General features: G+C 39.5%; 4 protein-coding genes across 5 annotated transcripts in view; 3 read left to right on the forward strand and 1 right to left on the reverse strand.

Moving 5' to 3' along the window:
- The first annotated feature begins 11,490 nt into the window (after positions 1-11,490).
- LOC135468716 (hematopoietically-expressed homeobox protein hhex-like) lies at positions 11,491-28,733 on the forward strand. 2 transcript variants are annotated; one of them, XM_064747113.1, is made up of 4 exons: positions 11,491-12,256; positions 23,399-23,583; positions 24,097-24,147; positions 27,159-28,733. In XM_064747113.1, the coding sequence occupies exons 1-4, from the start codon at positions 11,860-11,862 to the stop codon at positions 27,387-27,389; spliced, it is 864 nt and encodes a 287-aa protein (XP_064603183.1). In that variant the 5' UTR covers positions 11,491-11,859; the 3' UTR covers positions 27,390-28,733. The 2 variants fall into 2 exon arrangements, with proteins under 2 accessions (XP_064603183.1, XP_064603184.1); XM_064747114.1 differs by having other exon boundaries at positions 11,491-12,250.
- Positions 28,734-47,364: 18,631 nt separating this feature from the next.
- Positions 47,365-108,270, forward strand: LOC135467207 (uncharacterized). The gene is made up of 8 exons (XM_064744970.1): positions 47,365-47,652; positions 93,310-93,438; positions 98,770-98,976; positions 103,687-103,941; positions 105,064-105,216; positions 106,756-106,941; positions 107,514-107,561; positions 108,135-108,270. The coding sequence occupies exons 1-8, from the start codon at positions 47,365-47,367 to the stop codon at positions 108,237-108,239; spliced, it is 1,371 nt and encodes a 456-aa protein (XP_064601040.1). The 3' UTR covers positions 108,240-108,270.
- Positions 108,271-120,109: 11,839 nt separating this feature from the next.
- LOC135468971 (uncharacterized) lies at positions 120,110-126,017 on the forward strand. Its single transcript, XM_064747474.1, has 8 exons — positions 120,110-120,146; positions 120,867-120,944; positions 121,462-121,682; positions 122,546-122,612; positions 123,473-123,630; positions 124,386-124,531; positions 124,708-124,794; positions 125,332-126,017. Exons 2-8 carry the CDS (start codon positions 120,878-120,880, stop codon positions 125,492-125,494), a joined length of 909 nt encoding a protein of 302 aa, XP_064603544.1. The 5' UTR covers positions 120,110-120,146; positions 120,867-120,877; the 3' UTR covers positions 125,495-126,017.
- Positions 126,018-129,817: 3,800 nt separating this feature from the next.
- The window catches only part of LOC135467208 (huntingtin-like), a 56,313-nt gene continuing 42,291 nt past the window's right edge, over positions 129,818-143,839 (reverse strand). Inside the window, 5 exon segments of the mRNA XM_064744971.1 lie at positions 129,818-134,778; positions 136,193-136,353; positions 138,205-138,367; positions 140,715-140,859; positions 142,711-142,776. Coding sequence (XP_064601041.1) covers positions 134,586-134,778; positions 136,193-136,353; positions 138,205-138,367; positions 140,715-140,859; positions 142,711-142,776 — 728 coding nt within the window. The 3' untranslated portion in view covers positions 129,818-134,585.

Genomic DNA, 143,839 nt, shown 5'->3' on the forward strand with positions numbered 1-143,839 from the left:
GCGCATGCGTGTACAAGTGGTGCCAAGAGCGTTTTGCATCTGGGGCGAAAAGTTGTGTCGATGCTTGAGTTGCCACTTAGCCGTGTTTAGAACTTAGACTTTAACAGTTTACGTGAACCTGGACAAATGAGGTGTAATTTACCCTGGGTTCCTGGGTTGTGGGCAAACGCCATTTTCCAGATATTCCAAAGACGGTATTCCGTCTGTACAACAGGGCTACGGCTAGATTTCTATCGCAAGTGTTTGTTAGTTTAAAGTGTATTGAGTGGCCGATATCCGAATTAAACCCTTGAGAGCAGTTAGAAGGAACTTGGCCAGCCCGCAGAAAAACGACAGGAGTGAGATGAAAGCAAATCAAGGGGCATTCTTTCATCGTCTCGATCAAACTTCTCCGTGGCCCTGCTAGCCGCCATGATGTCTGCTAGTGGTAAGCCTTGGACTGATAGCCAAATTATCCGGCAACAAGCTGCCTTTGATAATCCGGATATGCAGAGAGTATCATTTTGATAACTCCATTATGTGACGATGAGAAATGGAAGGCCCCCAGCCAGTTTGGATTGGTGTAAACGGGAGCATCGATAACGCTGCCATCTGTACTCGTTCAAACTGAAGTAGGGGGATCAACTCGCCTTCCAGACTCGGACGAAGCATCTAGAGGTTCTCCTATAGTACTCAAGCACAGGACAAATCTCCGCTAAATCCCTATGCTTCTAAGCTCAGAATGACCTTAATCTGACGTAATCGAGGAGAAATATGCTATGTTGAATCCCGATAAGATTTTCTTTTGTTAGGCATTGTTCTAGGTCCCATAACCTTTCCAACAGGCGTAAAGGTCATCAACACTTCCCAAGTAATGTCATCGGTAGTTGGACCATCTAGGAGGCGTACATATCCTGTGACAAGCTATAAAACACTTTTCTAACAGTCAATACCATCACCCAACAATACGATCAAAACACAAATGTTCTTTATATAAGAGTGTCGGACGTACTGATTTTTAAATTTTCCCATACTAAGATCTTCAGGAAAAGATTCATGCGCAGTATATAAATAAGTATTGTGATTATTTAGCGGGAAGGTCTATTAAGTTTTACAGTTGGTATTCGAATGTCTTTTTGGTTCCTCTAAAGAATTATTTGGGTGTTTGGAAAGTTGATCATGAATCTTATCACGATGTGGAATATTTTTTAAACTTTTTTAATACCCCGGGTTCACACGAAGATCGAAACTTAACTGCATCCATAATGGAACTACAATCTGATGACGTCACAGGGCAATATGAATTGAAGAATCAATTCGAATACACGAGTATATATGCTGATTGACGCAGAAAAGGGACAACCACAAAGATGATTAATGATACTACAGCCTCATAGAGCATCCTGGTGAAAGAGTGGTTGTCACGCCGGTGTGTATCATTAGCTTACGGTATATACTGTGTGTATATAGCATGATCTTCTTATGAAACGAGCGAGATTGATTCTCTAAATACTTAAAATTAATTTGTCAGTGTGTACGTTTGTGTGTATATTAAATGTGAAATTTTGTTTTACGTAATTTTGATTTAGTCATGATGTCAGGGGTGTATAATTTGCTATACTAGTTAAGCATTTACATGAAAAGATAGACTAAAATCCTGAAATAAACTGACCAGATGCCGTATTTCACCGGTTATGTGTGACCATTTGACAACTATCACTGTGGTCGCTGCTCTCGTTTTACAATCTATACTGTAGTCTTTTATATTTAGATTAAGATTTCTTGTTGATGAGCCATGTAGACAAATGTGATCTCACAAATCAGTTTCATATACGCCACTTCATCTGTGAAAGACTGCAGTGGGTTCAAAAATGTGCGATTTTAGCGTTCACGGCCCATGAGATGGTCACCACGCCCTAACGATATATCCCCTTGGGTGTCTATGTTGACTTATCCATTCTCACGCGATCTCTTCCCCAACTAGAGATTTATCTGTGTGGGTCGATCTTATTTAGGTCTAATAACAGAGTCGGATTCATGGAAAGTCTTCCCATAAGATGTCATAAGAGGCAATAACTGTAGGAACAGCCAGGGGTTGATTGTTACCAGATAATCAGACTGGCTTCCCACCACAGGCGGAGGCATGTGTACATTACATAGCCTTAAAACGATCACAGCTCATTGATATGAAAGCGGTGTCAGGAGGCCAAACGAAGAGGTTTAAAAAAGCTGTCAAACTTGCGAATTGTTTTATCATACCCTGCAGAGATGTGGATTACTGGCTCGTCGACGAGGTTTACCCCTGCTTCGGGCGCTAAAGCAGCTTTTGGTGATTGGGTGTTGTAATTCCGGGTCACCATAATCAGGCCTATCCCCGCTTTTGCTCCCGTACAGCCCCACGCCAATCTACCAAAATCTAACCACCGTCACGGTTTATATGTCAAATTTTGTTTACACAGTCAGTTTATATTTGTTTGTATTAAGTGATAAAGGAGTGGAATATATTTGACAGTTTTCTTTAAGTTGTGTATACCTCAGAAACGCTGTTAAAGTTTATAATTTCTGATCTTTTAAAAGTTAATTTTTGTGTTTTGTTGAACGCTGTGTGTCGAATTATGGACCTCCCGCGTTAGCTTTCAACCCAGTCTGCAGAAGACATGAACTCAGAGCCCAAGGAATGTGGCCCTCTCAGCCTATGATCATAGGTCCAGCTTCTTTTGATCATACAGTAATAGGTGTATTGCCTGGAATAAAAAAAATACTTGCTCATGTTTAGAGACATCCACAGTGAAACTAATGAGTTGTTTGTAACGTTTGTTTACAAAATGTTAATACCTCGTGATATGTCTATCTATGAAACAAGCTCTGTTGCTTATCTAAAGTTTTCCATGAACCCGAAACCGCAAGAAACAACACGTACTTGTGTTTCCTTTGTGTGTTTCAAATATTATAAGAATGCCTATAACTAGAAACCTTTGCTATACCATTAATACTATGTAGTGCGTCACACGATGGTTTCGTGAAGCGCATGGATAGAGGACAAACGCTAGCTCACAAAGTCACCTATAATAAGGTCGTGAATATATATACTCTTTGAGAAGTTATGTTCTGCCTCGTAATGATTGCATAGCAGTAATGTATACCAGTTAACAGTCTCTTGGTCATCTAAAAAGATGTACTTTGCGTATAAGTTTGGTTTTTCTTTTGAACTTTGTTAAAAGCATGCTTGAAATCCTGTAATGTAAGAAAATTAGTATTTAGCCATGCAAAGACTTCCACGTCGTGTGCGTTTCAATGGCCTGTACATAACTACATATACGTTTTTTTTATTCTGTAGTGTACAAGCATCTAGGACACAACTGTAGACCTAATCATGTGGCTATGTTTTGTTGTAGTAATAAACAAAACACCAACTACCCGGCTTCAAACACATGATTGCGCTGGAACAAAACACCAACTACCAGGCTTCGAACACAGGATTGCGCTGGAACAAAACACCAACTACACGGCTTTAAACACAGGATTGTGCTGGACTTCTTGGCTGCATTGTGCTTTCTGGGAGTATTGATTCACTAAACAATAACGTCAAATATACAAAGGAACAGGGGCCGACTCCACAAAACCATGACTGACTTAAGTCAAAATGTGAAATAGGATAGTATAACATACTTGTGGGCCATAGGATTTAAAGTTTGGATCACCTCATCAGTGATACAATAAGGCAAATGTGTCAAAATCTTAACTTTCAGTGGCAAAAAGTAACCGCTGTGGTGAGATTTTAAATTATATGTATATGGTCTTAAAACAGCCTAATTATAAGTTAACATTGTGCTCATATCTAAATGTGCTTAGAGGTTGAAAACGAGCCAATTTTCCACCCTCATCGTTTTAAATGGGCTTGTTGGCATACGTCAAACTGAAATACACTTCAGACAAACTAGCTGGTGAAAGACAATATGGCTTATTTGATATCCTGATAAGAGTGGACTAAGAGGGGTGTATACACACTGGTAAGATGTCGGCTGTCTCAGGACGAGATCCTATCTACAATACATCGCCCAGGCTACACTAGATCACAGTACCCTATCCAGTTCCAAGAGTTATTAGCTCTATGGAAATCTGAAGTGCCCACGGCGACTTGATGCCGGCCCATCCCGGCGGTCCGCTTCGGAGAATCGAACCTGTGGACGGCGGAATAACGCAAGCTCTCTACCTTACGAGTCCGAGACGGCGATATCAGCAGTGACAGGGCGCAGAAACAAGCTTATAACTTGTCATATTATTTGTAGGCAAGAGCACCACTTGACCCGGTTAGAACGACTAACTTTATGTGAAGTGCCAGATACAACATGCTACATAACTGAGCCGTGTGACACGAAACGACGGCATTGCCCAAACATTAGGATGGTAGTTAATGCGCTTGTCTACTCTGGCCGGGAAAGGTCCTCGTTCAGGTCCGCGTGGCCAATAAATCAAGCGGTTTTGCTATCAACGACACTGTGACACCTGTAACACGCGGCTCAGGTAGAAAATCGACAGTTATGTTAGGCGATTGCCTCTTTGTTTGACTTCAAATTTACCTGTTACCACATTCTGCAATACGCCTACAGCCATCTGTTTAGTTGAGTTTGCCTTATATTTGAAATTAAATACAGTTGGCTGGACGCGCTAAAACATTGAAAACCCCAGTTTTATAGGCCCCTACATCTGACTTCTGGAAGTACAGACACAGAAAGGCAGAACTACAGACAGGGTCATATTGTAAAAGACCATAAAAACCCCGTGTGTATGTAACAGCAATGCCCTTCGTCACCATTCAACTATTAACAATACCTTACCCAATTCATCAGTTAACCCTGTTTTCTACCGGCAGCATTAATCCAGTCATCTAATACTCAAATAGCTCAAAATATCTTTACATGCTCAAATTTCGTTTGCTTAGGTTATTTGTTTGTGTCCATTTCATTTATTGTCCTCTTAAACATTTATTTCGGTGGTATCTCAACAGGGCGTCTACTTGGATAACAGTGTATTCTGGCTTACTCGAAGAGCACCCCGAAGGCGTCAGTCATGACGCCTCACGCAACCACATCGGAATGGCAGGCCAGTAAATGCTGATGACGCCATGCCAACATCGTTTTTGATTGAAGTAAAAATTTAAAACCTCAGTGCACTGTGTACTTTATCGCCTCAAAATTTCAGTTTTTAATATATTTGCTCTGTGGTAACATTTGTTAAGTATTTCCAATTTTAACTCGTGAATTTCATAAATAAATCTTTAAAGGTAAAGACCTCTAAAAATCGAAGTAGGTATCACTAAATATACCCTTTAAAACTATACATGAATATACTTTCATTTATTTTTTAGACTTTTGTGAAAAGAGTTACAGGCGCTCAAATATTTGAATTCTAAAGCGGGCTTTATGGACCATACCATAAGAAGTTAGGAAGTCTGACGTCACAGGAAATTGTTTCAACTCTAACAACGACACTGAATTTTAGAATAACTCTGTTAAGCCATGAGTGAAACATGAACTCGTGGTTTTCCGCTTACAAGATAAAAGCACTAAATAACGTTCATCTTATAGGCAGGAAACTTATTATAAAGCATGCATACTTATTAAAATATATATTACAATACAAAATGAGGATGACAGTAATAATCTACAGCTTCTAACTCTCCATTTGTGCCATATTTGTATTTGTTTATAGGCAATTCGGACGAGTATGCACACCAAGTGGATATTAATGGACGGTAAATTGAATTCAGCTTGATGTCCCAACACATGTCTGTTGAAAAACCAAGCGGTCAATTGTTTTCTGTTATGGACACTTCTGTGTTTTTTCTCTCTCACACGATGGTTTGGAAAAGATTACTAAACGTCTATGTAGTTTTAGGTATGGGTTAAACCATGCCAAACTTCCGCAATTCGAGCAGAAAGGCATCTGACAATTTTTTTTTTATTGTTAAGAAAGGATTTTGTATAACTAATCGATTCACAGATAACGTCTTTATAAAATTCATTAAACATTCCAGTCAGAGTGGACAGGATATGGGAAGAGCAATTGTTATCTTTATTATCATGAACACGCTTTCCGATTGGTCAGTCCGGCGTAGTCGCTCGTGATCTCCTTGACGCCAACGGCCCGTGTCAAATAAAGTCCGAAGTTGGAGGAGAGACGAAGCGGTGTGTATTAATCCGCCGGTGACACGTCTGCTCATAATAATTCCATAATTGGTCCGTGTCGCGCCGGGGCTAAGTTCGGTTAATCGGGTAACCCTGTAAATCTTCCAGATAGAGCTGTCCATACATCGCGCCGACGCACTCGACGACAATGATTGCGACTGGTGACTGGGCCAGGATTTATATGACAAATAGCAGCTGGACGCTAGCAGAATGAGACGGACGCGCGCACTTTGAATGTCAAACGGCAACACAATTTGTCTTCGTAAAATACTTGAAATTAAGTGAACACAAAATTAACCACGAGAATCCCAACCCAAAGAAAATATAAAATCATTTATAACCAAAAAAAGATAAAAAATTCCCTTCATGTCCACCTTTCCTCATTTATTTAATTCGAAGTTCTCCGCACAGATCAAATAGTACTGCACTGGTCTGTACATAATGCAAAATATTCATTTTAGGCAAATCTTACTTGCATTGTTCTGGATTAAACAGATCCAGCAGATGCTGCATTGTGCCTTTCTCCTCATCTAGGGTTCCACAAAAGCCATCCACAGTTCAGGAAATCTCTTAAGTCACAAAAGCCAACGAATAAACTCCAAAATAAAAATTCTAAGATGATTTGTTTTTTCCATCACATCGGCAGTTTTACACAAGTGGAAATAGTAAAAAATATATTTACACAATTTGCCAGTCCCTCTATTCGAACCCGTAACCACATCGAGTTAAATACATAGCTAAACGATCTGAGTATCTAAATACATTCGAGACGAAAGCGGATGTTAATTTCCGTTTCCTGACCGTGTCCACTTATACCATATAGATGACCAAGGAAAACGCCCTTGGGTCGGCTAAGTTTTTCACGTGCTACTTGTGGGGCAGAGTCCAAAAATATCAAATCGTTTAAACAATCTATCAACTAGGTCCTTAATTGACTCCTTCATTTGTCCTAAACCGGATCATGAAGCGAAAAATATGAATGGAAAGATTGAGATGCATGGACGATTTGCTATTTAATCCTTCGCATTGCATTTTCACTCATGTACATCGCACACGACATGCAGGTGAACTACAGCACATTTTTCTTTCTGTTTTGATATACTAGAAAGGCGGGTATATGACAAGAAATCGCTGTGAAAAAGGGTGATATTGTTTCATCTCTGGTGCGATATGTTTAATGACAGACGATATATATTTTGGGTCTGAACGCGATACACTTTGCAGGGAGGCATAAATTACAAAACTTGATCAGCAACATTCAGCTGTTTACAAAACTGCCGTTATTGCATCCAAAGGTTTATATTCATTTGACTAGCACCAGGGAGAAACAATTAAAACCAAAATAAATCTTAAAATAAAAATAACATATTTAATCATTTCTTGTGTGGTCATGACTTGTTTAGCGGGAGCACACTTGCCGGTTTGAAATGGTTTTGGAGACTTGTCAAACGGAAAGTTGTCAAGCGGAAATAGAGTCTGAAAGATGTTTGCTCTTGGTGACATCGGCGACACCTTGCACACTTCGCCGACCAATTCATAATCACCAGATATCCAGTTACATTTCCACCGCTGCTCTCTCAAGTGGTAATCCTACTACAGGCGCACACTATCCGGTGGACAACCCTATTGTGGGCTTGCTCGCTTCTACTTAATCTCCGTCACTATACTCTTAGTAGATTGACCATTAATTTGCCCACAATGAACAGCTTGCTTTTCACAGTTGCCTGAAAGCCACTTCACGTGCGGCCCTAAAGGCTGTCGTAACAGGACCGCCCTTATTGTTCCGCTGCCAAACGATTGGCTAATATTGGGACAAGATGGTTGATATCTTGTGTCCACTACTTGACTCCATTTGGACAAATGCGCCCAAGGGGCAGCTGTGTTTTGAGGCCTCACCCTGCCTAATGCCCAAACATTGTATCGTTTTCCTTTTCAGTTCTGTGATAGAACTTCACACATAATCAAATGGGATTCTGTCACACTGGATGTGCACTAAATACAATGTGAGGTCCGCCAAGGTGTCTATATTATTATACCACTCTAGCCAGAGAACACTTAAGAGAAATTCTGCAAGTTTGATGAATTAAACCTGTCCATAACCTACCAAATTCGCTGAATCGGCATTTGTTAACCTTTCAAAAATCTTTTTTAGAATTAATCCGCTGTTTAACTGTATGTTTTTCCGGCGCTTAAAAATTTCCTATCTAATCAACGCTCGGATTTATACAAGTAACGGAAACCTAGCTTGGAGACAAAACCAGAGGAAAACCACAACACCTCCCGAGATTCCTGGCTACTATTCTGACTTAAAGCCCAAGCTGGAACACCCTCAAACACACGACATCAATGATGGTTAACAGCTAAAGATCTATCGACGATTGAAATAACATCGCTGAGGAAAAACTATATATTTAACACATTTCACAGAATTTGTATCGTTGATTTCCTCCTGGCTCTGCCCGGCTCCCTCCAATTATAACGGTGAACTGTTCTCAATTACGGCATGAAACACCAAATAAATAAATAAATAAATAAATAAATACAAAAATAAATAAACAGAATGTGTATTCATGGCCAGTATTTTGCACGGCTAAATGAGAACTGATCAAGGTAACAGATACCATTTACTACGCTCACGGTTGATCTCGGTCTATCATTGTGCTTGTGTCGGAAGGGGCATGGGTTGAGTTGTGGGGAGAGATACAGCAATGGTACTAATGCCCATTTCTGAGACAATGCTACCCACACCTACATTCGCGTGTAGGAGAATAAAGTAAACGGGCGCCAGGGTAAACAAACACGATATTAATGGCTGTTTGATAACTGCTCTGACTCGAGTTTCAAATCCTTGTCCTAACACTCTTATAAACATACTGAACATTTAAATGAACGATTTGGCTGGCTTCATCTCCGGCCGAACGTGGGAAGGTCTATCAGCAACCTGCCGATGGTCGTTGGTTTTCTCCGGGCTGTGCCCGGTTTCCACCCACCATAATGCTGGCCCCGTTGTATAAGTGAAATATTCTTGAGTACGGCGTAAAACACCAATCAAATAAATAAATAAATAAATAAATAAATAAATAAATGAATAGATAAATGAATAAATAAATAAATGATTTGTAATTTACGCCACATTGGCAAAAATTTGAACATTTATGAGAATAATGATATTTTACCACACATTAGACAAAAAAAATTAGTCTGTTAATTTTAATAGAAAGTCTGTTATCTGAGTGATGTCAAATTGTATTCTGATGTTCTAACACAATATTCTGTCATATTCAACAAAATACCCTGTAAATCTAATAGAATCTATATGTTGAATTAATAGAGGATGTGTGTTCTATTTAACAGAACAACCTGTTGCAAAAGCAGAATATATTCTAGCGTCTCTTAGACAACATAACTATTAAAAATTCTGTTAAAATTAGCACATTATTTTTAGTGTAGCAATACAACAATATTCAGGTGAATATAATTGTGTGTATTTAAGCCACATATTTTAATATTTAGGAGAATAATGGTATGTCTTTAAGCCACATTACCCGCATTTGGATTGATAGTGGTTATTCGCCGTGTATACCCAAGAAGTTTTTTCACTTATAGGAAGACCCTTAGTTATGTTGGTGGAAGAAACCAGAATGCCTCGGGAAAAATCTGCGACCTTTGTCGTGTTTCTGTGGAACTTTCCAACAAGTGACGTACAGATTTACATATCATATTGATGGATGACGTGTGACCTTCAACAATCTTCAACGACAGTTTTTTTACGCCGTACAAGCGGACACACAAGATTCATCGACCGATTATAGTCACAAAAGCCTCACAAGCTGTGACGGCGGGGGGTATCTACAGTTTCAGTATTTGTTCTCGTTTTTTCCTCTAATCACTAGACCAAGTCCTGCTCGCAGGAATTTCGAATATTTAGGTGAATAATTATATGTTTTTAACCTATACAAGTAACACTGTGACCATTTAAATGAACGGTTATCGTTTTGCGGCCCATTAGCAATATTAGTCAACTTTTAACAAACAAACGCAAACATTTAACAAATAAAAGCAAACAAAACATCAATAATTTTGGACTGACTAATTTATCATCTGACCTCTTAGAGTCATCTGATTCCATGTTTACAGCCCCTCTATTGCACATTTTCTAGTGAAATGGATAGTCTGGTTTATGCATTCATTAACTGTCCCCTCCCGCTGATTTCAATGGCAGGTCATTGACATCAGTCAATTAATCCATCGACCGATGTCTCAGATGTTAAAATGACGATCAATAAGCCCGCACAGGACCTCATATGCGCAGGCCTACAGATAACGTACCTACAGTTTTCTTTGACAATAACATTGTTTTTTCAAGTAGGATTTTCAGTGTGACGGAATAATGCTTTCGCTATCTTAGAGCGAGTACTTAAACAACTCTGTTATTCCAAGTGGATGACGCAAAAGAAAAAAAGTCAACCGGAGAAGTAATCGTATAAATGGTGTTAAATCTGGTATATTGGATATAGCCTCAGAACCGAAATCATCTGATATAGAACACAGATTAAGGGCGGCTCTTGGCCATATATATTATCTTCTTTGAGAGGTTTGCTTAGAAATGAACAAAGATCTATCGTTCGTGACATTTTCAAGTGCCCGAATATATAAACAATTTTAAATAGAGGCTAGACTAGGCAAGATATCCAACCACTTGAAACTGTTGTCGCCTTGATTCGAACGGGTGAAAACTGTGGATGAAGCAATCTGTTATGTGTGGGTGATTTCGGGACCCCGAACCGGGTGCCTGACGAAGACTTGACCAGATTTCAGGTTCAGCAACAGTCATTAACAGATAACGGGGAATACCATCTCAATGAGGGCGTCTGTTAAGAAGATTTGACGAGACAATGCGAGGGGCGTGTCGAGCCGCCCGGAGTTGAATAACAGTTGAGTAAATATCATTGAGGGAGAGAAAGACGGCTCTTGTTAGCTCCGCCCCTGTGATCAGTGTGGATTATCATCCAATAGTTGGGAAAGCAATTAGTCTTGTATTAAGTCGAGTCGACTGCCATCCTCGAGGGTGGTGGGTGGTCTGCTGATTAAACTTCTCATCTTATGACGATCTTTTAGTCTGGCTAAGGAAAAAGCCATTGAGCCAAACGAAGTTCGCGGTGACTTATCTTAAGGAACAATAGTTTAAGAAATGACCATTGACTTTTCGTCCCGTCCATTGAAGCTGCGTCCCCCCTGCTGATTAAGTGAGTGCGGCTCGGTGATACCAGCAAGTATAGCGCGCCGCTCAAATGCATGTCAATTGACCCGGCCGATTTGTATATTTAATGTCTCATGGCTGCTAGTGTTTATCATAGTACTTGAGTATATTTACTGTTAATTAAGGTTGGGAAGTGTCAAGGCGAGTCATTGAGCTGGGATCAGATTGGCGGATCTTTTCTGAACTGTATGGTATAACACCGACTTCTCCGAGCTTTTAAAACCATTGACATAGCGACCCTCAACCCGAGTGCATCGTGCCATCGGCCTAACCCGGAACAACTTAACCGCTGGAGGAAAGTCCACGCTCTACTCGCCATCCAGGGCTCAATTAGTATCAACGGCCGTGTGGAGCAAAGTGAAGAGAGGAGAAAAGTTACAAATTTTATTTTAACACAGGGTCTGAAGTTTTATATCAGACTTTACAGAAGTAATGTTACATTCGCTTACACAGCATCCGGTGATGGCAGGAGGTTTGCCTCAGATGCTAATACAGCCTTCCCTCGGGGCACCCGCACCAGGCCCTCTGCAGGGACACCACAGTGGGGTACCCTCTCACCATACCTCATTCCTAATAGACGATATCCTGGCAAATGCATCAGGTGGGGGACAGACCCGGCCTACTCCTCTCACGCCAACATCCGTGCAGTCTACCCACGGGGTGTACAAGCCGATTGCCGTGTACGAGACGGGTACATCGCCCCTGTCCCCAAGTTATACACTACCTGGACAACTGAGTTTCCACGGGGCTCTGAGTAATCCCCTGTACTCCCTGCCTTATCCCCGCCACGACTACGCCTTCATGGACAGACAAAACCCTTTAGGTAAAGGTGAGAGATCAGATTTTGCATGTTAATTTACAAAATTACAACGCGTATCCTTAATTTGACGAGGACTGTTTCCGGATTCTAACATATTCTCGCCACAACATTGCTGAAATACTGCCAAGATGGGTTTAGACCCTAATCAATCATTCCTACGAAAAAAAGTGCAACCATGTGAAAGTTTCGTTTTCATCGTCCAAAATATGTTGCACAAAATATATGACGGGTTAAGTGATATGTAGCACAGGTAAGTCTTCTCCCGGTAGCCCAATACCTGAATACCTGACCAAATCGTAGATGTAAGTCGCAACGGGAAGCGCGATACTTAGATTGGAATCAGCGACTATACATATAAGTCAAATGAAGTTTAATACTTCCAGCTCTCGCACTGTTATTCATTATTTTGTGCTAGGACGGCTGTATTTAAGTGTCATACACTGTCAGCTGAATTGCTGTGTGTGATTGAAAGTACACATTGTGTGATTGAAAGTACACATTGTGTACTTCTTCGGGAAGGAATTAATAGGGCTTCAGTATATCCTGGTACCATCAAAAACACACTGGTTAACGTTATTATAAATGTCTAATATATTTAAAACCTATTAATACAGAGCCTTATTGATCTAGTTAAAGTTAATTATTTTATTCGTCGTTTATGTTTCAGATAAGCTCTATTTCTATATGCATATACCAAATTACATCCTTCTAATGCTTGTTATTTACTCTTTATGCGTTCGGAATGTGTATGTGAACCGATCATAGGCTATGCTTTTCAATTGAGTTCGTCATTTTGTTCTGTATGCCTTATTTTTTTTACAATGATTTAAGTGTATGTGTATTCTATTTATCTCTTTTTTATGAAATAATTTGTCCTTCGTGTGAGATGAAACATAAAATTAAATCAATACGATAGTTGCTGTCTTTACATCTTGACACCAACACTATCTCATGAAGAACTGTTAAATAAGCAACACAAATCCACAAAAAATCTCCCATTCACTCGCATTGTATGCGAAAATAATTTAACAAGGCAGACTTTAGTTTGGATTAGAGATGTTTCCGAAGCCTTAGAAACCTCGACATGCATCGTGGAATCACCAAACTTGCAAAGATCTTTGAATATTTCATTTTAAAAAATCTAACTATATCACATTTTTTATATCATCGTATTTTTGTGTATATGATTATTTATAGATAATACTTTATCGTGGGCCAGTTAGATTGTCAATAGTACTTTAACTGCTTCCATAGCCTACTTTATTTTTTTACGAGTTGTATACGTTCACTTTATTGGTATCATTAAACTATCTACCGACAGAATTCTTTGGTCGCCTGTATACAGTGACAAAAACTATATATTATTTCCAACTGTTCAAGTTGAACCTCGCCATAAATTACCACGTATATTGCAATCGTTTGATTCTGGTGCTGTCTTGGTTAATTTCTCAAGCTCTCTGAATAGCACAGTTTCTCAGTAAGACAGTCAAAACACTGGACAAAAAAACTGACAGATTTGTTTGTCACCAAGAAAGTTTACTCAACGAATAAATGGCAGGTATTCTACCCCTATAAAAATATTTAGTGGATGGAACGTGCGTCTTTTTTTGCTTAACATATAATATTATGACAACAGTTGATGATCACGAGATGTTATACCACCTCTATCCGTATTAAAACTCGCCAAATGTCAGCAAAGTTTGTGTGAGTTGCATGCAACGTCAGATAACAGTTTTCGTTTCACATCTTCATATAGAGTATCACAGCGGCTTTATACAGAAATTAAATCTCGTAGATTTAGTGATTATTAAACGTAGCGTCGATGTATCACTGTTAATGTCCATCTATTGCAGGATGTAATCTAATGATGTTCGTGGTTGTTTCTATGGTATAGTAGGGACGGTTAAGCTTGCATATTAAAAGCATATTTTTTATCAGTTTTTTTTTTCATTTCGGTTGTATACGTGCAACTCATGGTGTGTATTTTATGAATTATTTAATAGCAATAGTTATGGCCGTGCTGTGTCAACTATAAATGCCATGTCACAGACCAAAACCACTAACTATAGCCACTAAACCGCTATATGGACATTGTTACGACTATAATGCATAATCTGGCCGTGGGTGGTTTACATTGTATTTAAAACAATATTGTCATTACTCCAAGTCAAGCCCCTTTACATAAAACCACCGTATCATATCTACACCCCACCCCTCCAACCCATCCGTTCTGACCATGTGCATCTTACTTGGACAACATAAATTATATACACCGTGGGATGCTTACTTAGACCAATATAGATTTTGTCCATATAGCTTTACCTGGTCCCAGGCAACCATCAAGGGAATTTTATTACCTTTGGTGTCACAGCTTTTTTATCAGACATTTAATGTGCCAATGGGACATATTTGTTCCAGTTATCGTAATATTGTTGGGAAAAAATTGCATAGATATATGAGATGTACAAAATCTCTAAAATTCTTGTTCATGATTCAGTTTAGTTCTTCTGTTTACAGCTATGAAGAGTGTATATGTTTAAGTGTATTTTACATCGATCAGTGCTTGTACAAGAGATGTCGTGTGTACGAACTGCCTGTATGTGTACAAACTCGTTTGTATATTATCCTTTTTGTTAACTCTTTAAGACTCTGCAGTCTAATGTAAATTTCATGTCTGCCATTTCTTACTGTTGTATTTTTTATTACACGATATTTGCTGACCAGGCAAATTTGGTTACTTGGTTATTCAACCTAGCCATTAATTGTTTTGGAAAATTCATTTTACCATAGATATATCGACCGGTCACGTCATTTGAATTTTACAGGCAACTGGCATATGGATATGAAATATAATGTTAAGACGCCCCCCCCCCACCCCTGGTTAATATGTATATGCACAGCACACTCTGAGACTGTTGCACACATTAATATTAACGATGGAGTTTGCAAATTCCATTTCGCAGTCGGACAATTGTTTAGCGTATATATAAAACTATTGAAAACCGTTCCATTCCAGTTTATTGAAGTTACAGATGATGGTTTCTGTAGTACTGTTAGGCTTGCAGAAGATTGGCAAATGCATAACGCTTCTAGTATAAAAAGATTGCAGCGTATAGACTGTAATTAGTAATGGAAATATCGGTGGGGTTGGATGGAATTTAGCAAAATTGGCACCTATCCGTCAGAAATGTGCCGGTGTGTGCCAGTCTAGACGATATACTCAGGCTGTTTTTGTCTGAAAGGTAAAAAGAGAAGCATGGCATTATCATTCTTGAAGTTAATTACCAAGATTTTTAAAAATAATTTAAAGCATACATATTGTTAAGAATTAATTTAAATTTGTATATAAAACCACACTCTGAGTATATTTATTTACCTGCTCCATCTACATAAGTGACTCAGAACAGGAATCCTGCATACAAATTTTGCACCTCTAAACAATTTACCATCAGAATGCATACAATAGAGAACGATTCTGTCATAAGGCGAAAATACCTATATTCATTTGTCAACGCATTGTAATCCCAGTGTTTACCGTTAGCGATAACGTGTTACGAGGTCAGTATATGTACAGGGCTATCAAACCAATATGATGTCCACAAGTTTACCTAGCTTGTAAGTGACAGCTAGCTTTTTATCGATGTATTGATTCTTAAACCTTTTTGATTCGTCACACGATTTCAATCGCCTTAGATCAGTAAACCAATGTACAGGCATAAAGCACGGACGCTTTGCCAGTTTGTGGCCTTTACTTTTTTGCAATTGGTGCCATTCACATATAAATCAGAACGTTATAGATGTGTGCGCGTGTGTGTTACCCTCCTTTACATTGTACCCATGTTATTATTTGTTATATCCAACAAAAACACAGAATTTTGATTTATTTGATTTGTGTTTTACGTCGTACTCAAGAATGCAAAATTTTAAGTAGATCTGGGCCAGTGATCTCTAGTAAATTGTTACTAACATCACCGCATTTTTTTCACCTAATTCTGCTTAAACCACGGTGATAGGGGGCGTATAACTTGCTAATGATCAAGTATTTACATGAACACTTATAGATTAGAATAAAACCCAAACTGAGGCGTATTTCCCCGGCTACGTGTGGCCATTTGACAGCCATCACACTGTATTCGCTACTTGGCATTTGCTCTTCAAATAGATGAATATGTGAAATTATACATACCTTTGATATTATAATTTTGATGTTATTTTGATGTTATAAGGCATTATATATAATTTGATCATCTCTGTACTGTTATTCTGGACAATACTGAAGTCATTTTTTAAGTACCTCACAGGAATATGGCTTTGTGACATCGTGTCTCAAATCTTGCTATGGAGACACATACACCAGTAAGTAACCCCCGCCAAACGGATTCATTAAATTGTACCGGTGTCCGGTAATTCGTTACAAACACTTGTTTAGAGCGCGTCGGCTAACTAAAATTGGAATAGAATGCGATTTCTGGAAATGTCCCGACTTATGACGCCAATAACTTTAAAGTAACCATTTAAGACGAAAACTAACAATTGAAATTGAATGAAACATGTCCCTTTGCGGACTCCTTTGTATTAATACAAGAATATTGTTTCTTAATTTAAAAAAATCCCTTTTAATATTAAAATATTTGCTGTTTAGGTATATGGGACTTTTTCACACTTTCACGTTCAAGCCAGTAGTGTTTCACGGCGTGCCAAGTAGAGAGATATATAATAAATAAATGGGCTAAAATATGGCAACTACGCTAGTCACGCTAACACCCGTCAACATTTTAGCAGATTGTAGTCAGTGTTTTACCTTTATTTAGCTAAACTGTTTTCAGAAATCAACTTTTGTAGTAAACATTTGTTGTAGTAAACATACTGATTAATATTTTCCAGTCAGTTATCGAGGAGGGTGAACATGTATATACATTGATGTCAGCAGTGCATTAGATACTGGTCAACGCCATATTTATTGAACGCTCATCAGTTTGAAAATACACACTCAATTTGTATACTTAAGCTTTATAATTTTATTTTATTTGAGTTTTATGCCGTACTCAAGAATGTTTCACTAATACTATATCGGTCAGCATTATGGTGGGAGGAAACAGGGAAGAGCTCTGGGGAAAACCCGCGACCATCCACAGCTTGCTGGTAGACCTTCCCACGTACAGCCTATATATTTCATTTTGTTAGTCGATAATAAAGTTATATATCTTTAATCACAAAGATGTTTTTTTGTTGCAATGTTTCCATTTTGCTGGAAATGAATTTTTAATGAATTTTCATGATTACATTCGAAGTTACGCACAAATGTTTACTTTCAAAGTTGTGCGAAAATGATAAATCATATAGATGAATATGTGAAATTATACATATATATATATAAAAATAAATGTATGTGTATAGGAAAATGAGCGTATGTATATAGGAAAAATAAATGATGTTAGAATAGTGGACATTATATCGGATAAAATTACCCATGCTGAGTTTTTGTGGATCGACGGTTGAGATTATATCTGTTTTATCGAAATTTCGGTAATTGGTTTTTCTAGTGGTTTAATAGATGTTAACTCCACGTTTCGAAAACTCATTCGGCTAAAATTTTAAGGAATGTCATATTTAAACAAATGTAAAAATAATGACAACTAGCCGTTTGTGAATTTGGAACTGGAATTAATTGGAATTTGGCAATGTTAATGTGTATCTTTGTCTTTTTATAATTCTGATATTATCTTCTTATATATACGAATGTATATGTTGTTCACAACTTATATATTAAAACTGCAAATTTGCTAAATTACATTTCGAAAATTTAATAACATTATTGTTAATTACTCATTCTGCAATCACTGTTCATTTTTGTCAAATTGTTTTCGGTATAATAATTTCAGTCTTCGTAGGCAGAGTTCAGTTGGACTATTTTGTCATGTGAAGGGTTTTCGACTAATTAGTGCTGTTATTGAGAAATAGTGCATAATAAAATATGCGGTTTACCCTTACTGTGATCATGGCCATATGGCATCACCGATTTTCTAGGTAGAAAAAGTTCTTGTGTGAGTAATAATGTCTTAATACGAAAATGCACACACATGTAATTTACCTCACACCTTATATGGTAATCGCTTGTTGTATGTCTCATACATTATAAATATCACATTACAGGCTGTTTCAGGAATCAAGTTTTTGCTGATCAGAATTTAAGTCAGATGTGGGCGTTTTTGAGATTTTGAAATTGTGTATTTTGTGGTCCTGCACGTTTACACTCAGGCCTTTCCTTAATTAGTCGTTATCGCCTGGTAGATCACTCCTCGTGCTTCCGATAGCAAGAAGTGGCTGTCATGAAAATGCTTTATCCTTCGGCCAAGTCCTCATTAGACACAACCCTTTCGACTTCCTTAATCAGTTCACTAGAAACAATGAATCACGATTCTCATAGCCTCTAGCAGGGCTATAGTGGTATAGGTTAGACGAGAGTTACTGGACTTTGTTGTCCTCAAGAAGTGTCCTGCCTTATCTCGTTTCCTCTGATGGGGGCCAATAGCGGATACGAGAGTGCGGCTAGGCGGAGGAAACACTAAGTACGGGAACACGATCAGCCTTAGCACCAAAGCAATACGATACCAGATCTTATTCAACCAAACAGCCTTATCAGTCAATAACGGATGCATATTTTAACTAATTAATAGAGCAGCATTTCGAGTGAATTGCCACCAATTTAGGCTTCCTTCCAACTCTAGGCAATTAGTCCAACATTGACACGTGCCTACAGGCTTCTACTTGACTTGGTTTCAAAACTTTTAAATGTTGGTATAGTCCTTTCGTAGCGAAATCGAAAAATTTATATTTCTTCTCGGCATTCTGTTCCCAAACAAAGTATACATCTCTGTCTTTAAGCCAAAACTGAACGGAAGAGGAAATCTTTGTGTATAGCCTATAACATAATCCTCGAAATATGAAAAGAGTCATTGTTCTTTAAGGAACTAGTACTTTAAATAAACCATTATCACAGTTTAAATCGGGATGTCATTCCCTGGGGCTGAGACGATAACACTCCACCTTCCTAGTTTGAAGTTATAGTCATATACAGTTGTACCAATGTTCCCGGCACAGAGTGTCTCTTTGGGACACGATGTCCATTGTTCTAGGTTCTTCTTGTAACCAGGTAACGGGTTGACGCAGTATCTAGAAAAGTTAATAGATGGAATTGTTCAGAGGTGCAGTTCTTAAACCGTTCATGTTTTGATGAAATGATGTTTTTGTCTTTGTAAATAATTAGGTGCTAATGGCAGATGTGTTAATATTTTGAAGGGGTTAAAAAATTAGTTTTGGAAAATATTGTGCGTAAAGCTGGGTAATAATAGAAAACTGAATACAAGAAGCGGTTCATTAATGTCAACCTCAAGCTTTGACTGTTAATGTGAGGTGTGTGATTTATTTATTAATTTATCTGCTTGGTGTTTTACGCCGTGCTCAAGAATATTTCACTTATACGACGGCGGCCAGCATTATGGTACGATTACCAGAGCCATATTGCTGGTAAACCTTCCCACGCACTGCCGGGAGGAGGTGTGTGACAGATTGTGCTATATACACAGCAGTTAATATAATTTCATTCTAAGGAAGTCATGGATCGAGGGAGACCTCCCCAATGTAGATATAGGTCATTATTTGGTCGCCGTTCTTTCGGAATTATGTTATTCCCCATATCTTCCCGTCATTCTCATATGCATTATATGTGTGACTCATGCTTCTTTCATTACCAGCTTCTTCACTCCTCATCACCATCCTGACTCCATCCAGCATCCTGTCTGTATTATATATGTGACTCATTCTTCTTGCACTGTCCATTGCCTCACTCCTCAACACCATCCCTGCTCATTCCGCCCGGCATCCAGCCTGTACTATATATGTGACTCATTTTTCTTCCATTGTCCAAAGCTTCACTCCTCAACACCATCCCGGCTCATTCCGCCCGGCATCCAGCCTGTACTATATATGTGACTCATTTTTCTTCCATTGTCCAAAGCTTCACTCCTCAACACCATCCCGGCTCATTCCGCCCGGCATCCAGCCTGTACTATATGTGTGACTTTCATTCTTCTTCCATTGTCCAAAGCTTCACTCCTCAACACCATCCCGGCTCATTCCGCCCTGCATCCAGTCTGTATTATATCTGACTCATTCTGCTTGTGTTGCACACTGCTCTGCTCCTCAATACCACCCTGACTCACTATGTTCGACATCACATGCCCCTCGTTTACTATAACAATAGCGTATATTGCCGTTTTTGGCCTGTATACCTCTCATATTGCAAACGCTCTCTGATTGTCTTGTTTGCACAATGGATTAGTGTGAATATACGACCCTCTCTTATAACCGTTTGAGACCCCTTAAGTTAGACACAACTTCTCTGCAATAAGCCTGTTAGTAAAAGCTGAATGTCATTGTAAAATGATAAAGTGCATCATAAACTTGATCGTTTTCACATGGAGATGTGTGTTTGTTCTTTGTGAAGTAGATGAGCTATTTGGCAGCTAGCTTGGCACTGTCTAACAAACATCTTAATAAACACTATAAAAAGACCTTTGTCTCTCGATAGAGCACAAGTTGTGGGAAATCGGGAGCCAGTAAAAGAGACATAAACGGGCGATAAGGCGTAAAATGTGTCTTATAGGTTTTAAACTACTCAACTTTATCTCTATGGTATTTGCCTCAATGCTACACGACTACCAGTTTGTGGCTCTTGATCAGTGATTTAAAAAATCACAAGTGTAGGAAACTCCTCAATATATTACCTATGCTGATACCGAGAGTGGTAAACAAAGCGTTATGCTAGTATTAATAACAGTCGACTTTATAAGCAAGATCACGTTCATAAAACATCAGTTTACACCAAGCCATCGGTTATTAAAATAATAAATTACGATGAACTCGATAAATGGGTTTACGATGATAAATGACCGCTTTATCGTGACGGTTAATACGCGCTATATGTACATATACAGGGTAGTACTTTAAGTGAAAGACAGCACCTGACTAATGATTATGTTCACTGAAAGACTACCATTCAAAGTATCTTAAATCGGCATTAAATATTTTTTTAGATTTTTTCCAACCCAGTAAAAGTTTAGTGAAACTTCGTCTTGACAACTTCAGCACCCATCCATTATCGAGGGAAACGTGACGTCACGTTTACTCTAGCTCTTTAACGTCGAAGGTATTTTCCGTGTAATAGTCTAAGCAGTAGCCTATAGAAGATAAAAGTTCTGGACTTTGTGGAAGAATAAAAAAAATGAACGAACTTCAGCGACCCTGTTTAAATAACCTGCAGATGCACAACCGGGGTATTCTTGCTTCAGGTCGAAGCCTCCGGAGGGGTTGTGCTGGTGATTTTGACCCCAATTAAATGTTTTCAGAATTACAATAGGTTTGTTGTACATCTAGATTCATGCTCAATTCTAAAACAAATGGAAATAAATCCAAGTACCATTGAGGCTGATCTAGGCATTCGACTATCGCTGGATTTTATGCTTCAGTTTTGTGGTGGTGGCTTATAAGGTGAAAGCAATGTTGACCTAGTTATCGCGGACGTCAGAGAAAGCACCTCAGCTTGAACACGGCGTTTTTACTGTATGTTATAAAAGAAAACACAAAAAGCATCCCTTGTATGAGAGAAAGACGAAGGAGCAAAATTTAAATTCTTCAGTTCAAATAAATTCAGAGAAAAAAAATTATATCATTAGATTTAATTTATTTTATCATAAGAACTGGTTAATTTGAGAGGAGAAGAAAATTTAAATATCAAACAAATACCATTGAAAAGTGTATGCATTTCCTCGCAGGTGCATGCCATAAAAAGTCTAATTTGAACCTCAAGTTTATAAATTATAAATAAAGTCAGCGCCAAACTCCGATGTGGGCGACTCCATTTTACCTAAGAACTAGTCCTGAAGTCTTCTGTGTCAGGAGGAGAATTGCCGTCGGAAACCGCCGAAGTGCAGTTCGTACATTTCCTGTGGAACTCTTCCTCCCAGAAGGTAGCGAACAGGTATCGGGAAACCGGGATGCTGGACGTAGGTTTCGAGTTTACACGAACAATCCGGCAGTTTTAAGGACCCTCATTGGCTGAGAGGCAACGCACCCCCAGCATAAATTACGGGGTGTTAAAGATGGAGGACGCGATCGACTCAGCGATTTATGCCAGCTTTGCCGTTTTAAGGCTTTATGTGTATGGCGAGGAAAAAATTGCAAAATTATCGAGCAGGCACCACCAAATAGAAAAAATGTGCTCTTTTCAGCCTATAGTGGCATTTTTCTTCTTCTTTAAGTGTTTCCCCGTGCCGTCTCCTCATTACCATAAACCTTCGGCGTCCCTAATGAATTTTGCGCTGACTCTGATATTTGTTATTTAGAAACTGCCGATTAAACGCTAAAATGCACGACAAGAAATGTATTTGTATAATTTGAACAGAGTGACCTGTAGGGTCTTGAGGGAGATCTATGCGGTTTAGGCCGAGACGGGCTGACATAATTTGTAATACCATCCTTGAATACTATAGGCCTACAGCTTGCAAATCAACTTATTTTACGCCTGTGGTGGTCTGCAAATGATACAGATCTGTCCCACAACACTGTATGAAATGGCCCTTTGTTTACACGAAACTAGATCATTGTGAACGATCTCAAGTGCAGTAGTTCTGTATAATCATATGTCACTTCATGGAGTGAATGGGTCAAGGCGACGTCACACTTTACACTGCGCAATCTCACATGTCTGATACAACGTCTTTGATTGGATAAAATCCTCTAGATAACTGCCTCGATTCACACCAGCCATTTGTACAGTATTGTCATTTTGTTCTACATATTATTCGGTGAAGTATGGAGCTTTTTAGAAAGCTTTAGTATCCTGCTTTCGAGTGAAATATGCTTTAGCCAGGTGTTGTTTTGTCCTTTAAGGTCTTGTAATTGTAAAAAAAACATGTATTAAAATCGTACAAAAACAACATTAGGATAATTTTGTTGCAGTTTTTCTAAATGCCATATCCCAATGTATGCCAAAAAACGCCAATTTATGTAGCTTTTCTTTAAGTCGAATTTTGATAGGTCATCATATAAGGCATTAAATCAGTCAGTCAGTTTGGGATTTTTGTTTTTCAGTTGGACACAAACCGCTTTTGTGGAGCCCTTTCATGCAGCGACCTATGCACAAGCGGAAAGGAGGACAGGTTCGATTCTCCAACGATCAGACAGTTGAATTGGAGAAAAAGTTTGAAACTCAAAAATATCTTTCGCCTCCAGAAAGAAAACGGTTGGCTAAAGTACTCCAGCTCACAGAGAGACAAGTAAGACTTTTTAAAAATGACTTATATAGTTTTCATACCAAGAATTTACCATGAAGTGATTTATAAATTAATCAATCAACTGATGTATGAATTCTTCATAGACCTAAAGTGTAACGTTTATCTGCGTGCATAAATTTGATCGCATCGTTAAATAGCACTTCATTTTTGAACGTCAACACATTTTAGCCGCGCGGTGTAGCTCTATGGTAGGGCGTTGTAGTTGTTATTAGGGGTGGTGATCTTCTTGTTCTTGATCTGTGGTCAGTGTTGAAAAGCGCATGCATTGCAGCTTGTGACTCCACATCGGCAGTTTCTGTTTGTATAAAGGCGGAGAGAACATATCCCAACGCTGTTACGGTTTTTGGGGCCACAAACAATCTTGAATATGGCGTCATTGAACATTCAAATACATAAATAAATAAAATCTTTAAACAGACCGCCATAAACTGAGTGAAATATTCACCAGTATTGTAAACATGACTTATTAAAAAAAGTAATTGAATTTATTTTCAGGTGAAGACGTGGTTTCAAAACAGACGTGCAAAATGGAGACGGTTAAAGCAGGTAATGGCACACACGAAATCCAATAACTAAATTTTTTATGATGCCTTACCTCAACCGACCAACCAAACAAACATCTTTACTGCACACCGGGGCTTTTCAGAAATAATCGTCCGGGGTTAAAGCTTAATGAGCTTGAATTAAATCAACAGAGGAATTATCTCAAATTTCTGTTAGCATTAACGATCTCAATGTCTCTTGTCGACCATATGCTTGCAGATGACAGGTAAGATTAATTCTTGAACTCCTCGTGAATTGACATGTTATTAAGTCTTTATGAGGTAAAGTCATTAAATCTGTTGTCATGAGGTTAGTACTCGTATTTTTGGAATACCCTTATATATAGATGAACCGTTTATTCACCTCAGTGGTAGAGGCAATATCTAAACAGAAGAGAATGTTAAAACTATAAACTATGTAAGGACGCTCCTGCATATTGCTTAAACAAAAATCAAGGTTCTACATTTTATTTAATGGCGTTCAACTGATTTAAAAAAAAACCTTTAATGTTTTGTGACTGAAATGTCTGTGACATTTATTAAACGCAGCAGCTCATATTTTCCATATATTACACATTTCATACATTAGTTTGCAGTTCATTCTAAGAAAACTTCAGAAAGGCGTGCTATCTAATGTACGCAATTTGCATGGACATATAGCCCCTAACTATTAAAGTGAAGTAACTTGTTTTGATTCACGAAAGCATACGCCCACTCAAATCCCACTTCAGTATTACGAGCTGAGACAAGGCCAGTCTTTGTGGCCTGTTTCAACAAACACATGTCAGACTTGGCTAAATAGCCGGAGCTGTAAGACAAGCCGACTTCACTGTTTGTTCGACGGCTTTATCTGGGAGCTTATCTTTTACGGGGCTTCGTTGGGACATTGCTTGGCAAACATTTTCGATGGCAACTTTTTTGTTGAAAGTTCCAACTTTTCTTTCAATTACATGTCAGCTGAAATCCCGCAATATCTTTCCGATCGGTTGTCGGTGGCCGTCAATGAGTTAGGATGGTCTTAAATTTCAACCTATGTCCACAATATGACATTAAAAGCTCAAAGAGCCTTTCCTGTTCGGGATGGCTCTAATGGCCGGCACGCTCCTTTTGTACGGTCATACCAATTAGACGGGGGAGGGACTCTAACGAGCACCGTGCTGTATTAAGCTTTTATTTCAACCCAAATCCGGGTAGTTGTCCAGTTGAAAGGTGGCCTCACTAGCCGCCTGTGTCTGAAAGAAGTCATTCAAGCGTCGAGCTTGTCTGCAAATAAGAGCTTTCTGATTCTTCACAATACGGTGGTCAGTACAGAAATCAAATACTGAGAAAATAGATACCAGTTTGTCGCGTCTCATGTCTTCTTCTTGGTTTATCGTCATGAATGAACAGCGGCCTAAGTGACAATTCTTAATGGATATTCCTACAAAACCACGCACATACCATTGTTTTCTTGGTTGAACCATTTAACAACTTACAGGAAACACTTATTACCCCTTCTTTGTTGTCATTAAGAAGAAACCTGCCATTTTTCATGAGCTCATCAACTAAATTAATAAAATCCCTCAGTATTTCAAGTGTACACAGTCCTTTTGCATTTCTTTTCCATTAACTTGGCTATGGTACTCGCAAAACTACAGATTTGTCGTTTAAGTTAAGTAAACTGTGTATCAAAGGTAACCCTAGTGTTAGACTGCTGTATTCTGTAATTTCTATTAATTATAATTTAATTGTTAAGAAAATTCTGTGTTTTACGTAAAATATGACATAGCTTTGCGATATACTAGTAAAGCCTGTCAACTAATAGGTCTATACCAATACAGGCTGACGCGGATTAATCTGTGGGTAATATTTCAATCAATGTCAGCAATGTCAAGTGAATAGTGCGTGTTGGTAAGGGGAGCGTCCTGTCATGTCTGGCCAGGGAGTGAAGGGCTAAAGAGTTTGTCATACTTCCCAGTCTCAAGTGAGAGACAACTTCTTCAGCTGGCTTTGTTTCGGACTTCGTCTGACAGACAGGGGCAGGCAAAATGTCGAGAAGTGTCCCCCCATGATAAGGCATATATTTTTGAGTGTTTTGCTCGTTGACTCTGAATATGATTTTTTTGTTTACCAACGAGATCTCGTACAATATGTCGAGATCGGACGATGTCAGAGGCCAGTGACGTTCTTTGCCGGGCCAATCGATCTTTGTCAATTCGGATGAGCTAATAAACTAATCATGTCATTTTAGATGACCTTTGGCATGATCCATTAAATAGATCAGTAGACTCCAGTTTTGTCAATCGCTACCTGCGACTTGTGGAGAAGGCTCCTATATGCACTATATGAAATATTTCGTCAGAAACATGGCCATCCAGCTGAAAATTGTACAGGTACAGATAGAATGGATGCAAGGATATCGGAAGAAAGAAAAGTATAAGGATATCCGAAAGTTGAAATATCTAAATCCATGGATTAGTTATTAGGGTCGGGCCTCCGTGGCCGAGGTGATTAGCGTGCCAATATGGCGCCATGACCCAGGAGCCACTCACCAGTGCGGTGTGAGTTCAAGTCCAGCTCATGCTGGCTTCCTCTCCGGCCGTACGCGGGAAGGTCTACCAGCAACCTGCAGATGGTCGTCGGTTTTCCAGGGTACTGTCCGGTTTCCTCCCACCATAATGCTGACTATCGTCGTATAAGTGAAATATTCTTGAGTTCTGCGTAAAACATCAAGCCAATAAATAAATAAATAAATAGTGATGTAGTTATTAAGATATTTATATATGTTATTATTGAATATAATTAATAAATGTAGCACATATTATATAAATCTCCTGTCCTGTTCATTTCACATTATTACATTTCAGCGTTGCTTTTGTGAATTTTGTTTTCGTTGCATTTAACATACTGTTAATTCGTTTGGTGCGTGGCACTGCTCAGTTAAATTGCACACGTTTTGACCCCGCGCTGCTTCACATGTATGACTTCTGTTGGACGATTTGTTTTGAACAATTGTGTTTTTCTTTTTCAACTCAGGAAACTCCCACTTCTGACAAGGACGAGTCAATAAAGTCAAAGGACACATCTGGTGCTGCGGAAAACGAGCCTTGTGAATCTCAAAACAACGTAGCCGGAACAGAAGGCGAAGCTAATGGCGGGAGATCGGAAGGAGACCTTGATAAGAGTGACGAATCCGAGGAGGAAGAGATTGATGTGGTGCGGGAAGAAGCTCATAGAAATTGGTTGAATATTTCAAATCACACATGAATGGTCTGAGCTAAAATTCTGAAGATTTTCAGCAATCAGTGTATATGTGCTCAAAAGTGCGGAACTGGAGGGCCAGCGGCACACATCCGCCCTCACCCAGCGCTTCCAGTAATTACAAATTTGGGGGCTCTGGAAACCAGACGAAACACGTGTAACAGGCACAGATAAAACAGAGGTGATATCTGAACATGGTTCGGAAATGTCGACTGTTCGTTTGAAGGCTGTAGCTGAAGTTTTGCCGCTTTGAGACTAAGACACTCTACATTGTCGAAGCTGACGAAAGCTGATTCCGATCTGCAACCCAAAACAGACTCAATACATGCGTGTGGTACGCTTTAGTGTAACTATTATTTATTTTATTGCACACAATTTGTCTACTTATTGTTCATCAGAATTTACGTTCCAGCTTGCTCAGAATATAATCGGTTTTGATATTAAAAGAATTACATATAGCGCGACAAATGGCACAATGATGAAAACTAAGGTCACAGCGTAGTCCATTCAACAATGGATGGGAATGTGTAGTTGGGTTGTTTTTTTATACATTGATATCAATTACTGTTCATCAAACAAGTATGGCAATATCCTGCTATTCGTGTAGGGTGTCCAAATATGAACAAAGATTGTTGGCATTGTCATACTTTACAACGTAGCAATGCTGTTCTGTCGTGTAACGTTGTTTCATGTGTACTGCATTTCGACCTTGCACTATCGATTTTAAGGTGTTCATTTCAATGCCGGTATTTAGTTTTAAAATTGTGCATCAAAGACACTGTAATGTTTGGCTGTGCTTTGGCCTTCTGATGATGATGTGTTCTGTGGAAACGACGAAGCCCGTTGTAATGTCGAAGACACTTGTGATGACGAAACCCGTTGCAATGTTGAAGCTGGTTGTATGCTTAAAAGAGTTGCAATGTTGAATCTCGTCGCTTTGCTGAAGTAGGTTGCATTGCCGAAGCAGGTGGCACTGTTGAAACCTATAGTATGCTAAAGGTTACAGTGTTGAAGCCTGTTGTGATGCTGAAGTAGGTTCGTCAAATGTGGAAGCCCGTCGTAACGGTCAACAGTAGTAATAATGACGAATCCCGTCGCACAGGTGAATACCTTTGTTAAACAGAAGCAGATTGTCATTGTGTACCACGCTGTTATTCTATATCGCATAATACTAACGACATATGTAACCCATGCTGGACACTAATGGGAGAAATATTTTGTCAATTTGTGCTGGTCACAAGTTTTCTCAATCAGTGGGCTCTCTGACCGTATACATTTGTCTATTTTGAAATCAAATGCGGTGTTATTGTGTATAAATATCTATGCAAAATACAGACTGTCTTGTTAACAAACCCAAAAACGACTTTTATTTGTTGAAAATATGGACTGAAAAAGCGCTAGTAGAAAGTTGAATTACATTGTCAACATTTCCTACAGAGAGTTGGTCGAAAGTTACAGTTCTCAGCACAGTATTCAGAACTTCAGCTTACGCAAAATGACTGAGTGATGGACTGAATGAATCTCAATACCTTTTACATTTTTGGCTCTTTGACAAAATGTCTAAACAGAATGTGCATTAAAAATAAGCAAGCAAATAGCTCTCGTGAAACTAAACCCATATTAGGGTTGTCTACATTTTTACATGTTTCGGTTTTTTTTCATGCTGTTTTTCGTTGCTCACTTCATTACAAGGTCTACAAAGGATACTCAGTCACTTTTACAATATGTTTATTTATTTATATATTTATTTGATTGGTGTTTTACGCCGTACTCAAGAACATTTCACTGATAGCATGATGGTTGGAGGAAACCGATGAGAGATCGGGGGAAAGCCACGACCCATAATATGTTTTCACCGCGCGTGAATTGGTAACTGAAATACAAGTGAATGATCAAGTGAATGGTACAAGGTGTAAATTGACGAACTGACTTGCTTGTCTTCATCTCTTCTGTGTACCAGCACGAAATCCCCAGGGGTGTCTAGTTTCATGTGGTGTTTTACTGAGAATCCATTACGAAGACACCAGACACAACGCCTTACTGGGTCACACATTACACTGATACCGGATCAGCCAGTACTGGGAATATTCCTACTAAAATCAATACCATGATTTCCGATATTGTTCGGATAAATGTTTAGGTTAAACCCCGGATGTGCCGCCTATGAACCGAAGCTCCATTTAGCAGGACACCGCAGCCTATTCTATTCGACAGGACACCGTAACCTGCTCTATTCAACAGGACACCGCAACTTATTCTATTCAGCAGAACATCGCAGCTTGTTCTATTCAGCAGGACACCGCAGCCTGTTCTATTCGACAGGACACCGTAACCTGTTCTATTCAACAGGGTACCGCAACTTATTCTATTCAACAAGACATCGCAGCTTGTTCTATTCAGCAGGACACCGCAGCCCGTTCTATTCAACAGGACACCGTAACCTGTTCTATTCAACAGGACACCGCAACTTGTTCTATTCAGCAGCACACCGCAGCTTGTATATACACGTGCAGTTTCTATACACCCCACACAACCACTGACACATATTGTACGAGGAGGTCCTGTAGATATACGCAAGGAGCAGGGGTGTGTATATGGGAGCATCAGACTGAAATACAGGAACTTTGCTTATCTAATCCCCATATTAAAATGAGATTAATTTATTATGAGATCTCTTTCACAACCGCCAGCTTGTCTGTGCCAGCATAACGACTTTCTATCTAGTGTTTACTGACTTTAACAGCTTAATCTGAGGTCTTTGTGAATAGCCTAGCAGCTATAGTGCTTTCGCTGTATATCTAACAATCTTTGAACTGCGGTCTGTCGTCAGAACTTACCATGTTAAGTAGAGGGATTAAATTCAAAGCAAGTCTTTACTTCACTGACCAAAAAGGGGTCGAGGATAACTTTATAATAAATGGTATTGTAGTGATGAAGGGGCTGTTCTCTGAGCGTCTGATGATCCTACGCCCAAGATAGCAGTCAAAGGGCTCGGCGGGCCGATGATTTATCCGCACGGTCAGCCCAGCTACCAGCCATCTCGTTCTCAATAAGCGGCAATATCAGCCGTACTTTCTGACAGAATTCAGTGCAAATTGACTTTAATGTGTTGACATTAGGTTGATGTATACCTGCCATGGTTAAATCGCTAGAGAGCTTAGGGCCCTCCAGACCCCGGCTTTGACAACCCAGTTTACAAATTGTCGGAAGAAACACAGGTATTTTCCGGCAAGTCGACAATCTAGGAGAGTAAGAAGACGCTGAACAACTAACTTCACACTACAGGCCGTCTCCTGTTAATCACTGTTTCAAGTGGAAAGTCTACTAATTCGCTGATAGCCTCATAACCACATTTTATATTGTTAAAATTAAGCTACAGTCGTTGACAGCTTCATACTGATATCTTGTATGAGGCATTGATTTATGCGAATTTGTATCCTGGTTGGCCGAAGGGTCGGAGATTATATACTTGAGTTCCAGGAGTTCAAACCCCGTTCTCTCTGACTGCATTTTGGTTTTACACGATGACTGTTCTCAGATAAAATGCTAAAAAAGCGGCTAATTTCCCGACCCCTCCGTTTTTATTTAGTCACAAAATTATAAGTCATCCGCAATTCCTTTCTGTTTATGTTATTGATATTTAAAGCCATACTCAAAACTATTTTCAAGTCCAGTGATTCAAATGCATTTTACTAAATTTAAAAAAATTCGGAAAAATAAATCAAACTTTTTTTGAGGACAGTGTTTATCGATCTGTCATCTGACACATATATATGTCACCTTAGTGTTTTCTTTGCCTTTATCTTTGTCGTTGATGACTTGTTCATGGAACCTGGCGGAAATTGGAGTGTCACGAATAACTCATGACGTTCACAGAACAGTGTGGCCACCTCATCGTGTAATGTTCACGAAAACCTTCATATAACCGTGTGTTCACCTCGTCATGCAGTGGCCACAAAGACTTTCATAAAACAGTGAGGCCACGTCATCGTGTAGTGGACACAAAGTCGTTCATAGAACAGTGTAGCCACATAATCGTGTAGAAGCCACATCATAGCGGTCACCAAGACGTCCATAGAACAGTCTGGCCCCTCCATTGTGAAGTGATCACAAAGACGTTCATAGAACGGTGTATCCACCTCATCGTGGAGCTGACACAAAGGCGTTCACAGAACAGTGTAGCTACCTCATTGTGGAGTTGATACAAAGACGTTCACAGAACAGTGTGGCCACCTCATCGTGTAGTGGACACAAAGTCGTTCATAGAACAGTGTGGCCACCTCATTGTGAAGCGATCACAAAGACGTTCATAGAACAGTGTATCCACCTCATCGTAAAGTGGACACAAAGACGTTCACAGAACAGTGCATCCACCTCATCGTGAAGTGGACACAAAGATGTTCACAGAACAGTGTAGTCACCTCATCGTGTAGTGGACACAAAGACGTTCATAGAACAGTGTAGTCACCTCATCGTGAAGTGGGCACAAAGTCGTTCATAGAACAGTGTATCCACATCATCGTGGAGTGAACACAAAGACGTTCATAGAACAGTGTATCCACCTCATTATAAAGTGGACACAAAGACGTTCACAGAACAGTGTATCCACCTCATCGTGAAGTGGACACAAAGATGTTCACAGAACAGTGTAGTGACCTCATCGTGTAGTGGACACAAAGACGTTCATAGAACAGTGTAGTCACCTCATCGTGAAGTGGGCACAAAGTCGTTCATAGAACAGTGTATCCACATCATCGTGGAGTGAACACAAAGACGTTCATAGAACAGTGTATCCACCTCATCGTAAAGTGGACACAAAGACGTTCACAGAACAGTGTATCCACCTCATCGTGAAGTGGACACAAAGATGTTCACAGAACAGTGTAGTTACCTCATCGTGTAGTGGACACAAAGACGTTCATAGAACAGTGTAGTCACCTCATCGTGAAGTGGGCACAAAGTCGTTCATAGAACAGTGTATCCACATCATCGTGGAGTGAACACAAAGACGTTCAGAGAACAGTGTAACCACCTCATTGTGGAGTGAACATAAAGACGTTCATAGAACAGTGTAGTTACCTCATCGTGTAGTGGACACAAAGTCGTTCACAGAACAGTGTAAGCATCTCATCATGGGGTGTGATATCACAGATATTATGAAGTGTAGGCCTATTACTGATTTTGAACGGTGACATGGATGAGGCTTATAGTTTGTGAATTTTAATTATTTGACTATTTGAAAACAATAGTAAAAATTCGGTCGTATTAGCGGTGGTCGGTTTTTCCTCAAAATGCCAGAAAATGCAATTAAGAAACCACATGACCTACATGTAGTAGAACTATCGCAGATTCACGCCTTCACTATTAAACATATATATGTGTAAGGCTTACTGTGTATAAAGGATGGAGAAAATGCCATGTAAAACATTTACGTTTTATTTTACATTCCTCAGTTTGAGGCATATCTATTATATTATAGTTTGAGGCATATATGTTAGATTACAGTTTGAAGCATATGTGTTCTTAAAATTTTCTTCTATTTTACAAAGTCACCATTACCCTGATTTTGCCCAGAACATCACCTGCTTTTATGTATAGTGTATATTTTATTTCCATGCTTGAGTCTATTGTATTGTTAAGCCTGTTTTAAACATCCATTTTCATACACTAAGGCTGTTTGTCCGTGGTCACAGAAGTGATACACACGCATTTAGTTCAGTTTTCTGTAATTACCACTTGTGGGCCTTCAACATAAACTGTACAACATCCGTAGAGGCCATGCATAGCTTCCGGTGACCAAGAGGTCTGTGGTTTACCCAGCGACTCTGTCCCCAGGGATTGTACCCGGGTATGTATTTCCCGTTTCTCGGGAAGGAAGTATGGAATTCTGGGAAGTCTTTGATCAGGAACATTTTTTTGAAGCACTGCAATGTGTTTATCTGCATTACAAACCGTTTTCACGAAACCTTAGTTGACTCAATCCATGGCTTGTGAATCATTTCCGTTATTTAGATTCTTCGTTTGGCATGTACATTAAACATCGTTCAGGGCATACAAATGTTCTGCGTTACAATGTGCTTCAATATAGACACGTACTATACTCTCAACACTGCTGGCGGCTGTAGGAGACAAGCTACATGCCTTATAAAGTTCAATTAACATCTCTGCATTTTTTTTACCTCATTCTGCTTAAACCTTGGTGCAAGGGGGCGTGTAATTTGCTACTGTGTATTTATGCATTTACATGAACAAAAACCCTAACTGAGGTAAATTGACAAGAGTCCGTATTTCACCGGTTACGTGTGACCATTGGCCAGCTTTTACATTGCCTTTGCTGCTCTGGTGTTTCACTCTATGCTGTACGTCTATCTCACTGTCGTTACTGTTCTGGTTTTTCTCTCTATGCTGTCGTTGCTGCTCTGGTTTTTCTCTCTATGCTGTCGTCGCTGCTCTGGTTTTTCTCTCTATGCTGTACGTCTTAATTATATTGTTGCAGCCTATCCATTGGAATGTTCCTTGACGATAACCACTTGTAGACGTGTATTCAACATGGATAAAGACATGAAAAATAATGGCCCGTAACTAAAGGAAACAACAAACATTAACTGTAATTATTTGCTGAACAGAAATAAATAACTTTAATAAAAACAAACAACGTAAACCAGTTTTAAACTGGTGATATTTATCCCGTGAGTTTCCCCCAATTTATTTAAAAAAGCAAAATAGAACAAAACGAATGGAATCAAATCTGTGTGAAACATCTGTAAACAAAAATATGGTTAAAGTGTGGATAAAGTATATCAAGAGTCTCATTTCATTTAAATTGGTAATAAATACTATAAATGTCTTTTGCTGACATATTTTGAGGTTTTGCGAGTTTGTAGTATTCCAGCTGCAATTCACCGGTATTTTAATGAAATACGTGTTTTGTGTTGTATTTCTCAGTTATTTCATCAGCAGATCTATTCTCATGAAACACGTATTCTGTGATGTTTATGTCAATTACCTCATAAGTATTACATCTATAATGAAACATGAGTTCTTGCTAGTTACATCGCCGGTACTCTAAGGAAACACGTGGTTTGTGTTGTTTTTGTCAGTTACGTCACCAGTATTCTAATGAAATACGTACATGCTTATAAATTGGAGATGTACAAGCCCCAGAGCTATAGCACTCAGCTATAGCACTTAGAGATTTAAAAAATCATGTCATTTTTGGACATGACGGATACTGGATCGTCAAAGATCCAAGGGAAATAACTCTCAGGCACGTTCAACTACTTACGTTTACATCCCTTTATACTGTTTTCGTCAGTTTGAGTCCGTGTTTTTTCTCTATCACAAATGGATTAGCGAACTTGGTCAAGGTGATCTTTTCAATTACATACTTCACACTGGAAAGACTTCTTCAAGCTATCTTTATAATATTCCCAGTCACACTAATTTCAGTTCTTGGCAATACTTGTGTGGTTATAGGTCTGTCGCTTTGTTATGATCACAGAAGCGATATGGATGAGCTGGATAGGCAGTTTCATGACAGAAATTAGTTGCTCACTACAAGAGAGATCTCCTTGACCTAGTGGTTAGCGTGCTATCGCAGCACAATGACCCAGGAACCGCTCACCAATGCGATACTTCCCATGTGGAAATGTTCGCCCCAGTAGTATGACTGTGACGTAAAACACCAATCAAAAAAATAAGTAAATAAACCATGCACACCACTACGCCAAGGTTTACGTCGTGATTTTAACGTCTGCACTTTCAAGTAATAATACCTTACGGGCAAACGTATCAAATTTTAAGTCGGAGAGAAGCACAGTTTCTATTACCCTGCCCGAAAGCATTTAACGTCCTCGCTTGACGTTCACTATTAAGCGAATAGTGCAACGACTGGTTGACCCGTATCAGTATAATGGCTCCGGCGGGGCAGCTTAATTGCCTTCGGGGGGCCTCCGTGGCTCAGTCGGTTAGCGTGCTAGCGCAAGCGTAGTGACCCAGAAGCCTCTCACCAATGCGGTTGCTGTGAGTTCAAGACCAGCTTATGCTGGCTTCCTCTCCGGTCGTACGTGGGAAGGTCTGCCAGCTGTTGTGGGTTTCCCCCGGGCTCTGCCCGGTTTCCACCCGCCATAATGCTGGCCGCCGTCGTATAAGTGAAATATTCTTCAGTACGGCGTAAAACAACAATCAAAAAAACAAAACAAATTGCCTTCGGTAAGGCGTTTCGGTGAAGCAGCACTAGATAATAGAGAGGTGGAAATCTGTCTTGAGGCACATTACACGTACATGCACTCTAAGGACTCCTTCGTCGTCATATGACTGAAAAGTACGACGTTAAGACAACATTCCAGTCACAGTTAAACTGAAAATGTGTTAATTTATTTGAGTGGTGATTTAACCCAGTGACCTACAATGAACTTCATGTAATTTACCCTTTGAGAGCTATTGACTGGTTATGGATGGCTTCTTTGTCACCAAGGACCCGGGAACAGTCGGCTGAATCTTTTGAAATTCACTGCCCAATGCTAGGATAGAGCCATGACGTGAGCGAGTGGAACATATCTGAAAAACTCGGTCAAAACTTGCCACCTCTGAAAAGTTGTATTTTCGTATGTGTTTCTTGATCACTAATGATATTATGAATTGATCCATATATTACCCTTCTCCTAGCCGATCCAGTCATGCAAGGCGCGAATAACTAAGTGTTATATTTTCGCCTCAGGCGTTTAATTTTCGAGTGGGACATAACATGAATATTTATGTATGTATGATTGGGGCTTAATATTGTACTTAATTTTTTAATCATAATTATGATGAAAAGGAGTCATTAGGTGTGTGTAGGCCTACATATATTGCGTCTTCTTGCGGCATGGCGACTCCATGTCGTCAAAGTGTTGCCGTCAATGAAGTATCATGCCGAAGACACTAGACATGACACCCCGTTGAATCACATTATAATGACAGCGGGCCAACCAATCCTGTTTCCCTGTTCTAACCTCTCAGTGCTGAGGACCAAGCGTGCAACAACAAGTACGGTTTTTAATGTCTTTGATGTAACCGGACATAGGTTTGACCCCAGATTCCCTAACTTCGAAACAGGCGCTCTAACCATAACGGCACGACATAACATGAGCTTGTGAGGCTCTCCCAATGTCAGTTTAATTAACACCAATGTCATCAAAGTTGTGTTACAGGAATCAACATAAAAACACGAGAATCAGCAGTGAATTTAACACAACCCCCGGGGGAAAGTAAATCACCTCAGGCCTCTTTGTTTGAACTCCTCCAGTTGTAAGCAATTATGGTAGACATTCCTTTGAGAGCTTTTTTTGCCTTTTGTCATGACTTTTTCAAGTGGCTTGAAAGCCAGTACGAAGACCCTTTTGTAAAAAGCATCAATGAGATTTGAATTGTGTACTTATACACCATAATGCTGGCCGGAACCAGGAGTACCCCCCACCAATGCTGTCGTTGTGAGTTCAAGTAAACAGTTTTTGTTTTAAGCTTATCCATTCAAGTTGATTAGTAACATAGTTTTAAGCTGTATTCAGAGATGATGAGGCGGTTGTATTAGGCCTAAAGAGTAGGCCTACTCACCTCGTTGAAAGCTAATATATAAACATAAACATTACAGATTGCCATACAAAATGACATTAACACGTAGAAGTTTATGAAAACGATATTAAGATAGCATGTTGTAAAGTTGATAGATGTGTAAATGCAGTCTGTAATTTCCCCGATGACTTATAAAGGACTATATTTAAGACGTCTTCCCAAACAGTTGGCATTATATATTTAGATATAGAAAGATTAGACTGTAGTAGATTGTTCAATACATTTATTATTCGTACTGATTAAAGGAGACAAGCAGATGGTGTAGTAAGGCTGTGAAATGGCCCATTGCTGGCCAACATCAGTAAACCGCAAACATTACCAACATTAAGCGAGTTATTCTGACAGAAGCCAGCTTCATCGCTTTAAACTACTTTATGGATATTGATAAGCAGTCTCATTACGGTGATCAACATTCAGCATCGGCAGTGGTATTCGTGTCACGAAAGCTAAAACTATTCAGTTTACAAAACCCTGAAGATGTAAAAAGCTTAATACGCTGTATACGAGCGTTAAAACGGACATTTGTGCCAAGAATGGCACCCATCTCCCAACTCCTAGCTTTTTTGTTTGTAAACGACTACACCATGCATTTCCCTAAAGTCAGGTTTAATTTCCAGGCTTTACATACTCTGAAAACTACAGCGGTATATAGATCATAGACAGCAGCGACGAGAGTATGATAGTTGACAAATGGTCACAGTCATCAGTGAAATCCGGCGAGAGAAGGATTCGAAAACGTGACCTCATTGATCATGGACCGGATATTTGCAGGGAGCCAGTGTTTAAACGTATGGGCAATCATGTTGAGGCAGAGCTTTACCCGTGTTTGCGATCATGTTGAGGCAGAGGTTTACCCGTGTGGGTCATCATGTTGAGCCAGCGCTTTACCCGTATGGGTCATCATGTTGAGCTAGAGCTTTACCCATGTAGATCATCATGTTGAGCCAGAGCTTTACCCGTGTGGGTCATCATGTTGAGCCAGAGCTTTACCCGTGTGGGTCATCATGTTGAGCTAGAGCTTTACCCATGTAGATCATCATGTTGAGCCAGAGCTTTACCCGTGTGGGCCATCATGTTGAGCCAGAGCTTTACCCGTGTGGGTCATCATGTTGAGCTAGAGCTTTACCCATGTAGATCATCATGTTGAGCCAGAGCTTTACCCGTGTGGGCCATCATGTTAAGCTAGAGCTTTACCCATGTGGGCCATCATGTTGAGCCAGAGCTTTACCCGTGTGGGCCATCATGTTAAGCTAGAGCTTTACCCGTGTGTGCCATCATGTTAAGCTAGAGCTTTAGTGATATAGGCGATCATGCTGAGGCAGTATTTTAACCGTTTGGGCCATCGTGTTCAGCCAGAGCTCAATTAATTGCATATGGGCGATAATGTTGTTTTCATGATCCCATGATCACGAATCTGTCTTAGACATGTATTACAAGACAACAAAATGGTCGATCCAATTTGGCCCGAGGCGCCATTGTGTGGGAGACGGTAAACCATTCACCTTATAACTAAAATTTATTTATTCTATTCATTTGATTCGTGTTTTACGGCGTGCTCAAAGATATTTCACTTACACAACGACAGATTGCATTCTGGTAAGAGGAAACCTGGTAAAACCCGGACGAAACCCACCACTATCCTTAGGCTGCTCGGCGGAGAGAAGGCCAGCACGAGCTGAACTTAAACTCATGGCGATTGCAATGTTGAGAGGTTCCTGGGGCCGATTCCATAAAGTCATTTCTGACTGAAGTCAAAATTCAGAATACGATCTAAAAATGTTGTACCTCTAATCAATGTGTCCAAACGTCAACGTCTGGTGCCAAAAACTAAGCATCGTACAAAATGAAATTTTTGACATAAGTCAGAAAGGGCTTCGTGAAATCGGCTCCTGGGTTATTGTTCTGTGCTAGCGCCGTAACCACCACCCCACGCTAAAACTAAAAGCTTTGAGACTTCCAGAGTGCGAAGTAGTTTGGAACCCACAAAAGTCATATAAAGAACCTGATATATTAAGAACCGGAACTTTAAGCATCAGTGGATCATAAACAAATCTGTGGATCTTATAAACAGAGATGAGCTTGTGTCCAAGGTAGGTGGTTAAAAACAGTTTTGAGACACAGTCTTTGGGAGAAGTTCGCGAGGTCATAGCAGAGAACACCCGAGCCTTCATTACTGGAGAGACCTACTGCCTACACAGATATAATCATCATGGTAATATCTACATCATTCAACGCGTTCTCAGGTGGTTAAAGTTTTAGTACCCGCTGGCATATCATTTTACCAAATGATTTCGCTGCAACTATTTTAGCTGAAACACTCTTCCACCGATATCAAGACAATTTCAAAGGCTTTGCGGTTTACCGCTCTGGTAATTTTAAGCTGTATCTTGTCAACAACCACCAATGCATCCTGCGCTCTCCATTCAATATAACACAGATTTTTTTTTATATAAATCGTGGATCAGAATTGTCGAAAGAATCTGATATCAAGTGTACAAAGTATGGGTTAATGTCCAAAAAAATAGGCACTTGTCGAAAAACATGTATTATCCCGAACAAAACTGACTTCAACAATCTAGGTATTTGTAACATTCCAAAATGTCCTACACAAACTCTTTTTGCCTAAGCTCGATCGCGTCCACATAGTTCATTTCTCGTTGAAATACTTCGTCAAAGGGTATTAATTTGTAAAATCTCGTGAGAATGCTGAGTACTCTACACCCATCTAACATTATACACAAGTTTAAGTAACAATCATTAAAGACGACAATCTAGCTGATGACAGCTCAATGTTTCGACGAGATTTGATTGTGGGATTTCATCTAGGATGGGATATTCAGTTGACAATGCAAGATTCAGATGAGCCTGCGAGATTTGTACGAGATTCTCGACCGGATTGCGTTAGAATCTCGTTAGAAATTTCTGTTTTTATTTAAATTTCAACCGAACCTCGTTGTTCCTATTTTAGGTCAAACGTGTGGGTGAGAGCACGGTTGCATTTGGCTTCCATAATATTTTTGCACAGTGAAGAAAATATTATAGGTCTATTCAGTAGATTGAACATCGTAACTGATTACCTTAGCCCAAGGGTGAAAATCATTCCGGGGCTACAAAATCCTCATGACAACAAAATATGTGTAAATCTGATACCCGCCAAAAGCCTACACGTCTCGTGGGTCTTCTGTCTAGATAGGAATTTAATGGTAGCGACGATTGTGAAAATGTCCATTTATATTACACCGGTGCGCCAAAAGGCCTCTATTACTGGACTATGGCCCATGGCTTGGCCAGGAAGCGATAACTACGCGGAACCATTTATTGCCATATCTCGCCTCATACTTTGTTTCATAAACGCCAGCGCGTCTGCCAGTAGACGGTCTCTTGATTAATATATAGCTGAACTATTTACCTCTGCGATTGTGGCCATTGTTCCGACGCTAGCACGTTACATAACACCCACAAACTTGTTACAAAGGTTGAGTGTACTGACAGCTGCGAAGTATAATCTGGCAAATATAACCACGAGTGATCACCCTTGAGGAATCGCTCTTTTTTCCCAAGTATATCCCTTGGCAACACCGGATGACAAGTTTATACATATATATGCTGTTAGTTGAACAACCAGACAACGTGAGCGCGCCATGGGAAGGCTATACACCGGGCAAATCCAATGATTTAACACATTATATAAGGCTAACAATGATATGCAAGCATGATGTATGGATTTTAGATCTGTAGTGGATAACTGTCAAAATGCTGGTATTTGTTGATCCTCTCATCAATTGATTGACGGACTTATCGATTAAGCCTTGCCGCTATAATCTCACGAGGGTTTCTGTGATGAGGTGTCGCTGTTTGCTTAACGCTAGAAACATATGGGAAAATCTTCAAAATGAATCTTTTTATTTTACTTGATTATTTACTGTAAAATACACTGACTTCGCTGTCACATCATAAGTAGGACTACACATCGAGGCGATCCAACTCGATACCTGCTAGCTGGCAGGTAAACATCCATATAAGTCAAATATTCTTGGGTAAGGCACCGTGACAACAAATGTGTGATGACCGTGACAGACAATGGGTGATAACCGTGACAGGTAATGTGTGATAACTGTGACAGACAATCTACGATGACCGTGACAGACAATGTGTGATGGCCGTGAGAGACAATCTGTGATGACCATGACAAACAGGTAAAATGGCTGTGATAAACAAGGCATGACCCGTGTGACAAACAGGGTATTGTGGCTGTGGCAAATGCGTTATGATGGTTGTGACAAACAAATTATGCTACTGTGACAAACACGTTGTCATGGTTCTGAGAAAAAGGGAATGGTTGTTGTGACAAACAGAGTATGATGGCTGTGAGAAACAAGGAGTGATGAGTATAAAAAATAATAATGGCAGTGACAAACAAGATATCATAGCTTTGACAAACAAGGTATGATGATTGTGACAAACAAGGTATGATGACTGTGGCAAACAAGATATCATAGCTTTGACAAACAAGGTATGATGATTGTGACAAACAAGGTATGATGACTGTGACAAACAAGATATCATAGCTTTGACAAACAAGGTATGATGATTGTGACAAACAAGATATCATAGCTTTGACAAACAAGGTATGATGATTGTGACAAACAAGGTATGATGACTGTGACAAACATGGTGTGATGACCTTGACGACTGTGACAAACAAAATGTGACGGCTGTGACAAACAAGTATGATGGCTTTGGCAAACAAGATATGATAGCTTTGACAAACAAGGCATGATGATTGTGACAAACAAGGCACGACGGCTTTGACAAACAATGTATGATAGCTGTGACAAACAATGTATGATAGCTGTGACAAACAAGGTATGATGACTGTGACAAACAAGGTATGATGACCGCGACAAAAAAGGTATGATTACTGTGACTTAAACGACGACGGCCAGCACTATGGTGGGAGGAAACCGGTAAGACCCCAGGGAAACTCACAGTCACCCACAGGGTTGCAGGCTGATCTTCTTACGCATGGCCGGAGACAAACAAAGTGACAAACGAGGAATGATGACTGTGACAAACAAGGTATGATGACTATGACAAACAAGGTATGGGGGCTGTGACAAAAAAGGGTATGGTGGCTGTGACAAACAAAGTGTGATGGCTGTGACAAATAAAGTTTGATGACTGTGACAAAGAAAGTGTGATAGCTGTGAAAAATAATGGTGACAAAAGTGTCATTATGGTGACAAACAAAATATGATGTGTGTGACGAATAAAGTAGTATGATTGTGACAAAATGTGACGACTGTAACAAACCAGGTATGATAACTGTAACAAAAAAGTGTGATGTCTGTGACAAACAAGGTATGGTGGCTGTGACAAACAAAGTGTGGTGGGTGTGACAAGTAATGTATGATGATCTTGACAAAGTGTGATAGCTATGAAAAACAAAGTGTGATAGTGATGACAAACAAAGTGTGATGTCTGTGTCAAATAAAATATGATGACTGTCACAAACAATGTATGATGGCTTTAACAAACAAGGTGTGACGGCTGTGACAAACAATGTGTGATGACGGTGAGAAACAAGGTATGATGACTGACATCCAGGTACGATGACTGTAACAAACAGGGTATGATGACTGTGACAACCAGGTGTGATGACTGTGTCAAACAAAGTGTGATGGCTGTGACAACAAGGTATGATGACTGTAACAAACAAGGTATGATGACTGTGACAACCAGGTATGGTGACTGTAGCAAACAGGGTATGATGACTGTAACAAATAAAGTGTGATGACTGTAACAAACAGGGTATGATGACTGTAACAAACAAAGTATGATAGCTATGAAAAACAAAGTGTGATGGCTGTGATGAACAAAGTATGATGACTGTAATGAACAAGTGTGATGGCTGTGACAAGCAAGGTATGATGACTGGGACAAACAGAGTGTGATGGCTGTGAAAAACAATGTGTGATGGTTGTGACAAAAAGTGTAATGTCTGTGACGAACAAAATGTGATGATTGTGACAAATAAAATGTGATGACAGTGACAAAGAAGATATAATGACTGTGTCAAACAAGTTATGATGGCTGTGACAACAAGGTATGATGACTGTAATAAACAAGGTATGATGACTGTGACAAAGTGTGATGGCTGTGACAGACAAAGAATGATGGCTGCGACAAACAAAGTGTGATGGCTGTGACAACGCCTTATGGTAGTGACAAACAAGATATGATGGCTTCGACAAACAAGGTCTGATGACTGTGACACACAAGGTATGATAACCGTGACAAAGAAGGTATGATGGCTTTGACAAACAAGTTATGATGGGTGTGACAAACAAGGTATGATGACTGTAACAAACAAGGTATGATGACTGTGACAACCAGGTATGGTGACTGTAGCAAACAGGGTATGATGACTGTAACAAATAAAGTGTGATGACTGTAACAAACAGGGTATGATGACTGTAACAAACAAAGTATGATAGCTATGAAAAACAAAGTGTGATGGCTGTGATGAACAAAGTATGATGACTGTAATGAACAAGTGTGATGGCTGTGACAAGCAAGGTATGATGACTGGGACAAACAGAGTGTGATGGCTGTGAAAAACAATGTGTGATGGTTGTGACAAAAAGTGTAATGTCTGTGACGAACAAAATGTGATGATTGTGACAAATAAAATGTGATGACAGTGACAAAGAAGATATAATGACTGTGTCAAACAAGGCTGATGGCTGTGACAACAAGGTATGATGACTGTAATAAACAAGGTATGATGACTGTGACAAAGTGTGATGGCTGTGACAGACAAAGAATGATGGCTGCGACAAACAAAGTGTGATGGCTGTGACAACGCCTTATGGTAGTGACAAACAAGATATGATGGCTTCGACAAACAAGGTCTGATGACTGTGACACACAAGGTATGATAACCGTGACAAAGAAGGTATGATGGCTTTGACAAACAAGTTATGATGGGTGTGACAAACAAGGTATGATGACTGTAATAAACAAGGTATGAGACAAAGCATGATGGCTGCGACAAACAAAGTGTGATAGCTGTGACAACGCATTATGGCAGTGACAAACAAGATATGATGGCTTCGACAAACAAGGTCTGATGACTGTGACACACAAGGTATGATGGCCGTGACAAAAAAGGTATGATGGCTTTGACAAACAAGTTATGATGGGTGTGACAAACAAGGTATGATGACTGTCACAACCTGGTCAAATATCAGAGATTGAACCACACGAATGTCATGTTGACATCATTAATTCAAAATTACATGTGGCGTGACTGAATAATTATCTCTAGCCTTAATTACATAACTTTACTTAGAGTCAAACTAGAATGTCGGACAATTCAAGCGGACGTGTTGTGATCACTTACCAAAAGCGAAGATTGAAGCTGCTGCATGATGCCTTAATTACTTTAAAATTGGATTAGGAAACAAGAACGGAGATGGGGAATTCCAAGCCAGTAATAAAGAACGCCGATCGGTAATTGACTATATCGGAAAACCATAGATCTGTTATTAGTAATAAAGCTACCTGCATATAGCATCCATTCACGAACTGGGGTTATGAAATATGCAGGCACGTATATATTTATATTATTTTTATATTTTTACATATGTAAGTTTTCAAGTTGTTAGACTGCATGAAAGGTGAAAATATATTTATTACATTACTTGTATATTGGCCTGTGAATATCTGCATATGTAATAAGTTTATATTTTAAGTATATTACTTGCATTGGTCTGTGAAGATCTCCTTATGTAATAAGTCAGTATATGAAGTGTATTATTTGTATATTGGCCTGTGAAGGTCTCCTTATGTAACAAGTCAATATATGAAGTGTATTACTTGTATATTGGTCTGTGGAGGTCTCCGTATGTAATATTTATTTATTTATTTGATTGTTGTTTTACGCCGTACTCAAGAATATTTCACTTATACGACGGCGGCCAGCATTATGGTGGGAGGAAACCGTATGTAATAAGTCAATATATTAAGTGTATTACTTGTATATTGGTCTGTGGCGATCTCCTTATGTAATAAGTCAAAACTCTTGATCAAACGCATGGAAATTCTCCTTGTTTGACTGTTATTTGATGCCATGTTTACCCTACAATGTTCACTTAAGCGACGGCGGCCTATATTTTATGGGCCGAAACCTGAGAGATAAGAGTAAACCTCTGACCTCTGGCAAGTTATACTGGTGAACAATGCCACATCTCATATTGGTACCGAGCAATTAGACCCATGAAACTTCATGTTAGACTACCCGAGAGCGCATCATCAAACAGCAGAAGAATTTTGAAAATTCCCCAACGGAGAAAAGTATTGAACCATCGTTTGGCAGCAACCTGACCATTCGCCCATGATCCGCTGGGCACACCTCATTATAACTCTGCATCTGGGCATTATTGTTTGCTATATTAACACGGCATGTCTTAATGAGGAACAGGGAACCTCACCGCCATACTAAGGGTACGTTCACACTTGCGGCGCAGCTTGATGCGACGTGTTACGGCACAACGCGACCAGCCATTGTCACCGCTACCAAACTCTTGTGCAGTATTTTCGCTATGGGAAACCTCATTGTGACATACTGTTTTTTATTACCTGAATTGCCTTTTTCGATCAGCTACAAAGATCGGTATTGTACATGAAAGTAAAAAATCAGTCGTTGTAATGAAAATTTTCGATATTACAGTCGTTTGTATTGAGCGACCTTTGCACTGAGCAACCACACATAAAATGATAATGAGCTTTAGGGTAACTATGAGAAAGCCGTTTATATTATATGTACTCAAATCTCTCTGAAGACCTATTACAAACCCACCAAGCTTTTTTCAGTGAACTGGAAGGATATTCATGTACATACGCATGAAGACAGAAATAAAATTCACATAATTCCAACGTCGATTTTATTAATTATTATAATATACTTTCACTTATACGATGACAGTCGTTTTCATAGGGCGAGAAATGAAAACCAAAGACCTACTGATGAATTTTCCCCAGTATGCATACACTATATCGGTAGAAAACAAGTGGAAAACAACTAAGGTTACTTCATGTCACCAAGGGTAACGGACAGTTACAGCCAAGGAATCAGGAAAGCCCATGTTCAACACCCGGTTTGAACCCTCGTCTCACTCTCAGATCATTTTTGATGTTACAATTATAGTCGCATGTTTCAAGGTTTGGTGAGCGGTACACTTATGCCACAGGAGTGGTCAACATTTAACCCTTTATTTCGGTCAGTATTTCCGATACAGTGGCATCAGTGACTACGGACAGTGGTGGCTATCAGGTTTAACAAACGAGACAATTTCCAGTACGGGACACCGGAACTGGTCAACCCTGCCTGTCCTACAATGTACAGTTCTGCTTCGCTGTGTATCTTTTTTCGGTGACTTTTCCACCAATATAGCTCTCGTCACAGTGATTGTAACTCAACCCTCTGCTAGGATTCAGATGACCCTAGGGCTGTAATAGGGTTGTTTTAATTGCAGTTAGGGCGATACGAATGACCATTCATCCATTGGCCTTTTGCAGCCCTCTTCGATCGATCTCATAGTCTTTGTGGCGGCCAACTGTTAAAACCTCGTTCGTTCGCAAACGGATTACTAAGCTTAAATGATCAGTTCTGGTCGATGTCAGGGCAAGCTCCCGGGCCTGGCTACTCAATGTCCTATCACTAGACGTCAGATGGAACCATTGCCCGAAGAGCAGAATTTACCTTTAAGAGTATTAGGTTGTTGGGGTGGCTGTGTATCCTGTTAGATCCGCCCTCCTCCGCCCCCGTGACGGGTGGGGCAAACCAGAAATCACCGAGCTAATCCCAGTTGATTGTCAGGGCTGTAGTAATTACCGATGAGCTTCTACATAGCTGCCCACAGGCCAGAATTGCCGGCCAACCTCTGAAGCAATTGTCAGCTGAAGCCAGGCACACCGCGGCAAGCGAAACCCGTGACCATCATGTAGCCACTTTGGCGGCATTACACCTTGCCGGTCTCACCTGGGCACTTTTATGAAGATAAATTACCCGTAATTATTTCCCTTTGCCAAGGCCTATTGCTAACGACCTTATACCGGAGACGACAGCAAATGGTTCTCTCACGCCGAGAGGACGGCGCGTAGGAATTTCTGGAATAGGACCGATCAGATAAATAGCTTATATACCTGCTGCGACTATTGTCTACTTCGGCTTAGCTACCGGCCGTTCGGCTGTTTTCGCTCGTCCAGTTTCCAGTGAGGAAACGACCAGTGAGGCAGGATTCATTGCAGTGATCCGCGCAGACCCGCTCCAGCGGAGCTCGCTGCCAGGATGAGCACATGCACTATGCCCGTTTTGAACGGTACCACATGCCCCGTGCGGTCGATTTCCACCCCGGGGTTCGACAGATGCCCCTCCACGCTCCCACTGTCCTCATCATTCCAAGTTGAAGACGACACGGATCAGGAAAGCTTAGATATGGTGGAGGCTCTGAAAAAGCTGGCTGTCAGCATCGAAAAGACAAACTGTCTGTTAAGGAAGCACACGGAGTCTCTGACATTCCTCAGACAGACTTTGTTCCGAGCTTACAGCAAGTCCATCTCTAGCCCCACGGATAGGAATGTTGACAGAAAGGTAGGATCACTTTTTAATCTACTCGATACACAAACTTTTCCCAAAATAATTGTAGTTCATCATAAAACAATTCCTAATTATCTTTTACCACAGATTCGCGGCAACTGTATACCTACATGCAGGCCTTTGATCGCCGTGATTGTATCAAGTTAGTTCAAGTCTATACTTGTTATACGGCATAGCAAATCAATGTAGCTCAAATGGGATATTATCTGGAAATTGTATTCGACGCAAAGAATCCGGCTGATGTCTTAACCAATTCTTTTTAATCTGCAGTGGGTTTTTCCCGCATAGAGACGTTGAATGCTGGCTGACAAAATAAGAGCTTGAACTATCATGGAACGTAAAATGCTCTCAATAAAAAAATGCCCGAACGACATCCTGTATTTCTTAGTACATTACATGAAGTGTAGCCCCCGTTTGCCTATTTTGCGCTTGTATTTAAGTGTACATGTCGCATGGAAGTAGGTAATTCTTTGTTCCCCAAGCTATTTAGTTGATAGCGGATTGGTGTTTTACGCCGCACTCAAGAGTATTTCACTTATACAACGGCTGCCATCGTTATGGTGGGAGGAAGCCGGAAAGAGATCGGTGGAAGCCCACGACCATGTGGAGGTTGCCGAAAGACCTTCCCACGTGCTCCGAGACTATTGTCGGAGCACATGTTTGCATGCACATGAACCATGTTGGTCAACCCTCTGAGGATGGTAATGTGAAATAAGCATTACTTTCTTCGTTTTACCAGTTATCACAGAGTATAGTTACTGATTCCATTGATTACAACAATTTGCCACATGTTTTTTTTTCAGTGGTAAATACATTTGTGCTGGAGACGTAATTTTACCTTAACATAAGTTAAATTTCCATACTCAAACGAGAGATAAAACGTGAAATCTGGTTGATCAAAAGATGTAGCGTAGTTGGTTAGATTCTAAACAGACAGCCATATATTTTTACATGGTTGAACAGCTTTTCCTACTTTTGTCGACTTTGTACATTGGGATAAAATGTTGCAGCCTAAAAAGTGAAACTTAATATAAACCCTGTCACATTTTGTTGAACTTGTAAATTAGGCCAACAGGAGTGTGTATATAAGGGTCTCATGTTGGGGCCGCTTCGTTCTAAGAGAACAGAGTCAATCACCGATCTTGTGAAGTCGATGGAATCGATAAATCTGCCAATTTCAAATTAATGTTATCGTGGATCATAACCACGCTATTCGCGTGTTGGGGTGCTTTGTATTTATTACCATATATGGATTAAGTACCTGTAGTCCAGGCCTTACTGTGATTATGTCGAAGCCTGGGCTACGCTATCGCTGAATCGATTCAAGTATCTAGTCTCTAATCCAGGATGGTGAGCAATAGGAAACCTATGTGGACATATCACCGTGACTTAGTATAACGAAAGAAATTGACGAAGGCTTACTTTGGCAATTATCTCTGAAACCGAAAGAAAGCTTATAACAGACGAGAGGCGCGGGTTTTGATAAAATGTGCATGTCTGTTAGATTTCCGTCTGATAAGGAATGGGGCCTCCGTGGCTCAGTTGGTTAGCGCGCTAGCGCAGCGTGATGACCCAACAGTCTCTCGTCAATGCGGTCGCTGTGAGTTCAAGTCCAGCTCATGCTGGCTTCTTCTCCGGCCGTACGTGGGAAGGTCTGCCAGCAACCTGCGGATTGTCGTGGGTTTCTCCCGGGTTCTGCCCGGTTTCCACCCACCATAATTCTGGCCGCCGTCGTATAAGTGAAATATTCTTGAGTACGGCGTAAAACACTAATCAGATAAATAAATAAATAAATACTGATAAGGAATAATCAGGAATCGTATTAATGCAATACGGTGTTTTATTCAAATTTGCGTACTTTTCAAAAAAGGGATGTTACCTGACACTCTCAGTATATTTCAAAGTCATTATTTATGATATACCTACAACCACAAAAAACTGCAGAACACTAAATTATTATTACACTTAGTTGTGAAGAAAATGCTAATTTTGCGCTCTGCAGAATCCTTAAGTTTGGAATACAGGCCAAAGATTGCACAAAAATTATGTGTACTGAATTGTGTCTGCTAACACAACGTCGTATTCATGGATATATCACAGAAGAGAAAAAAAAAAAACGTTTTAGGATTTCGGTGGGCTGATAATAAATTGCATTTTAATACCGCTGGGCGCTGAGGCGATTCTTGATAGCTTTTCGCTGTTATTTATTTTCGAGCTACTAATCCTTTAATGTGGAAAACTGTTAAAGCATTTTCATCGTAATTTTCATGAATAATCTATTATTAAGGTCTACGCTTAATTTTGTGGCATTTTCGGCTGTGTGGCTGAGCCCACACAGTTTCTCCCGTCACCCACCTTCGCCAATTCGCATGGTTTCTTTGAAAAGCCAGTTCAAACATTGGGGCCGCCAGTTGTTCTGCCTTCGACACAAAGCTCGTCTATTTCTCATTATACGTTAATACCAGCTTAAGCGAGGAATATTGGGTTATAGAACCCGTGGGGATGTTCGAGACTTGGCTATCCTATGGGATACACGCTCCACGAAATATTTGATGTCATTCGTTTTCCTTTTGAATGCATGTGAGCTATTGCCGTTATGCTCATCTGAGCACTGTTCAGAAACTAAAAGTGAAGACACACCAGTTCTTGCATTAATAGTGTTGATTGAAATCGACACACAATACACAACATCTAACAAATGATACTTGGCGAAATATGTACACGCCACATGCAGGACTCTTCGCTATTGCTATGCTAGTAAGGATAATATAATTGAAAGTATCCTTCTTGTCGTTTAGTCGGTGTGATGGGATAACGTTTTGTTCCTTGGAACACATTTCTTTCATCTGTAATGCCTGACATCATATAGTACGCATATTAATTACAGTAAAGTGATCTGCACCTCATGTCCTCTCTTCTCGGATGTCTGCAGCTACTTTGTCGATCAGAAGTACACACGCCCTGTAAATGCCATCTTTCCACTCGCTACTTAAATACGATCGGTTACGATGCGATACATAATTCTGACAAAAGCTTTATGGCCAATGCCGTGGCCTATGCTAAGAAACTGCTCACTACTCTAACGACAGACACAGGTTAAAAACCTTATCACTACTTGTTTCACTTCTTCTCCGTGTTGAAAATTATTCCACGAAAAGGATTTGTAAATAGTCCGTTACCTAGTCCGCTTATTTCCATGTCAGCCTGGAAAGTTTTGTCCCCAGAAACAGTACCTTAAAACCTTTTTTCTTTGCTCCTGTAATGGTAGAACGATGATATAACAGCTTCCCTGGTAGCTATCTCAGATGTGGTTTTAGTCAAAACCCTTGGGGTGTAAGCTTCTAGGAAACACTGATGGTGTAATGGTTTCCACAATACAAACAACAGTAAAACAAACATATCCACGTATCGAGATGAACATCAAACAAACAATAGAGCAACCATTAACCAGCTTCAGAATCATCATCCAATCTAAAATAGTACACCTTCAATGTTTAGACAAAGTTTCTTTCAGAACTTTGGATGAAAGCTTGGTATGAAATCTCGATCCATTCTAGCAACTACCATTTTTTAACTCTTTGGTATGACCCAACCAGGTTTTGATCCCGGGGTCTTCCGACTTCGAGGCGAACCCTCAAACCATTAGGCTTTGAGCAAAGTGGTATATCCTTATCATCGTCCATCTTAAACAAAATATAAGAGTCTGCAATACGGCGTTGATAACAGCTACGAATTGGCTACATTAAGATTTCCTTCAAATTTGAAACAATATTGCATGCTTCACCATCAAGGTGGCTGAGAAAATATGATTATATATTATATACAGAGCATGGTATTACTGAAATCAAATATTGATGTCTGTGAACTATAGTGCCTATACACGCCTCAGCTTTAATCCCTTGTTAAGTGGTTCTGGGACACTGTAAGCCCCCAATTACCTTGTTATTTGGTATCTACCGGTGTTAGTCCTGTGCAAACCTCCAGAGACTTCTCAGACAGTCGGTCACTATGGCCTTAATACACTCATTATAACGGTATTACTCAGCGTGGGGGCACATGTATTGTAAATATTCTATTCCGACTAAGCATGATATATATACATGACTAACTGCACTATCGAATGGTAGAAGGTATAGTCGACTGTCATTTAACAAGTGCAGCATTTAAAACAAAGCTCGGTCTAACTAATCGCATGCATGTAAAGGAAAATTCCGTCTTTTGGCCTGGACGCAGAAAATGAGCAAAGAAACTGGATCAAAATTCGAATGTGGCCACCGATTCTGACGAAAGAAAATGTCTGTGTCAAGCAGAAATTCATTGTTAAGAGTGATGTAAAAAAATCTACGCAGGTAAGAAGTGACTGCTCAGATGAATTTCTGCAATTATCACGTCAATTCCCTGCCACAAACCGTAGACACTCAACTCCCATTCCACTCTATCAAGACCAATCTGCTAGTGTCAACCCACGCTTCGGAGTGAGTTCAGTGAATTGGCATTTCCGTACGTGCTATTTTCCCAAGACGACTTTGAAATAAATTATGAAATAGTGCTTTTAAGAGGTTGTGGTGGTAAAAGCCTCCATGGGCTAAGTTTTAACAGATTTGGCAGACCTGAATGTGGTCTCAATTCAAATATGTGCAGGCGTTCAATGAAACAGCTATCACAATTACGTTTACTTTTCTCACAACAGAACTGTGGATATGGATAGGTACAATAATAACTGCTAAGTTATTGGAGTGAAGTACCAAGCAAATGTATGGGTGACAGAATATTGCACAGTGAAGGCTGAATACCATAAACATTGTTCTTGTGAAAGGTAGAAATGATAACCCACTCAACGCGAGAAGTGGAAATGATATCGCGTCGAGAGGGTTATCATTTCTGCCTTTCACGAGAACAATATTTATGGTATTCAACCTTCACTGTGCAATATTCTATTTTCTATTTATATCCTGTCATTTTCTCTACGTGTATAGGCTTATAAATGCGTATCATTTTATCTGTTGCGTCCATGCAAAAAAATAACCAATGTGCCATCTTCGTCGTATGTCTGATTCCATTCATACGCGCTGCAATTTCGTTTACGTCCGCGCTCACAAAACCTTTCTACAGTTTTAAACGCTGTCTGTAAGTAATTATACATTCAACAAAGGTGCTTAATGCTAATGCAATATAGGTATTTACGTAAATTAAGCACATGAAGAATTTCTACCTCTTTTTTGGCAAACTATATATTGCGCGGAAGTGAACGGCCTTGTGATGCGGTCTACGAAGATTTCACGGCCCTAACGGTGTAATAGCAATATGTAATAACAAAAGTGATATCTAACTAGTGAAGATATCATTTTTAGCAGTGGAGGAAATACCGAGATTTCACTGATGTATAAATAATAAAGCAATTTATGCAGGATTATTTGAATGAGAAAGAAGGGTAATTAAGGATATTTCCTCTACTGATCTTTTCTGGAACCAAAACACCTATAACAAAGGGAGTGACCTAGGTGCTTTTTCATTTGGTGGCAAATCTGTGGGTGTGACCCTTTGGAATTGTAATCAGAGGGAAAATCCAAGCTGTGGGGTTACAGTAAATAACCTGTCTACATAATGTCACAGGCTTTCCTAACTGATGCATACCATTCGATTTGTCTTATCAGTCATCGCATGCAGTGATTCCAGTGAAAGCAATATATTGCCTACACCATTATAGTGCACTGTGTAGCGTGATTCTCACATCGAATGGGCTATCACCTAATAGGTTTTAGTCGCTCTTTATAAAAGGGCGCTACAACGACTAAAACAACATTTTTCTGTAGTCACCGCGATCTTTCTTGTGTAACTTTTCGTGATTTGGGGACTAATGACATGTTCCAAACAACAATTTGATTTAATTTGATTTTAACGCGACTAACATTAATTCGTTATTTCAATTAAATAAATTTTCCCCACATGTGATGTATATCTATACTAATACTGTGATGGTGAATATAATCAACCATTGATTGCTCGATGTAAATATGACTTATTGACTGGTGTACTCTCGACTTTTTCATGCTATATTAATGAAAAGAAGAACAGAACTGACTGGAGCAATAGTGATGCAACATCGGAGCAAACTGCAGGCATTGTAAGGGTTCTCGCTGGTCTGTTGTAATAGGAACTAAGATATATTGTTTGTGGTTGGGTTCAGCTATAGCACTCGCTAATGAAGAACATTGTCACGAGAGCAGATGCCCCAGATGGCGCCACAAGAAGAACAAAACGACTTTCTATCTGAAATGTTTTCTTTGAAGCCTCAAATTAGGTACATCTACAGTGTGGCATCCCATTGTGAATTTATTATGTGAAATATTCATGAGTGCCATGTGCAGCCTACAGCTATACAAGATATTTGACGTGCATATTGGATTCATTCCCCTCCCAAGCTTCCGGTCTCCGGTCGACTGGCTGTAGGAAGAATTACTGACCGATTCTCATTTATAGACCGAGGGTTATGATCGAACATGTCAAAAACACAAGTAGAATCGCGGGAGCCGTATATTCGCGCGGCGACGAGTGTATTTGTTATTATAATATTTGGCCTCGGCATAAAATCTAGAATGTCTGTTCATATGTGCAGTTACAAGTTGAGTACAAGAAATTCGTTTACTTTAGGGTAGTTTTAAATATTTTAAATTGTAGGTTCATATTGCCTGTTATCATGCCTCCATTCCAGTTCAAACTATGTATGAAATGAATTTATAAAGTTCTTTTTCGGTAATTTTAGCAAGAAATATGTTGATAACTATTTAATAAGTCATGATTAATATCAAGTGAAAATATGTGATTCATCATACGGAATTAAACCTAATATCAGCCAGACCCAGTTATCTCCCCCTTGCGAAAAAAGGTAGGCCTAATACCTGGATTACGATGTCTTCAGACATAAACGTTGCATCATATTAAAAGATAAAAATGAGATTAATGTTAATTTGCTGTCGACACGGCAGTCAAAATAGGTGATTATAATTCGCGGGAAATAAATATCTATCCATGTTTATTGCTGCCTGAAATGTGACCTTATTGATTTACCAATCAACTGAGCATTATCCACACGTTACACCCACGTGCCTTGGATATGGATAATAAAGTCAAAGAGGACTAGAGAAAAAAATCTTCCAAAAAATCAACGCATTTTAATGATGCCTAGCCCGGAGGAAAATAAAGCACTCGATCCATTTCACTTTATTCATTCAATATTATGCATCATCTTTCATGCCTTATCGATTTCAAAACGGTCAATATTTTTTCTGATAAGAGTCGGAGTTTTTTCATTGCAGTCTGAACATGAACCTCAATGAAATATGATACATATGCGTTATAAGTTTGCCCGCAGTATGACAGGTTCTAAGACAAATCTCTGATACTTATTTTTAAAAGTTCACGCTTTCTGCGCAATTCTGATGCACTAGATTGTAAAATGTGCTTAGAATGGGACCAAAAGCATGTTTATTTCACTTAACATTATTTCGGAAAGGACACATTTTCTTTAACTACCATGCACGTTCTTCAAATCACTTGAGCAGACAAATAAGCCCGTGGCATTTTTTAACACAAAAGAAGCAAATCAAATTTAAACTATCCGTGTTTTTTTATCTGTCCGTGCCAATTATATATCACCAGATATCCCAGTTTCCTCGATTTTGTTCAGCTCAATTTGTTATTCGTCCAATGTGTTTCTTCTTAATGTGTTTTTGTAAATGTCTTCATGTGAATTAAATTGTAATAGGGCAACCCGAGCCTCGAAAACACTTTTGCACCTGGGATAGAATCATACGGCATGATTTGCTAGAAACCCTTAAATGATGGGACAATCACAATGGCGGAATATTTCCCTGGTACACATATATTCCTTTTACAGACGTGAAGGATATTTATTGAGGAATTGCTTTTTGTTCTCGTACATTATAGAGGCAAGTTACCACCTGTTCCTGGGTACATCTCATCGGGCAGCCGTCAGTGACATTTTCACATCAACTAAGGCGTGGGAGAGAGATCTTAGACACTGCCGTCTTAAAAACCTAAAGATAGCATTAGAAGGAAGAAAGGCAAATAAGCTTATTGCCAACGTTTCAAAATGCTAATGAAATACGAAGTTCTAAAATGTCATACGTGGGCTGATATGGCTGTCGTCACGGGCAAAAGTTATCACTCATTAAGATAAAAGTATCCACACCCTATAGTTTTGTGACCACGTATATCCTGGAAAATGGTTCTCGATATCCGGCAAAGCAATTCTTCATTAACAGTTACATAGCTTTTCTGTTAATACAGATGAATCTCTTCACTGTGCAGAAGAGACCGACTCTTTCCTCCGACTAGAATCGATCCAGGAATAATATGTTGTTATATGTAGATATTTACTATGCCAAGTAATTACGCAATAAGAGCATAAGCTCCAGGCAGAATACCTTCAAACAGATTCTTATATGCTCATTCCACGTACTAGCTGATTGGGAAAATGAACGTCAGCCTGGGGGAAGTTTTTATCCAGGGCTGTGAGTGAGGTGTGGCGCTTACCATGTGTCACTGAAGCACTTCCCTGTCTTGTTTGGTCTTCCCCCAGATCAATAATGGCATACTACAATACGAAAATCAAATTAGATCTAATTACGAACATATTCTAGTAGAATTATGTTCATATTACTTATTATTATTATTATTAATTTTCAAATAATGGACAATTGTTGCATGTACGTAATTTATACACACGTATGCCATGCAGAACAAGGAATTTATGCAGATGTATTCCATGCAGAACAAGGAATTTATGCTCATGCATGCCACTCAGAACCAGGAATGTATACACATCCATGCCATACAGAACAGGGAATCTTTTATGTACATTTTAACATATCACAATTACTAAAGAACGTGAAGCTACGAAAAACGAATCTGACTACAACATGGGACATTCCTTTGTTGCAGGACGAAAAACATTGGGCGGGAACAATCATTTGCTCTGAACTGAGAAGAAAGAAAAAACAAAAAACCAAAAAAAAAAAAAAAACAACACACACACACATACACACACAAAAACCTCTGGTCAACATCAAATGTACCGATACCTGATTTTGATTTCTTAACTAATCGACATGTTTGTGCCACAAAATTCTACATCTGGGTTGTAATGTCTTGCATAAGAGCGTACAGCGCCACAACAGTTTATGTACACATGTAATGGCTGCGCCCATACCACACGACACTTGATCGATGTTCACTGTCAACACAAACTTTATTGTGCCTTTTACATACGAAGCCTTGTGTGACTTTATTACATATTTTGGCGACGAGGATTAGTGCTATAGATTGTTCTATGGATGGCTTCGCACGGAAAAATCGAGGAATCCGATGAAAAGGAGAGCGGCAGTTGGACTGAATACATTGAACGTTTAGAGCATTACTTCATTGCTAATGACATTGAAGATGAGCGGAAAAGGCGTTCAATCCTACTCAGTACTTGTGGAGGAAGGACCTATAAACTCATAAGGAATTCAGCTGCACCTGAAAAACCTGGCTTAAAAACCGTTTAACTGACTGGTGAAAATCGTCGGTGATCATCAGGACCCCTCGCCGTCAGGCGTGCGTTCAGAAATGCAAAGTCAACAGTCGAATGAGGGCCCCGGTCGAGTCTGTTGCTGTGTTTGTGTCTGAATTTCGACGACTTTCTGAACATTGTGACTTTGGACGATTTCTAAATGAAATGCTCAGGCTGATATGTGGAGTGAAAGATGACAGAATCCAAAGAAGGTTACTGTCAGAAAAACACCCAGGACCTCCAACACACTCAGCAATCCAAAAAACCTGTAAAACAAACAGAGGTCAATAAAATTCAGGCCAAACCAAGTAAAACTTCGTCTACCGTATGCTCTCGCTGTACATTCGTCACATTCATTCAACCTGCGGTTTCTGTAAGAAAATGGGACACATTGACCGGGCCTGTTGGAACAAACAACAACGTAGTAATAATTCTGGTCAAGCGGAACAAAGTCACTAAACTGGTCAGGCCACAACAAAAATAAATGGCGTCGAAAACCACAGCAAGCCAATCTTGTAAAACGAGAGGTCAAAGCTGTCGGCGAAGACGAGGACGTCTATGTAGTGTTTAGCCTTCAGCGCGATGGAGAAAGGAAACCATATAGGGTTGCCATGGACTTACTGTTCAGTTAGAATTGGACATCGGAGCATCAGCTGCTGTGTTAGATAAGAAGACATACAACCAGTTGAAAATTGGGAAAGTTTAGAAATCCAAAGTTAAACTCAGGACCTACACAGGTGAGGATATTCCAGTATTACGGACAGTTATGGTTCCGGTATCATACAATGGACAGTCCGCTAACCTCACAGCAGTTGTCACTAAAGGCAACGGTCCTAACTTGCTAGGAAGATACTGGTTAAGTCAAATCAGATTGAATTGAAGAGACATTTTCGAAATAAATCAAATCTCCAAATCAGTTATAGCAGGAACTGTGTTGGACAAATATCCCGACATGTTCAAAGAGGGATTAGGCACATTGAAGTGAATTACGGCCAAGATAACTGTGAAGCAAAATGCTCAGCCTAAAGTCTTCAGACCAAGACCAGTGCCGTACTCCTAACGTGAGAAAACTGACCTGGAATTGGAGAGACTTCAGTCATCAGGGACAATAGAACCTCTGTAGTATTCTGAGTGGTCAGCTCCAGTAGTACGAGTTGTGAAAAGTGACAAATCTATCCGTATCTGTGGGGACTACAAACAAACAGTTAATCGAATTTCCAAATTGGACAGCTATCCAGTTCCTAACACTGAAGATTTGTATGCTACAACTGGTGGTGGACAGAAGTTTACGAAGTTAGACCTGTCTCAAGCCTACCAACAAATGTTACTGGACGAAGATTCTAAAGTTTTCACTACAATTAACGGGCATACGGGCTTATTTCAGTATAACCGACTACCACATGGAGTGTCCAGTGTCTGGACTTTTCCAGAGGACGATGGAAAGTGGCATTGGGGTAAACGACAGGAGGACGCATTCCTTAAGTCAAAAGGATTATTACAATATTCAGATGTGTTAGTCCACTTCGACCCAAGCAAACCCATGGTATTGGATTGTGATGCGTCACCAATAATCTCTCTCACATAACGTCAACAATACTCTCTCAAATTGGGGCAATACTCTCTCACATTGGTGCAATACTCTCTCACATTGGAGCAATACTCTCTCAGAAAACGGCAGACGGAACAGGCCGACCCATTGGATTCATGCCGCGCACGTTCTCTACAGCGGAGAAAGGGTATTCCCAGCTGGAGAAAGAGGCCTTAGCCATCGTGTTTGGAGTAAAAAAAGTTTCATCAATTTCTTTATGGGAGACATTTTACCATAATTCGTGACCACAAACCATTACTAGGACTGTTGAAAGAAACCAAGGGAATACCAACCATGACAGCACCACGTATCCAGCGCTGGGCGTTAACTTTGTCAGCCTACGAATATGAGCTGGTCTACAGATCTGATAAATCAAATGCAAACGAAGAAAGTCGTTTGCCACTTTCTGATTCATCAGGTGGTGAAAATCCACCAATTCCAGGAGAAAACCTTTTACTCATGGAACGTTTGGACATCCATGGATCTGTAAACCCAAAACAGATCAAGTCATGGACTCAGCGAGATCCATTGTTGTCCAGAGTACTAAAATTTGTTCTCCAGGGCTGGCCAGATAAATGGCAGGAAGCAAACCTGCAACCGTTTTTTACAAGACGGCGTGAACTCAGTGTACACAGTGGCTGTCTTCTATGGGGAGCACGTGTCTTGGTACCTCCAAAGGGACGTCAACAGGTGATACAGGAGCTTCATGTTACTCACCCAGGGATTTCTCTTATGAAAAATCTTGCCAGAAGTTATGTGTGGTGGCCTAAGATGGACAATGAACTTGAAAACAAAGTGAGCAGTTGTACAGAGTGTCAACTACATCAGCGTACACCACATGAAGCACCATAGGAAACCTCAGGACGACCTTGGTCCAGAATTCACATCGATTATGCGGGACCATACATGAGGAAAATGTTTCTCCTAGCAATAGATTCCTATGCAAAATGGCTGGAAATCTTTCCAGCTAATGAATCGACAAGTACTTCCACCATTGAGAATCTACAACAATGTTTTACTACCCACGGTCTACCGGATCGGATTGTATCGGATAACGAGACCAGCTTCACCAGTGATGAACTCAAGGAATTCTCAAGACAAAATGGAATTAACCACATCTTGACTTCTCCCTATCACCTAGCATCAAATGGGCAAGTAGAGCGAGCTGTTCAGTTCTTCAAAGGGACTATGGCAATTAAAGATAAAAGGTGGTTTCATTGAGAGCAAACTGAATCAATTACTTTTTCAATATAGAATCACACCACGGACCACAACAGGCTTGTCACCTGCTGAAATGTTAATGAGTCGTATATTTAAATCCCGACTGGCCGTATTTCACCCAGATATTCAAGGACGCATTGACGAGAAGCAACACCAGCGGACGACATACCATGAAAAAGACGCACTATACTCGAAAACGAGATGGTCTATGTTGGCAATTATGGCAGAGGAAAGAAATGGATAGCAGTAATTGTGCAGGAAAAGACAGGACCTTTGTCTTAGCATGTTCAAACACCAGATGGACAAATCTTTCGACGACACCATGACCAGATTCGACTTCGCACTGATATCAGCGATGTCAATGCTGTAGCCGTGCGGTAACAGCCATTCCCGGAAAATGTTCCAGATGTTGTTGTGGAGAAATCTTTTTCTACATCCGTGACGTCATCAGACATCGACATCAACTGCAGCAGTTCTCTTTGTAATAGTCACGTGGAGACTAATAATGTTTCAGAGACTACACCAATCTCTGAACCAGTGCAGCCTACCTTCCAAAGGCACAGTGAGCCAGGGATGAAGCGTCATCCTTCACGAGTTAGAGAATGACCCTCTTACTATGTTCAGTGACTTTTAATTGTAGATCTTTAACTTTCCTTTCGGTCCATGACTAAAAATTACCTTATGTTAAACCGACACAAATAGTTCGACTGAGACTGTGAGTAATTAACTTTGTGTCGAGATATTCCAAGTACGAGCAGTTTCCATATTAACCGTCACCATTGCTAATGTTAGATTTTTTGCATGTTAACATTTCCACTTAAGAGTAATTCTTAACTAAAGGTGGAGGAATGTAATATCTTGTATAAGCGAGTACAGCGCCACAACAGTTTATGTACATATAATGGCTGCGCCCATACCACACGACACTTGATCGATGTTCACTGTCAATACAAACTTTATTGTGCCTTTTACATAGGAAGCCTTGTGTGACTTTATTACATGGGTCAATTCATTTTGTAAACAAAAGCGTCATTGAATAAGAAAGACGATAACTTCTAGGCACTGTCTATCACCCCTATATACCCCGTCAAGTGGAAAGTTCCGATGACGTTTCATTGTTGACACGTCACACTAAAAGTGTGATATTGTGCTAAAACGAATCATTTCCCGGTACACTCGGGTATGGTTTTTCAAAACACAAAACCTTGAATGTATTCACATTTATGTGATAAATTTATATCATATAAAAAAGAGCTGCAGCATAGAGAGTAAATCCAGAGCAAGCGACGACAGTGTGATAATTGGCAAATGGTCACACGTAACCGGTGGAATACGATCTTTTGTCAGTTTACCTCGGTCAGGATTTTATTTTAACTGTTCATGTAAATCCTTATATAGTAGCAAATTGCACGCCCCCTGGCATGCCTCTGAAACGCATGGAAATAACTACCAAGCTGCATAGTTGTGGCTTTTTGGCTTTTCCAGTCAAATGTTTGAGCTTTTATACCCTTATCTGTACGGGCTGGAAAACCCCTTTCGTACATCACATGTCTTAAAAGACTCAATAAAATTAATTCAAAAGGCGTGCTAACAGTTATTGATGTGATATCCCCCAAAAATACCGCAAAGGCTTAATCTTCTAATGAGTGTTGTGCATATTTTACTAAACTGATTGTATTAAAACAGAATAATAATTTGAAAAAAAAAAACAAATCACACCAGGACATTGAGTTGATGGAGACTACAGCGTCTGTAACAGTCCATCCTGATAGCTGGAACACAAAGTGCAGATTCAATCTCAGCCTCGGACGGGCCTTTCTAAATTTTCTACGTTCTCGGAGCTTCGGTCGTTTGGGCGTTTGTCGTCAACGTTTGCAGAAGGAAACTTGTCAGCAACAAATATGGCAGCAAGCCTCTCGTCACATGTGGAAAAACTCGTCAGTAAATTACCAAAGGCCGGTCGTTTAACCCTCACATTCTTGTTCCCATTCTGATCACAACGTTGGCGGCCATCCCGTAAGTGAAAAACTCATGACTATGGTGTGAAGTGGATATTATCCTAAAAGGAACACTGACAAAAACAAATAGGTTTCTGTGCAGTTGGAAATTTTAGATTATTGCGTTAGCAGTAATTCCAGAACAACACAATTCTTTTGGTTTTCCCATAGATGTCTTTCCGCTTTATAATATAGTATGATTTTCTCTTGAGGTTTGGACAAAAAGACGTAATATTTTCATTATTGCATAACACGGTCCCAATACGACTCAAGAAAAACCATAGTGGCATTCTGAAGTATGAAGCATTAATTAAATGGAAGTTCTTGGCTGCGAGCATAGTTTTCAAACCAACACTGAGCTTTACCTTGACGTTCCTAATCACGTTGTTTATTCATACTACTGTAACTCTCCTGTTGTTTACTTGTGTATGTCAATCTTGTCCCTCCTTATTCACGCCTGCATCTCTCCTATTGTTTATCTGCGTATATCTGTGTTGACCTTCTTTATTCACGACTGTACCTGTCCTATTGTTGACCCGTGAATGTCAGTCTTGACCTTCCTTATTCACGACCGCATCTCTCCTACTGTGTATCCGCGTATGTCAGTCTTCACCTTCCTTATTCATTACTATGTCTCTCTTATTGTTTACCTGTGTATGTCAGTCTTGACCTTCCTTATTCACTACTGCATCTCCCCTACTGTGTACTCGCTTGTGCCAGTCTTGACCATCCTTATTCACTCCTGTGGCTCCCCTATTGCTTACCCGTGTATGTCAGTATGGACGTTCTTTATTACCGGCTGCATCTCTTCTATTGTTTACCTGTGCATGTCAGTCTGGACCTTCCTTATTCACGACTGCACCTGTCCTATTGTTTACCCGTGTATGTCAGTCTTGACGTTCTTTATTCACGGCTGCATCTCTGCTACTGTGTACCTGCGTATGTCAATCTTGATCTTCCATATTCACTCCTGTGTCTCCCCTATTGCTTACCCGTGTATGTCAGTCTTGACCTTCCTTATTCACTACTGTGTCTCCCCTATTTTTTCCTGTGTATGTCATTCTTGACCTTGCTTATTCGCGACTGCATCTCTCCTATTGTTTACACGTGTATGTAAGTGTTAACTTTCCTTATACAGGACTGCATCTCTCGTTATTGTTTACCAGTGTATGACAGCCTTGACGTTCTTTACTCACGGTTGCATCTCTCCTATTGTTTACCTGTGTATGTCAGTCTTGACCTTTCTTATTCACGACAGCATCTCTCTTATTGTTTACCCGCGTATGTCAGTCTTGACGATTTTTATTCACGGCTGCATCTCCTGTTGCTTACCCGTGTATGTCAGCCTTGACCTTTCTTATTTATTACTGCGTCTCCCCTATTTTTTACCCGTGTGTGTCATTCTTGACCTTCCTTATTCACAACTGCTCTCTCCTATTGTTTACACGTGTATGTAAGTGTTGACTTTCCTTTTTCATGACTGCATCTCTTGTTATTGTTTACCTGTGTATGTCAGTCTTGACGATTTTTATTCACGGCTGCATTTCCTCTATTGTTTACCTGTGTATGTCAGTCCTGACCTTCCTTATTCACGACTGTATCTCTCCTATTGTTGACCCGCCAGTCTTTAAGTTCTTTATTCACGGCTGCATCGCTCCTATTGTTTATCTGCGTATGTCAGTTTGACCTTCCTTATTCACAAATGTATCTCTCCTATTGCTTACTCGTGTATGTCGGTCTTGACCTTCCTTAATCACGACTGTACCTCTCCTATTGTTTACCCGCGTATGCCAGTCTTGACGTTCCTTATTTTACGAAAGCACCTGTCTTATTGTTAACGCGTGTATGTCAAGTCTTGACCTTCCTTATTCACTACTGCATCTCTCCTACTGTGCACCCGCGTATGTCAGTCTTGTTCTTTATTCACGACTGCATCTCTTTTATCGCTTACCCATGTATGTCAGTCTTGACCTTTCTTATTCAGGACTGCACCTCTCATTTTGTTTACCCGCGCATGTCAGTCTTGACCGTCCTTATTCACAAATTTATCTCCGCGTATGTCAGTCTTGACCTTCTTTATTCCCTACTGTGCCTCTCCTATTGCTTACCCGTGTATGTCAGCCTTGACGTTTTTTATTACCGGGTGCACCTCTCCTATTGTTTACCTGCATGTCAGTCTTGACCTTCCTTATTCACGACTGCATCTCTCCTATTGTTTACCCGTGTATGTCAGTCTTTATCTTCCTTATTCACGACTGCATTTCTCCTATTGTTTACCCGCGTATGTCAGTCTTGACGTTCTTTATTCATGGCTGCATCTCTCCGATTGTTTACCTGTATGTCAGTCTTGACCTTTCTTATTCACCACTGCATCTCCCTTGTTGTTTACCTGCGTCTGGACGTTTCTTTATTCACGGCTGTTTACTAGCGCATGCCAGTCTTGACCTTCCTTATTCACAAATGTATCTCTCCTACTGTGTACCCGCGAATGTCAGTCTTGACCATCCTTATTCACTACTATGTTTCCCCTATTTTTTACCTGTGTATGTCAGCGTTGACCTTCCTTATTCACGACTGCACCTGTCCTATTGTTAACCCGTGTATGTCAGTCTTGGGTTTCTTTATTCACGACTGCACCTGTCCTGCTGTGTACCCGCGTATGTCAGTCTTGATCTTCCTTATTCACTACTGTGTCTCCCTATTGCTTATCCGTGTATATCAGTCTTGACGTTCTTTATTACCGGCTGCATCTCTCCTATTGCTTACCTGTGCATGTCAGTCTTGACCTTCCTTATTCACGACTGCACCTGTCCTGTTGTTTACCCATGTATGTCAGTCTTGACGTTCTTTATTCAGGACTGCACCTTTCTTATTGTTTACCTGTGTATGTCAGCCTTGACCTTCATTATTCACAACTGCATCTCTCCTATTCTTTAGCCGCGAATGTCAGTCTTTGACGTTCTTTATCTACGGCTGCATCTTTCCCATCACTCTGAGTTCCATTTTCTTGGCCAAGCTGCCAGAGCTTTTACATATTTAATAAGCTTTAGGTGCTGGACCAGAACATTTAACCTAATTGATGCTTCGATGATTGCCATTTCGACTCGCAGGAATTGGAGCACTAACACTTTCTCTCTTGTGCCAATTTAGATTTACCATTGCCTGTTGGTTACTCTCTTTGTTGCGCCTATACTGCCCGTAAAGTTTGACACTTTTTCCTTCGGTTTCCAGTGGTCATTACTGCAAGAAACAGACGTGCTCTTATCACCCTTACATTGTGCGTGTAATCAGTCACCTAAGTGCCATTAGATCTAGAGATTGGTTAACTAGTAAAACTAGCGACAACAAACCATCTGCCGGATTGTTCATGTTTCTGCAGTTTCATTAGTCCATTCACTCATCCCCCCCCCCCCCGCACACAAGCTCAGGTGCCAACCATATGAGCAAATCTGCATATCTGTGAATTCATCGAGTAAGTAATCCAAAAAATGAAGCCTAATTCCTCCTTTTTGTTTAATAGGCAGATCTATTTTTGGTAATTTTCTGTGAAATTTCCAAAATCTATGTTCCATGTGCGTACTCACTACACACTCGAGTTACTTGTGGTGAAAAGGCTCATAGCTGTGTCACTGTAGCCAGCTCGGTAGATACATTACGGTTTGGTGTAAATAAGTAATACTCTAGCTCACCGATGTAGTCCCGTCGAGCAGCACTTATTGGCATTACGGTTAAGTGATGCCGGCGTTCATTTCCATCTATTATATCTGTCACGTGTGTAGGAAATAAATCTACGCTGCAGGTGCTCACTGGAACGCTGATTTGCAGAAAAATATCTGCTATGTTCCACAAGACGCCCTTAGGGGGGCGGGCTGTGGTTAAAAGTGATTGCTTTTCAATCGGTTCAGAAGCGGCCTTGGACACGGAGTATGTTTTGATTCTCCTGCTCGCACTGCTCGTGGGGCCTTCGTGGAAAACAAAAACGGTAGACGATGCTGGTGTGACCGTTTGTGCAGTCAGTCTAATTCCCCTGAACCCCATGATAGAGGCTGTATGTTCATCGTGCTGATTGAGATTGCCACCTTGGATACATGAACAATTGCAATCAAAGATAAGATACATATTTTGTTATCGACAAGTTATACTCCAGAATGGTACACGATTTGATCAGTGGCCTAGAATATCCCTTGCGCCTCCCCATCATCACTGAAAACTGTTCTCTGTTTCTCTTCATATGAGTCGGACCTATTTTCTTACCTTATATACTTTCTTAGTTCTTTGGTAGTTTGTGTTATACGTTGTATTGGAAACTAGCCGTGCGATTACTGACCCAGAACGCCCTTATTTGTTGACATCTGGTATACCAATATCTCTTTTGACGCATAGATTCGGTGAAGATCCCATGTGTTCCACCGCTGTCGGAGGTTTCCCAGGGCACTCCAGTTTCCTTCACGTATAAAACTGGCCGCCATCTCATTTCTATGTAATATTCTTGAGTCTGGCGTTAAACCAATTAAACAAATAAGACGTATCTCATTAGCACGCATTTAACCAACCCTGAACCAATGGTTCACATGGGCATCAGTAACGTGAACGTTTAACTTTCTCATGTCGCCCTCTCTATGCTGTCAGTTCGAAAGTTGCAAAAATTATTTTTCTTTTCGAAGGGTGCGTCACGTTCCTTTAATATAAGCAAAGTAATGGAGTTTAAACTGAACGCTCGTGATGATTGCATATATGCATATTGCACACCTTGGGAAATTAATGATTGGTATAATATCTTTAAGTCTACAGATCAAAGTTCAACAAAGACTTCTGTAATATGAGTTAAAATATATGAGGGGGCTTATATTACCTATTTGATCTAATTTTATGATGCCGGGTGCGAACAAATAGGGTGAAATGAAGGGTGACGTAGTATTAATTTAAATTGTCATAATTTGTCTTTCATGTATTTGATTATATTTTATTTCTTTACAGAGGAAAAAGATAATGTTTTTTTTACTGAATAATGACGTTTATGTATGTTTGTGTATGATAGCAAATTCCTCTATGTTGTCGCACTGACATATCAGATGATTTATCAGTGAAAAGCCTCTGGGTGAAGCACGTTCCAGGTGGTTTCATATGTGTATTGACCAAACCATAGGCTGTTACCTGTAGGCCCCTGTCGAGTTACTAGAGACTGACAGAAGCTCAGAAAAGCCTGTTTACCACATTGGGACGTAAAGAGAGTAAGCTCGGTGAGCTGAACGCATCCGGGAATAGAGGTCACCATTAATAGACCGTTTTTGACCCCATTTTAAGCGAATTGTTTCCAGCGCCCACATTCACTTTTAAGTAACCGCTCTTAGATAAATGCACGGAAACCTACCGAATGCAGTTGAAATTACTTGATTGCTGTCAATAATGCATCCAGAGATATAAAAGACTAAAGCACAGAGAGTAAAACCAGAGCAGTGACGAAAGTGAGATTTACAAATGATCACATGTAACCGGTATCTGATGTCTTGTCAGTTCACCTAAGTTAGTGTTTATTCTAACTATTCATGCTTAAAAATTAGCAACTTAAACTCCCCTAGCACCTTGGCCCAAGCAGAATTAGGTAACAAAGTACAGTGATGTTGGATACAATGTAATAGACGTCGCTTGTTCTGGAAATACTCAGAATGCTACATTCTTATGCTTTAAGAATGAAAATCTTGCTTAAATTCATACAAATCCATTTTTAGCAAGCTAAAATATACGACACATTTTCTAGGTCAATATTTTCGTGTTACGGCCGGTTGGTAACCAGTTTTGTATTTTGTACTAGTTTTGGTTTGTTTGATTCGTGTTTAACGACGAACTCATGAATAGTTTACTTTGGGTGGTCAGGGTTATAGGTGGTGGAATCCGGGAATGTCACACTACGGGAACTTTTTGATTCACAGAAGAATCATCATGCGTTGGATTCGAATGGACGACTTTATAGTGTATGAGTGGTATACGAATGACGGACCTGTCGCTTAGACAAACTGATGAAGTATTTGTGGTTTAAAGTTGACGGATCGGCCACCAATGATGTTCAATACCTTTTACCAGGCATTGCCATTTTGACATCGCAAAACTGTTTCGTCACTTACTAATGCTTCCCGTCGGACCCAGAACCACTGTCTCAGAGTTTATCAGACGATTTCCCGGGGGGCTTACCGTGGCGTACTAATTGCCATGCCCTGAACACACAAAGAGACATAGACTTTGTCTGGTACATATGTCTTCATCAAGGTTTGAAGCCATGCCACAACATATAAACTGGACATCTGCGAGGACAAGTCGTAGGTAAAACCTGGTCAGTAGTGAGAATTGGCATTTGGGCCGCGTCAGACTCCGGCGATATCTACCAGCTGCGATCAATACGCCGTTAAATGCTAGACTCACCCATCCACTGTTGGTACTGTCAGTACGTGTGGATGTGGATGTGAACATGAGTAATGCTTAACACTAATTAATGTTATTAATTATAACTCATCGCCTTTCAAAGCTCTTTTATGACGCCCGCTTCGATCCACATAATCATCCGAGACCCACTTTCTAAATATTTACTCTCTATTTACTGGTTATTTTTAGTTCTCACGCTGATCTTTTACTGTTGCCTCGTATGTTTACCTTAATGCTATTATATACGCTAAATGGATGAAAACAAAAACCTGGGTTGAAATGCGGGGGTACATACCAAACGCACTTTTCCCATCGGAGACATGTCCATAACAAATCCAGTTCCAAGCGGAAACACACTATATGGATGTAGAATATGGTTCATATGACACCAAACGCAAATAGATACACGACACATTACCAAATAAGACCGCCTACGCTAGAATCCTTTGATTCTGAAGAATGTTGACGTAAGATACATGTGCATTGTTTGACTGAATTATTGACGGTGCTGATATGTGAGACGACTTAGATCATTATTAAGTGGAAACGAAAATTAATGATACATTTGAATTATTTGGGACATACATGCTGGTTTCTCTGATTGAAAGTGTAAACATCGCCTAACTGATTAACTGTTTGTTCTCCAGGCAACCGAAGCTCCCGCTGAATTGATAATTTCTCGCATTTCATGGAAGTTTAGCAGCAAAATGTACTGTACATATATATGGTCGATCGAAGGGGTTAGTTGTCTTATAATTCGCTTTCAAATTTTTTATTGTTTACATCTGCAATCCATGAGTGAACGTTGCATTGTGGGAGTCTCTGTGATGCCTCATTTGCCTGCTATCTCGTTGGGAGAACAGTTTACAATTAGTGACGGATCTCCCCCAGAGATAACTCTCTTATTGGCATTTTCTTAAAATATAAGCAAAGTGCGTTTAGTTAGGAGTCCAGTGCAACTTATTTTTGTATACAGCTGAACCAACTCCAAAAATCTGAACTTTTTTCAGCTTCAATAAAATAATCAGTCTAGTTTTTGTTACTGGGATACATGTAATACCGACAGGCGTTAGTACATGGACGTATACACTGTGTGTCTGCATACTAGGATGCATACTAGGCGTAAATAACAGACGTTTCCTTATTTACCGAAAAGTAGTTAAGTGTAAAAATCATAAACTGGACCTCAAGTAACTAAGAACCATAAAGCTAAGAGCGTAAGTCACATAAGCTGTGAAAGCACACCAGATTCCACCTCCCCCTTTTCCCTGTCCCAATGTACGGTGGGAGTTGAACGTTGTCCCAGTTTAGCGTGTGCTAGAAAGGCAAACACTCTCAGGGTTTTAATGGAACAGAACAGCAAACACGTATCATGTAGTCCTTCTGAGTTTTTCTTGTCTTTCATGCAGCTGGCAATTGCCTGATTGCCAGTCAATGCTCATCAAGTCGCCATTAGAGAACACCAATAAGTAGGACATTTCAGTCGATGACCTGAGAAGTTCTGCTTATTTTGATCAGCTCTCCTCAGATACCAGCTTTGCAAATTGCATTTCTTCGATCCTCTGCGTTATCTCTTGGGGTAATTGCTGAAAGTCGATTAACACTATTGCCACCCGTCATAGGCCAAAAACGTGCACGTCATTAATGTTTGTCCGTGTATATGCAGCCAATAATAGTCACCTAGTTCTGATAAAGCCTTCAGTTCAAATTAGTAAATGCATATATGTATACAACTCCCTAGTACTGGATGGTTATCAGATGTTGTTGTAACCCGATAACGAATACATAATAAACCCATTACTAATTATGGCACTTAAGAATCAGTTTACAGTGTTTATCGAAACACGGTGCAGCTATCGACTTTACGTGGCGTTGAAAAGTCACCAAAAATTTACCGTGCACGAAATCCCAAAGTAAAGTTTCAAATTGCAGTCGTGGTTAGTTTTCAGGCCCAAAGACTTTGCAAGTAGAACATATTCCTTTGTTTCACGCTAATTTATTGATTTGATTGGTATTTAACGCCATATTCAGGAATTTTGCGCTTGTATATTACGATGGCGGTCAGTTCAGTGGGTGGAGAAAACTGGAGTGTCAGAAGTAAACCAGTTTCCTTTGGTTAGTTACTGACCAGCTTTTGTCAAGGTAGAAACCTTCACGAAGTGGCAGTAAAACTGTGCAAACGGACACCAAACCCAAGAAAACAGTGAGAGAGGAGAAGTCTATAAATTTCATGTCTCAAGGCGAGGAATGAAACCCTACCGCACGTGCCTCGTTTCTGAGTATGACCCAACTTTAATACCACTGAATCCGATCCACGTTTCGATGCCTTCTTGTACATTTCCTGAAGATGTACCACTCAGCATAAAGTGAGTGTGTTCAAGGCCAATGCCCAGGCAGTCCCTAGACTTGGACTAAGCGGACACACATCTTCATGTAAACACAGGTACTATTTATATCTAGGTACAGTTGAGTATATTTATTGGCTGATGAAACTCCTTAGAGCTGGAGAGAAACAACTGTCACTTCACCGGAGAATAGGCAGTCAAGACGAAAATGTTCTCCCCCATACTCGTTTACTACATGAAACAGGCCTGAAAAAGCTCAGATTTTTAGAAGCAATGCACAATTTAATAGACACATTTCTTTAACTTCCGATTCAGAGGAAAGAATACTATGTCATTTTTTAAATGGAAATAGGCCCTTCCAAACACTTGTCTTCCCCAATACGTTTACACGCGGAAATGTCATTTATACTTTCAGTGCTCGCTCATGTTTGTATTGTCACGATGGCGTAGAGTTTCTTGTCAGGTAGTTTAATAGATCACAGGACAGACACTCAGCTAATGGATGTCGCCAATGTTTATGTGACGGTTAGGACTCACGATGGCCACACAAACAGAGAGTGGATCCACAGGCTGGGTGCAAACCGAGACACTTATTGATCGAGACTTCAAGTGGCCATTTATCATAAAGCACTTTTCTCGTTTAACCTTCAAACGACATCTGTACAGATACGCTATGGCATCGAATTTCTGATAGTGGTAAAACTCCACACGCGAGAACGAACAATTACGTAATAATGACAAGAAAGGCACAGCGTATGTCAAATCACAGTCGCTTAGTGTTGTGTGTTACAGAAAACATTCAAATCATCTTACATGGAGTGCGATGTTTCGTTTTTTAGCAGCTCTTGAGAATTGCCTTCCGAGAACAACAGACCCACTATTGTATTACATGCTCTCTCACGTCCTATAACTTTTGTTTCATTCCCAGACTCTCTGTCCAGGCGAGGTCACGATGCGAGATCATCCGAGTATAGTTTAATCTAATGCAGTGTCATGTACTTCGTGACGCAAAAGCAGTTAAAAAACTTTAGTCAATTCATTTGCCATGTTTTTCTGAAAATAACTTCGTCTCGCAACGCCCAACAGTTATAAAAACAGGCCCGAGACACATTTTTGGTATGTGTTATACTCTTCCTCTTTTAAATTTTTTTGTTGTATCATTGTAGTTCGATGCGTGTTTCAGAGATGCTCTTGTTCTGAAAACTTGGCCCAGTTGGGCTGAACGTTTGTATAAATTCTTACAGCCTTTGTCTGTGACGTAATACATAACAGCTGAAACAACGTCTAATGTGATTTACGAAAACATAATACCCAGAATGTGTTGCTAACTGTGTCTCTGACGGGAGATTATATCCACATTTACCTGAAATCCCATTTGTATAAAGCCTTACAAATAGCCACTTAGCCACGATTGAACGAATTTTACGAGGTTTAGGCAATGTTTGCATTTAGCAATGGACAGACTGACATCTGCATGCTAACATTAACGATGTATTCCACGAAAATCTACCATCAACTTATAAAATGGTGACCGGGTGTATTAAACCGTGAAACGCTCAAAATAGCCGTCATATCTTAAGTTCTATCACAGGGTTTGCAAAAGTGTTTAATACCGAGAGAAAAGACACCCTTATCTGCTCTGACGCTGTGCTGCTTGTTTACTTTACCTGGTGATTTACGACACACACATAGACGGAAAGTGCATGGCCATTTTGCTAAAAGGCGAAGGGAGTTCAGGGACCCCATAAATTCTTGTGATAATCGTGGGAGAACAGAAATTGTAGAAATATGTCATTGTTCAAGTCATGACACACCATATTCCCTTATCTCTTATTCCGCAAATTAAAAGCAGCTTGTATATTTACGTAACTCTTTTAATTTCTGCATCCAACAGAACCCTAAAGGTATCTCAAAAAATCAAAGTTTCGTATATACAACCTTGGCAAAGCAAAACTTTCTGTCATTGCTTTTTGGTTACAACACGTACAACCTATGAGTTACGAAACCTCAGAAAGGTTAATTTAAATCATTAATGAGTTAATGTCATTAGCATTAAAAAACAAAGTTGGCGTTTAATAACCTGCCAGCTAAGCATTCGATCAACATTTTTAAACAATCGTGTGATTGAGTGACAGGTCATATGTTTTATTCAGTCAGTCATTCATTATGCCTTGTCGATCAATCAACTGCTGAAAGCGTTTAACCCGCGGCTTAACTGTGATCTTAAAACAATCAATCTATCTGGTGAGACATATTTCTGAAACTGAACGGAGAATTCATTTCCGCCATAGCAGTACATTCACTTTTTTTGTGAGCTGTTAAAACGAAATGTCTTTGCATAATTGATGACTTCATAATAATAAGGCCTGTTTTCACATTAATTATAAATAACCCCTATAACTATAACTCCTAATCACAACTACTGCTTCTCATGTAGTAGGTCAGGCAGACAGATCTTTAATAAACCGACTTAATGAGACTTTCCATGTTGTTGTTCTAGTTTTAAGGCGATGTCCAAAGGAATGATTTGTTCTTAATTTCTGACACTCTAAAATGTTGATCAGTTCTCCACACCTTTATAGAAAATTCATTAACTTTATACGAAAAGCAAGTTTCTTATTTGCTTTGATTTCACAAGCATACATCGTCCCTTTTGCGTTTAGATTTAATGTTATCGCATCATTTCCCTAAGTGTATCCGTCCATACAAATATTTGTGGAAAATTATACATGTGTCCACTGCATTTTGTTTACTGCATAAGGGGGTGCAGTTACCAACCACAGTAGCTGTTACCATTTACCTCCAATTCCAAAGAATTCAACAGTGAAACAAAACCAACTTAATTTACCTTTTTGGTAACGAACTGAAAATAACGCTTGCCAAATTGCCAATCTTTTAACCATAGAGTATATATCAAGAATACGAAATGTATGCTTCATACCTCTTTCAACGCTATATATCCATACCAAAGTGACGATACCAACGGCTTTATCCATCTTTTATACTTAGCGTGAAAGTGCATATTGTGAAGTTTAGTCGAGGAAAGGCGCTATGAGTTCAGGGTTCAGCTGTTTCTGTTTTCTCTTGTCTCTGTTGTGAATGAATGAATGATTATGGCTTAACGCCACATCGTCAATATTTCAGCCATATCGTGGCGCGCCAAGGAGGGTGATGATGGCTGCTGTTTGCACTCATGATATTCTAATGCTCTTTGTCTGCACACGTTTGTCTCTCGGCGAAGTGTAAAAAGCAGGCAACTTTTTCAATACTAATATATAATTGAAATCCTTTCTTACATATAAAACGTTTCCGTTACATGAACGTTCAGTCATTTCTCATCGTAAATTCTGAACATTCGGGAAAATTCCCTTACAATGCTGTTAAATATGAAATTCATGCAGAAGTCAAGAATGCATTAATTTCTCAAATGTCAGTTTATAGTATGTAAATATCTTTAGACTCGTTCAGACTGGATGATATTTGACGATTTTCACCAGCACAGGTGTGTCAGTACGTGTTAAAGAGCTTGGCTTTCTTTAATTAGAATTTAAATCCCTTTACCCTGGAGGTGACATAGTTGCTGCGGGCTGCTTGTGAACAAAAGTGTCTACTAACGTTTTATGATTTTGGTTCTGTCCTCTCTTAGTCTGCTGACGCTCTAGGATTTTGGTTCTGTCCTCTCTTAGTCTGCTGACGCTCTAGGATTTTGGTTCTGTTCTCTTTTAGTCTGCTGACGCTCTATGATTTGGGTTCTGTTCTCTTTTAGTCTGCTGACGCTCTATGATTTTGGTTCTGTTCTCTCTTAGTCTGCTGGCGCTCTAGGATTTGGGTTCTGTGCTCTCTTAGTCTGCTGACGCTCAGGGATTTGGGTTCTGTTCTCTTTTAGTCTGCTGACGCTCTAGGATTTTGGTTCTGTTCTCTTTTAGTCTGCTGACGCTCTATGATTTTGGTTCTGTTCTCTCTTAGTCTGCTGGCGCTCTAGGATTTGGGTTCTGTGCTCTCTTAGTCTGCTGACGCTCAGGGATTTGGGTTCTGTGCTCTCTTAGTCTGCTGACGCTCTAGGATTTTGGTTCTGTTCTCTTTTAGTCTGCTGACGCTCTATGATTTTGGTTCTGTTCTCTCTTAGTCTGATGGCGCTCTAGGATTTGGGTTCTGTGCTCTCTTAGTCTGCTGACGCTCAGGGATTTGGGTTCTGTGCTCTCTTAGTCTGCTGACGCTCTATGATTTTGGTTCTATTCTCTTTTAGTCTGCTGACGCTCTAGGATTTGGGTTCTGTTGTCTCTTAATCATACATATGTATACTGTAGTTTTACTGTTTTTTTTACATCTTTGGACAGATATCATTCATTTACCTTTTTATTTTATCAAATTTGAATTAATACGATTCACAGCTTTCAAAAAAAAAGTTTTATTCACCTGTACTCGTTTTAGGTAAGTGCTGAAAGCACTGAAACTGGTGTAATGTCTCCGTTCACTCACTACTGTTATTTTATGGCGTATGGTGTTTTGTCGAGATATGTACACATATGTCTGCATACCAATGCGCTTCAATGCAAAACAACTTAACGCTAAATTGTTATCTGCTGTAATACGCCTGACCCCCAACATTCAGTATCACAATGCTGGCTGTCGTCCTGTAAGTAAGATGTTACTGAGTATAGCGCAACACCAGCAAATGAGTAAATAAAGTTATCGTATCGAAAACCTCTGTTGGTACATTAATATTATTCATGTCACATCCCCTGTACGTGTAAAAGATGGCGTTTTATAATCGATATAAAAGGGGTTTCCCCGTTGGTCGTTAGTTGAAGACATTAGCGCAGGTGTGACGGTCCCCAGGCCTAGGTCCATCTGGACAGTTGGAAGCGCTGTGGAACAAGGGCCCGTTCTGTGATACATAGTTCTCCACTTTACCATCCATAACCCAAGGCAAAGTGCGACAGTTTACACTTAGATAATGAAGGTTTGGCGACTTGGCGATTGGGCTACTTATTCTTATGTCTGGCTTTCTTGTCTTGTTTTCAGAGGCTAGATACAAAAGCCTGGCTGTCTGCCCGACACATATGTCGATATAAGCATACGAATAAAGAGTTGCTTCATGTCTCAAACTTTTGTGTTATAAGAGAAGGGGTAAAATCCAAGATAATCTGTACCGATTTCCTGAACTGCATCCCATATTTAATCTTTTACGTGGTAATTTGGCGCCGTTTTGGTCGTTGATTGATGTTACGACACACAAGAACATATGATTTCACCCAAGAATATGATTTTCACCTTTGTCAGCAAAGGAATAGCGCTATGGGCGTCATTTCGAAAACTTTGCCATGCCTTGACGTCCTATCTAGTCAGACACGACCAGAAGTTAGATATTCATTATTCAAAACCTACGAAAATTTTAAATCTGAGAACGCTTCGTAAGGCCACATTACATGCGTCGGGATTAGGATTTGAACCTGCAGCCTCAAGTACTGTCATCAGAGATGAGTATTTAAACCAAGGTTTGGATCATTGTGTGTACACCTCTAGTCTTGCAGTTGGTTTCAAGACATGAGCCTTGCTATGCTGTAGTTTTTATACTGAAATAAAAAAGAAGTTGTTCTAAAACCATCTTCTTTGCCTCATTTGGCTGGTTTTACAAGTTTAACAATGCCTAAGTTACATAAAAAATATCCTCTTACCCTTCTCTTAGACAGGGTTTATGCTTTCCAACAACGGCTGCATTGCAGATATTCTACGGAGGAAACAGTACGTGGAGATTTCACGTGGCGTAGGCCTCATGGCATTAACTCCACTTCTCCTCTTTCATTTCCGCGAGGCTCTGCGCACGGATATCTCATGTGAAAGATAGCACGTAAACTGTTTCAATCTGACCTTGTTATCACAGCAGGGTGCGTTCATTATTTAACTTGGGGATTCAGTATTGATGGAGACCAGGCGGCGCCGGTGAAGTTGCGTCATAAGTGTAGAATACGTGAAGATCACTGGTGGATTCTTTGACGATTGTTGTTTAACGCCATACTCAAGAATTGTCCATACTCAAACGATGCTGGCTAGGATACGTTGAGTGGACGAGGCCGGAGTGCCAGGAATAAACCACCGCCATATGGTGAGTTTCTGGCGAATTCTCCCACACGTTGGACGGCAAGTGGTCTTCAACCGTCTTAATTCAAAGTAAGACGGCATGACACGTGAACACGAGTCTATCCGACATCCTGCAAATCTCGCCGTACAGCGGAATTTCACTTTACGTGACTGATACTTCAGAAATAATGTAGTAATGTAGTTAGTCTAGAGAATGGGGAGAATTTTGCAGTTGTAATTTTTCCTTTTTCGTCAAAAATCGTAAGTCTGATTTTCCAAGCAACTTTTGAGAAAACTACCCAAAGTCGATTAAAATTCAGACTGGTAGCATTAAGGGGAGAGGAAGTCCAGAATTTTACTGTTTTGGGAAAATCATTACTGGCATTGTAGAAAGGAAGAATAAGCATTTTTTTTCTACTTTAAATTTGCATAGTTTTATTGTTTTTGTATTATGAATGTGATGAAGATACAGCATTTTGGCTAATTTATTGTATTTTCCATCACTGCATATTTTTTACCAAATTTTGCTTAAGGTATGTTTGGGGGAGGGGGAGAGGCGAGGGGTGCAATTTGATTCTAATTTAAGCTGATAAATAATTTAAGATTTACACGAACAGTTTAACGGAGGTAAATTGGCAAGAGGTAGTTTTTCAACAGTTAAGTGTGCCCATTTGCCATTTATCCCACTGCGGTTCATGTTTTATTTTTACTCTCTATAGTGTAATCTGTAATACTTTACGTCGAATAAAGACGTAAATACAAAAATATACACTCTTTCGTAACCTTTAATCAGAAAAATTGTGATAAAAAGCATTGTATACGCTTAGTACCCGCATAGCCCCGAGTTAAATGAAATTAGCAGCTATCGTGAAACGGAATGCGGAAATGAGCGATACTGAGCAAAAACAGCAATGTTATTCAATAATTCCAGGCTCTATCCCTCCAGGCAATATCGAAGAACAAGAGGCCAAGATAGGTTGATGAGCAGGCTTACGTGAAATACCACATGTGTGTGTTGAAGGTGTGAACCCTGGTGCCGAGGTCAGGAAGCGATCTTAGGTTTTTAGGGGTATGTCAAAAATTCCAGTGATTAATTTGGTGTGTTCCATTCCATTATGTCCATTATGTTTAGCTGAAATTTGCAAAATAATAACTTACCTTGAATTTACGTTGTCAAGCATAATTTTGATCTTTTTACATAAGAAGTATCAATTTTAAAGTGCATTGAAGTTTTATCTCAAGTCTAAGATCTCTTCCTGATCCTCGGGCTTGGTCTCTCTATAATGTTCAGTGTAGGAGGAACACCCACCCATCTACCCACAAACGTCTGCTTTTAAATTCCGGGAACAAAAACTATCTGTCACATTTACCCGAAGAAAGTGTGAGCAGTCAGGACACTAATGATAATTGAACCTTTCCAGGTTACCCACATGCCATGGTGCTGTCCACAGTCTATCGAGTTCTACGTAGCTTTGAGAGGTTTTATCTTATGATTGAACTTCAAAAACAAATTCTTTGCTACGTGGCTGGAAGTCATTTTAGACTGCATCTGACATCAGTTTAGGTAATTTAAGACTAGGTTTATGTTTTCTGAAGGGTATTAAATTCTAGCTTCACTTCTCACTAAAGATGTTTTCCCCCTAGATATGTTTTCTGGGAGAATAAGCTTTCTGGAATAAGATTACACGTTTATTATTAGTTCATGTGTACAATATCGATGAATTTATGATGATTATGGTATCCTAAAGGTCAAATCAATTATGCCTGCTGTGGCAACACATATCTTTAACACGTACTCTTTTCATTTTCTTTCTGGGGTAAAGGGCTATGGTGGTATTGAATTCGAGAACATTATGTTCATTTCTTCATTGGGAGTTTTACACTGACCGTCGATATTTTGAAACTGTTTGTTAGTTGGGTTATTAAGCACACTTAGTCATTTCTGAACCACGGAAGTTTTCTGATACCGAATCAATCATTGATTATCAATCTGGATAAACCCACAACGTCACAAATATAAATGTCTGTAAGCTGTTTTGAATTATGGTTTACACTGTAGCTATTGCAGGCTATTGCTGGACGAAAATGAGTTGAACTAATGACAACAGAAAATATTTCCACAACGTTTGTACCAACATTTAATCAGGTAGAGATGAGCCGGTAAAAAGATTTAGAATTTACATGATTGGTCACGTAATTGCCAGTGTTATTTTTCAGCTCAGATACGGGGAACAATACTTATCAGAAACCTGGAAGACAGTTCGCCTAGTCCCTACTTCTCCAGCCTTTGTTCTTTTGATTAGGTTAAAGCCAGGGACTGGTGGAGTTTGCTGAAAAGGGACAGTCGGCGTAACGTGAGAGAATTGCCATAGAAAAACAATAAGAATGTAGGATCTTTGGGTTTCTCAAGTTACGCAATCAGAATGAAGACAATCTTTGGTTGAGGAGGAGAGAGTGTTTACCACGTGGCGAACGGCTGATGACACGAAGCAAGACATTTCAAAACGTTACACAGCTTCGCACCTCCAGTTCCATTACCGTACCCTTACCTATACCTAAGAATTCTGGCTGAGAGGAAAATAATTGTTTGTCCCCGAAAACGCCAGACTCAGTCTAATCAATTCACTGTTAGCGTCGTAGACAACGTTTGTAACCCCAAGTCGGGATCAGACATTTCTTTGTCTGAACGAATTGATCATCAATTTAATGAATAATCTTGGGCTACTCTGACAACCAAATAATAAAACTTAACAATGGATTTCCCGGATAATATAGTTTTACAGTTACAACACAAACCCTTTCCCCACATACCACAGTTACTGTATAAACCACTAATTCCCCTCCCCGCATACCACAGTTACGGTCAATGAACCATCAATCCATCAACCATCAATCCCCATCTCCCCACATACCACAGCTACCTTATAAAACATTAATTCTCCTTCCCCACATACCACAGTTACGGTATAAACCATTAATCCTCCCTCTCCCCACATACCACAGTTACGGTATAAACAAATAATCCTCATCTCCCAACATACCTCAGCTACCTTATAAACCATTAATCCTCCCCCTTTCCGCATACCACCGTTACGGTGTATAAAATAATCCCCATTTCCCCACATACCACAGCTACCTTATAAAACACTGATCATCCCCTCTCCGCATACCATAGTTACCGTATAAACAATTTATTCCCATTTCCCCACATACCACAGCTACCTTATAAAACATTGATCATCCCCTCTCCGCATACTACGGTTACGGTATAAACAATTTATCCCCATTTCCCCACATACCACAGCTACCTTATAAAACATTGATCATCCCCTCTCCGCATACTACAGTTACGGTATAAACAATTTATCCCCATTTCCCCATATACCACAGCTACCTTATAAAACATTGATCATCCCCTCTCCGCATACTACAGTTACGGTATAAACAATTTATCCCCATTTCCCCATATACCACAGTTACCTTATAAACCATTAATTCCCCCTCCCCACATACCACAGCTATCTTATAAACCATTAACCCTCCCTGCCCACATTCCACAGTTACGCTATAAGCCATTCATCCATGCCATTCCCCATATACTACAATTACGCTACTTGTCCAATTCCCTCCCCAGAAGTAAAAATGCAGAATAATAGGGTCATATACGGAATCTTTCTCGTAAGCCTTTTCGTATAGTAACATAGTATAACTACTCACATGTCCATGCTTTATTTATCAACTACTCGTGTCCATGTCGGCGTTTGTCCTGTGGTAATAGAAGTATTTAGTGTCCATCAGCATTGTCAGTATCTGCCGACCGAGACCATGGCCTTTTTTAGACAATCTATCATGTAGCATTATACTGACACGGATAACTGTACTTTATAATAGCACTAAACACTGAACACCTGAAATGGCCAACTCGCCACTTGTCAGCGCATGAGCTACATTTGAAAACGTGAACTACCTACTTTATTCCACCAAAAATACATTAAAAATCTCATCTTTCCAGACTCATGCACTGAACTATACAAAAAAAACAAAAAAAAAAAAAAACAAACAAACAAAAAAACAACAAAAGACGTGGTCTGAAGTTCAGAAATTAACACACAAAAAAGGTATGTTGAATTATTTTGTGCTAGCAAAATTTTTTATCATATTCTGTCCTCAGTATTGTGTCCAAGCCAACTGAACTCAATGTCCCTTCTTGCTTCCCGAAGCTTTTTATGTCAAATGCAAACAAAAAAACGAGTGTCAGTGTCACCATTAATCACAAAAATGGCGGTAAAAACCATTTAATGCGTTCATTGTCATTTCTTCGTTTATTTGACCGTTGTTTTACGTCGTATTCGAGAATTTGTCCCTCACACGACAACGGCCAGCATAACGGTGGGAGGAATCCCAGTCTCGACTGGGTGAATCATCTAACTTCAACGCTTCAGCCTCAGGGGGTAACTGTAACTTTACCCACCTGGCGTACTGAAGCCCAACTGGAATCTCTTGTACTCTCTTGTAGCTCTGAGAGGTTTTATTATTGGTAAAATTCCGTTTCAAGAATGATCGCAGCCTACGTCACGTCTGTTGAAGGCGCCGTCAATGCTAACTTTGTTTCTCTGTCAACTTTTGTTCGTAGACATATTTTGAAGCACAACAATCTCTTTGGAATAAGATTAAGTGTGTATTATTAGTTCTTCTGTAGGCGACCGACAACTTTATGGTGTTTATTTTTCATTGTAACCTTTTGTTTTAATGTTTTTTGGGACACAATCTGGTGATTCAAGTGTGATTCAAGATTATTTTCATGCAACACCATAAAGTGCTCATTTTAAAATAGCAATCGCTGATACGAAAGTTCCCGATTTCCTTCCTCCATAATGCTGGCCATCATCGTATGAGTCAAATATTATTGAGTACGCCGTAACACGTCAATCAAATAAATAAATGAATAAATCAGTATAGCCTTTCGTCTGTGGGTCCGCGTGTTCGAATCCTGTTTTCTTCGATTCCGTTAAAGTCAGTAGATTTGTCAGCTCTATGGCAAGATCTTGTGAGTTTCTCTCTACTATACCCGTTTTCTTCACCTGACAGCATTTATATAGCAAAATGTATGAGTCAAATATTATTTAGTATGCCGTAAAACGCCAATCAAGAAAATAAATGAACAAATAAATATAGGAAAGCTCGAGCGATTTCGTCTTTCCGGTATCTGGGTTGCGCTTTAATTGTAAATGTTCTTATATTCAGCATTGAAGTTTTATTTCCCACAATGCGTACAAAGCCATAAGTCTGGACTTAAATACTTTAAATCGGCTTCACTGTCACAAACGTTTTCTTTGCACGTGCTATAAGTCATCAGAAAGATACATGTCAAACGGAATTCAACGCGCATTATATAAGCCTTTCCCACCATGTTCGTCCAACGGTTATTAAAATGATCCGCTGTGTCAAAGGTTTGTAATCTCAACCCAGTCTCCAAACGACCAAGTAATGTCTCAGTGTGTTCTATACATAATGGTTCATAACGATCAAAAGAACAATATCTTGTAGCAAAAAACTTCCCAATTTTGTCTGTCTTATCTTAATTTGGACAAGAAATATTTGCTCCATGTTTCCTTTGTAGCTTTCCCGGGTATATTACGTTGATTTATCTATTTAAAATATTCCAAATTATTGTAGGTTGTAATAGTTTGAATTAGCTTAGCTGCCCTATTAAGAAGATGTATAGGGTCATGATATATAGAGAGGTCGGACTTGACACTGGATTCTCTCAGAGCATGTAGCCGACAACATGATCAATAGTATACCCACTTACCATTCCATGGACCAGTACAATACATGTCCAGCTTAAAAGAACCGTCATTTTAACACCATAGAAGAGTGGTGTATACCGGCATTGATGAGCTCATCTGACCATGTCTGGACTATGTATATCTCGAGACAAAATCAATCATTGATTTTAAATCTAAATAAACCCACATTGTCAAAAATCTAAATGAGGCAGACGGATTTTTCATGAAAGTTACATTGCTGATAACCATTTGTTACAAACCAGCTCCTTCAGCACATTTGATATATTTAGGAAAGGGATACTGCAGGCTGGACGAAATGAGCAGAGCTGATGCCAACAGCAAATATTTGTACCACGTTTGTACCAACAAATAATCACGTATTAATCAGGATTCCGAATTGTCAGTACTCTCTCCGGCTCAGATTCGGCGAGCAATACTTATCGAGAAGCCTGAAGACAGTCTCCCTAGCCTGTATTCCACCATTAGGTAAAGGCTAGGCACCACCTGATTTTGCCGTCAAAGGAGATTTGATGCAACGTGAGAGTACTACCATACAAAGACAATAAGAATCTAGGATCTCTAGGTTTTTCCGGGTTTCTTTGTCAGGGTAAAGACAATGTTTGTTTGAGGAGGAGTCAGTGTTTACCGTTTGCCGAGAGGTTGATGAGACAGAGTCTGGTGTCTTGGTAATCCATACAGCTTCACACAGCTAGACCCATAATTTGAGGATTATAACTGAACTATTTGACGTGTTGTACAAAACACTTTGACTTTGGTCTAATCAAATCGCCGTTAGTGGCATTTGTAACTGTAAAGTGGATACTGATTTGAGTACAAACACAATTATAATAGGCGGACATTTTGACCAAGGTTTGGGTCCATATGTTAGAGGTTAAATCACACTCAAATCACAAGAAACAAAACATATTCCAGAATTGTACAATTTTCCCCTCGAAGCGATAATAAATGTGAAGAAGACAACTAAGATTATGGTCAGTTTTATATAAACTAACACCCATGTGAATGGCCTTTAAGACCATGCAAGGATCAGTTCCAGTCGGAAATCGTGCATTGTAAGTTGATTATAGCTACTATGGCAACATGCGTCTTCAGCAGGTCTTGTCATTGTACTTAGAGCTAACTTACCCTACCATCCCTTTGTTAGGTATGGCTATGGTATACGAGATAAGAGTGTTTGTCTGTAGGTTATTAAAATATTCCGGGTACTATAGATTTCTAATGCCATAGAATAGAGATATAAATTGATTATCGTCAGCAGAGCTGAGATATCTCCAAACACTGAAGTAATCGTTGATTCCTAATCTGGAAAAACCAGAAATCTAAATGACATAAACGAGCCTTTATGGTAAGTTACACCGCTGATAACCATTTCGTACAAACGTGTTCTGTCACTAGCTACATTTGTATAGCTATATACACACGATACATTTAGAAAAGGGATTTTGCAGCCTTTTGCACATCGAAAAGAGTTAATGACTACAGCACATATTTGCACAGCGTTTCATTCAGCCTTTAGTGACGCACAAAGGAGCCAATAAAATGATTCCGAATATGCACATGTCACGTAATTGTCAGGTCTTTCTCTAGTTCAGATACGACGAGCAATAGTTCAGTACGGCTAGTCTCTAGGACAAGCTAGGTTCCATGTGACATGAGAAACTGTCATAGAAAGTCAATAGACAGCCGTGGTGTCGGAGTTTCTCCGGTTACTCAATTTGGTTGGTTTGCTGTCAGAATAGAGACAATGTTTGGTTGAGGAGAAGACAGTGTTTACGACGTGGGAGAGGTTGATCAGACGGAGCCTGGCGTCTTGGTAATCTATACGGCTTCGCACAGCCAGACCCACGAATGCAGACTTACCTATACTTGAGAATTCTACCTGAAGGGAAAATAAACTGTTTGACGTATCACAAAACACCAGACGCAGTCAAATCAATTTACCGTTAGTGTCGTAGACTACGTTTACACTTTCAAGTTGCGGTTCGAAATCTCGCATCCGACATTTCTTTGTCTGAGCGGATTGATCATCTCTTTAATAAATAATCCCTATAGATAATCTCCTGATAATGTACCTTTAACACAGTTACGCTGCACAGCCTTGTCCCTCTGCCCATACACCACAGTCACCAGGTAAACCATTGGTTCTCAACCCACAATAGAGTTACGGTAACTGACCTTAGTGATTATAGAGGGACTGTGTGGTAAAGTACTAATGAAGGCTCTATTATCAGGTTTCAGCAACAATGCCTATTGTACCCAAATGTGTATTTCACGTCCGAGAAACCGTTGTTCGCAAAACGCAGAATAATTGGGTCATTATACGGATGCTTTCCCGTAAGCGTTTTAATATGGTAACCTAATATAACTCTCATTATGTCCATGCTTTATTTATCAGATCTTCATAATCATGTCTAGCTTTGTCCATTGAATCTTTGTAGGCGTTAAATGATAAAATATTTAAAAATTCTCAACACAGATCAGCTGGGATTCCATGTTCATATTTAGTGCAATAGTAGTAGTGTTTAGTCGCCACCAGGATTGTCATCATCTGGGCACATAGACCATGGTCTGCTGTTAAACATACATTATGTAGTATTATACTGAGTCTTACTTCTGCACGTTATAATACAATGGTTACTGAACACACTTCGCAATGAAGTCACATACTTCATATGTTTGTATTTACTCGTAAAGAAACGTAGTTTACATGATTGATTTTCTCATTTGGTTAGTGTTATACCATGAAATTGGACATATTTTGCTACTTCAGGTGGTGTCAGGTTTGTAAGTGAAGGACATCGGGTATAACAGGGAGGAACCCAACATCTGGTCAAAAACCTGACAAATCTACTGACTATAGCGGAACCGACTTGGGCAGGATTGGAACACGCGGACCCACTGGCCAAGGCTATGCTGGTTTATAGCTCAGGATTTTCACCAAGGTTTGGATCCTTGGGTGCAATACACCAGTCCTCCCTTCGATTTCAGGACATGATCAATGGACCAAAAGAAAGTTCCTGTGGAAGAATGTCCTGTCTTGTTTGACTGGTTTTGCGCGTCTAACAATACAGATGTTACTTGTTACTTCGCTTAGACAACGTTCGGGCTTTCTAACAGGTCTTCTCTTTCATTTCCCCGAGACACTACGCTGTTATATCTCTTGTGAATGTAGCACTGTAACGGCCTCGGCTGGAGCATGTTTTAACAACACGGGGCATTAGTTATTTCATCCAGCATTAACAGAGACCAGACGTGTATAGGCCATTGACCGGCGAGGTATCAATATTCCATGTCTTACATAACAACTGCAAGAAAAGACGTTATTAAGACTTACATGAAATAATCTACTAGCTGAATTTATCTAGGAAATAGGAAGACTCGATTTTTATTTATCTGTCTGTCATCAGTCTGTAATTTGCATTTTCTTGTCAAGAAAGTTTAATTTTCATAGTAATTGTTGACATCATTCCCCAAAGACAAAGTGGGACCAAATTGTGTAAAACAAGACTGATAGCATTAAGGTATGAAGAAGTCAACATGTGTTGTGTGAAAATCCACTGTGGAATGAAAATGTATGGAAAGTTTCAATTTTACAGATTTTGTCAGCTTTTTACATCGAATACAGACAAAAATGAAACTGATTTTGTCACCTGTAATCACATCAATTGCAATAAAAACCATTGTGATGCATTGACTACCGGTACAGCCCCAAGTTAAATTAAATCAGCCGCAATTCTGAAACGGAACGTAGAAAAGAGCTATACTGAGCAAATAAAAAAGGAATGTTATCGGAGAATGCTAGGCTTTGTCCCTCGAGGCAAAATCGAAGCACAAGAAGAAAAGATAGGTTGATTGGCCAGGTTTACGTGAAATATCATACCTCTGTGTGTTGGAGGTGTTGAGCCTGGCCTCTGGGTAATGTTCAGTGTATGAGGTTCGGCCACCCACCCACGACAATTCCGCGAACCTTTGTCTGAAGGAAGTGCGAGCAGTCAAGACACTAAAGATAATTGAACCTTCCCAGGTTACTCACATGCCTTGCTGCGAGCCACCTCTAATCTCTTCTATTTAGCTTTAAGACATTTTATCTTATGATTGAACTACACCGGCATGTTCCTTGTGTTCATTGCTAAAAGTCAATTTCCAAAATGACTATATTTGGAGCTTACGCCCATGTTTTTAAATACGCCTTCATTGAGTTTTTTCCCTTCAGTTTAGCGTTTTATTCCAGAGATCTTTTCTAGAAGAACGGTTTTTCTAAAATAACATTAAAGGTATATTATAAATCCGTCTGTACAAGACATCTTTCTGATCACTTGTTTTTCTATTTAGACTTTTGTTTCCGTGTTATGGGCTTTAGGTTTAAGATCTGCTCCCCAAAGCTTGACATTCAAATGCTTATAGTTTGATGTAAAAGTTTCTTTGCACCATTAATTGGCATTTGAAACTGTCCGGATTACGGATTTCGGCTATGCAAAAGCTCCTTTCATGTATATCAGTTGAACTTTCATTTCAACTGTTCATACGTGTACATCCAAAGTTGCAATTTTATCTAGCAGGATGCATACAAGCCCCAAATTTATGGTTTGCGAAATTAGACATAGAACGGACAGCGCCAGAAATTAAATCCTAAAATAGCATGCTCTGCAAGCTTTATATTACACATTCCGGTATATCTGTCGCGTTTTTATTGCAACTGTTCATGTATAAAAGAAATTCGAGGGAATTAAAGCATCTTGGCAATGCATTTTCAGCCGTATTCGTGCAGTGGTTATTCAAATATTTCCGGGTGTGAGAGTTTCCGAATCTGAACCAGACCGATCAAGAGGACAAAGTATTGTCTCCAACGTCACTGAAAACTCTTCACTGATTCTCTGTGTACGATGATGACTCTGATGACGTACTTTCTTCAGTTTGTTCACGTTTGACTAACCTGGAACGTCCAGTTATGTTCACGGCTAGTGCACATATATGTGTTTTGACGCTTAGATTCCTAGCGGGTGATTGAGGAGTATCTGGTATGTTAGCTCCAGAAAAATTAATTTAGTTAACTTATGTAAGTTATTTTGTTACTCACACAGGTCCAGGCATGGTAAGACAACAATCAACAATATGTAAAATAAATATGTTGACCAGCGCTTAACTATATAAATGGACGACAAGGTTAAGATTAGACGTCATTAAATTGTTAAAACACATTTCAGATCCGATGAAAACCGTGTTCAAAGCGGTTCATTAACTCTAGAGTAGGGAGGGTAACGTCCTTTGAGCGCGAAAGCGATATGGTACACGTTTTGAAACACTGTTCGCTGTAACGTTGAGTTGAAATCACAATGTACACAACGATAAAAAAGCCATCTAAATATGTTCTTCGCCTGCTTAGAGACGGAAGATTAAAATGTTTACAAGAATTAACACAGTTCTTGCCGTGGTGTTCTACTAAACCCATCCGAGACCCTTTGATCCTATTAAGGTCTTGTGACACGAAGTCAAAGATTTTGATATTGATAAGTTTTCTGTGTTACACGTCAACTGTTCTTTTCCATTCAGGTAGAATTCTCAGGTATAGGAAAGGCAGTAGTCGTGGGTCTGTTCATGCGAGGCTGTATAGATTGCCAAGATAACACTCTCCGCCTCATCAACCGCTCTGCGCGTAGTAAACACTGTCTCCTGCTCAATCAAAATTATCTCTACTCAGACATAAAAAGGATCAGATTACGTAACTTGAGAAACCTAGAGTTCCCAGATTCTTATTGTATGTGTGTGGAAGTTCTGAACGTTGCATCAAATCTCCCTTGACGGCAATATCAATTGATTACAGGCTAATGATAGAGTAGAGACTAGGTTTACTATCTTCCAGCTTCCTGATAACAATTGCTCGCCGTATCTGAGCTGGAGAACTGAGCACAGAATTACGCGACATATCACGAAAATTCGGAATCCGTTTACCAGCTTCTCTGTACCTGATTGAATGTTGGTACAAACGCTGCGCAAGTATTTGTTGTTGTCATTAGCTCGGCTCATTTCGCCCAGCAATAGCATGAAGTATCTCTTTTTCTAAACATATCGGATTTACTGAAAACGCACGTTTGTAACTAATGTTTATCATGTAACTTACAGTGAAATTCCGTCTGTCTCAGTTGCCCAAGACAGTGGCTCTGGTAATCAAATGACAGTGGCACTCAACACGGCCTTCTTCCAGAACGTATGACGGACAACGGTGTATTTAATTGCCCATCTCGGAACAATGAACTACTTTGAAAGAACCATCTGTTTAAAACCACAGAATGGTAATATAAATTGGCACTACTGCTACTAACACGCAAATTCGGAATCCGTTTACCAGCTTCTCTGTACCTGATTGAATGTTGGTACAAACGCTGCGCAAGTATTTGTTGTTGTGATTAGCTCGGCTCATTTCGCCCAGCAATAGCATGAAGTATCTCTTTTTCTAAACATATCGGATTTACTGAAAAAGCGCGTTTGTAACTAATGTTTATCATGTAACTTACAGTGAAATTCCGTCTGTCTCAGTTGCCCAAGACAGTGGCTCTGGTAATCAAATGACAGTGGCACTCAACACGGCCTTCTTCCAGAACGTATGACGGACAACGGTGTATTTAATTGCCCATCTCGGAACAATGAACTACTTTGAAAGAACCATCTGTTTAAAACCACAGAATGGTAATATAAATTGGCACTACTGCTACTAACATGACACTGTCTGGACTACGGATATCTCGAAATTAAAGAGTACACCACAGAACAACGACAACAGGGTTGGCCAACCGTTACAAATCCTTTTAAATCACTCAAAAATTGGTGAGTCAAGGTTATTCCCCCAAACGCATTCGCTCTAAGTTTCTTAAGTTTTACAGTGAATATAATTCTCCTGTAAGTATATATGGATAGATCGTCCAGAATCTTTGGAGCTCTTGCTTCAGGATTGCATCTTATCCGCCTAACCCGAGAATAGGTGATGTATATCCATCGTGTTGAAGCAGATCGCAACGTTGGATATATGGACAGTTGCAATCAAAGCGCAACTGACATTCATATTTTATTATCGATAACTTCTATACTAGCATGTTACACGATTTGAATACTGCATGATTTAACTCAATCACCTAGATTATACCTTACGTGTGTTCAATACCTTTGCTTCTCTTTGCGTTATTCCGCCCTAAGTTCGTACTTTATATCCTTTCTTAGTTCTTTGGTATTTTTTGTTAAATGTCGTTTTGGGAATTGGCCTTGCGAATATTGCCCCGGAACGTCCATCTTGATTGACGGCCGGTATACTAATGTTTCAACATGTAGGTTCTTATCAATTTAACGTTTCAGTCTATTTGCTCATGTAAGTGCTTAAATGGTAGCAAATGACAGGCCTCCTAGCTTAAGCAGAATTAGGTAAGAAAAGAAAAGACAATGAAGTGATATTAACTGCAATTTATTAGACGTTATAGCCCGATCCGGGTTTGATACCGGGTCTCCCGACTTCAAGCCGGCAAATGGTAACACTGCCTCTTATCGATTTACCTCAGTTAAGGTTTCATTCTAACTATTTATGTAAATGCACAAATTGTAGCAACTTACACCCCTTAACACCATGCCTTAGAGTGCAGTAGTTTTGATGTCTGGATAAACCTGCACTGTTACGAATATAAGTGAGACGGCGCTGTGTATTCGTCGTGTTGAATCTGATCGCTACTTCGGATATATGAGTAGTTCCAATCAAAGCGCAACTGAGAAGTACATTTTGATTATCGGCAACATATAGGCATGGTAGCATACACACTTTTAATACTTATTTTATTTATTCGTGTAGAATATTACTTGCGTCTTTCTGACATCATTGTAAACTGTTTCTTCTTGTATGAATCCGTCCTAATTTCGCACTTTGTATACTTTCTTATTTCTTTGGTGGTTTGTGCTTAACGTTGTTTTGGGAATTGGCTTTGCAATTATTGAACTGGAAGGTCCACTTTGCATGACGGCTGATATATGAATGTCTGTTTTCACGCATTTGATCTGAATGGATCTTTAATCGGATGTCCCAATGGATAATCCTGGGCGCGTCTACCGATAATACACCTTTAACTCAGTTACACTACAATACCTTGCTCCCTTCCCCCACTCACATAGTACAGGTATGGTAGAAACAAATGATCCTCCCACCCCCAGCAGTGTTACTGCACCTGGTCATGTAGATTAACTGTGAGATAATTACTGGTAAATGCACTATTACCACTTTTTCACCAATAACAGAGTTCGTATCAAATCGGGTTTGTTTGCCAGAAAACATTGTGAAATTGCAGAATAATTGGGCCTTGTTTATGCTTTATTTATAAACTCTTCCATATCAGGATTTGCTCACTGAAACCTTTGTAGGCGTCAAATGATGAAATATTCAAAATCATCCACACCGAAGTCACGGGGGCTAAGAGCAGTTAGAATTCCAGGATCATATCTACTGTAGTATTAGTAGTATTTAGTTTTCATCAGCGTGGTCAACGTCTGGCCACCGAGACCATTGCCAGCTGTAGAACAACCATTATGTGGCATTATGGTTAAACGGATTCCTGTACGTTATATCTTATTATGGTGCGACTGGCGGGCGTTCACAATGAAGAACACTGAACTACTGAAGCAGCCAATTCGGCACATGTCGATTAACGTGCTATATTGCAAAGCGTGAATTATCCGCTTTACTTCACCAAAGATCTACGCATTACCTTTTATATGTTGAAGTGTGAAAACAATGTTATTGTTATATTCAATCGTGAATTACAATTACACGTACATGAGAACGTCATTATACGGTATATTGTTGTGACAGCCTTGTTTCAAGATAAAAAAAAGGAAAACAAAATTTACATCTATGAAAACTGTATCGGGGGAGCTTTGAATTGATTTCAAAAAATTTGTTCGCCCTAAAACAAAATGTTTCCAAGCAATATTTGAAGGAAAAATTGTCACGACAAACACCAATGTTGTTTAAGATCAGATAATAATTACACGCTTTTTATTACTGTTATAGTCTGTTTCTCTCAGATAGTCGCCTATATTCATCTGTCTGTAAAATCAGTCATATTCCCTACCAAAATTGCCTTTAGTCAGTAGTACGTAACACGTAACAACTTAGTCAGTAATACGTAACAACACAAGCTTTGCACATGAATATGTTAGAAGCCTGCATAAGCTCAGTTTCGACGCCAAGAACTCCTTGCCTTGGGTGACGTCATAATTATTCAAAAACAAGTGGCAAGCTGGGAAATGGCGTGGAGAGTAATTTGTTTTACAACAGGTGCACCGACAAGTGATTAGAACAAACTCTATGCAGTAACACTGCCTGCGCTGCAATTTCGGTGAATAAACTAAAATGTTTTTCATAACAAAATTCCTAATATCCAGCTTTAAAATCATACTGCCATGAGATGATATACTACAACAGACAAAATCAAATTCATTTTTTTAGGTTATACTATACTAAGACGTGTAAATAATTTCAAATACGGCAGTGTAAGAAACAGGGTTTACAGTAAAATCGATAGCAGTTGACGTAACTGATGTCGACCTCCGTCAAAACATGTTAAACTCCGCCCAATATCCAGCTTGCCACTGTTTTTTTGAATAATTATGACGTCACTCGAGGCTATGGGTTCTTGCCGTCGAAGCTTATGGACTTTAACATTATGAATTAGAAAAAGTGTTCTTCATTTTCCTTGCAATAATATGGACGCGCAACATAACAATGTGTAGAGCTTATGTTGTTACGTATCACTGACCGAAGGCATATGTTGGTAGCATTGATTTTACAGGCAGCTTAAAATAGGCCACTCTCTAAGGAAACAGAGAATAGTATTATAACCTAAAGTTTATGAATGGGCCATTGGTCAAAGGTTGGTTCAAAATCACCAGACATGACACCCCACTTAGTCATACTATATTCTTATTTTGGGCCAACCAGTCTAGAGTTTCCTTGCCCTGACCTCTAAGTGCTGAGCACCGAGAGAGGCAGCAACAAGTGCCATTTTTAAAGTCTTCGGATTGGAGCTCATGTTTCCCAACTTCAAGGCGGACGCTCTAACCAATAAACACTGTCCAAGCATCGCGTTTTTTCAGAGATTACCATTGTCTGAATTCAACAGCCCGAAAATAAAGTAAAAATGGGTAATGGCAGACTAAGTGCAAATACTGATTCAAATGACTGTAAGATGCAAACAAATGAGTGTAATTAACAATGTGTGAGTGTGGCACTTTGATACATACACGTACGTGAATAAATGTCATCGGTCAGCGAACCTAAACGATAATGACGTGGTTGTGCTGAAGGCGATATTCAAGATAATGCATTTCCAAATTTAGCTTATTTCCAATTTTCGTTGAAAGCAATAAGAATAATTCTCTTCTAGCTGTAAAATGCAAAACCAATTATCTTAAAGAATTAAATTAAAATGTCTAAATGGTATGTTCCACATTGGATTGCGAGTTTAAATATCTTAGGTGTCCATGATTTTTTTTGTACTTATTTGAAAACCGTCTGTTAACAATGGCCTCTTTCGTCGGAAGGACATCAGACAAATCTATCATATACTTCTTATATTTCTATTTCCAGGTTCCTGTCGAAGTACGATGTTCCTTCTTGAAAATCGTTGACGTAAACACCGTGAAACAGAACTTTGAAGCAGAAGTGTTCGTGGAAGCCAAATGGCCTGAGCCGGGACTGATAGGCATTGCCGAAAAGGTCAGTGTCTGTCGGGTATATTCATCCTCATCAGTAAAACGGTCCGTCACTGGTATGTATAACTCTGTACTTAATTATGGTCTGACGCATTTAGAGAAGGTCAGGATTTAAAAATACAATGTTGTAGGCTTGATGAAGTTGGAATAACTTTCAACATCATTTTGGAAAATAGATGGCTATTCGCGAAGAGAGAACAATAATAACTCAGACTAGAAGCGATTCAAGACATAAATAATTAAGTGCCTATCGATCATATTTGAGAGCACTTACAGTAATCTGATTACAGAACAAACCAATAAATTATGTGTAGTCACCAATAACTTTGAACAGGTTTCAATATAGTTAATAACAAAACTATTTATTTATCACAGTCACAAATATATAAGTAACAAAAAAGAAATGCCTATGTAGATTTTCACAAGATAAATCTGTTTTAGGTCAAAGTGGGATAATAAATTTAATACGCCGTCATTTCCAGCCAAATTTACAACTGGACCTTTATCTTTACATCTGGTTCATCAATATAACCCACCTATGCGTTATTTTTTTGGGAGTATATTTAAAAGTCAAGGCCGTTCGGATAATGGGTTAGGCCCACGTCAAGGTGTATAATGTATGTAAATGGGTGACTGTGCACGTTTACCCGTCCTTACCGACCGAGCTGGAGGTAATGCTGTAGAAGTGACGCGGTACTAAAATCTGATACTCTCGCAAATATGAGGCACTTTAATACTTGAGACAGGTCGTTGAGACTGACGAGAGGGATGTAGACCCAGTGGCCGGATTAATAGTATCTAGCCGACTGCCGCCATAACCAGTAGACTGATACTATACACGCGAGACAAAAGCAGTTTTACAGCCATTCTTATTTGGCGTTCAGCGCAATTGTCTGTCAGTCAGTCATGGGTTTAGTAAAATATTTGCAAGGAAGCGTGCCTTATCAACAAACCTACATTTTATCGAAGTACCACGTGTCTCATAAAAATTGGTTGTTCTTTTGACCATCAATCATCCTGTTCGGTCATCTAGCGCTTTGATACAACTGACCCAGAATCGGCTCTGGCTACATGTCGCACCATTCAAAAGAATGTATGATGTATAATGTATAGGTACGATAAATACGCTCAACTCACACTAAATCACACATGAATTGTTCCAGCGTGATTCTTGTGTGAACATGGCTCCCAAGTAAGAAAAGGCTACTTTGAGAATACCATTCAATACCTGTTGTAAACCAAGAGACATGGCGAGGTACATTGAAAACGCCATACAATACATGTTGTAAACCAAGACACATGGCCGAAGTACATGGTTGGTCATGAAAATAGGAATTCAATACATTAAATAACTAAAGGTAGACAAGAACCCAGAAATCCGTGACTCCCTAATGACCCTTGCATGCATTGATTGGAACGCAGTCATCTGAGTTTATTGAAGAATTCATTAAAAGCATAATATTTCAAGGGAAAGTGCACGTAACAATTTTAGAAAGAGGCATTAGTAAAACTGCTGAAAACTGAAAGACCTAAAAATAATTTTACTTATCAATTTTCCATTTTGTTTTTACTAAATTAAATGCAATCAAATATCTTAATTGTAGAGTGAACTCAGTTGTCCATATCAATAATATGTTTCACCAATATGTTTCACGTCACGCCCACTTTTCTCTGGCTCTATTGTGGGTACTTTACGCCAGGCTCGCTTTCTATTCACGGAGACACATTACCTAAATACAACTCACAAAAATTCAGACCTGGAAACATAGTTGTACGACGTGAGTGTGAAACGTATGCTATTGATGGTCCTCAACACGCACCTTACCATCTGTAAAAAAAATGCTAACTTTATTTTTACGTGGCCTTTTGCTTTTACACCAAACTTTGTGTGTGCTCTTACACATGAAAGCATGTGAAAATATTAATGAAATATGGAACCATTGACCCCATGCAGTTTGATCCTGCATCGCATAGAGGACCCATAGGCCTGAAGCTTATATATACGACAGAAAAGAATTACCACCTTGCAGTTCCCAGTGGATTTTTTTTTAAAAAACGAATACTACAACTGCTTAATAATTCAGCAGTTGCTGGAATGTATAGTTATGCACTAGATAGACGGTTTGCAGGTTGTACAAGGTAAGGTGCACTTAATTCACCTTCAGTGAGCCCGGCGTTTGTCTGTTTTTTTTTTAATAAATGCTTTGTCCCGACGATATTTTTCGAACGTGTTGGTAAATGATGCAAAGCATTAACTGCTTTATATGTACTGATTAACTTATTTTTATAGGCATTTTATCAGGGTTATGTTGGTAGTGCATTGTGGCATACAGCATATGTTCATTTTGAAATATGTTAAGGCAAAGGCCTTTTACGTTGATTTAAGGTCAGTACCGAATAGCTTGCATACCGGTTCTGAAAAAAAAAACAAACAAAAAAACACATATCCAGGATACAGAATGAGCCAATCGTAAAACTGATATATTCCACTACAGAAATTTGTCAACCATAATTCCTTGTAATTCTGTCAAAGCAAGAGATGAAGGCACGGTATTTATTCAGAGTAAAGATGTGGGGAAATAATTCTGACATGACACCTTGTCATGTGAACTCGCACATTGTCTTGGTTTAATGAAATTCATTCAGGTGTTGGCCCGGCTGAAGTAGTTAACACTTAGAATTGACAAGGCCCCTCGTGGTTTTTCACAACACTACCGTGCGTGGGTGCGACAGCAGGCACTAGCTTGTGCACCACACATCTGGTTTGCCTGAACTCAGGCAAGAATCAATGTTCAGCTCCAGCAAACATTTGGAAACAATAAAAACAATGTCTTTCCAAGTAGGCGTGAAATCCATCCATCGCCACGAAATGGCGTTTCCGATGATAACGTACAAAACAGTTTAGCCTGCCTACGCTACCTGTCAGGTGTCATATGACGTATAATATAGACCCACGCGCTGATTCAGCCGTGATGCCAAAGAGCAGTCATGAATAAGAGAATAAGCATAAAACGGCAACCTTGGAACTCAAGGTGATTTAATAATCTGGACAACGAAACACAGCAATAGGTCTTGCCATCACTGGGTACCTTATAATTATAAAGTAGATGATGTCTGTCATAACATTAGCTCACGACATTGCAAAGACCATCATTTGTGTTAGGTACTAGTACTTTGAATAACACGTTGGTAGATGCTAAGTATGCTAAGTACTAACGGGAACACAAGTAGGTTATAATGGTGACACTATTAGTTACATGGTTACTCGGTGATAGGATACGCAAATATATGGTGTCAATAATCCTCATATTGGGCGAGGCCTGCAAATCAGTGCCAAAGACTTATGTGGCCTCAGACCCTCATTAATTTTCCATAAGCGACAGTGTTAACGTCTAGCGCTGTAGTTCAGTTCCAAACATTCCGTGGTCAGTAAGCTTTGGTGCATACCTGGCCCAGCCTGGGAGAAACAAACCAAAAAATCTTGACATAGGTTGACCGTCAAAATCTGGACCTTTCCATGCCGGCAGCTGGGAGGCGTGCCTAGCAACGCCAAGGGGACGTCACTCGCAGCCTCATCACTACCTCACACCTTGTGTCCTCTCACCAGAATTTCAAACTTTCGTCAATAAAGCTCATACCTCCTCAAAGTTTAGACAGTTTCCAGCATTTTAATACCAAGCATGCACCTGGACGCCTGGGAGCCAAAAAAGACTTTATACCCTAAAATTCACAAAACTACAAACGGAAGTAATGTGGGCCTGTGACCATGTATAGATGAATCGCTACGGTCGTGACAGGCTTTGGACCCAACAAAGGGAAATAACCTACTCAGCATACACATTTGACGTCGATGCTGGATTCGAGAATATATCTGTACCCCCATGTGACCTTTGTTGTCCACTGAAGAGCGGAGTATTTTGTTTGATGCGGGATAAATATATTTGAAACATGTCGTTGTTACACGTATATTGCAGAGACAGCCAATTATAGTAAGGACTTACGGTAACACGTAAGCAGAATATCGGGCAATGCCACATAGTGGAAACATGTCGTAGTTCACAACATTTGTATTGGAAAGACAGTTATACTAGGTACTTAACCCATGAGTATACGAATGGGGCTACTTTCTGGAAGCGTGATGCTGTCCACTGCACATGCATTGCAAAGACAATCATTTATGCAAGGTAAGTAGCCAGTTACAGCTGGTCTATTTTGTACAGATTGAACCAAAATAAAAGCTGTTAGTTTTTTAATCCCAAACCAAACCATTAAGGGACATGCATTACCGTTGTAATTTTTCAGGAATGCTTATTTAATATATGTAGCTCATCTTTCGTTATCAGGTATAATTTCAAGTGCATGGATTCAACAAATTTAGAGAAAAAACTTATATCACATTTAATATCTAAATTTCATGTGGTATTTATTTATTTATTTGATTGGTGTTTTACGCCGTACTCAGTAATATTTCACTTATACGACGGCGGCCAGCATTATGGTGGGAGGAAACAGGGTAGATCCTGGGGAAAGCCCACGACCACACGCAGGTTACTGTCAGATCGTCCCACGCACCACCGGAGAGGAAGCCGGCATAAGCAGGACTTGAACTCCCAGCGACCGCATTGGTCGAGTCATCGCGCCCTGCTGGCGTGCTAAGCCCTAAGCCACAGATACCTTTCCTGTGATAAACCGTCTACAACAAACTACTTTTCTTAATTTTTATTGACGTTCTGGATCCTGATGTTCGACCGAGGTATAGATTCAAAGCGAGAGTTCGATGATTTATTTAATGGTTAATAATCTTCTAAAAACCAAAACTTTGCCCACATGGCACTCATCAGAATCTTTCCGTTTAATGTCCTGTGGTTATCGTACTGAAAGGACAAAGTACCACAGTGCCATATGGTGGATGCAATGTACCATGTGAATACTGTACGGTACTGTGGGGGCAACTGTACGGTAATGTGAGAGCAAGTGTGCGGTACTGTGAAGGCAGGTGTGTGGTACTGAGACAGTAAGTGTATGGTTTTGTGACAACTCCGTGACAGAAGGTGTACAGTACTGTGACAGCAGCTTTACGGTACGAGACAATTCTTTACCATGCAAAACATTGCCTGGAAACTTTCGAATAATATTTGAACTTCCTTGAACTTCACAGCTGCACAATTCATTGTACAATCACAGTTTTGTAGTCGATTCTCCATATACTTGACGTAAGTAGTACGCTGACGGCCCCCATGTACAGATACAGTGCTAATTTTCTTTTTGTGAAATCATCGTCCCTATTTAATTACAGAAATAAATGTCTACTTTTGTGTCCATGTTCTTTTTGCAGGAGCTTCGCCATGTAGACTATACTCAGTACTGGAATCCCAAGTTGATGGTCCTCAACGTGGAAGGCACGCCTTCGTCTGAACGCAGTTCTTACACGGCTAAACCCCCAATCGAGCCGGGCGCATTGCCAATGATGGTCATGAGAAGGAGAATTAAAGGGATATTTCGAGAAAATTTGGAGTTAGAGCATTTCCCTTTTGATGTGCAGGTTTGTTATTTTTCCGTTCTTTCTGCTGGGGAATGTGTGGATTTAGCGGTTGAGGGAGTTATTGATTGCATACGACCTTGGCGCAATCTTCTGTCAAGAACCTGATGGAGAGCCGTGGAAGCTCACGGAAGTGCAGTTGATGATGTGAAGCTCAGTGATGATCTGCTGCTGATGAAGGTGTCATGTAACATTGATTTGCAGAATATGTCTGTCTATCAGCCTAATTGCCTCACTCCCACCAACGTAAGCTTCTGATTGTACTCTGGGTAAAAGCGTTATTCATATTCGATTTTGTTAGCGTAAAAGTGAATAGAGGAAAGACGAAAACTGAGAGAGTTGGGAGAAAATATATTATAAGTTATACTTTATATTTATATTACGATTTTCGTAATAGAAATTCGTAAAGAAAATTAATGGCGTGGGAGCAATGACGCTCTTAAAATTAGCTATGGGTACGTGCTATGTAATAATTACCTCTCATACAGAAATAACTCATACCAAATGTCTTCGTGCTAATCAGGCATCTCACATTTTTAGTTGGTTTTGAAAGTCATGTTGTTTATGTGTAATGTTCCATTATAATGATTGCATTATGTAAAGCTTACTTACAAGTTCTGAATAAGCTAAACTTTTTCCATTACCTTTCAACGCACAATAAATTCCCAGTGATACAATTTTGGTATCATTATATACTAATTCACGGCATTGTCATGTACGAAAGTGTAGCATTGTGATGGCGCAAACCGCACGAATCCCGTTATATTATCTTAACTGCCCAGTGGAGACGTTTGGTGCAGGATCGTTTCATCAGAGAGACTATAGGTCAATTTGTTGTTAGTCCCAAAATGACACATGCAATATGAGAAGTATACATTCTTCTGGGTTCCTTGTCTGAAACGTTCGAGTGGTGGCTCGCGGACATCACCATTATTGATTTTAGTCCAACTGGTTTGACCGAGTTATTCCAGTGAGAATCGGAAGGACGGAATCATACTTAAATGGACCGAATGGCACTGCACCAGCGCAGAATTAAAGGAAATCAATTTGATTAACTGGACAGTTGAAGAATACTGAACAAGATCGGTACAACATCGGAGCAGTAAAACGATGATCTGGATTGTTGGTTAATCGCATATAAAGGAAACATGACCCTATTTGTCCATGAAAACCATCCAGATAAGAATTGTAAGTTAGCAGTAAATGGATAATAGTGGTGAAACCCAATTTTCCTGTACAGGCAAGTACTGGAATGTGTGATCCCGATGCACAGCAGGCTTCCACGGTTTACACACAAGAGATAGATACACAACTGTAACCCTGCCCATGCTCGCAGTAAGCCAAACTCCCCAAATTTTCCAAGTATTCCCATTGAAGTGTTCGAGTCCTAGCCTTTGCTGTTAATCATCATTAGGGAGAAGTTAATGTTCCCGTGAGCGACAAATGATGTGGTTCCTTTGCTATACGCGTTGGGAGGAACATAGTAAAATTTTGCATCATAGCCGTTACTGTTTTACGACAGCAGGGTGGAAAATTGATGGGTCAAGTGGCAATATTCTGTTACTGCGTGGGATGACATGTAACGGAATAAGCGTGTAACGATGTCGATGACGGTACTGTAAAAACTTATCATTTTACCATGTGTTCAAAATGGTAGAAACTGGCTAAAGCCATGTAATGCTAATCCTCGAGATGGTGTGTCGTGTGACGCTGGCAGCCTTTTACGATTTGAAGAAAACTGACGTGATTTGTCATTTCAAGAAGCGTTTGATTGAAATCCTGCGCCAAGGCGAACTGGACAACGGTCAACTACTATTTATCCACGGGGTGGGGGAGGGGGGGGGGGGGCTCACTCTTTAAAAGCCAATCGCCCAGGTGATACCAAATATCCCCTGGGGTATTCTTGAGTATTACTTTAATCCCGCAGGCACCGATCACAGAAGCCCCCATCTGATAACGTGCCTTTCACCCTCTCATCGATGTCGGAAAGACAGTTTATTGACAAAATCTGTAATTGATCCGTTAGGGCTATTGCCATAAACACGGCAACTACAGAGCCTCTCATCGATTGATAATAGTCATACCTAAATATATTCAAAGGCCAGGTGTATTCCTGGCTCTGTTCACAGCTATTACACAGGGTGTGCCACACTTCCTATCCAGACTGCCCTGTGTTCTAATGATACACCTGTAACTTATTCAGGTTTGTCAGGTGCAAATATTAACCATCCAATTTATAATATTACGGACAATCGAACAGATGTAACATGAAATTACACGGACCAGACTGAATAGCTACAAGTGCAAACATCATTCACACACTTGTGCTCATACGTTTACCTCCATGACTAATATTGCCCAAGGGGCCTCCGTGGCTGAGTTGGTTAGCGCGCTAGCGCAGCGTAATGACCCAGAAGCCTCTAACCAATGCGGTCGCTGTGAGTTCAAGTCCAGCTCATGCTGGCGTCCTCTCCGGCCGTACGTGGGAAGGTCTCGCAGCAACCTATGGATGGTCGTGGGTTTATCCCGGGCTCTGCCCGGCTTCCCCCCACCTCCCCTCGCCAAACCATAATGCTGACCGCCGTCGTATAAGTGAAATATTCTTGAGTATGGCGTAAAACACCAATGAAATAAATAAATAAATAAATAAATAATATTACTCAAATTTACCTGCGTTCACCACCAAGGAGATTCATCGTTATTACATGTTACCCCGCTCATCCTGTTTTAGGTAGATACCGTGGCAATTCTATATATTAGGAGTACCTGATTTTGACCATAATAAATACAAGTCACGCTTAAGATGCACTTCACACATATATCAGAAACATAGTCACATTCTGCAAAACATTCTAGATGGCTCTCAAAACTATACAAAAGCTTTTTCGGTCTTGGAAATACAAGCCATTTGTCTTCATTCTTGCGTTGGAAATGGTAGTGTCTGTAATATCAAACGCATTACGGAGGCATGTTTTAGAAAGCATTCGTAACTTGTGCGTGGCTTAACTCTATTACAACGTGCTGTGAAGAGATTCGTTTTCATTGTAACTATTGTGACAACTTTGATGAACAATCCCTTGAGCATTGTTTGCCTTTCAACGCTAGGCAAGAAGATTTATGGTAACTGGAGCATGGAAGTAAGCTGGTGAAACAATCGCTGCTAACAGTTAGTTTGTAACCAGAGAAAGTAGATCAGTCTCACTAATAGATGACAGTGTTCAATGATGCAGTGGCTACGCCATACTCACTGCATTTAATGTAAGCCTGGACATGCACGTTAACCCCCTTGAGCTTGACGGCAAAAATTAGATTAAAAATCAGAGGTTATCTGAGTTGTCAAATGGATTAACATCAAAGGGCGAATCCGCCTGAAAACCGTGGGGGTGAAGTCAGCCAGAGCGCCCACTCAACCAAAGTAAAGGTGGATGCTCGGAGGAACCGATGGTATTTACTGGTCGAGCCCTCATTGTAATAACGAACATAAAAGCCCCTTGATGCATCACGCCGTTCGCAATACTTTCTCATGCATATAACTGTGCCCACACTCGCTGTTTGTGGCACTGCGTTTGCTTGTAAAATATATTTGCACATAGTTTGTGACTAAATTGCGTCAAGGGAAAGGCAACTGAAGTTGAACATGATCGCTACGAGGTGGCGGAGGTATTGTAGTATCGAAATAAATGCGAAAAAAAGCAAACAATTATGGTGGCACTATATTGGCTTAGATATATTGACAGTCATATTACGCTTTAATGCTAAACTCACTAACGCGCATACGACGATAGAAAGAACCCTAATTGTTGAATACGTTTACTTGTACGTATTACTGCAGCACTCTAGAGTTATCAAGTTCTTAGCAAGATTGAAAACTACTCGTTCTATCTGACAGACATATCCTGCAGGGAAGAATGGGAGTTAACCATTCAGCAACAATCATCAGAATAGTCGGAAAATGCTGCAGCTGGTACATTTTAAAATCGCATCCCATGGTCGTATTTGGTTTATACTGTGTATTATTGCCTACATCTTCATTTTGTATTAGTAGGTCATTTACCCAAGTACTTTTGTTATACTGTATATAAAATGAAAGCAAAACTCATTTAAATGTTAAAGCTAACTTGTGTGGATGTGGTGTGTTTTCACGTAGCTTGTCACTCTTCTGCAACGTTATTTGTTTTGTCTTATGAAGAAATAATTCCATTCTTTGTCTTGTACGGATTTACAGATGGTCGTTGACGTATTATTCGCAATTATTGAGGGACACGCCTATACAACAGTTATCTTACGGATGCAACAGTTGATCATTGATACTGTGGATCCGTTTCCTTGCAGTTAAAACAAAATTGGCTATTTGATTATATTATGCAACATTATCAGGCTTGCAGGAGGTGAACTTCAAGATGAACGGCATAAGTGACCAATAAACACGAATGATGCAAAGGTGTAACGTTTTGCTGTGCCATTTCTTCTCTACACAAAAAAAGTCTTTCACTGTATCTGCGCTAATTTTGCTAATTTGCAGCCTGATCTACCAGCAACCTGCCGATGATGGTGGCTTCCCCCGGGATCTGCCCAGTTTCCTCCCATCATAATGCTGGCTGCCGTCGTATAAGTAAAATATTCTTGAATACAGCGTAAGACACCATTGAAATAAATAAATAAATCAATAAATAAATAAATAAATAACATTTGCAATCTATTTTGCTATTACAGGAATTGACGATTCAGATTTCAACGGACAGATCTGTAGAAGAAATGGAATTAATAGAAGACAAAGAAGCCTTGAGCACCATCAACACAGAGACGTTTTTAGATTCGCAGGAATGGGCCATCCATGAACACGTGGAGACGACTAGAAGTGAAACCACTGTGGAAGACGCCAGCGCTACCACGCGGCCAATTCTGCACGTGCAATGTCGCGTGGCAAGAAAAGTTGGCTACTTCTTCTGGAATATAATATTTGTGATGGTAAACATTTTACGTGAAATAGATATGCAAGAAAAGGGCAAGTTAGTTTTAATAAATATGTATGTGGCACGAAAGATGTGTGAAACTGTGGTATCTCTGCATTGAGATAGTATTCCTTGTGGTGGGCGCGTTTGAAGGATTGTTTGGCAAGGAAATGAATATTCAGGGCGGATCGCGTCTTGGGAATATCCACATGAGAAAAGTGACAAAATGGGGGCCTCGGCCATTTGGAAAGTAATGTTCGTGATGGTCAATAGGTTTTGATAAGTTCAAAAGAAATGAATATTCCGCAAAGACAAGGTGCGTAGGTGAAACTTTGGCTCGAAAAAAAAAGGACGTCTGATAATGGAATTTATAATTCTCCTAGGTATAGCCAAGCCAAGCCTTACTGAATTACCTGGTATCCTTGACAATTTGTTGTTCACATCTGCGTGTGCGAGGTTGCATGTCAGATCCTGAAACAAATGGAGATTTCACTCTTCAGGACTAGACGCCATTGACTGAGAAAGTCATATTGCACTGCTTCACCAATGAACAAATTAGCAATGAGAAGCAGGGGTCCGGAATTCTGAGACCCTCACTTAAATAGCCAGAGGGGGCCTCCGTGGCTCAGTCGGTTAGTGCGCTAGCGCAGAGTAATGACCCAGGAGCCTCTCACCAATGCGGTCGCTGTGAGTTCAAGTCCAGCTCATGCTGGCTTCCTCTCCGGCCGTAAGTGGGAAGGTCTGCCAGCAACCTGCGGATGGTCGTGGGTTTCCCCCGGGCTGTGCCCGGTTTCCACCCACCATAATGCTGGCCGCCGTCGTATAAGTGAAATATTCTTGAGTACGGCGTAAAACACCAATCCAAAAAAAATATCCAGAGAATAGTTTACTTTCCTGATATTCTTACTTATTTATTTATTTGATTGGTGTTTTCTCGCCATACGCAAGAATTCTGAAAAACAAATACCAGTATGACTTATGTATGTCACAAGCAGTATGTTTTCTCCCTTTCGATACCATGAAATATCGCATATCATCGTAATGTGCACAAGCAGCAATATATGCATTTGACCTAATGAATCTTGCTGGTTTGTCTTATATTTACATGTACATATATTGTATATATTTTCTTTTTCAGTTCTTGATCAGCATCTTGAGCTTTTCTGCCTTCTCCATTGGTGCCACTGTTCCAAACCGTCTGCAAACCACTATCACCTTGCTTCTTACGGCAGTCGCCTTCAAAATGGTCGCCAAACAGCACCTACCCATGATTTCATATCTCACTTACTTGGTAAGCGTAATTGAGTTTGTGCCACTTGTCGAATTTTCCCTTGACAGTTCATCTAAACTTTCCTATGCTTGTTTGGCTAAAACACCGCGGCTCACGGCTTTTGACATTAATCACCCGATTAGTCGCCCTCCCCTGGAGCCTTGCCTAGCTTGCCGCAACATAAGACATTATTTTCAGTCTTTTATCTCAAACAACTGGCGAAATTGAAGCCGCTTCGTTAGATACCCCTCTTTGCATGTTCATGAGTTCCAATATCAGAAGTGATCAGGAGTGGGTATCTCTCTGGCCTCTTGTCCTCTCTAACCACATTCAGGGCCTTTGGGGGGAAATATTCAATTCTACACCAAGGTTCATCGGGATGGCATTACGTTTGCTTCCACGGGAACGAGAACATGGGACTGGTAACACGATTTGAAAGGCATTGCGGTAACACAATCTAAGGCAAGGTGGATACCTGAGGGCATAGACCTAGATTAAAGTGGCTCCTACATGAAACCCGTTGCTTTGTTCTCTGGTACCAAGCACCAGGCGAGATACACATTAGCGGGCAGTGTATACAAAGAAACACATAAAGGGTATGTTCCAGGTACATGCTGTGTGAGAAAAACAAAGGCGTCTTTGAGTTTATGTGACGTGTAGTATAAGGGTTCCATTTTTAAGTCGCATGAATGTTTATCGTCCTCATCCCAACCTCACGCACTTAGCTTGAAGCTAATAATGTTCAGAAATTAGAATATGCTATGATCGGGGTACAGGCATTTTCGTACAGGCCAGGCATCATCTTTACACGTTAGACCTATACATTACTTGAGGCCACCGTCTTAAGACGACATGTCTTTTGGGGTCGCGTGCAGGCGACATGCATAGTGGGGTCTGATGCAGAAGACATGCCTAATGGGGTCGCGTGCTGAAGACATGTTTAACTGGGTTACGTGTTTCTATTTTGCTAATGATGGCTTCGCTGTGGCTGTATTTCAAGATTTTTATCAAGTAGCGAAGGGTGGGGATTTTCTGTACCCATACACCTAATCGCCGTTGTCATGTACAGTTGTATGAGCGAAATATTCTAACGTACTACGTAGAACTCCAAATGCAAGAAATAAAGAAACCATTTTAAACGCTTAAAATATTTCGTGTTGGATGCCAAGAAATAAGACAGAATAATGCTGCCTTGTGTTTTTGACTAAGAGAAAGACATTGACATCACAAGTGATAGCGCACCTGACATTTACTACATGGGTAAACACGGTCCATAAACGTATTTTATAATACAAAATATTTACATTTTCCCAAATCAGTTTGGTTTGTCACAATATACCAATAGAACAAATACATATGGGCTTATTACATAAGCCTTTTTCCATGTACGTACAACGCCAACCGTTAGCTATCAATATAAATATCACCATGTTGTGGCTGAAATACTGCCGATGTTGAGTCAGGCCACAGTCATTCATTAATTCAAGCAAAACTCGTAACAATGAGATAAACGCGCGAACACGTGGGGACTGTTGTTGTTTTTCTTGTTTTGTCTTCCAGGATATATACGTGATTGCCTCCCTTGTCTTCTTGTCCCTACAAGCCGTTCAGAACGCCATGGCCTCCGCCTCTGTTACCGCCCTTGGGCAGGACCAAGCGGCAGTTATCGACAACGTCTCTGTCACTGTGTTGTTAGGGGCCATCATTTTATTTCACATCTTGTTTGGTATCTACATTTACAGAACGGTGAGTTCAAAAGGGTGAAACTGGTAACAGTTGTGAAGCATCAAACATAGAACCGATTTGTTGTTTCAGTTTTCTTCATGAAGTAAACGTCAGTTTTCAGATTAAGTGTTTCGAACATCTTCGCATAAAGTTTTCATTTGATTATCATTAGTGCTGTAGTCCGAAAACATTCATTATTACCAGCCCCCAGTGGAATGTGTAAGGGACAAATATATTCCTAATACACAAATATTGAGGCATTCGGCAGAATAGTAATTACCCAATTTCAATGCTGTCGAAAACGCAGCAAATATTCAAGGCGTGAAATCTAATTCAAATTTCAAACTCGTTTTCTGGGAATTATGTCTTAGTTGAATACAAAGACATTTGTTTTGGACGTGTTTTGATGGATATTGTTCATAGAGGCACGCTGAAGATGTATAAATATTGATGGCCCAAGCGCTCTGGTGAAGTGGGATTCGATACAACTGTCAAACGAATTATCAGTAAGCCTGGATGCCGAGGAAACATGCACAGATGGGTGATGTGGGATTTGAGTGCCGATATAACGTTACCTCTCTGTTATATTTCAGGCCTTCAGACGAAGACGGCTGATGTCAAAGAAAGACAGAGAATACAAAGTAGGCCTATGTGGTGTTTATGCACATGTTTCGAAATATTATCTTTGTATCACTCGACGACCGAAAAACATATCAAAGAAAGTTAACAATTATTGCAGGGATGTAGAATCTAAATGCTTGCTGTGTTTCTGTCGACACTGTCATTAAATGTACAATCTCACTGCTCAAGGTGCAGTCTTTACGGATAAGGGTTCACCCATTATGCCAACGGATTTAGGGATCAGTTACTTATACTGTGCCATAGAGTTCATAAATCTATTCTTTGATTAGTCTTATATATAAATGATAAATGTCTTAACACTATCTTGATCTTTGGAGACATTTAACTAAAAATTGGCAGTTATCATTGTATGCTAACATGAGCGGCTTTCGAGTGTTACTAGCAGTAGCTTTGGGGAATTTCTCTTTAGTTCAGTTGATAAAGCGCTGGACTTCAGCTGTGGAGTTCAAATCCTTATGCGATTTACAGAATAAATCCTTTTACCATAATTGTTCCACTTTTAGCTACTGCTAGAATAAGCACAGCTCCCATTACATATCACTCTGTACATACATGAAAACTAAATTTTACAGATCCGGAAAACCGAGCTTGAGAAACGGAAGAACGCTAACCACGCCATAATTGTCAATGCAACTGACCCTAAAGAGGCCTCGGATGCAACTGCACCTTTCCTGTGATGGATTCATGAAGGACGAACCTGGTTCATACCCGGAAAACGAACTATGACATAACGACCATTTAATTATAAATCTTGTCTCTGGATCTGAAAAAAGTCAAAAACGAAATATTGTCATATGCTGGCATCCCCGACTGGGTGCAACAAAGGCACAACGAGTGACTGCGTTAAAGAAGCGTTAAAGAAAAGCCATGGCAGAGAATCTGTTATTACAAGAGAACCGTTTCCTAGCAATAATGTATATGTCTGCTAGGATATGAATGACAGCACAAAGGATATACAGACCTGCGCACTGTAACAGATCACGTGAGGTACATGGGGCATAAGGCCAGCAGATCGTAGTTAATATCAACCAGCCCATCGGGACAGTAACAAAACGTCTGACAAAATGTAGATAAGATGAAGCTGAGCAGTGATGGCAGTGTGATAACTGACGTCTGACACACCAAACTGGTGACTGAGGCCATTGGCTTTTTTTTTTTCTCTCAGGCAGACAATACCATTGGTAACATTTTTAGAGATATTGTAAACATTGTACACGAAAGACTGTTGTATCTTATAATTAACTTCACAAACACACCCAAATTGCACGCTAAAAATGTTGCGGCGTGATGCGAGAACATCAGAGTCTCTTGATGACATTATTCGCGTGCAAATCAGGGCCTCTTGATGACATTAATTGCTTGCACATCAGTGTCTCTTGATGACATTAGTTGCGTGCACATCAGTGTCTCTTGATGACATTATTGTCGCGCGGATCTTTGGCAAGGTGTGATCAACATGTTCAATAACTTTGAAATCGCATGTCATCTTGCATCTGACTATTGTGAAGAATTTCGTTTTGAAACTGTAAATAGGTATATTTGTAACCCCTCTGTCATTTATGTCAATTCTGCCCACTTGCAAGCCATTCAGTACCATTGGTTCTTGACCTTATGGTGTTTAGAGGTGTTGCACAGAATCTGGTATATTGGGACTAGAACATGTCCGTTCGTATTGACTTAGCTGTTCAAACACATAAATGACCATGACGTCATAATAATTCAGACACATATATCTGAGTGAGAAGTTACACATGAAAACAGTTATATAGGCCCACGGTAAAAATTGTACCAACTTCTTCTTATGCGTTTTCAAGGCGCATCGGTACAGTAAACAAAGTATGCGGTATTCAACAATATTGCTTACCAGAGGCCCGTTCTACAAAGATATCGCAGCGCTGCCTCAAGTGCATTACCATGGTGACGTATCTCTTCACTGTATGTTGTCACGGAAATTGCGCCAGGCGCAGTTTGCGACTGCTTCGTAGAACGGGCCCCTGATGAGACTGGAAAGAATCGATACACAAAGTTTTCATAAAATGTTTCTTCTACTATATGCATGATTGAATACCTCCTCGACGATTGACCACAAGCAAGTTTGACCTGAAGTCAGATATATCGTACGCGTATGTGACATATGATGCATCATTTGATCTGAAAAAGACAAGTGGATGCAGTGGACATGGTCTGTGCGACTGTTGCACATTTTGTTCATGGATAACACCTCCATGTATTTGTTCTAGAAGACACGGCCATCCTTTTCAATAGGGTACATGGAACGGTATTATGTTTGTTCACTCATAAATCTCATGTATATACCCCAATCTTACCACCATATTCGGCATGTTGAACCTTTGGCTTGATTCCCATTATGTCATGTATTGTACACTGAAATATTAGATGCAATTTGGAAATATTGCCTTGACGAACACATTCGGATATGCTGCATATTTAAACAAGATTGAAACCATGTACAGTCAGTTCTATATATTGTATGTCAAATTTAATATTTGGCAAATTTTAGTAATATGTTCATATACAGTTGTGTATGTACCATCAATGCACAAGGATGTTTTTAGTATATGTATATATATATATGTACGTAATGGTGAACACTGTTTGCCTGAAACAAGTCGGTCCAAGCGGTGTAATCTTATGTTCTTTTCTGTAATACAACACTGTTTCTGTGTAGTTGTGCCCGTGAAGCAAAGAGAACAGCAGAAACTGTCTGTTATAACACGGTTAATTTTACATTCAAATGTGAATTTTAAATGTAAAGAATTATTTGAATTCGCTGTTAACTAAGTATGTTAAATATATATTGTACTGTAAAGCTCAAATTGTTGAGACAATTCATCGGTTCATGAACACTATTGTCTATGCAAGCGCATGCAAAAACCTTGTTTCACTGAAGCACCCGTGAAAATAAATAATAAAGTCTTTCAATCACTCAACAATATTCTGGAACATGCTTTATTAATTGTTATTTACATATGTCGCATGTATATATCCTTGCCTCTCGTATCATTTTCGATGGTGTCTTTGTGAACTGCATCTCTTTGATAGGGTTGGTACATTTCCAGTATAGATAAACCTTGCTGGTATCCGTTATCTTCGATGAAGGTGTAAATTAATGTATTAAAATCCGATTGGAACGTTGAATCATTATATCCAACACAGCGTGAATCGATATAATATTGTGCTGAAAGGACGAGAACAGCTATATGAAAAAACAAAACAAAACAAAAAAAAAAACACGCACACAGTTTAGATGCACTGATGGTTAGGCGGCGTGTGGGGTGTAAGCAGGGGAGTATGGGGTGTAAGCAGGGGAGTATGGGGCGTAAGCAGACGGTTTAATGTTAACTCAGTAAGACGTCGATCATAAACGGATGAAATAATGATCAGCTCAGTAGGACTTGGAACACGAACGGATGAAATAATGGTCAGCTCAATAGGATGTGGAACATGAACGGATAAAGTCATGGTCAGCTCAATAGGATGTGGAACATGAACGGATAAAGTCATGGTCAGCTCAATAGGATCTAAAACATGAACGGATGAAATAATGATTAGCTCAGTAGGACCTGAACCATGAATGGATGAAGTAATGGTTAGCTCATTAAGACCTAGAAAATGAACGGATGGAGTAATGGTTAGATCAGTTAGACCTGGAACATGAACGGATGGATTAATGGTTAGATCAGTAGGACCTGGGACATGAAACACAGAATCTTACTGAATGACGATAAGCTCAGTCATGGATAGAATGCATAGAATGGGTGTGTGACGGATGCAGATCAAACAGGTGAGGTGATGTTAAGCTCTGTGCAGGATGGATGGAAAACACGAATAAAACAAAGAGTGTCTACAGTGACGGTAGGTCAGACAATGTAGTGTTATGCTTTGGATGTTGCCGGTACATCTATTTGTATTAGCGGCTATCAAGTGCTAGAAGTGAAAACTCTACGCACTAATCAATACAAATGTACTGTTACATATGTAAAAAAAATGTACCGTGTGACGAATGTCTCTTGTTAACAGCAGTTACTATTTGCTAGGTGTAGGTCTTCCTTCCACACCCTGTCGGAGGTCACACAGTTGCGGTTGCTGACAGAGCAGTTCTAATTTACTGCTAACAGAACCTCGTATGGGGACAGTGGATAGTGAAGGTCACGCAAAATGAGCTCACCTAAACAAAAATCCATTAAGTTGATTACCGTGAGAAATATCGACGATAATAAATAGAATTTCCGTCTGGGTATACAAAGCTTACCCAGTCAAATGTAAACGTTGGCGTTGGCATCGTTTCAGACGCACGCGCTGATGTATGATGTATGCATCTAGAGAAAGCAAGAGAACTTAATGCGATCCTGGTAAATGAGTCGGGATAACTCAATTTGTTTGTCCAATTTAAATGATTTTGTTTTCAACAATTTTAGAGTTTTTTTTATTGACACCGAAATTTAAATCTAAGAATTACAGCCTCAACACTTCAGTCAAGATCTGTTAAGCGTGAAATGGATGACATGAGTTAAGCCTTTGTCTGTTATTCCCTCATTTACCATTTGAATTGCCAAGATAAAAATGTTAAATGAATCTTTGTCCGTGTCAACTATCACACTGTCATTGCTGCCCTGGTTTTACTTTTTATGCGGAAGTGTTTCATATTGTATGCCTGTATAAACTAGGATTCTGCTGGTGAACTTAAAGTCACTTAGACCTTGACTTTATGCAACTGTAAATTACTCAAATATAACCCAGTTATGGAAGTCGTGAGATCCGGGATCAAACCCAGGTCGGTTCATATCAAAGGCTTTAAAATGCTATTTGTTGCTGTCCGGCACAGGTAAACGTAAACAGGCGTGAAGTAAACCTAAGCAGCGAAATCTTAGCATCTGATCCCTCACAACTGGTGTGCAAAGGAGTGACAATTGTCTGATATTTAGCATTTGGTCACAAATAACCGGTGTGCAAAGTAGCGACAAGAGTGGGATATTTAACATCTGGTCACACATAGCCGGTGATCAAAGCAGGGACATATATTTCCCATCTGCTTACTTTTAACCGGTTACCTAAGCAGCGAGAACAGTGGGATATTTGGCATCTGGCCACGCGTAGCCAAGCAGCGACAACAATGGGATGGTTAGTATTAGGCCACACGTAGCGAAAGCAGCGACAGCAGTTTGATATTTTGCATATTGTCACACATAGCCGAAGCAAAGACAACAGGGGGATATTTGGGGTAAACTGTTTATATATTGCTTTGTTTGTTTATTTATTTGATTTTACTCCATACTCAAGAATATTTCACTTATACGACGGCGTCCATCATTATAGTGGGAGGAAACCGGACAGAGCCCATTGGAAACCCAGGACCTTCCGCAGGTTGTGGCAAGGCCTTTCCACGTAAAGGAAAGGAAGTCACCATGAGCTTTACATTGGTGAGAGGATCCTGGGTCGTTACTTCACGCTGGCCTGCTAACCATCTCGGCCAAGGAAGCTCCTATATTATTTTGTGGTTGATCTTAGGAAAGAACTACAGTTATATGTAACCCCAGTCTCACAGGTCAGATGCAGTTCCATTTCCCTTTACTGGTTGTCGCTAAGCAGATCCGAACACCTACACTTAGCCTGTTTGAGAGGCCAGATCTTTATTTCTTCAAAAAAAAAAAAAAAAATTGCGCGGGGTCGTTTTACTTATGAATCATTTGAGATCTTAAGCTGGGCTATACGACTTTCATGTTCACGGTAGGCAAGTGATACTTATTTTCTCATTAATTGCCTTTAATGGTTCTTGCTACATGGTTGAACACGTGGGCCATTTAGACTGCTTGGTTTTGTGGAAAAGCGGAAACCCTCCTCATCGTGACAAATTTATGACTAGTTGTCTCCCCTGAGACCAGACTGGTAACCAGTGGAATATGGAGAACGTTCGGCTTTAACGACAGCTTATTCCCCTTTATACCCGTCCTTGTCCACTTCGGCTATCTAAATCGACTTTTTGTCTTTGACTGCGGAAGATAACTTGTTTCCGTAGTTGAGTGCCATTTGCCACGTCACACAGTCTGCAGACCTATTCCTGGGTTTTCACCAATTAAGCTGGGTGATGGCTGGGAAAAAACAGATGCCTGGATGACGCTTCAGATTACAGCAGTGGAAAAGGCAATAGCCGCTGACGTCTGTTGCCGTACGCTGTCACTGTGCCAGGATGCAATATATCCACGAGGGTTTAAAATAGACTCTGTCTATCTGTTCTGTTATGCCCATGTGTCCGCACTGTTACGTGAAATTAGGTGTGTTGGGTTAGATGATGATTTACCAGTGATTTGTATATCAGTTGCAGGAGACCTTACACTTGTACCTTAATGAAACATTCAGAATTAATAGACCTACCAGCTATATGAAGAGTGAAATTTTATGGTTGAAGAACTACCGAAGCCACCGCGATTTCGTTTTTATGTTGTAATGAGGACAAGAAGGCTTCAGTTATACATCAGGGCTGTGGTCTGATTTAATACTCAGTGGAGGTCTATCCCAATTACTCCCCTGCAGTATGAACGATATTATCCGGTAGAGGGCGTCAAGCACGAAATCATGAAAGTCATCAAAACCCGTCTGAGCTCCAATCACTAAAACACCATTCCAACTCAGCAAGCGCAAAACCCATTTAAAAACAAGAATACAAGTATGTATCTATCGGAAAATTTTATGAATTGTATAAAGAAGATGTTTACTGCCATTTCGGGAGTCGATTGACCGGAACTGTATAATACACCACGTAAATCAAGGGGCTAGATCCACCCGTACAACAGGAAACTTGAGCAGACGAGCTATTTCATGCCGAACATTGAAAATTTTAGACAATGCGATTGACCTCATATTTGATTGACAGAATGTTATCCTTGAATAAACAAAGGCAAAATGTTTGTGGTCTTCTCCTTTGGAAATTATGCAAAAAATACTGTTCTCACACATAATGCAGAAAGTCCAGCTATACTAAAGACGTAAATGGGCTGGTCGTTTTAGGATATAAGTTTTGATTTTGATGTTTAAGGTATTTTGGGAGAAAATGCCATGTTTTATGTATAGTGTGGGGGGAGGTTAATGTACAGGTGATGATGACTTCTTTGTTACCACTGTGGATAATAGTCAGTACAGCGCTTATGTATAATGCGCAGTCAGGAACTCTGTTGATTCTTATGCTCTCTTGCACTTCATATCGAAGCCTACTTTAGCTGACGTTTTCTATTTTTGAACGAATATGACGATAATTCTCGAAGCGGTCGTGATTATTGGTCATTCTGTTCGATAATTATCTGACGTGAAATGTCAAAGGCATATCCACAATCTATTACAGAGGATGATGTCTATAGAATGTAGAATGCTAGACATGGACAAAATGTCAAGTATAAAATGGAAATCGTTAATTAAGAAACTTCGAGCACTACAAAATCCTATACGTACACGTCAGTTTCTATTGAATAAAGGACATTTCTGGTGGAAATTGGAAAAAATGCAGATTCCAAGAGCAATGCTGGGGGGTTGTTTCAGCTTGAGCGAATATCACCGGAGATAGGCAATTATCTAAGTCCGTTTTGGTGCATCTTCCAGCTACCAAGGTTGCGACAGCCTTAGTAGATAACGGTGGACATCGCTAGATTGATTAGATGGATGTGAATGTAACGGTACATCCCCGCTGTTTGAATTTTGGGTCTAAACTATTTAACGTGATGAAATGCGCAATGTACTGGCGATTGGGGGATTATGTGGATTTTAAATTTCTCGGTCGCAATTTCCGATCATTTAGATGAGGACCATTTATCCCGGACATGTAAACCTCTCAGTAAACATGTCATTTAAATACCTTAACTAAATTGAACAGATATAAAACTTTCATGAAGCTAGTAGTTATCAAATGGTTTGACTTCTCGACAGAGTTTGGAAATTAATCAGTAACAATGTTAAATACCCCATGAAAGCCCGACTGTGCAATAATACGTCAGTTCCGGTTGTGGAATAATTTAAGACGAAGGGATATCAATGCCGATGAGATCCATGTGTTATACTAGAAGCCTGGACTTATCACCATATCGCCGAATAACGCTCCTATGCAAAGATGTAATCAACCAATCAGTCAAACTTTGCGTCAATTAATTTACCTGTCACTAACCCATCAGCCATCTTGTATATTACCGATGGAAAGGCTCCGCTATGCAATGTTGAAGTTTAATTTATTTATTTAGATGTATGGCTGCTGCAGAAAGCTTATATCCATTACTTTGGGCTTGTAAATCTAATCAACAAATTGTCATCTGTATCGGTATAATATGTATATGCATGTTTGCTTGAGGTTTTATGTCGTACTTTACAATTTTTCCCTCAAATGACGACTACAGTGTTTTATTGCGGCAGTGTGCAAGCATCATGTTGAAGACACCAGACATGACACCCGAAACAGTCACATTGTACTGACACCAGGCCAACCTGTCCTGTTCCCTTGCTCTAACCCCTCAGTGCGGAGCACAAAGCCAGGCAGTAACAAGTACCAGTTTTATAGTCTGGTATGACCCGTATCAGTGCCGTAAAATTGATCAGAAGATTGTTAAATGCGGTTAATGTAAACGCCATCCTCTTCCTCTACTATTTATCTGTGTCTCACTGTTTCACCAAGACACCTGGTAAACCCCAGTGGCCGGAGAACCTTTTCGGACTATTTCATACCAGAAATAAAGACTAGAGAATCTCGTTCTCTGGCATATTCACGTAATGATAAATTGTTCAGGGCAAACATTAGGGTTAATACCCCTCACGTAGCTATAGAGCCTTACACTCGCCCACCCCATGAAGAAAAGGTTCTACGAAGCCAGGCCGGAAATTGCTCTAAAACTCCTCTCAACTATTTCACAAGACGGATTCAATAAAAAAGGACATAAAATTATTCTCCGATCAAATGATTGTTGTTTATCCGAATTGCCCTAACTCATAAAAAACATTGTATCTGCCAAGACCACAGGTTATAGGCCTAAAAGCGGTGTCTCGTAGCTCATATACCCATGTCAACACACTGCCATCCCCCATCAGTCTGCCATCCGTATAGCCTCACGGGAAACGTATACGTGCTTCGTTTGCTTCATTTTTAACCCATATCTGCCAGAGTGCGTTTTTCATGTCTCATCTGCTTGCTTGACCTTTCGTTACGTGTTGGTATCACCTGCTTGAGAAATCAATTTGTTAAAGTTAACAAAAAACACAAAGTAATTTGCCATTTTCGATCATTGATTTCGACTTTTTGTACCTTCCACCTCGAAATGTTTCTCGGTTATAGCTACTTGGCGTGACCCATACGTCATATGGAACTCATAACTGCTGGCCTCAAATCACCATCAGGAAGTTCCATTCAACCTATTTTTCTTGGGTCTTTCAATCAAAAGTGAACATATGGCAAATAAATGAGACTGGTTGTTATTTTAGATGAAGCTGACGGTTTTTCAAAGAAAACATATTTAGAATGATTGGAATAAGCCAAACGAACCAGAGGAAAAGAATTATGAAAAGCAGTCGTGCCATGTTTGCTGCCAAGTTTTGTACTAACGTATTGATTATATGGCTACAGCCGCTTTCCCTCCATAAGTAGATAGGGAAAATAAACACGTATTACAGTGCAAGGTTAGTATCAAGTTTTGCTGAGTGTTATATAGCCCTGTTGGAGAAGGTAGGTGAGTTACCGGTTTCTAAATTGTTATATAAATTATGGTCAGACTTTGGCGTTCAGTTTTTGAATAGGAGCACAATGAATATGAATGAAACCGCTTAATGACGACAGCTTAATACAAAGTCAATTAATGTATCTGATATGTGAAAGTCCGAGAGTAGATACAATATATACACGCATACAATAAATCAATCATACAATAAAATACTATAGAAGACTACAGCATACTATAGAATTACGACACCATTATGCATCTAAGCTTCTTGTGTAGTTTTTTGAAACAGATCGTTTTGGTGTCAATACACATAAAAAAAACACTAGAAGACCAAAAGCAATAGATCATGCAACACTGACAGTATGCTGTCTTAACTCAGGTCAAACCAAAGCGACAACTGATATGTCCAAATATATATCACGGAAATAACTAGGCATATAGATGTGTCACCGGTTTTATTCAAATATCAACTGATTTGAGCTTTTGTAATTTGCGAAGCCAATTAAACTGCCCAGCAAACCCTGCTGAATTGACAAGACAAGTGTCATCGATACACATGCCACAGGGGAATAGTCTGACCCAGTTAGAATTACCTCTGATGGCAGTCCAAACTCACGTGTAGATGGAGGTCTTTACATTATCTTTACATTATCTAGCCAGAAGTCCACGGAGAATCAATTTTGATGATTATCATCGTGTAGCGTATAATGATACAATTACCAACAAGACTATCTACATCTACAGGCGAATGTACGGCTGCTGATCACATCAGGTGGCATTCATGCAAGGTGAAACACTGCCGTATTATACATACAGTTCTAAATACCCACTTATTGATCTCGGTCTGGTGCAAGGAAATACGTACAACAAAAGATAACTCAGGCAAAAAACAGTTCATATAATCAAAAGATTATGACATACAGGCTTTATCACGCTTTGAAAGCCTAAGCCATGATATTAGTCTATGTTATACCATGATCACATTTTGTGATGCATAATTATAAGCTTTATCACGTTTGGCTTGAAACACTCAATATTCACTGGTTACATTAAAACCCCCACCAACATTTCCTTATTAACTATTCGCTTGAATAGTGTTATACGCTGAGTTCAAGAATATGGTCACTTAATTATCTATTGGGGTAGGCCCATACAGATGTACAAGCATATACCGGTAGATCTAATTATGTGTTGTTTCAAACTGTGAAACGAAAGCAACCGATGCAGAATTGATTTTGACAACTGTACTTACCCTTGTGAATTTATAGCAGTATAGAGGCTGGTGAGGTGTATGTGTAAAGGAAATGAACCTGGCAGTACTCCGCGCAGGAAACCGTCTCTCCTTTAATGACTGGTTAGTTGACAAACTCCCTGACATAAGCCGCATGCGTGCCAGTGACATCTCCATTCCAACACGCCACCTCATTGGTCCTCACAGTTAAGGTACCCGTATAACATCAGATTGTCTCTCTTAAGGCAGGTTTAATGGAAAGTCATACGTAAGCAGTCCTTGGCGCTACAATTAAAAGCGATTTGGATGAAATGGGTGGTTGTAGTGGGGCGGGAACAAAGTGGGAATGGAGGGGCTACATGTTCATATATTAATACATGTGTGGTTTAATTACATCATCAATCAAGGGAGGAATGCAATGCCAAAAGGTAAAACTTTCAATATAATCTATGGAATAGCTAAATAATACCCGGTGTATTACTTACACAACTTTTGGCGATACCATGCATGCCTGATTCGTAGTCCATTGAACCGTGCACAACTTATGTTCACTGGACAAAGGCTTAGCTAGGTCAAAGGCTATAACTACATGTACCAAGTGGAGCCTATTTAAGGGTTTCATTCCACAATATCTCCACTGTGGTTTGCAGCCTACTTCTGTCCATATGAATGTACGTGTATGTTTATAATATCATAACCCTTCCAGTTATAGTTGCTCGGTACTGGAATAATGGGGATATCTTTTGCACTGGCCAGTACCTGCACAGAAAAGGAGCAGAAAGATTCTGGATTTTGATCCTTAACACAGTGAGTACCGTAAAACTATTTTATTTCACCTGTGATGTAGTGGGAGGATTTCACACGGAATAAGTATAAAAGATTACAACGTGGAGCGTAAAACCAAAGAAGCCAAGACAGTGTCATCATTGTTAAATGATCATACTTAACCGGAGAAATCCAGCGTCTGGTCATTTTACCGAGCTAGGTGCGCTATCTGCTTTTCACACATTATCACGCGAGATTCGTAACATTGGAACATTGCTGTAAACGGGAATTTGCGAGTGACGTGGCCTGTCTGGCCGAGAAAAACCCCTTAATGATTTTACCTCAGTTAGTTAGAAGTTTATCCCAGCTGTGCATCCCAATACCTAAATGGCGGCAAGTTAACTTTAGCCCATTGGCGTAGGCTGACTGGTGGGAGGGAGATAAGGGAGGGGGGTGGGGGGGGGGGGGGGGGGGGATGCAAATTAACATTTATCAAAAATTATTCGATATAGATAAATATTTGTCAGTGTCGATAAATGATTAATTGATATCGATTATTCTCGATTAAATGCTAATTTGGTTCCTCATGTGATGCAGATGTTTGTTAGTTGCAATTTTTTAGGCGTCAGTGGTCTAGAATTACTAAAAACGCTGTGTTGTCGTCAAAGTTGATAAGCCGTAAATGAAAACTTAAGTTTGAGTTTTATTTAACTGTTAAATTAAATGCCTAAATGGCAACAGCTTACACCATATATTGCCTGAGTGAATTTTTCGGAATTATGCTCTTTGGTAGTACCCACTGTTTTGACTGATGCGCGCGCGTACATTATGTGCAAGCGCTGAACTGAAAGAGAAAATTGACAAAATGTTTATCATTGAAGGTTTGGAGGGTTTTAGCCGAGATTTCACATTTTTCCACCCTTTACACACAGTAATCTAAAAGATTATGTGCACGTCACATTAGGCGTGTGAATTTATATGTGACAAAACTTCTGAATCATTTTATGAAGCAAACAAGATCGATCCCATTAACCTGTTACAACAACAACAAACGTGTTTGGGAGAGTTGTGGGAGTGACGTTAGGAACAAATAATGGGACACTAATACAGTGTACATGGCGTAATGTTCTAATTCCACTATTCTACACAATGTTACCATACCTTCTTCTAATATGACACAATGTACTAATGCATCGGGCGAAACATTAACACTGATTAAGTAATTTTAGTTTAGCGTCTGAAATTTTACCCAAATTCCCATATGCTCACTAACCACCAGGTGTTAGTATCATATGTATGCCACAGTGGAGCCAAAAAATTTTCCAGCAGTAGTTTGCAGATAAAATTTGTCCAGATATATAGGTTATGGTGGACTTTCTTGTGTTAATGCCAGATTATTTCATCTATTCATTGAACTTTCATTAATCATAGTTTCCATATGTATGCTTATTTTTCTGTTTTGAAAATTACACCATAAATTATCATACAGATAAGCTTTTGACCTTCTGTGGAGTGTATTAAACATGTCATACTCTAAATCTGCAGTTTTGCTTATAGGGTTAGGTAGGGTTTTATCAGCAAACATTTTAATACTCCATTAGAGTAAACCATTATGGATGAAGACAATACTACCCAGTACAACCCTCAAGAACAGGGGGCCACTTTGGGAAGCCTGGCAGGTAAACTAACTAAAAGTTGACAGGTGTTTGTGCAACTGTAATATATTTTGTGAGTTGTCATACATGTATTAGCATTATCGTTCCATACCTCGTCCTGTGAAACTGGCTGACTTTGTAGACATAAAGTGTCCTTGTATATGGCATTAACCCCGAATCAGTCTATGCAATCATTCAAGTCATGTTGATGTGTGGTATGGCTCGGTATATATGTTTGTTTTTGCTCGTAATCTTGGATGCTTGATATATTAGTATGTACATGTTGTTTCAGAATTATTTTTCAGCTTATGTACAAGGCTTGTTGGTAGGGCAAAAAGAGACAACTGTGGCCTATCATTGTGAAATGTCAGATCTGATACCAAAAACATATGCATATATATATACCCAGTACTAAAATAACAACAAGTGATTTGAGGGTACTCTGGGGAATGTAGCCCGAAAGTAGTGGCTAAAAGCTATACATGACAACTTATAACTGTTAATATTTCTGTCACTGACGACTTTCTGTTTCTGGCTTTAGGTGCAACTTCTTGGTTGAGATCTCGCACTCCTGTTAAAACGACAGTTGTGACTGGTCCCCTGTTAAGTGCAGGTTTTAGCAAGGTTTCTCCCTTAGGACTCCTGTCTCAGTTGAAGAAGATGGAGAAGCAGTTAGGGGTCAGGAACTCTGGTACCAGTGTAGATGGAGAGAGCCTGGAGTTCATCACACCCAAGAGGGCTCCATCACAGTTTGCTCCTGTCGTAAGAAAGCTTTATCTTCAGAAACTTTATTAGAAAACATCAATTTTATTTAGTGGTTTATGAGAGAGCTGAGTGTAAAAAAAATTCAAACATCCAGTCTTTTATTATAATTTTTCCTGTTCTTTTTTCTTTTCATGGCTTTCTTGTCATGTAAATATGTCACCAACAGGAAAAATTGCTGTTATGCTCCACATTTCCCACACATTAAATGATTTTTAAGCTTAATTTTTATACCCTTCTCTGACATAAAAAAAAATTAATCAGCTCGTAAAACAGCAATTTAAATTGGAGTGGCCTTACCTCTGCTGAAGGAGATTATGTTTTGTGTGTTTGTCTGAGTGGGAATTTAAACATAGCTGGGGGATTCTAGTTCTTGTGTATGTGTAAGTTTGCACTATTTGAGAACATCTGTGATTTAGTGGTAACAAATGTTTAACAAGCAGAAAAGCAATAAGAATTATTATAATACAGGAGGAAAAATGTTTGATATTTTGAGATTTTCAGAGTGATGACTTGGACAAAAATAGACATCATCCAATAAGATTAACAATTGTGAAATGTTTTAGATTCCATTAATATCATTGTAAAACAACGTGGAAGTGGATAAAATAAAACAAACTGTCATTTAAGTGTCTGAAATTAGGAATATTTGCATGATACAATCAGTTTTGTGATGCCCTGGGCTCAATTTGAGGTCTTCATGTTTATTTTTAGCTCTTAGAAATGAATGAACGTCAAAAACATTTTGACCTCTGTAGTAGGTGAAGAAAGTTCTGATGTATCAGTTTTAAATGATAAATAACATGCAAATGAAAGTGAACATTTGTGAGACCACCAAATATTTTCACGTTTTGTTCTTGCAGCAGCCAAGGTCATTTACAGATGGAGTTTTAAAACGCCCAAAAAACATTCACACTGATGATGACATAGGTAGGAACAAAATCTTTCTGGACAAAAATCCTTACCTGTCTTCCAATAATGGTGGCAACAACAACCATGTGTCTTTGACTCAGGTAGTCAATCAATGGCCTTAAAATCAAAATATACCTGTACATGCATGTACATTAATAATTATTAACAGACATTCTTGAATGAAGCCCACGCATGGAATAATTCTGTAAATGCTAATATAAAGGATACATGGGGTAAAGATGACTCTTTCACGTTTTTTCGCCTTCAAACGTTTTGATAGATGACTACCATACTAGCAGTTTTTCTGCAGTCTGAGATTGATAGTTTATACCAGGTTGCCTGTGTGTAGATTTTTTTGCAGTTGCTATAAATCTTCAACTTTTTCTACTGTTAAGAGACTTTTTTCAGTGAAAAGTATGCATACAATTAGTATGAAAATAACTTTAAATAGTTTGTTTGCGTCAGTAAAGATGTAGGCCTCATAAGTCTATTGCTGAAGCACTTTTTTGAGTGGAATTTATGGATACAAGTATTATGAAAATAACTCAAAAATTATTTATGTGTGTGTCACTAAAGATGCAACCTTCATAAAACTGTGCAAATTATTTCTCTGCACCCCATGGTTCTGTCAGAATGTTGGCTGCAGAGCTGGTTGAAAATGTTGAAGAATTCGGGTAGTTCCGATTCATCTCATGCTGTAAAGTTCTGCCCAGTAACCTGCAGATGGTCGTGGGTTGCCTAAGGGAAATATTCATATTTACAGAGTAAAACTCCATTCAAATAAATAAAATGGAAATAGAAATATATGGCTTATGTTTGTTATAAGTTTATTTATTTTGAAACTTAACAAACATAACTTGTTTTCCACTTCATTGCAGAATCTCTCAGAGAATCTGTGTCCAATTTGTCAGAAGAAATAGAGAAACAAAAACAAGCGACAGAGAGGCTGCAGGGCTGCGTTGATCTTCACCAGAAGTTTATCAAAGACTTGCTTTACTTGGACTACAAAGTCACAGAACAGGAACTTATTGCCAAGGTATCATAACTTACCATATTATTTTGGCTGTGAGGATTTACCTCAGCATTCTGCCCTGGTATTTGTACAAGGTGGTTACAAGGTCTTCCTGAAAAATTGGACTTAAGATAGATGGACAGTAAGGGATGTAATGTGGATGTTTAAGCACTGATAATCACTGGCCTCAGGATCATGAAATAATCTTAGATGTAAGTCAAAATTTTAATCATTAAATTAGGTGTGTTCCTTTCAGGTATTTTTGCTGAAATTTATTGCTCAGTAATTTATCCAAAATTTACATTTTGAAGCAATATTTTGACCTTGTTATATCAGAAATAACAATTTGAAATCTTTTTTAAAAAATTTTTTGGAGGGGGTATTATGTGTAGTTTTATATGTACATACATGTATATCTTTATTACCATAATATGACTTCATGTATGTGTGGACTACGCATCTTGCAGAGACGATGGTGCAAACCTCTCCCTTGGCTACATGTGTAGCTCCTTGAGTGACTACAGACCAAGGGGCAATACTGTGCATTTCTGTCTTAATACATATCACCAGTCAAGAATTGTTTTAAAATCCTTGATCCTAATTCAGATCACTACCAAAAGTTATAATAATGGATTGGTCCCTAACCCAAGGTCAACCTGTACACAAATTTCAACCCAATTTGTTAACGACTTTTCTACATCAAAAACATTTACATGTATATATGTACATATGTAATATAAAATATTAATGTTTGAAATTAATTTAAAATGTTATTTCAGAAACTGTTAGAGAAGAGTGGTGAGGATTCAGTTCTGTTGGACCTGAGTCTGCTGGGCCTGTGCTCTCTGCTGTGTAGAACCATCATCTCCTGGTCTCCATTCCACATTATTGTCACCCTCATAGACAAAGAACATGTCAAAATATGGTAGGCCTTCCAAACTGCTGAAAATTATATGTACTATAAAGTACACGTATATATCAAATAAATAAAACTGGTGTGTTATTAGCATTTATCTTTTCCTTACTTCAGTAGTTTTTCACTATGAAATTTTCTGTATTCCACGCCTACTTGCTGATTCATTGATTCTGTGTATTTTTCAGGTTAAACAAATGTCTTCGGTTATTGGTGTCATTTTGCCTTTTTGTCCTGTTTAAATCCTGGATAAGGATTCTTGGACTTGGAGAACGGTAAGTGCTGCATTTTGAGCATTTCATTGGACATATTCATGCTTGATTTCCCTTTTATGAATAGGAAACATAACAAAATTGCCTAATTTAACCATGTGAGGATTTATTGTAATTCGACGCTTGGTGTAACAGTTGATCAAGTGTGAGTTACGTGAAAACCTCTCTTTTCGGGAGTGAATTAGTTGAGAGTCTTAGGACACCTGTCTATTCCAGAGTGAATCAGTTGAGAGTGTTAGGACACCTGTCTATTCCGGAGTGAATTAGTTGGGAGTGTTAGGACACCTGTCTGTTCTGTAATGAATCAGTTGAGAGTGTTAGGACACCTATCTATTCTGGGGTGAATCAGTTGAGAGTGTTAGGACACCTGCCTATTCCGGAGTGAATTAGTTGAGAGTGTTAGGACACCTGTCTGTTCTGTAATGAATTAGTTGAGAGTGTTAGGACATCTGTCGGTTCGGGAGTGAATTGGTTGGGAGTGTTAGGACACCTGTCTATTCTGGGGTGAACCAGCTGTGAGTTACCATCTGTCTGTTACAGAGTGAACCAGCTGGAGGCCATGGTATACAAAGTGACCAGGATGTTGTTTCTGCCCTTCTCTCAGAGGACAGGAACCCCAGCAGTAAGGTGTCGCCCACAGTCTCCCACTCTCTCACGCGTTAAGGAGGACTGCATCAGTCCCGTCTGGAAACCAGACAGTTGAAAAAACGACGAAATATTGTGGATACATGTATGTAGATCTGAAGGTATAAAGGAGCGTGTTATGATTCAGCTGATGTAATGTAGATCTCTGGTTCAGAAGGGGTTAATGTCAGCTGATGTATCAGTAACACTGACTATGTAGATCTGTGGTACAGAAGAATATAACATGTGAGCTGATGTAACAGTAACACTGACTATGTAGATCTGTGGTACAGAAGAATATAACATGTGAGCTGATGTAACAGTGACTACATAGATCTTTGGTACTGTTGCAAGAAATGATTTCTGCAGTTTACACTTGTATTTTATGGCTGTTGTCCACCATATACACGCAAGCCTAGCACAAATGTTCATTCTTTAATAAAAACCAACAGAGTAGGTTACATTTTTATTCATGACTGTAGCATGTAGTGATTGTCTTTCATTTTGTGTTGTGTAGCTCAGAATTTTTGTGATTGTTTTACATGTTTTGCGATCGCTTTTCTAACTCTCGCTGAAGTGGGCACAATGTATTATGTAATACATATAACAGTATATATTTAATACATATAACAGTATATATTTAATACATATAACAGTATATATTTAATACATATAACAGTATATATTTAATACATATAACTGTATATATTTAATTTTATGATGTAAGAGTATAAACATGTATATACAGTATATGCAAATGTATATTATGGTTAAATACTGGAATTTCAAATGCTGTATATATTAAACCATAAATTCTTTTCAAATGTTAAGTACAAAATTTTTGAGTGCAGAAAAATTCCTGATGTATGTGCTGTTAATATGATACTTGGAAGCTGTATAAATGTAATGCTAATGGTTGTAACCATCCTACTTAACTGTGATGAAATAATTTGTGGCATTTTTAGAATTTCTACTGTAAATTAATGTGATTTTAAATATCTGAGGTGCTGGAAAAAAAATGGTCCATAAGATACTGTATTTTTATATTTTACATTTAAAAAGGAATGGAAGTTTTAGATATTTAGGCATCCATGTACATACAAATCCACATATTGACGATTACATTGTTAGGCTACATGTATGTATATGTGCACAATGTCTGCTTGGTAGAAATTTCACTCTGAAATACTGTTCACTAGTCACATGCAGATACTCCAGCTCTACAAATTTAGATATTGATACGGTGAGTCATTTAAGTTATATCTAGGCACTTGTAGTCCGTGCTAATCTGTCACTAGTTTTATGAGACAGACATCTGCAGCCAGTGTCTTTGATGATAATTATGTGACTTGAAGAAAGCCTGCATTCACAAGAGCACAGGGTTTCTTGTGACATACAAATGTTTACTGTAAATGTCACCATTACTGTGATATGGTGGAGATGGTTTTTCATGTCTGTGTACGATAGAATATCCGGTCAGTCAGGTCATCTAGTGACAGTAGGTGCGGTACGGGAACTTTTCGGAACAACAACACTTAGGAGTCTGTAAATGGGCCATGTGCTGGTTGATCATCCTGAAAACATACATAAAGTGAAGACAAGAACATTTTTAAGAAATATTTGGCAGATAATGTGGTTTCATAAAATGACTTAAATAAAAATTAATTTTTTAAAATATTTTTTGTTGTCGTTTTTTCTGCATTTTATGACTGTAGAATTCACCTGTGTGTGTGTGTGCATGCCTGATTTGTTTTGGAATAATCTGGTAGAAGATTATCTCAAACACCTTATGGTTCGTGTTCAGTACACGTGCAACTGTAGTGTAAGCACATGCAGCTGTTCTGCTCAAATATTTCTGTATGTACTTAGATCAGGGATTAGGCAGGTGCATTTAAACCATGGCATTATTACTACCTGTATACGTGCTTGAAGTGGTTTTTGTCCTCAAATAAACTTTTGAGTAGTTGAATGACTTAATACTGTACATGTACATATGCGTATACACAATTATGAACAAGCAATACAGGTTGTCAAATTTTTGTATCATGCTTTCCAGCTCCTGTAGTTGTACCGCAGAAATTTAGATTAATATATGTTCCCATTATGTATGTATTTATTGCTTTGCATTCATGTCTACAACATGACTGCACAGTCTGTAATGAGACACAAGCTAAAAATGACTAAAACTAAAAAAAATCACACAGAAAGATGACACAGTGGATTGATTATGGCCGTCTTGTTTGTTTCAGCATACACATGTAGATTAGCCATTAAAGGGTTTTGAACTTTGTATGTATAGTGTAATTTGTGAATTTTCCTTTCCTGTGACTGATGAACTTTGAATATCATTAATACTCTTTGAGAGAGGAATGAAAACTCCATGCTTGCCATTTCAAGAGAAGAATAATTATGATATTCAAACTTAACTATCCATGGATGATGGTTAAAGCAGACTGGAGAGTGAAACCATAGCAGCATAAGCATGCAGTATGATTAGTAGTAAAACAGAAGTGTAATAGCAAAAGTTACACTGTACGCACATAGTGAAATATAAATTTGATCTGATGGGTAATGGATAGGTATAGATGTCATTTGGAAAGTGGATTAAGTAACAGTATTATCGTTAATAGGGATTACACTTTCTGAATATAGCACAGATTCTGGTGCTGAAATTTGGCTGAGACCACTGCGGGTTTCGAACCAGCGACCTCAGGGTCAGGCACCAAATCGCCAGCAATACATGTCAACCGTCTAGACCACTCGACCAACAGGCCTTCCAAAAAATAGAAGGTAGTTGACCAGTAGACTTTACAGCGAACATGCATTACCCCTCTGATGGTCACAAACGATTTCACTCCCTTAGGTGAATATATCAGATAGGTATAGATGTCATTTGGAAAGTGGATTAAGTAACAGTATTATTGTTAATAGGGATTACACTTTCTGAATATAATACTGTTGATGGGTTATGCTTCTCTTTAATAAAAGCAATAACACTTCATGTTCAACATTCCCAGCTGTGTGGTCTTATTTTCTGGTTTGAGGTTTTTCTTAATCATGGTTTAATACATACGAGCTTTAATATTCTTGTATCGAGGGTCCAAATACTTAGATCTAGGGAACTGGCCGTTGTCCAACAGTTTACGGCACTTGCCCTAAGGTCCAAACCTAGCCATGAACATGGAATTTACAGATTCACTGGCTGTCACTGCATGTGTGGCTTTGGTGACAATATTTATTTATTTATTTGATTGGTATTTTGCCCCATACTCAAGAATATTTAACTTGTATGATGGGCCCACCATCATGGTGGGAGGAAACTGGGCAAAGCCCAGGGGAAACTCACGACCATCCACAACTTACTGGCAGGTCTGCCAACGTTCAACCAGAGAGGAAGCCAGCACAAAATGGGCTTGAACTCGAGGCTATCTTGATGACAGTAGGCCATCCACTATGCTCGTGTGATGGTCTGAACAAATATGTACACTCTAACGCTCATTAAAGATCACTTGTCTTCCACTAGTGTGGCATATATCATTAGGTCAGGTGGTTTACCCCAAGCATTCCGGTTTCCTTTACCCACAAACTGACAGCTGTCGTATGAGTGAAATATGATTGGGATGGTGTTAAACACCAATGAAATTAATAAATTATACCATAAACAAGTGAGAGAAAGCGCATTTCATTGTAGACCATGGTGGGCCATCTTGGTACATGTTAAAGAAAACCACATTGGGGTTGTACTTTAGCTCTGTCAAGGTAGAGATTTTTAAATTACTTTCATTTTGAAGGATGACAAAATGTTCTCACAGGTCAATATGACTGGAACAATTAAATCTAGGCACAAAATTAACAGATATTCTCATGCAAATCATTGTCTATAATGGACATTCCAGGTGAATAATCGCATGGCTGATTCACAAAACAACATTCGAGAAAATATATAAAGTACAAAATTATGATGGATTCATACAGTGAGAAGCTTTCAACAGTTTTTGATGATTTTGGAAAGATGCAAAGGAATGAAAATAAGTAAGTATCCAAATCATGTACCATGCTGGTTTGTAAGTTGTCGATGATCAAAATACGTATCTCAGTTGCACTTTGATGGCAGCGGTTCATACATCCAACGTGGCGATTTAATTCAACATAATCAATATACGCCACCTGGCTCCGCTTGTATTCTCCTATGCTGACTTTTATCACAGCTGACAAAGAACCAAACAGTAAAATACCGGCAGGTTACTTTTTGCGCTGCATTGAATTACGGCTTCACGGACAACGTACCTTTCTCTCAGTTTCTGGTCCACTTTTGCCGCATAAAAAGATCTTATTTAATTGCTAATGAGCTATATACATATATATATATCTACTGACTGAAGTAACTCAAAATGTGTGGCCATTATTATGTTTATTTGAGTACTACATTATTCATTTACAACACGCTATACAATGTATTATAATGTAACCGCCCAAAAAAAAAGTTGTCAAATTATGACTGAAATTGTTTAATATGTGAATTATACATGCCTTCTTTTCTAAACAACTCAAAAAGACATACTGAGGGAGGTCGCTATTTTACATAAAATAACATTTCACAGTTATAAAATCCACCGAGTACCCTTAAGGTAATACAGAACCATGTACTGCTCTTTGAGAAATTAAACTTCATAGTATGACAGGTAATTATTTAAAAGACAGTCCAGATTGTTCGGTACATACACATCTGAACTTAAATTACCATGACGCTTAGGAACATATTATAACCAGAAAGTGTAGTCGATTTAGAAGCTGTTTTATCCCCCCCCCCCCCTTCAAGTGGACTTGAAGATGAAATGGACTGAAAATTTCTCTCACAAATGCCCAATCTATCTCTAAGCCAGGTCCTTTTTTCCTATGCAAATTCTGGTCAGTCACAGATTTACTGGTACATACCAATTATGCAGTGTTAACATCTCAATCTCAACAAAATATGAGCTGGAAAGTTCATCCAATTGGGATTGGTAAAAATATACAAGCACACGTATATGAACACATACATCAATAAAAAACAATGGAATGATGACCTTAACATTTTGTTTAATCTGAGATCACTTATTCTGAATGGAAGTTTCTCTATATACAAAGTTTATGTACATGAACAGGTATACACCCACACACACACACAGAGTTTACAGAGACTATATCATATACAGCTGCATCAAATTCTACCTGTACACCTCCTATTCATTCTGAGACACAATTAATTTTCTCAGTTGTAAACGGTTGCAAAACCATCACCTAAAAACTTGGAGCCAACAGTTTACACCTGGTATGCTGTTTTAGTATTTTGATGTGCATGTAACTTTGTTGCACTCTGAGGACAGAATGTAATTCATATCTCAGTTTAATGGTCAACTGTCAATTTCAGCATTTCAAAAAATGTACGAAGATTTGAATAATTCATAAATTTACACACCATGTGATTTTCTAAAATGTAAATCGAGATGGCCCAATTTCTCAGAATGGCAGTCAGTTTTATGGATGGTGGATACCTAACCAGTCAACTAACAGCATTCCTGACACACAAATATGTAAATCAACCCAGAAGTCTGAAATACAGGTATGTTAACAAGAACTAATGGACATGATGGAATGTCAGAAATGAGCTAAAATTTTATTCACATCGGATCTTGCACATGGAGGGGTTAGGACGAATGCAAAATGATTGTGTGATGTCTCCAAGAGTTCAATCTCTATGAAAGAAATATTTCAGCTCACACCTAACCTCAACAAACATACCAGCAAAGCAATGCCAAAAAAGGATAACAATTTACCTGATTCAAGAAAGGACCTGGTATGGTAAGGCAGGAACTGTGCACCTCAAAAAGCGAAACTGACTATAGCTGTGAGTGACAGCTGCTACACACTTGTAAGGCTATTTCTTCAGTTCTGTTTTACTTTCCTTTTCCTGTTGTATAGCAAGAATGCACTGAAGCAATGTGTAGCTCATAAAAACGAAAAATAGATAGCCTGCTCCAGTCACACTGAAGTACCTTTTTTTGCATTAGACACTGTATTATGGGAAAATCACTGCACCAAACATGTGACTTTCTGAAAAATGCTTGAGCACGCAGTTATGCACCAATCAATTAAATATATCATGAATGTTCAGCCTTATACTTTCGCTATGCATTACATGTTAATGTTAAGGATTGCTAGAGGACCACATGTGCTCTCAACCAGGAGTCATGTATGAGTTTGCTATAGGTGCCACACATTACTTATACCATGTCTTAACAAGCATCCATTTTAATTCATGATAACACTTATTAAATGCAATGCATCATACATCTTTACTCGCACAAAAAATATGTTGCCAAAGAAAAAAAAACCCCACAAAGATTCGAACTCTTCCTCCTGGTAAAACCTGTTATCCAGAGAGACTTACTTAGTTCACTGTACTATGAAGGATGCTTGACAGACTATGGCAGAAATACGGATTTTAAAGTTGCCAAAGTATGACAGAACTGATCACATTATAAAGTTCATTTTTCACATATATCGACAAATGTTAACCAAAAGGAAACTTTAACAACATGTAGAAAGACACAGGAAAGTTTCTGTAAAGATATTTTTCTGGTTAACGTTGATCTTCATCCTGTGAATAAAAAACACAGTGGCTAGTTTGATCGCAAAACTGGTGTTTTTGATCAAGAGTGCATTTCTGGAGGGTTATTACTAAGCAACCATCTCTTTTATGGCCATATAACTTTCATGAGTGCTTCGACCAAGTTTTGTACTTCTGATTCATAAATTTACAGAATTGTGCCAACACCTTGAAATTTGAACTTTCTAATTGTACCTCTCTGGGGCTGATTCTCCATCTTACCGTACCAGGTCCTGAAGTTCTGAACCCATATTTTGCATACACCTCACACACTTTGCCCCTTACTCTACGGTTACATTTCCAAATGGCAAGTGAAATAAATGAATAAATCTGATCAAAACAATACATTTTAGTACTACATGCATGTTCATGTAAGTAAATAAATAAATAAACAACAACTGTTAAGTGACAAACAAAATGAATACAATATACATGCAAACTTACTGAAACCACCTTTGCAACACAGTTTTGATGTTGGTCAAAGACAAAAATAGAGAGAAAATTGCAATTTGTATTTAATTTAAAATTTTAAATGTACCTAGACATAACAAGGTGACAGTCTACAAAGATTATGTTCTTCCATCATTTTCATCCAACTAAAATCACTTTACTCATAACTGAAGTTTTCTGAATGATCTGTACGCCTACATGTATAGGTAGTCTCCAAATGAACACTCAATATAGTAAGCACTTTATAATCCAGTAATGACAATGCTTAACATACACTCACTCTCACAAGAAAACCCCATCATACATCTAAGCAAGTCAGTATACCACCAAGTGCATACTACATCAAGTCTTTATGTACATATATATGTACTGCACATTGTAAATTTAAACGAAAGTCTCTGATGAGTTTAAAAATTTCTTCTGAATGCGAATGATCAAATGTCTATTAACTACATTAAAAGTATAATATACATTCCCATTGATATTCTTCATGTAAACATTTTTTTTTCATATGAATCTACAACAGACCAGGTTTGCATGTACATGACAGAATACACGTGACTGTACCACATAATGTAAGATATGCCAGCACACATCAATTAAATCTGCACGTGCATTCTATATAACCTGACAAGTTCTCATTGCTTTAACGAGTATTTACTCTATGTAAATTTACTCTCATATACCAGGCATGCAGTTTGCCATAGACAACAGTGATTACCTCCAGCAGCTTTGGAAATACGGTATTTGTGATAATGTATATCTATTGATGCTCTCTGGTGGTAAACCTTGTTAAGTTATGTTTCAAACCAGCCATAGGGCAACTCATGTGTGTGATATGTTTTCTTTTAGTATGGCACAATATGCAAACCATAAAAGCAACTGTTAGCTAAGGCAAGCGGCACTATTTGTCAACCTGTCTGTCTGCCAGTTTGTTCGACAATTTTTACCATGATGTCTTCTAACATGGGCTGGTAAGTCAAAATGTTGACATTCTGTCTTTGAACAGGTGGGTCATCCACTTACTGAGGGGCTTTAGTGCCAGCCGACAACAACTTTTGGGGGGAAAATCACAGCTATCGGGAACATGCACTTAGCCTAAGTGACATAAAATTTCGTCCATGACTAACTTCACCATTTCTCCTGATTATGAGAGTTCTACTGATTTTAGAAAGGTGTTTTGAGGTTTGCTTAGAACACGGGATGATATTCTGCTGGCAAATTGTAAGTTTCATCACCAAAAATATCATAACTGTCTATAAAGCATTATCTGTGCATGTACATGCCAGTATACACTTATCAATTACCACTGATGAAATTGCCTTTGGGTATATCACTAAAAGCTGCTTTTTATTAAAATTTGGTATTAAATACACATCTAATCAAGAGTACAAATCTTAGTCAAGGCTTTTTGTACAAAATCTAAAAGAACCCCTTTCAGCTGTCTACATATACAACAATGTGGTTAGACAAGAGCTAAAAATTGACACTGTAAATTTGTCTTCGTGCCTACATTTACATCAACCATACCAAAATGACAAGACAATCAGATTCTACACAAGAATTTGCCCAAAATATAAGTGAAGCATGAATCTGGATTCTTCACACACTTCATCATTTGTCTTTACTCATATAATACTTTTCTCTTACCTGATAAAGGTGTACCAATCAGATGAATGAGTTGACAAGAAAAAAGACATTAAGTTCTTATTTATACACGATACTAGTACCTTTCACTGGTTACATGTCTCGCACAACTTCCACTTTTAATAATATATGTACACCTGAAACCAACTTACACAAATCTCAGTACTGATTTAATATACAGGTAATGTGTTAACAGACTAGAAAAAACACATTCTCGCAACAGCGTAAACTGTCCGTCAATACAGTGTATCTATTGAACACTTCTGTCAGTGCAAAGAGTGTTAGTGCATGTGTAACTTGGCGCTACAATAAAAATGTTGATCTTTCCTGGAGCATCAGAAAAGCCCTTGTCTCTGCAGAAGAGTCGATGAGGTGAGCTCACAAGTCAGGTGATGCAGCTATACCTTCTGTAGCTGGCTAATGGTTACAAGCCAGAGAAACACGCCAGAAGGTCACTGTATGGAGAGTCGGCCTGAGCCACAGACTGGAATGTGGACAAGAATGCACGCTTCTTAGCTTCGTCATCCAACTGACGATAGAAGTCCACGGCTGCCACACAAAAGAATTTCCTGTCCACTGTTTCCAGTTTACCCATCCTGCCAATGACGTGTGGTAGTCTTCGGGAGGTTAAGGCAAGTAATGACAATCACACACTGGAATATTATCTTCACAGCAAGACCAATAAAATACACTGTAGGTATTTCAAATTTACTTCTTAGCCTGAAAACTCAAGTCTAAGAATGGAGAACACAACTTTTTCTAGACATTTATGTTCAGGGCTGACTAAAATTTTTGTGGCCATTACTAATGTTATATGTTGCTGTCCATGAAATGGAAACACCAATCTGGGGTGGTTAGTGTGTCAGCATGGGGCAATGATCCAGGAACCTCCCAAAATGAGTTAAGTCCAGCTCATGCAGGCTTCCTATCTGGCCCTACATGGGAAGGTCTGTCAGCAACCTGTGCAGGGGCATAGGCTGGGGGGGTGTGGGGATTTTTGGGGTGGGTGTGGGGTATTGGTGCAGGGGGTGCAGATGCACCCCACCCCCCACCCCCGGCCAGGCAAAAATGTTCTGCTCAAGTTGACAAAAAAAATATTTTAGCCCATATTTCTAACCTAGCTGTTAACATTCATTCCACAGATATTTGCTTTAGCCTATATAGACCAACATTTCAATTTCGTACCAATTTACTAAATAGTATATAGGTCTATTTAGACCTGTTATGTGAACCATTCCATACTGTTCCTGGTGGAAGACGGCGTGTTTTACAGAATTACCTCTCTTGAATCATACCGCGCAGGCAGCAGTAGTCATTTCTGTCTGGTGGACAAGACAGATGCCGCAGTTTTACTTGTACTGTTTGTAACCATGAAACCCATGACAAACAAATACACTGGCTAAATCTGCAATCGAAACACTTTGAAATCACTCAGTTTCTCTCTTTGGCAATCTAATATCTAAGATCCATGCTACGCCCCTGCTGTGGATTATCATGGGCTTCCCCCTGGCTATGCCCTTTTACCTCCAACCATAATGCTGGCTGCTGTCATATGTGCATAAAACACCAATCAAATAAATAAATAAACAAACATCAATCTGACAGTAGGTTCATATTTTATAGATAGAGTAAAACTCAGCGTGAAGTCACTGGTGATACACATCATAAATAATCCCGTGTTTGTCTGTTATTTTTTTGGTATGTTATTATTGTTTTCAGCATGTGACTTCTTAATGGTGCTGCTAATGCCACTTAATGTCACAATCCAGTTCTTAATAGTCCAAAAAGAACAAAAACGGCACTGGATCTGTTATAGCTAAAAACACGACAACGGGGCCACAAGTTAAAAGCAACCATGAATGATAACAGAGACCTACATAACTGAAGTTCCAATATTTTCACAGTTAAAAAAGATTTGTATTTAAAGGCTTTACAGAAAACTGCACAGGTGTATATTTCAAATCTTACATGCAAATGCTTTTACATTTACATAATATCACTCACTAGAATGTAACTGTTGTAAAAGGATACAGTCCCCTTAGCCAGGGGTTGGTAGAGGCGCTGATAAGGAAACAGGTTAAGCTCCACACAGCCATGGCAACCGGCGTCCGCTGGGTGAAGTTAGAGAGAGACAGCATGACCCAGTCCTGTACCAGCGTGTGCTGAGCTGTCTGATGGAGAGAGCTAAACACCTACAACACACAACACTTTCAGTCAGTCAGTGATTACATGACACAGTCCTGTCCACAGTGCGTGTTGAGCTGTCTGATGGAGAGAGCTAAACATCTACAATACACAACACTCTCAGTCAGTCAGTGATTACATGACACAGTCCTGTGCCAGTGTGTGCTGAGCTGTCTGATGGAGAGAGCTAAACACCTACAATACATAACACTCTCAAGTCAGTCAGTGATTACATGGCACAACCCTGTGCCAGTGTGTGCTGAGCTGTCTGATGGAGAGAGCTAAACACCTACAACACACAACACTTTCAGTCAGTCAGTGATTACATGACACAGTCCTGTCCACAGTGCGTGTTGAGCTGTCTGATGGAGAGAGCTAAACATCTACAATACACAACACTCTCAGTCAGTCAGTGATTACATGACACAGTCCTGTGCCAGTGTGTGCTGAGCTGTCTGATGGAGAGAGCTAAACACCTACAATACACAACACCCTCAAGTCAGTCAGTGATTACATGGCACAACCCTGTGCCAGTGTGTGCTGAGCTGTCTGATGGAGAGAGCTAAACACCTACAATACACAACACTTTCAGTCAGTCAGTGATTACATGACACAGTCCTGTCCACAGTGCGTGTTGAGCTGTCTGATGGAGAGAGCTAAACATCTACAATACACAACACTCTCAGTCAGTCAGTGATTACATGACACAGTCCTGTCCACAGTGCGTGTTGAGCTGTCTGATGGAGAGAGCTAAACATCTACAATAAACAACACTCTCAGTCAGTCAGTGATTACATGACACAGTCCTGTGCCAGTGTGTGCTGAGCTGTCTGATAGAGAGAGCTAAACATCTACAATACACAACACTCTCAGTCAGTCAGTGATTACATGACACAGTCCTGTGCCAGTGTGCTGAGCTGTTTGATGGAGAGAGCTAAACACCTACAATACACAACATTTACAGTCAGTCATTGATTATGACACAGTCCTGTCCACAGTGCGTGTTGAGCTGTCTGATGGAGAGAGCTAAACATCTACAATAAACAACACTCTCAGTCAGTCAGTGATTACATGACACAGTCCTGTGCCAGTGTGTGCTGAGCTGTCTGATAGAGAGAGCTAAACATCTACAATACACAACACTCTCAGTCAGTCAGTGATTACATGACACAGTCCTGTGCCAGTGTGTGCTGAGCTGTTTGATGGAGAGAGCTAAACACCTACAATACACAACATTTACAGTCAGTCATTGATTACATGACACAGTCCTGTGCCAGTGTGTGCTGAACTGTCTGATGGAGAGAGCTAAACACCTACAATACACAACACTTTCAGTCAGTGATTACATGACACAGTCCTGTCCACAGTGCGTGTTGAGCTGTCTGATGGAGAGAGCTAAACACCTACAATACATAACACTCTCAAGTCAGTCAGTGATTACATGACACAGTCCTGTCCACAGTGCGTGATGAGCTGTCTGATGGAGAGAGCTAAACACCTACAATACACAACACTCTCAGTCAGTCAGTGATTACATGACACAGTCCTGTGCCAGTGTGTGCTGAGCTGTCTGATGGAGAGAGCTAAACATCTACAATACACAACACTCTCAGTCAGTCAGTGATTACATGACACAGTCCTGTCCACAGTGCGTGATAAGCTGTCTGATGGAGAGAGCTAAACACCTACAATACACAACACTCTCAAGTCAGTCAGTGATTACATGACACAGTCCTGTGCCAGTGTGTGCTGAGCTGTCTGATGGAGAGAATCACAACAGTAAACAAGACATTCAAATTGAACAATTTAAATCATAGAAAAGATCATAGAAAAACTGCTCATGGCCAATACATACTTACCTGAAAGACCACCTTGGCAATGAGCTGTGGGTGTGGCTGTTGATTGGATATAAATTCACCAATCACTTTGTTCATGATGTCTTGGGGTGGGAAGAAGTCTGCTAGAAATGCTGGGAGAATCCTGGTAATCACTCGCGCTTCATAAGGCGTGCCTTTCTTGATCCTGTGAGGAAGATAATATAACAAGGCAAAACAAAATTATGGAAGCGAAACGGGAGCAGATTTTGAGTGCTTACATATACATGTAGGTGGTAAAAGACCCAAAGTTTCGCCCTGAGACTAGGAAAGTGTACACCGAGGATTCACTGTGTTGATTGTAGTCGTAACATTAGGGCTTGTCAGACGATTACACCGACAGTTCAAGAGTAATGAAATAATAAACAAGCTCACGCTTCACTGAGCAGTTAGTCTATGCTCCTACCACCAACAGTTCATGCTTCACTGAGCAGTTAGTCTATGCTCCTACCACCAACAGTTCATGCTTCACTGAGCAGTTAGTCTGTACTCCTATCACCCACAGTTCATGCTTCACTGAGCAGTTAGTCTATACTCCTACCACCAACAGTTCATGCTTCACTGAGCAGTTAGTCTGTACTCCTACCACCAACAGTTCATGCTTCACTGAGCAGTTAGTCTGTACTCCTACCACCAACAGTTCATGCTTCACTGAGCAGTTAGTCTATGCTCCTACCACCAACAGTTCATGCTTCACTGAGCAGTTAGTCTATGCTCCTATCACCCACAGTTCATGCTTCACTGAGCAGTTAGTCTGTACTCCTACCACCAACAGTTCATGCTTCACTGAGCAGTTAGTCTGTACTCCTACCACCAACAGTTCATGCTTCACTGAGCAGTTAGTCTGTACTCCTACCACCAACAGTTCATGCTTCACTGAGCAGTTAGTCTATGCGCCTACCACCAACAGTTCATGCTTCACTGAGCAGTTAGTCTATGCTCCTATCACCCACAGTTCATGCTTCACTGAGCAGTTAGTCTATGCTCCTATCACCCACAGTTCATGCTTCACTAAGCAGTTAGTCTGTACCCCTACCACCAACAGTTCATGCTTCACTAAGCAGTTAGTCTGTACTCCTACCACCAACAGTTCATGCTTCACTGAGCAGTTAGTCTGTACTCCTACCACCAACAGTTCATGTTATCCTCAGTTTTAATCATAATAATTTTAGTACATTTACTTCGCAATAGGCTGATCGTTTTATTGTCATTATTTTGTGTAAATGGGAGTTAGGGAGACAACTGTGGAGATTGAGCGTGACTACCCCTGTACGTTTACACATGTGGAGTGTCATGTTAAATATCCGTTTTTAAACTGCAGGGCTCTACGTTTACAAAACTGTAGTAGAATCTAGCACACCGCGAATCCATACTTGCAAACTACATGTAGGTCTACCAGCAGATGAGATGAAAATGTCAAATTGCGATCAAAGCAACACCTACACAGGTGCGTTTGCACCCCTGCAGCTAAACATTTCTTGTTCATTCTGGCGTAATTTGAAAGCCTGTCACCTTACTCTCATATTTTGTAAACATGAATATTTAATTTATTTAATATTTAATGGAGTCCTCTCCGAAGAAATTTTAGTCATGCAAATTGGTTTTACCTACATGTAGATACAAGCCACTTACAATCAAAGGACTTGAAATATCCACATGTTGACCCATCCATCACATGATTTTTGATGGTGAAAGGAAAAAACAATAATCTTATCTGTCGCTGGCGACACATAAATCATGTCTGGGCAAAACTGCATACAGGAAATCATAAAACAATTTGTTTGTAAAGGCAGTGATGGTATTGCGCAAACTCATAGTTAAACAGATCCTATCTCCCGATATGCCTGACTCGCACACAGTGCTACCGCAAACGGGTAAAAGTAAATCCTGGTAGTTTTCGGAAACCCTGCATGGAGCATGTTTTCTGTGTTTGCTGGAGGTTCCCCATATAAAATCACAGCGCGCTAGCCCAGAATAATGACCCAAGAGCCTCTCCCCAATGCAGTCGCTGTGAGTTCATGCTGGCTTCCTCTCTGGCCTTACATGGGAAGGTCTGCAGCAACCTGCGGATGGTCATGGGTTTCCCGTGGGCTCTGCCTGGTTTCCACCCACCATAATGCTAACTCACGCGTGAAACTTCAGGTCATTTACCAGACTAGCAGTAGCTCATGTGAATTTCCCTATAGCTCAGATGGAAGGGCACAGTATTTGGCTTTGGTGGAGATTGGAGTTCAAATCTTGGTGTGACCCACAGGGTAAATCCTTCAATCATTACACCAGATATTAATTTTAAACTTATTAAGAGTTGTTCCTATGCTATTATATATGTAAAATATACTGTTTATCAAGTAAACTCTTGCAGACATTACAAGGTTAGGCTATTGTGATCCAGGCAGTACTTGGGGCACAAACCAAGACTAATTTGTCCAATAAATATCAACTGAGCAATCATAAAACTCGTACTGTTTGAAAGCATATAATATTTAAGAACAGACCTGTCAAACAGAACAGTGACTCTCTCCATGGCTAATATGAGAGATTCGGGATCCTGGTAGACAATGGTGAATGGGTCGTTATCGTGGTCAAAGAAGGAGCGACTGGTGTTCCGTGGAGCCGGACTGTACTGGTCAAACTGCTTCCCTGAAAGAACAGTAAACTCAAATCATAAGCAATGAAAGTCTATCAAGTTATCAATACAAACAGTATCCATGCCATAACAGGCAATTTTATCTCAATGGGCACATATTATATAGGTAAACAAGTATTTACTTTTCATTACTGCTTTATAAATCAAGTAGCACAACAGTATTATATAGGTGCAAGCCACTAGGCTTAATATTTTCAACCTCATATTAAGAATTATGATAAAGTGATATAAATGATCAGGAAATAATGTTTAATAAATCTGTAAATGTAAATGGTACCTCAGGTCTCTTTCCTTTCACCACATTAGTGTCAAATGAGGGCCTAGTGTACGTCTACAATGAAACCTATTGAAGTCTACCTAGTACATCATTTCTTGTCATAATCCACAAGTTTCCAAGCACAACTTTCTGATACTACTTTAACCTGTTTACAGACATCTCATAGCCATACAATTAATTGTACTTGTATGTATCTTATTGGGGCCTCCGTGGCTCAGCCCGGTTTCCTCCCACCATAATGCTGGCCGCCGTCGTATAAGTGAAATATTCTTGAGCACGGCGTAAAACACCAATCAAATAAATAAATAAATGTATCTTATTCATACTCATATGTTCCAATCAACTGTTTTATTCTCTTCAACATCTTCCAGGATATGTAAGTTTCATTTAATGACTTGATTAAAAGCTACTAATAAAGTTAAATACATGTCACTGCAAGTCCATCAATACAAACACAAATCTGGTATCTGTGACCTTCCCATGCACACACAAACCTGATATCTGTTACCTTCACACCCCAACCCCATGCCTGTGACCTTCACACCCCAACCTTATACCCGTGATCTCCACACAAACAAATATGATACCCACGACCTTCAGACACAAACCTAATATCCGTGACCTTCACACACATACCTGATACCCAAGACCTTGTCCTGTCATCAACCACTATACATCAATGTGATACGATGCTCATGGCACCCACCCCTATGTGATATTAACCTGTATATACATGTAGAATGCTCTAGACAGCCATTTGTCCTTAGCTCCTGCAAGGCCATTCCCAGGAACACGTAATGACCCCAACTGCACACATCCGACTAAAATACTCTTGGTATATCCACTGGAATTACTCTCGAACATTGTAGAAACATGTACTGTAGGTTCAGGCCATTCACTTTGTGGAATCAGTGTCCAAATCTTGTCACCATAACACCAGTTGTTTGTGGTTACTACTGATAAGATCTGACAGTACCGACATGTACTACAAGGTACATGTTAATTGTTTGTGTACAATCTTTGGATAAATATGGGGCTGAGGGGTTGATAATTTTTAATGTTTATGCTCCAGGTCAAAGAAGCAAATTGGGGTGGGTGGGGTGGGTAGAGGACTCAAGTAAACATACTTGTTTTGTTCACAATAACCAACATCAGAACAGTTTTAACACACCCCCAGCATAAATTACAGGGTGTCTAAGATGGAGGGCACGATGGACTCTATTGGGAGCGATTTATGCCAGCTTTGCAGTTTTCAGGCTTACATGTATGGCGAGGAAAAATCGCAAAATTATGCAGCAGGTACCACCAGATATAAAGAAAAATGTGCTCTTTTCAGCCTATAATGTTATTTTTTAAGTTTTCTTCTCCTTTAAGAAATCAGGGCACATGTACATAGAAATGAGGGTAAAGCACAATGTAGGGTGAGTCCACAACCACAGCAGCCCATGCATGTTAGAGTTACAGGTGGTTAACTGCCTCTACCACCCAATGACAGTAGTGGCCCACACACTGATATATGTGTACACAGGCTGAGGCTGGATAAACCATGTGTTGGCTTACACTGTACCTTTTTCCTCCTCATCCTCCTTAGCCACAGGAGCTACGCGTTTGTCCTCAGGGATCTCACCCCACACTACATGTAGCATCACATGCAAACAGATTTACACTATACATTATCAAGGCAGAAAAGGAATGAATGAAAAAGGTAGAGACTATGAACACTACAGATTTAAAGGTATCACAAGGCAGATTTACTGAGGTACCATACTGTAAAACACACTGGAAAAAAAATGAAAAAAAGAAAAAATGAAAGCTTCATTCTGACTGAATATTTCAACATTTTATTTAGCTTTTATGACTCTTAATGATGACAAAATAAAATGCCACACCTGATGGTGACAAAATGGAATACTGAAATATTGACTAGTCAAGCTTTCAGTTTTTCAAAGTTACACCACTTGTAAGGTCATGGAACTTATTAGACACTTTACCATACTGTAAACCAGTGGTCTTCTAATGCAGATATAGTGCCATATTATAGGCTTTTAAAAACATTGCACTCAAAGTTTTCCAGTCAAGTACTATGTATACTGCAAAATGCCATCTTGCAGAAAAAAGAGGTGTAAAACATACAAATATGTACATGTAGCCCTTATCATGTGCAGATTTGGAAGATTTACAGAACAATGTTAGACAGGTGTCACACTGACTGCATGTACAAATACAAATGCAGTGAATATTTGGATTTCTAATGCTTAAACTGATCAACAGAACAGGGGCCGATTTCACAAAGCCATTTCTGACCAAAAATTTTAAAGGTCAAAATTTGAAATATCATCTCAAAGCCTATTTTTCAGTTTTAGAAATTATTAAAATTTAGTAAACTTCATCAATGCTATTTTAAGACAAGCGATTCCAAATTTCAAAATCCAGTACAAAAACTAAGCATTGTACATTTTTTTTTTAATTTTGACCTAAGTCAGATATTGATGGGCTTTGCGGAATCGCCCCTGGATGTTTTGTCACTTTATAATTATGTTCCTGCATTGAACATATTTACATGCACATGTACATCATACACCTATGCAGAGAAATATAAAATCTTTCCATCTTTCACTAAAATTATGCAGTGAGACATATTAAAGCTGATGAACGTTCCTGCTGAACAACACAGAAGGGTCGATACATGTATCTAC

The sequence above is a fragment of the Liolophura sinensis genome, chromosome 6, assembly GCF_032854445.1.
Source record: "Liolophura sinensis isolate JHLJ2023 chromosome 6, CUHK_Ljap_v2, whole genome shotgun sequence".
Taxonomy (NCBI): Eukaryota; Metazoa; Mollusca; class Polyplacophora; order Chitonida; family Chitonidae; genus Liolophura; species Liolophura sinensis.

What these genes read in the sequence shown, in the direction of transcription:
- LOC135468971 (XM_064747474.1), top strand. Translation starts at nt 120,878, where the DNA reads ATGGATGAAGACAATACTACCCAGTACAACCCTCAAGAACAGGGGGCC. An exon ending in CATCACAGTTTGCTCCTGTC is followed by an intron (nt 121,683 to 122,545) that starts GTAAGAAAGCTT and finishes TTGTTCTTGCAG; the next exon opens with CAGCCAAGGTCATTTACAGA. An exon ending in ATTCTTGGACTTGGAGAACG is followed by an intron (nt 124,795 to 125,331) that starts GTAAGTGCTGCA and finishes TGTCTGTTACAG; the next exon opens with AGTGAACCAGCTGGAGGCCA.
- LOC135467207 (XM_064744970.1), top strand. Translation starts at nt 47,365, where the DNA reads ATGCCCGTTTTGAACGGTACCACATGCCCCGTGCGGTCGATTTCCACC. An exon ending in TTTCATATCTCACTTACTTG is followed by an intron (nt 105,217 to 106,755) that starts GTAAGCGTAATT and finishes TTTGTCTTCCAG; the next exon opens with GATATATACGTGATTGCCTC. An exon ending in GTATCTACATTTACAGAACG is followed by an intron (nt 106,942 to 107,513) that starts GTGAGTTCAAAA and finishes GTTATATTTCAG; the next exon opens with GCCTTCAGACGAAGACGGCT.
- LOC135468716 (XM_064747113.1), top strand. Translation starts at nt 11,860, where the DNA reads ATGTTACATTCGCTTACACAGCATCCGGTGATGGCAGGAGGTTTGCCT. An exon ending in ACAAAACCCTTTAGGTAAAG is followed by an intron (nt 12,257 to 23,398) that starts GTGAGAGATCAG and finishes TTTGTTTTTCAG; the next exon opens with TTGGACACAAACCGCTTTTG. An exon ending in AATGGAGACGGTTAAAGCAG is followed by an intron (nt 24,148 to 27,158) that starts GTAATGGCACAC and finishes TTTTCAACTCAG; the next exon opens with GAAACTCCCACTTCTGACAA.